This window comes from Chroicocephalus ridibundus, chromosome 4, assembly GCF_963924245.1.
Source record: "Chroicocephalus ridibundus chromosome 4, bChrRid1.1, whole genome shotgun sequence".
Classification (NCBI taxonomy): domain Eukaryota; kingdom Metazoa; phylum Chordata; class Aves; order Charadriiformes; family Laridae; genus Chroicocephalus; species Chroicocephalus ridibundus.
The window spans coordinates 10,990,597-11,134,775 of record NC_086287.1 but is presented as its reverse complement, the minus strand read 5'-3'; the positions used below and the strand labels follow the sequence as shown (position 1 = coordinate 11,134,775).

Below are 144,179 nucleotides of genomic sequence, written 5' to 3'. Positions count from 1 at the left end.
AGCAAAACTGCTCACATACCTTATATGTATTGACTTCCCATCTCTTCTGAGAGCCGACATATCACCTTCAGGTTGCAATAAAACAGAGATTGTGGTTTTGTTTGTTTGTGGTGTTTGGTTTATTTTTTTTTTAAATACTTCTGTGAATTTCTGTCTGGAGGTCTCAAGCAGTTATTATATCTTTACAGGTATCTAATCTTACACAAAGGGCTAGGTTTTCCTCTCTTTCAAAAATTATCCATTAAAAATCAACTTGAAGTGGACAGCAGGATGCCCAACTATCTTAACAGCATTAGGAGAGGCTTCTGCAAAGAATTAGCACTTCCATCACCATGCAACTGAGAAATCACTCCCTTAAAACTCCTGAAGTCTCAGAAATTATGTTTTATAGCCTTTTCTTCTATTTTAGTCTTGTGTATTTTTTTCCTATTTGGCCAAGAACATTTAAGAAGTTTCACTGTCAGTTCATTTTCCTTTTGGTTTGTTGGAGAAGAGTATTTCATCTGCCTACCTACATAGACATATTGTCTCAGCTCCTGCAGTATCCGGGCTCCTTGCCAATACGCATACATAAGTATGAAAATAATCACTGTTTGATATTATAGCATTTTCATTTAATTTTAAGAGCGCACAGTGATGCAAACATTTGCAAAGCAAATGAAGAACAGCTACAAACAAAATTTCAAAGATCTGAACTTGCCTGTTCCATTCTAATCAAAGAGAATTCAGTAGCTACAAACAACTTCTTCATGCAAAAGCAATAACTATTAATGAAAATCAGATATCCTTGCTATAATTTGAATTTCCTGGAGGCGTTGGGGGCATGCCTCTGTTCTCACAAGCAATCCATTTGTACCAGGTGCCAGCCACAAGCAAATCTGCAGTTTTTGAGCTAGAGCGAGGACATACAAATGCTCTTATGACCATTTTTCCCAGCTTTTCATTTCTTGGGATCATGCCTATTTTACAACATGAAATGATCAGCAACAGGGTAAGCAAGTACAGATTTATGGCCGATTTTTTACAGGAACACTTCCTGCAGACACTTTAATATGCTAGTAGATAGAAGGTTTGCCTGGACAAAGTATGTTAACAATAGGGGAAGTTTTTCGTATTTTTATTTTTAAAAATACCATCTATTAGAGAGTCATGTCCTAGTATGCTTCAGATTCTTACTAAATAATACCTTAGCAGCAACTAATAAAGGTGAGATTTTAATCCTCTTAAAGATTCATGTGGTTTCTCAGCAGAAACTCTCAGAGTAGCCAAAATAAGATTTTTAGAAATCCATGTTCAAAAAGGGTTAAATTACCTTCTTCTATACCAAGATGCAGCCTAGGTGTTTGCACATTTCTGGTTTGATGATAATACACCTAGTTCATTTGTCTATCACTCACATCTTCCATCATGAACTGAGAAGCAGACAAGTTAGCTAAACACTACACTTAAGATTATGCTACTCTGTGCTGCCTTAGACCTTTATCTATCAGGGTATCTCAGAAGCTTTATAAGTGTAAATAGTTTTGGGGGGTTTTTGGGTTTTTTTTGTTTCTTTTTAAAAGTAACAGCCATTAACAAAAGCCAAAACACACTTCCCTCAGCTTATAACCTGGGAAACTCAAATACTTGGCAGGGGTCCCATATAATACAGGGTTTCTACATGCACATAACAATTCTCCCACTATTTTCAAGTTGATGTTTTTTGTGTTGTTTGTTTTTTTTTTTAACTTTTACAATTACAATTGAAATTAATTTTTATCTATGTATAGGTTAGGATAAACACTTAGTGTACACAAGTACTATAACTTAAAATACAGCAGTCCTTTCTCTTAGTTTATCATATGCCTTCAGAAATAAAAATCCTAGAACCTATCATTGTCTTAAAGAAATATGGACAGAAGACAAATTGATTATTATAGAAGAGTGGGGAAAAAAATCATAAGTAACACAAAGTATACAGTAGGTATATAATCTTTAAATTAAAATCTTATTTCAATTCTCAGAGCACTTCTAACTTCCAATTATCAAAATAAAATGCAATTTTTCTTGTGCAAGATTTGCTAATAACCCTGCATGAAGAAATATTCTATAAAGGAACATTTTAACCCAAACCCACTTTGCTTCCATATAATTGCAAAGCAAAGCCAGCTGATTTTGTTTATAAAAAACATTCAAGACATCTTAGCATATAGAATAATCGCAAGGCACTTACAGGGCTTTTTTTTGTGATGTAAATATGAAAAAAATAAAGCACTCAAAAATAAATAAGATTATTAATTATAGAAATTAATAATCTCCAAATGATCAACATTTTAAACAAATCTCAACTCTGTTGGATTTTTAGAGCTTTTATTGCAAACTGTTACTCACTTCTAAACCAGATAGTTTCTTTGTAAGTAGTTTTTGCCTGGTTGGTACAGTGCCTACAGCTACTGCGTCATGGAACTGTTTCTTTAAACAAGAAAAATGCAAGATCTCACATAGCCTTTTTGATCTTGCAAATGTCAGACTTCAGGGCTGTTTGTTGTATCATCCTACAATTATAATTTATTTGAGGTTTTCATATTACTTATCAGTTATACAACAGAAAACCAATCATAATTATGTTCTCAGCAGTACTATCTAGACATTGTGTTGCTCTAACTACTGCTTTCATTGTCTGTAAAACCGCAATTCTTCCAAAAATTTGTAACATCATTTGCCAGCTTCCTTAACTGGAAAACAAGAAACGTACCGTCTCCAAGTACTTTCAATTCCCATTTCCATTAAAGCCAGGGAGCGTTCTAAGTACGTCTGCATGGCCTTCATTTAGCCAAGAAACAGGCACTGCCTCAACAATAATTACAACAATATAAAGCTTTAAAATGAAGTTTTCAGCAGACAACTTTATTCAAAGAGAGGCCAAAAAGAGGAAAGAATTTTTTTTTTTTAAAAAAGTCAGCACACTTTGTTATTTACCCTGCACATTGAATTTCATATATTCCCATTTCAGAATACTTTAACTTTCCATTCTGATTTAGCCCTATAGTGAATGCTAGTCCATAAATCAGAGGATACTGTCCAAAAATCACCACAATAGAGAACTGTGTATCCTGTGTTCATGGCAGTGTTGACCCCCTGAGGATACGCCTTCACTCCAGAGTTACCCTAGGCTCCTATTTAGCTATTGCCCTTTCTCACCCCAAAACAAAATAAATGCGTCCTTTCTTATTTAAAATAACTGTAACCCTAAGGCTAAACATTGTTGCTACTTGACCTCCCACATAATTTCCCCAATGAACTTACCGGGAGACAAACTTTCACCACAATTCATTGTGAAAAAGCCAAAAGGTACCTTTCATTATTTTTCCCCCCTGTGCAAGAAGGGAGCTACATTTTCAGAAGCACCAGTGATACACACAGGATTACCACTGAGCACACAATAATTCAAATAAATCTCTGCAGTGTGATGATTAAGACGCAGGACTGGGCTATTCTGGAAATTCATTCTGCAACGTACAGCCCCACACACATCCCTGCAGGTGGAAGAGCCAGCTTAGAGCTCCCTGGTATCTCCCATATCTTTTGCACCACAACCTCCAGCTGAAGTTCTCCACTCCCTCCCTCCCAAGGCACCTCAGCTTGCACTTCTCAGAGGATAATGACTACACTGGCTCAGCTTAGAAGCCAGCTTCGGAAAACAGGTGGAGAACTGACAGGGTAGCAAAATGCAATACGTTTGTGAAAATAAGGAACAAACTTTTAAACTGCACTCACCACCAAGAAAAACCTGATCCCAAACTTATGGCAGGCTGCAGTGCAAACATACTGTCAGACACTGACAGGAGCAGTAACACAAAATCTCTCTCCCTGTTTTTGCAAGTATTTAACTATTTTTCAGTTGAAAATTCAGGCAAAGCACCAACGAGAAGTAAGAAGCCACAGGTTTATAAAAATGAACAGCATGATAGATGACAGAAAAACCTTCATATGGGAAAGCCTCAAGCACTAATTGAGGCATATTGCTCCCCACTGGCAGCAGTAAAAGGAAAGGGCTGGGTTCAAGACCTGTGATCCAGAATCTGTGCTTTGTTTTATAGATGATGGGCTCAATTCCTTTACTTTTATTCAGTGAGCACTACTCTTATTCTTCCAGGGATTATTCGTAAACCAAGAAGCACAAAGGAATTAAAGAGTCACTAGAACACATAGACACAAAAGCTACATTTCAAAATGTGAATCGTCTACAAGTTGATAAATTCAAGCACAAGGATTCTTGCCTCAAAGACAGTGCAGACAATAGCTTTGGTAATTATTAATTGCATCTTTCATGTCAAAGTGAACTCTGAAAACTAAACTGCAATTTAGATGTAAAAATTAAGTATTCCACTCTAGATAAGATCTTACTAGAGCAGGGTTGGTTGACTTCTTACTAAGTTTTTCCCTGTTTAACTAAGCCAGCCAAAACCCTCTAGTGTTTCCACTGTTGCATTTTATAAAAATAAACCAGTCTGTTATCAGCATAGCTATGCTCCCAAAACAAATCACACCACTAATCATCTTAGTTATGCCAGGAAAACTTCCTGCTGTAGACATGCAATTAATCAGATCAGATGTTCTACCCAATCTGCAATGAAAGGTATTTCATGTGTGGTTACCCTGTGCAGTGCAGCACTGGCACATACCCACAGGGCAGCGTCAGACAAGGTAGTGCTAGAACTAGAAGCATCTGCCTTAACAAGGTGGTGCTCTGCCCCAAATAATTAGCCCTGCGGAAACCATCTCCCTCTACAGGCCGTTCACTCGGAAATACTTTTCAGAAAGGGGTACGAACAAGGAAATTAACAGGGTTTAAAACCCCTGCTATGAAATGGGTCCGACTCGTACAGCAGGGTCAGGGGGAGATAAAGGAAAAGAAAAAACCCTTATTCTCCTTTATATCTTGCTAAGGATTATTCCCTTCCACAGTAAAATAAGATTTAATTTACTACACAGAATATCATCTAACAATATAAGTGGCTGGGATCAGTTTTTCTGCCATAACAACTTTGATCTTGGAATAATATTCATCACTACATCTTTTGAAAATTCACAGATTTCTGAAGAATGTTCGAGGAGATTTCATTTTGTTCGCTGAGTGATCCCAAACTGTAAAAAAGATGCTGTTTCTCCAAACTAGATCTGCTCTCTAGCACTTAAGAAGAGGTTATTGTTCAGGTTCTTCAATTCCAGTCAAGGAACAAATCATAAAGAATACAGAAAGGCCAAAATAAACACACATTCTAAGAGCTAAGTACACACACTAACTTTTCAACATACCTTGCAAGCACCCTAACAATTCTGATTTTCTACTGTTGGCAGAACACATAGTGATCTTTCTGCGTGACTGTTGTAACTTGCTCTGTAATTTTGTGCCAAAACCAGAAACGTGGTAATGACATTGAATAGGTAATTAGTAACTATTAAAACAGTATACAAACCAGGGCGTAGTCAAGGTGCTAGCATCTGTCTAAGCCACCTGGAGGGATTTGGCTTCCTAACAAAGCATCAAAGATGGTGGTGCCTCTGTAAAAGTTTTTATAAATCACTCAGACGGGCTATCAAAGGGTAAAACAAACCAGAATTTCATGTTAAATCCTATCACATGAAAAATGTGAAGTAGGAAAAAGTTTTATAGCTTTACTGCCCCTTAAAAAAATGCCAGAGCCACACACACAACAAAACACAATACAGTTCACTATGGACAGAGTTTCAAGGAAAGTTAGCTTGGGTCTAGCTTGTTTTTTTAAACATCAGGGATTTGAGAGACTCTGTAGACTTCTCCAGTTTCAAGAGACATGGAAGGACTGGGTAGATGTAGTATTTGTGCATCTCCCATGGACTACACAAAGCTTTGCTTTCCTGGGAAACAGCAGCCAGCCCAGCCCCAGCACCACCACCTTTTTTTCACTCCCTGCTACCAGCAGCTGCTGCAAGATCAAGCACAGGAATTCCACTTTATTCCTCCTCCTCAATAGCTAATGGCAATTTTCTTTGCTCCTCCCCTACTCAAACAGGGAAGGGGAGGAGGGAGAGATGATAAACCCTTATGAACATACTCAACATTAATGTGATGTTAGAAGTGATAATTGTCATGTTCCAAGAGGATTAGTACAGTATTGGTAATTTGGTAAACTTCACCATCAGTGAAGTCTTGTACCAAACATTACTGGAAAAGCTCTCCCAGAGCTTGTTCGTACTGGAGAATCTTCCTGCGCTTAGAAGTTTGGGGACATGATATTGCTCAAGGAGTCATAATGAATCAAAATACATTCATTGTTTTAGTCAGATGAAGACAAACCCAGCCAGCCCTTAAAGTTTCAACCTTTCCCCTTTCTTTCCCCTTCCACAAAACTAGATGCCAGTTACAGATCAGATAACCTAGATTTGAATCACAAGCACATCACTGCAGTGTTTCCACCAGCATAACCCCTGCACTACATTAGAACAAGATCAAGTAAACCAGCAATTCAGGCCTTTCCAGCTGTAAGTAGGTCTTAAATCCAAAGGATGCAAAAAATGAAGTAGAGAGCTTTGCATGGATGTGGTACAAGTGGAGGTCATCCCTCCAGAACACAGCGCTGTTTTCAAAGCCCAGCAATAAGGCTACTGGTTATGTAGCAAAGCTCTAACACCAGCACAGAGAGGTCCCCAAATTCTAGCTACCACTGCAAAGAAAAACATCAAAAATGCTAATAGTAGGTTATCAGACATACAGAAAGCTGAAGAGATTGAAGGGGTATCACAATCTAAGCAGATAGTCTCCAGAGACTTACACTTCAATGACATATGAACAAAACCCTCAAGAAACCTCTAGAACAAAGTCAGGACTCATTACCCCATATAAACTTTTTAGCACTACTATTTTCCTGCACAGCACCTTTTAGAGTTTGATTTAAGCTCATTAGAGCCCAAAGGTTGTTTTAAAATTTACCAGAACAATCACAGCTGCTACAGATCAGCTACTGAACTCCCACAAACAGTTTCATTTTCTGGCCCATCACTTATTTTAAAATAGCGCAAGTAAGTATTCCAAAGAGTATCTAGTACAGATGGATCTGAAGAGACCAATCTATCCATTAGCAGTTAACACAGCAACATGTCTATGCTTGTAATTAAGTTACCACAATATATAGCAATAAGAAGGCCATTTTAATAGAGATACACCAACACAGATACTAAGGACTAGCTTTAAAATGCCTCAGCATTTCCCAGAGATACTGAATACCTTCAGGTCTTGTCAAGGGCAGATAGAACTAAATAACCCTGAAGAATTTAAAGTACCTGCTTATCAACTTATACTTAGAAAAAGTTAAATCCTACCATTTTTAGTTGTTTCCAGTTGCATTTTCTACCTACTAACTAAAGAAAAGTGCTAGAGCACAGTCAACCTGTCCTTACCTAAAGAGCTCTGCTCTGATGTTGTCGCTGTGAAGTCCAACAATGCCCACATTTCCAGTACAACTAACACTGGAGGTCAGCCACTACGTAGAAAGCCACCAGCCCAAATTTCCAACAAGGCTGAAGGAGGCGAACCTTCCCCTAGTTGTCCACCTGCTTTGCATTAAGTATCAGTTTTAATTAGCAGCCTCAGCTGTGAGAGCAAGAGAGGGGCTTTCTGGCAGGGAAGATTGGAATGAACAGTAGAAATGGTGCTACTGAGTTGTCTGGTTACTGGATTGTCTGCACCAAAGAAGTCTTTGGTAATAGCAGTGTTAAAGCCTGGGCAGTGAGAGGTGTCTGTTGTAAGCAAGAATTCCACTCATCGTTCAACCTCCTTGCTCCAGGTGTTCTTTCCCCTCTTTACCTCATAATGCTCCACACCAGAACTATCAAAGGCAGCTAACAAGGATTTACTGCGTGATAAAAACATGAAAATGTATTGATATCACTGCCAAAACTGCAGCTACTGTAAATCTGCTATGGTTGTTAAATGGTTAGTGAATATCCCTTACACCAGGTTTTCTGACAAAAATGGAGCCTAATTAGTGACAGTAAAATTATTGGCCATGGAAAAGCAAATAAGGCAGGTCTTAGGTACATGCAGCACCGTGTACTGAAGGGAAACAGCCTCTGCTATATCAGAACCTAAAACACAGGTGAAAAATAGATTTTCTCTTTTAAGTTAATATAAATCAACTTCTGATTTTCAAATAGCAGCACCCTATTGTACAGATCAAGTACTTATTAAACATGATACATGGAGAAGCAGCACAGCACTGTCAGTTTGACAAGAAAACTTCAGCAATGCTGAGACTGAAACTAGTGGCTACCTCCAGCCTGCATCCTACTCATCATAGGTATGTCTAATTCTATCAGAACAAACTGATTGCTTCTGAAGATCAGCCTGCATGAGCTACTACAATGCTGGATAAACACTTGATCTGCTTGTGGCACCAGTTACAAAAATCTTAGTTCCCTGTAATGGGCGGAGAGAGTTTTACAGAAATATCTTAAATCAGAATGTCAGAAAATTACTCTCAGAACAATACTAAAAATTTCCAGTTCACTCTTCTTTATGCAAGTTCCTTCTTCAGTCCAGCTGAGAGAAAAACAAGCAACACAAACCAGGTTTGGGTGTGCAGTAAGGTGAAGGGATAGTCTGACTTGAGAAGCTAGCATAACACTTTTATTCTGTGCCAAATCCTTAAGGGCTTCTTTAAAATTCATCAACAGACAATAAGCTACAAAAAGAAGGGTGACATGAGTTCACACTAAAAAAAAATATCTCTCCGCTATCTCACACAGAGATATTTTCTTCTCGCTGCCAAATACGTTATCACTCAAGATAACCACACAGCATTCAGCGCACCGTAACACCACAGCAAAAAGCAAGCGTGCATTTGCTTCACAGACAACTCCTTTGGCGTCTTTCATTAGGGTTACAGAGCTTAATGACCTACAAAGAGATATCATCAGTGCTAGATGAAAAATCTCAAAGCCTTGGACTGCAGTCTAAATACTAACTAGTATAAAGCAATTCTCTGCTCTCTGCAAATTTCTGTGGGAAAGCACTGCTTTTTGAGAGAAGGACTGTTAAAATGGTTATTAGAGAGTCCGCTCAGAAGGCAGTGACCAGTTTTGTTTCGCTCTCTGCTAGCTTACAGACCTCAGCAATACTGTGACTGTAAAAGCAGACTGAGGATCACAGTCAACTTTGTTGTTAATTATGATAGGAACTAAGCGATAAGCAGGAATATCATCAAGATCCCCTCCTTCCCTTATCATAAGCGAGGCTCACTTTATTTTAAAGTTTCAAAGATGCAGCTGAATTTTTCTACAAGGGCATGAATTATTTTAGTTCATAGGTAGCTTTTCATCACAGCATGTTTTAAAAGACATGTAGCTATTTTTTTTTTTCACCGGAAAATGACGAAACAGTACAAAATGGTTCTGATCACACAATGTAAGAAGCCAGTAGGCCAGACAGCTCAAGCCATTTTCCCAGGGTTACACAAAACACCATCAGAGTCAGGATCAGACCATGAGTCCTATTCCTGTTTCCTGCCCTGTCTGCAAGGTTTGCTGCCTACAATATTAATAAGAACGCCGGTTACAAAACACATTATCCTCTTTGGCAGATGGCAGATGTACAGGGATTCTTCTCTAACCAGCTGCGATGTAAACAGTACGTCTATTTGAAACATCTTTGATGTTGATTCAAATGGCCATTATACTTCTTCAGCAGTCCTTAAATGTTTGGAGAAATAATATACTTGATTTCTGAGCACACGGACAAGTAGAAAATGAGAAGTGTCAATAGTCTGTGGATGTGTAAGACTTATGGGTATTTTCCAAATTCACAGTAGCTGGGATCCCATACAGAACAGTCTATATGACACAAAAGCTTCTGCCAAAATCTGATCTAATGAAATGCCAGCAGCTAAGCTAGGTCACCTACACAAACCTATGAGAAAAATAAACTGTGATCCTATTTTTTTTCCCAAGTCTGATCCTATTTTTTCCTAACTGTTTTTTGACCATGGAGTGATGCTGTCTGCTAGAAAATGAAAACAATGCCAAGTCAGCTAATAGTCAGAAACTCTCCTCATACACTAAGACTGTAATACCAGTTTTTATATTATTTCCCATGCTTCAGAGCCATGACACATGGAAAGAAAATAATTTAGTATACACTAAGGATAATATGCTTAGACAGTAACAAGTAATGTCACGAGGAAGCAAGCTCTCCTTCTTTTAATGTGGCACTGAGTAAAGCCCAGCAGATTTTTCTCTTCTCTTCTTCAACAGGAAAATATCTTCTTACTTGCTGCTGCCCACACACGTAAGGAGTGGAATTACCAGGAGCAGAGGGATTCAGGAGACTTAAGGCCACTATTGGTACTGACTCATGCTGTGCGTACAAAAAAATCATCCACCAGGGAATACCTGTACCCCTGCTCTGCCTTTCTCTTACCCTCTCCCTTTGCAAGGTTCTCCCTACCCCTACTCATTTGGTCAGGTACATTTTAAAATGGAAAATTTGTCATTCTGAATTAAACTAATAAAATAAAACGTAGTCAGAGAAGTGTTTCTATAAAATTAGTTCATTCCTACCATAAACTTCTGCTCTCTATGCATTTAGACTTATCTATTTACATAGCTTCTTTGTCTCATATATCATTAACAGAACTGTTAATTAGTGTCCCAGGTCTGCAAGCAGTGTGAAGCAATTTCTGCGACTGGTATCTCCATTCTGTCTGAACCTTACTATTGCAGGTTGCACAACCTTGACTCCAGGTAACCAGAACAAGTTTGCAGAGCTGGTAGTTAAAGAATTTCTCCATGGAAATTACAATCTGAAGTCAACATGCCGCATTGACAGAGGGCCTCTAAAAAGTCACTTTTCTAAAATAGAATCCGGGTTACCACACATTTACAAAATGAAAAGGAATGGTTCACTGGGAACTTATTCTAGAACAAGGCTATGAGTCACAAAAGTACTGCAAATGCATACAATTAAGCCACAACATATCAGCTACCTGCTGTTTTTATTGCATGGCCTGCACAACAATAATTTTACTCAAGAGCACAAATTGAGCTTTTTTGTAGGTGTTCGTAGAGGTACTTTACTTGCTATCTCTTCTGAAGTATTTAAAACTTAATGTAAACTTATGACCAGAATTATAATTTTCGCCTTAACACTTAGAGGAACAGATAGCAGTTTTACTGGTTACGCATGTTTTTGAAGAATATCAAGAACACATAGCAACACCTATTCTCTAATCTGCTCATATCTTCTTTAAAAGGTAATTGATTCATGTCTTGGAAAATATTTACAGATTATAAAGTATATGACATTTAGAAGTTATTAAACATCAGAGCAGATGTGTACTTCTCAAGATGTAGGACTGCAGTCCAGGTCTCACTTGCTTTTCTGTGTCTAACACAAAGGAAGAGTCCCACAGCTGAACAGTGCATGATATGAATACATGCTTTAGAGTAATACAAAGCATAAAACTGCTCCTATCCACATCAGCAGATGATTTATTGTTGACTGAAAGGAAACACAATCCAGGCCATATCGATGGTGTATGAACAATGTACTACCCCAAAATAATATTTCATGTTGGTTTCAAATTTCTCACCTTTCAACTTGATAATTTAAGATGAGGACAAGTCAATGTGATCAACAAAAGAGGGGAAAAAAAAAAGGAAAGCTGGATATGGCATATTTGCCAGAAATTATTTAGAGGGGAAAGAAATAAGGGAGATTGGTTCGCAATGGACAAGGAGCTAGTAGTGAGAATACGTTCCTGATGATAGGACAACAGATGAACACAGAGACAGATGAAAAGTTAAAACAGAAAGAAGGGAGCAGGAGAAGGATCAGTGAGGCATGGAAGCAGAAAAACAAGTGAAAAAGTGTGAGAAAATCATGCAGCCTTGTGACTCAAGCCAAGAGTGGGAGTGAAATGTGGCAAACAGACGATAAAGGAACATACAGGTCAGCACAGAAGCAGTGCGTTAATGTGAAGCTGGAGCTGTACTGGGACTCGAAGCTGGGAAGAAACCTAGAGCCGAAGGCCTAGCAGGGCAATTAGGCAAAGAGTCAGTGTCAGTAGAAAAGGCTAGGCAACAGTAAAACCGTCTGATACTGATAGTGTGGAGGTGGTAAAGGACTGACTTAGAGAAGTGGTAGTGAGTGCTGATGAGAGTGAGGACAGCTACTGAGACTCCAGAGAAGCAATGCTTCACTAAACTAGGCATGAAGAGAAACTTCTATGCATAATGAAAAAGGAGATCCACTGTGTTCGTTGACCAAATACAAAAGTACAACTAGAGTCATTAACAAGACAAATCAAAACAAAGGCAAAAAATTGGAAAGAGGACAAATAATGCTTTGTTTAGAGACATGTAAAACTTGATACAGCCTTTTTCTGTTAAGCGTGGGCATTCTCTTTTCCTTTTCCTGAGACTGACAAACAGCCAATGTAATAGCAAAAGTAGACCCTGTCGATGTGTCTTGTGAAGTGAATGTATGCTACCACGTTACTCCATTTAAGGTTAAACAGAGCAAAAGGAAATATCCAGTAAAATAAAATTACCTTTACTTTTGGCCTGTCTAATTATTGCAGGTTCCAGTGTTTAATAATAAAACATGACCAGAAGAACTAAGTACTTAAGGGTAGAACCACAGTACCAATCACAGAAATATTTCACAAACAATTTGAAATTAATACTGGCATTTCCTCAAAGCAATATGTACCTTCGTAAACATGCATGTGTCTACATTGTTACTTTGCTTCTCTAACAGCTACAAACAGCAGCATAGTTCAAAAATTCACTTTTCTGGCACACAAACAAAAGTTCATGTTTCAACATGTAGAATTCCAACTTTCAGAAAATAAATTTATGATTAATCTGAAAATACATGCACAAGATATATATCTATATTAAATCAGCTATCCTTATATTAGAAAGATTTACCTTAACAATTTAATTAAAATGCTGATTTATATGGAATTTCCCCCAAAATGATTCAATAGGAATGAAAAACATCCAAAGTAGTAGTTCCTGTTCACTTAGGCTTCTGAGATCATTGCACTAAGGCAGCACAGAAGGGGGACGGCTACTCTCCATATCAAATTTTATTTTTTCTATCTAACTTATGGTAGAACATACACATGTCTTTATGCTTGTTATTTCTATGTTTACATGTATTTCAGATGGGCTTCTACTTAAATTACAAAAACATCCAGGCCAATCTAACTATTTGTATATTTCTCAGGTATTTTTACAAAAATGCAGAAAACCATCTTCCTCCTGATTAAGAAGTAGATTATTTTGAGTCTTATTACCCCACCTAAGCAGCGTTTAGAACAACAGGCAAACCGGCATGCTACCTGAATACACAAGGTGGTTTAAAGACATAAGCAGTCAGAGATGTTTCTAGTACTTTCTCAGCTCCAAAATAAATACAGCCTGATGATCTCACATTTCCAGTTGTCCTTGCTCTGTAAGGGAAGGCCAGCCAGGCATCGAGGGTGACAGCGCGGCAGGCAGGGCAGTGACCTCCCCCACACGGTACACAGCCCCCACCGCTCAAACAAGAACGGCAAATCAGGTCCAGTGATGGTAACGGAGTCAGGCAAGAGTCCAGATTGCCAGAGAAGTCTGTGGCAATGAGGCAGGTGCCAGCCCAAGCCAAGAAGCCAAGTTCAAATAGAGCTCCTGAGCCAGTGGGCAGAGATGTAAGGTTGGAGAACGCAGGTGAGGCTTCTCACAGCTCTTTCTCACCATTTAGTTCCTTCCATTTCTCACATCTCTTTCTCACAACCTCGACTGTTTCACAGCTGCCTGATGAAAGCTTACATAGCTATGCTGCACCAGCGCTGACTTCAGCCACAGGCCTCTAAACCCCTGGGATGGCGAAAAGAGGTCACAGAAGAAAATTACAGCGATAGATGGTTACTGGCTGGCTAGGGCAATCAGAGTCTGTCAGTACCCTGACAGCATGCCATTGAATAACTGCTCTCAGAGTATAACTTGAGGGACACAAGAACTTGGGAGGACTATGCCCAACATCTTAAGAGTTGTATAACCAGTTCAGATAAATCTCTATGAGACAAACAGCAGTCTGGGGGACAGAAACAGGAGACATAAAAATTTAAGAGCCACTATGCTTTGTTTTTCTTCTGTGATAGACACTCAAAAAATAAAACCAAAACACAATCACTACCCTGGATTTCCTTTACTCTGGACCCAAAATACCAAACTACTGCACTTGTAACTCTTAAGTCCTGCACTCTGTGACACAGGCAAGAATAATGCCCCATCTCTCTACATAAAGAACAGTTTGTACCATATGTGCACCTGACAAAAGCATTTTCTCCCTCAGGCATGTCTCACTCCTCTTTTTCGCTCATGGATTAGCTTTCAAAACCAATGAATAATAATACTTTGTACTTAATCTTCAAGGTTTCTCAAAAACTTCAGCTCTAAAAAACATTTCCAGCGTGGTATTATTCCCATTCCACTGATCAGGAACCTGAACAAGGAAGTTCACAGATTTAATGTTCAGAATTAATTTTCAGAAAAAAAGCCTGTTCCTGGTCTTCTGCTTAAATTCTAATTTAATTCAGAATTGATTTAGATCAAACATCTCAAAAATGTAAAAGGAAAGAGTATAGCATGAAATTCCTAATCATTGTCAGTTATGTCACTGAATGTCACCAGGGAACTTCCACTTCCAGTGCTAGTTTTAATAAAACTGTAATTAGGCATTTAGTTTCATTAAAAAATTGTTTAGCGGCATCTTTAATAATTTTTAGAGGAATTAGATAGTCATTATTATAGCCTCAAGCAGGACTCAAATTACTGCATCTCAAATTTTTCAGTTATTTTGCAAGAAGAATGCTGTCCAGGAAAACCTTCGACGTCTTTCAGATGCTTACTACAGCACTGCATATTTGCACAGTGCAGTAAGTTGTATTTTACCTTTTCTTCCATCATGGCAAGCTGTTAGTCTTTGCTAACAACAATTTCAGTGATAGCTAGGAAATAATGATGTTTGAAATTGAATTAAGATGCACATAACGTTCACATAAGGATTTTCCTGATAGTTCTTTGACATGATTGGAGCTTTTCCCCAAATCAGACTTGTAAATCCAATATAACTATAGAATCAATAGCTTCTAAAACGGGTGCATCTCTCATATGTATGACAGATAAAAATCTTATATTTTCTTCTCTTAAAATATCTCATCTTGGCAGAAGTATCTAGCACAAATAGGAAATGTTAAACAGTGGATTAATCTCTAATTCCAGAAAAAGAATACTAGAGCAAAATTATATATAGTATTTGACGAAAAGATCATCAAATATCACAACAAGAAATTGCAAAGGAGTTTAATATTATTCTTTGTGTTAAAGATTTCAGTGTTAAAAGATATTTTAGGGATTTAATGATTTAATGATGCAGCCAGCCATCTACATTAGGTTGGACTTTAAACCATTCTTTATGATTCCTTGCTTTGGAAAGGAAAAATAGTCTTCATAATGGGGCAAATGAAAAAGGAATTATTATGCAGAATTGTGAGGGTTAGGAAAAAAAAGACCGAAGTCAGTGAAAAGGAAAAAGGAGGGAAGAGGTAAGGAGCATCAAAAGTTTGATGCTTTTGAATATATCTCTCTTGATTCATGTTGAGAGAAATTACCATATTTTATTTATTTAAAATATATTTGAAAAGATCAACAGAAAGAGATACCAATATTTTTACTTATGCAGGAGTTAGTTACAAATGCAGAAATTTAGTTACAAAAAGTAACTAAAATTAAAAATTTGATGGTAGCTTTTCTTCTTAAATGTTTGCCCTATTTTACCAATAATCTTTTCTGAGTTTAAAGTACTAAGTTTCATTTTTAAAATTAGCTCTAGTCAGTCCTACTATAAATGGGCTATGGAATTTCCAGTTGAAATAAACAATTGTCAAGTAAAATGAGCTTTAAAACTCCACGAGTATGAAGAAAGAATACTTTCACTACCTGTAGATACCTTACATTGCAAAAAAGTTCTAAGGAAGGTATTTAGTGTACTTTATTCTAAATAAGGTACAATTCAGTGCACTTTTATGTACTGTAATAGGATCACACGCTTGGCAGATATCGCATAAGATTTCCTAAAGCAATACAACATTTCCAGCTCTTGATAGCCAGGATAACTGTATTATTCTGTTGGTTCAACCTGCTGTGTTTCAAGCAACATTGCTGGTTTTTTTTTCATAGAATGTGTTGGGTTGGAAGGGACCTTTAAAGGCCATCTAGTCCAACCCCCCTGCAGTCAGCAGGGACATCTCCAACCAGATCAGGTTGCTCAGAGCCTCATCAAGCCTGGCCTCGAGTGTCTCCAGGGATGGGGCCTCCACCACCTCTCTGGGCAACCCGGGCCAGTGTTTCACCAACACTGGTTATTCCTAGACTACTTTAACGCTAAGGCGCTCAAAAAGACAGCATAGCAAACAATATTATTAGTAAACATTTTAATATTACAAATATGTCACACTTGTTTGCAGGACACCTGAAACTAGTTTGGAGCCCAATGAAAGGACAAGCTAATGGGGTCTAAAAGCCACAAAACCACTGCAGCTTTATACTTTCTCTAAATGTCTTCTTAGGTGACAAATGGGAATAAAAATGAAGAAGCATATATTCTTATCTTCTATTCCTCTTTCCAAAATAATTTGTATTTTTTTTATATGCAGTTCTAAGCACTGTTTCTCCCAATGGACAGAACCTTCTACTAGCTTCTGTTTAACTCTTTTATTTCATCCAATACTTACTCTACAACTTAATATTCATTGCATAAAGTGCATTTGTATCATTAAATGTATTGAACATAATAGCTTTACAAATGTTCAAAGAAAAGATTAAAAACTTACTGAGCTTTATAACGTGTTTTTTTTAAACATCTGCAACAGATTATACACAGAAAGCCTCTCACCAGGGAACCCAAAAGAGGCCCTGTCACCCAGTCAATTAAAGGATTACTACTGTTAAAAAACAAGTCTTTCTGTGGGACTATAGATTTAAGCGCTTTATCTGAAATTGGTAGGGATCATCTTTGCTTGTAAAATGCCAGTAGGCTTACTGACATCAAATTTTGAGCTAGGCATCTTTGAGGCCAACACAAAAAAAGTCTGAGAGGCTTCTATAAAATCAGATCTTATATCATTAGTGCAGAAACGTAGTTCCTGTATTTTGAATTCTCTTTTGACAGGACCAGTTATCAGCAAATCCCTTCCATTTTCTTTTCAATTACTAAGAATTTGTGTCCCAACTGAAAAATATATCTCGTTGTTTCTAAGACAATTGTTCCTAAAGAAAAGGATTTGTTGGGCTATCAAAACTAGGTGAGCACAGCATAAAACACTTTTTCTTTGAGTTTCAGTTTTACATACATCCAGTACTCACGCTAACTAAATGCCAACAAATTATCCACTGGTTTTATATTATGGAATCCTTTAAGTGCTTTAGTAGATAGAGGCCAATAGGTTGATTTAAAATAAATCAGGCATGTTAAGAATAGAACAAATACTACATGTATTACATAGTGTGTATTAAGGCCTGCATAGTACTTATCATCACTGACGACTGGAAAAAAGCATAAAATAGGTGAATATATTAGGGCAGACTTTCATATAGAAAAATGTAAAAGACAAAGAACGGAGATTCATGCGTGTAAGTACTTCAGGTCCAGCCTCTGACCTTAGTGACATTAATCTAATCCACAACAACTCTTTTGGATTCAGTTTGACTACTGTGGCTCATAGATCGGCCAGCCACAAACCAAAACTGCTACGAAAGATGGCGCAATTTCCGTATCCAGCCACTTCTGGATTAAGTGCTGCTTTAGGGCTCTTGCAAACTTAATTTACTTAAGCAGTCTTGCAAAAGGGAACAAATATGGTTGGCATTTGGCCTTTAACTGTCTACCGTTCATTGTTTCCTCACAAAGGTCAGAACTGAGGCTCTATACCTAAAAACAGCTTCAAGCAAAACATCTGTGGGGGAAAAAGCTTCAGAGACTAGTTCTGCAAGCTTTATCCAAATGAATGAGTCTCCTGCACTGCCTCTTGATTTCACGAACTTGAGCAGAGACACTCTGCAATAGGGTGTCCTAAAGTTACTCCCGTGGAATCAAGAAAGTAAGAGAAACTCAAAACAAAACAAATGATACTGAAATAAAGAGACACGTGTTGGCCAATGAAATCAAACTTCGAGTGTTATTCATGCAACATACCTCTCTCTCTGTTAAACATGAACAATAGCTGACAGGATCAAAAGTAGCCGTGGTCTGGATGTGTATTTTGGAAAGAAAAGAAAAAAAAAGGAGCAGATGGGTGCAACAAAGTACTTAAGCAGCTTACTTTAGAGTAAGACTAAATTTTTTCACTTGACCAGCAAATACTGGATTAGTTATGAGTCCTGCCATGGCAGGTGGCACCTGTAGTTTTGATTATCATAGGAAACATATTTAACTATACCTAAAAAGCTTAGATAAAATAAAGAAGCCAATTACAACGACTGGGACATATTTAGAGCCACCCTTGAAATAATGTTACCACTACAGAAGTACAAAAATGTCAAATATGTAGGCTTAACATTATTAAAAAGTAGAATGATGTGATCAGAAGGGTGCTGATTTTATATACAGAGATTAAACATACATCTCAATGTTTATTATCATACTTAAGTTCCTTGTAGAATATATTTTATCTTCCTATATCCCATGACAGGCTCCTTCTACTTGTTCTTTTTAAGTCCTTTTACCCTAATTAGAGAATATATCACTACACAGCAAGCTCTTCGCTACAGAAATACACAATATTAATGAAAGCTAAGCAGTTAAAGATCTTTAGTAAAGCTTACTGAAGAGAAGGGGATATACAGCAAGTAAGAGGTGGGATTTAAAATTCCTCAATCACACACATAGTCCTAATACCTTTAATTTTCCTGATCACCTCCAGTCAGTCAAGATCTAAAGAACACTTCAGGGGAGTTACTGGTCCTGATCATGCGGAACACAGCTGCTCTTGCAAAACACACAGACTCAAAGATTGTGGGATTTAAATAGTATTTAAATAATGTTTTAAATTTGAAGCATACTTGCTAGGTATTAGATAGCTGGATACTGAATAAATAAGGTCTACATTGCAGAAGATCAACAATTCTTTCTTCTTTCACAGGTACTGTAATGAGAAAATCTCCTACCTTTACTAATAGGACAATTTTGGAACTTTTTCATCTACAAATCAAACTCTCATTTACCTAACTCATCAATCTGCACAGGCAAAGTTCAGCAGTCGAGAAAGCACCTACAATACCATACTATTACGTTCATCTAATCTAGGCTAACCTCTAAGCAAATGTCTCAGTTTTTCTCAGCAACCTCATTTGTGTAGCCAGAGCAACAAAGCAGGTCAGGGCAATATACTGTTATACTAACCTTGACCAGGCCATGAGAAGCACTCTAATCACCTCTCAACCTTGCGTCCTAATTACTTCTCTATGAAGTTATACATATACAATCTTTTTTTTTTATTGGTTAAGGAATTTGTTTACAAGAACCTGAAAACTTATCTATAAAAAATTAACAAAACAGACTTTATCTTCCTCTGTTAGTGCAAAATCAACCAAGAATCAGATTCTTAGTGGAAAACAGTCTTCAGTTAAGCAATACAAAAGCTACCTCTGTTCCATCACATGAAACTCATTACGCCATGCACACTAATATTATCTCTGGGACAAAATGAAGTTTAGTTCATATGATCACGACTGGTTTTTAGAAATCAGGTAAGATGTCTTAGGGTAAGAAATACATTTCCCACAACATTGCTTCAAGCATTTTCAGAATCAGGATGGAATGCAATGTCACCATCTAGAAAGAAAGAATGTGTTTATAACCTTGTTGCTTAACTGACCTACAAGCATTGTTTCCACTGCTTTTATCCAATTTGTTCATATTCCTGGCAAAAAGTCAATCTGAAATTATTTCTAACTTCTCTGCTTCATCCCCTGCAAAGTATGGTACCCACTTTATCTGAAAAATTAGCTTACCATTAGATTTGTGGCAAATTCCCTCACAGATGGTCTTTCTTTATCTTTTCAATGCCTTAATTGGATTTTTATTTTGCAGTGATCAAGCTTAATAAAGGTCCATTTCACAACATCCCTCTTGCATTTATCATATTGTCTACAAATGTTGTTTTCAATCACAAATATTCTTAAGGAATGTTTCTTTAAATAGGCTAAACTTATTCCTAAACACTTTGTAATGCAGTTTTGCATAGTCTTAGAATACAATAAAAGCTTTGTAGACTATTCACAGACTGCATTTGTTAATGATTACAGAATGTTTACAGACAGCCTTTATCCCAACATTTTTTATTGACACCTTTTCCTTACTTTCTACTTTCCATACAATCCTACACTAATTCTTGGTCCAATACTTCTCTGCGTATTTAAATTTCCAATGACCTTCCTATAGGCCTTTCACAATTAAAAGAAGTCATCAGAAATCACTGACATATAACACTGTTCTACATTTGCAAATTAAACACATTAAAATTTGTTGACTTAAAAATTCTACTCTCTCTTCTCATCTACCACTGTAGTGATTAACCATGATATTCTAAACTCAGTCTCCATGACTATCTTGTGCAGGCTAAACAGAAATCTCAACTAAATTGCTGAAGAGAAGTTCAATACAATGCACTATTCAAAATTAAATCAGAAGTGAAAGCTAAGATTTACTGCATATGGGAGATAGTTTCTTGGATAGTGCTATCATTGATTAGAAAGAGTACTTATGAGTTTGCATTGCCTATTTGGAAAATTTACTCACACTAGTTCAATACATTACTATTTTGAGTGTTATGTGCTTATAGCACATTTCTTTCTAACAAAAATACTGTTGTTTTCTGTAATAACGTAATCTCCTTCATGATCCCTAAGAGTCTTTGCCCATGGTTTCCTTCTCCCAGCTTGGAACGAAGATAATAAGAAATCTTTCATAGCAATATAAGGCTACAAACTACTTCCTTCCAGAAGCCTCTCATATTATCACTTCCAAAGCTGTGTAACATACTAAATACTAATAGGATTGACTTGGTATCAACTGTAACGTGAACTAATGAACATGTAATGAAGTAGTTCAAAGCCGCTGTGATACGTAAGTAGATAATTGTAGATAAGTTTCTCTTCCACTTGCTCATTGCCCAAATATTTTGCCTCTTACAAAACTGTGGGATTTCACAGGCAGATAGAAACCGGGGAGAGCGGCCTACAAAACTATGAAATTAGCAAATGATGTAAAAACAATAAATACTGCTTATACTTCTTTGGAAATACTATTAGTTGACTATCTTCATCATTAGACATCTCAAGATCCTTGTAAATATGACCCTAATTCTCATTCTCAGAAGGCATTTATGACAGAATCCACAAAAGGGGTTTGTTATTGTTCCATTCAACACTGCAATGCCTAATTTTAAGTGTCCTGCAATGTAAGGGAAACCAGCACTCTGAGACAGGAACCCGGGACCTGTACAAAATGCCTGGGCAACACGAAGCACCTTACATCAAGGACAGAAAGTAAAGTGAAGAAGGTAACTCTTCCAGTCATTAGAAAAAATATAGAATATTGGAGCACCTCTCCTGTGATGACAGGCTGAGAGAGTTGGGGTTGCTCAGCCTGGAGAAGAGAAGGGTCTGGGGAGACCTTATAGCCCCTTCCAGTACCTAACGGGGGCCTACAGGAAGGATGGGGAGGGACTCTTTATCAGGGAGTATAGTGATAGGATGAGGGTAACGATTTGAAATTGAAAGAGGGTAGATTTAGATTAGATACTAGGAAGGAATTCTTTGTTCTGAGGGTGGTGAGACACTGGCACAGGCTGCCCAGAGAAGCTGTGGATGCCCCATCCCTAGAAGTGTTCAAGGCCAGGCTGGATGGGGCTGTGAGCATCTTGATCTAGTGGAAGGTGTCCCTGCCCATGGCAGGGGGGTTGGAACAAGATGATCTTCAAGGTCCCTTCCAACTCTAACCATTCTATGATTCTATGAAGATAACTTGACAGTTCAGATCCAGCTCCATGCCTAGTTTACCTGTGTCTCAAATTAATCTCCTCTCTTGGCACCAGGAACCTGAGCCATGTCAACCTTTACCTCACAGTTACAAAGCTCCAAGCAAAACCCAACCCAAGCAAGGAGAACATGCAGCACGTCAGCCTCAGAAGTTCATTGTGCTGGCAGACAGAACTCTACCAGGAGGGAGAGAGACAGGAGAACGCTGTGCTAAAACCCGTAAGGGACTAAGCTGCCAAGCTGCATGTCAGCATGGTGCACAGGAGCTGATTGTGCACGGCAAACTTTTTAGCTAACTCGGCATCCAAAAGAATAGATAATATTCAGGGAATTTAGGTGTCTGTTGTTTTTAAGCTGTTGGTATGCAGCAGCTTTGAGGATCTCAGAGGAATCTAATGTTAGCCTGAGGGAAATAAATAGCAATTAGATGCTTATGCTATAAGCATATATCCATATATGCAAGCATAAGGAAAAGGACCATAACCATATCTGAAAAACTTACTTGTTATTCTTAATGCACACAAAAAAATATCAAATACATTCTTACTATCAACTTACTGACAAGAAAAGTACATTACATGGACTGATATGGATGAGACATTCAGTTTTCTGAATGTCCTTTTCCCTGTCCTTACCATTTTCCTGGTAAGCTTTAATACAAGTAATATTGTAATGGGTAAGTTGTACTTAAGGCATACAACTGCAGTGTATTTAATAAGAGTCATGCCGACTTTGGTATTGGTTGAATTTAGTCCCAGGGCTTCATTTGGTAGTAGCCAAGAATTCCCACATGCTTTGCAGAGTATTATGATAAGTTAGTACTATTATTATATAGTCAAACTGCAGTAGAATTTGGAAGTCCCAATTAGAAAGGAATGAAAGGACAATGAAATAGCACTGAGGATTTTTTGCTAATACCATGCATTAAATAGCATACGGGGAAATTTAAAGATACTTGTTGGAAACACTTAAAAGGGCAATAAAGGCTGGTACTGTAGATGCCATACAGTCAGCAGTTCAAGTGTGTAAGAGATGGTAAGGTGCGGTCTAAAAAGTTAAAGCAAATAATCCCACAGTACAAGAGAGGGAACAATGGAACATCAAAATAACAAGAAGAAAAATGCTTAAAAAGACACAAATGTTGCAAGCCAGTGTTTGTTGAGACTAGAACGAAGATGACTGGAGTTGTCAAGACATGAAATGATAAGGTCCTGGGTGAGAGTTCTGGTCATGTGAATGGAGAACAAAGGCTGAATCAGACCGAGACTGAGTAGGAAGAAGTAAATCTACCATGTTAGCAATACCAAAAAAAAGGCAATGCAGTGAAGTCTAGCATAGAATAACATGTGTGATCGTGTACCTACTGCCCTGATAGCATGGCACTTAAGGTAACAAAATGGTTCTCAGAGGTTCTCATTTTGCTGGTACTTTCAGCTTCCTAACTAGATACCTTTGGCCCAGCCAGGCTGAGTGAATATGAATGACGCGCTGGAAGGAGACTACGCAGCTGGTTCTGCAGACACAAGACATACACGCTCAGGTTATTTTCTAAGAAAGTACTTTGATGTCACAGTCCTGGTAGAAACACAGTTTTCATATTTTCCTTTTCTTTCTTGAAGTCCTTCCTGTGTTGCTGACAAAAATATATTCATCATTGTGCTGATGGAGACTTACAGTGCTGTAATGCAATATTCCCCTCCAAATTCTGACTTTAAAGTGTGTTGATACTCATCTGATAGATCTGGGCACTTTGTTCAGGAGAGGATACGTCAATATTCTCTCACTTTAGAACCACTTTGTAAAAACTTGCCATAATTTTGGAATGAAAGTCTTTCTGCCTAAATATTTAAGTGCAGTAGCTCTCAGAGAGGACCTTGTGTTCCCCACCTATTCACCAGTCTTTTCCAGAATTATTAGTTAAAAGAAAGGCAAGAAAAGTGGTCTGAAGATGACTGCACAGCAGTAAACAAAACACTTATTTACTATAAGTCTTCTTTATAATGCTAGTACATGAGACTCCTGGCATGATATGCATGAAATCTTCTCCACCAATTTTAAGAGTAAATAAAATAAAAAAAAAGTTTTTTCCTTCAGCAAGTAGTTTCATATTCTATGCAGCTAAAAAGCTTAATCCTTTTTTTAAAAAAATAAAACATTAGTAGAAAACAATTAACCTGCATTTAATTTTCAAAAGTCTATTCTATCTCCTTTTCTGACTGGAAAGCAGGGTGCAATTAAAAAAAGTACCTTAATTCTTGACCTACTCTTAAACTGACTAAGCGTTGTCCAGTCAATAAACTGTTTCACAAGAACATGTTAAAACTTGGAGGAATTAAAACCTTAACGTTAAAAAACAACTCACTCTAAAGGCTGTCTGGCCGTTCAAGACTACACTATTCTTTTGAAAGGAGCGATGTTTGGCATTTTTCACAAGTAAAACCATCACAGTTCAGGGGCATTTGTAAAATCTGTCTGAGGCTGAATGAATTAGGACCAACTTTTCACCAGACTCCTCTGCACTAACAAATACGAAGGTAAGTTCATATTCTCTTTGCATCTTTACAGAATGGAGCACCAAATTCAAGTTGTGAGATGACTTTCACATATAACATCATTACAGAAACTATGCAAAAAGTATATTGAGCAATGTGATAATGTACTTTGAAAGATTGGTGGGATAAGTTTGGCAACCACGAAGCATACTGTTAATGAGAAATTAGAGGTTGTGAAATTTTAAGAAAGATGATGAGCCCCAAACTCTTATTCATCAGCTACACCAGGTGGACAGCCAGTGGTGAGACAAATTTTTTAAGCAAAAAGCAGGCTGCAGCACATTCTGAGTCAAGAATTTCTGGAACAGTTGCACAATCCAGTTATACAGTAAACAATCGTGAGAAAATAAAAATAGAAGAAAAACATACATAAATCCACTTCAGCAGAAACTGTCGGGGTCTTTGATTATGTTTAAATGTTTTCTTCCTAAAATTAATAGCTTTATACTCTCCACATACGAAAATGTAACGCACAAAAGTGAAAGGAAAAAGACACAGCTTAATTAAACTAGTCAAGATTATTTTTTTACACCAATTTATCTGATTTTTAAAAAATCTGATTTTTACTCATTCCTCAAAATTTTGAACAAAAATAAAAACAAAATTTGAAACTGCCAAACACTGTGACAGTGGGAACTTGGAAGTCGCAGCATAAAACAGAGCTACTGACAGCAGCTACATCAATAAAAGACATTGGTGTTACACTAGCGGACTAAGCTAATTTTTTTCATGATGAAACACAATAGAATTAACATCTTGTTGAACACACAAAATCCCCAGTACTTTAACAGAATCACTGAGAGACAGGCTCCCAAGGATGGCAGCGTTTTTCAGTAGCTGCCTCTTACTGACAGGAACAAGCGCGTAAACCGAGAAGTGGGTCTGATACGATTCAGATACACTGTACGAGAACAGGCATTTAATTTAATCTGCGGACAATTACTGGTAAAGCTGCTTTGTGTGTTGGGTTTAATTCCTGGGCTGTGAAGTCATGAAATGGTGCTCAGCAGAGCAGAAAGGTGAACGGCATCCTGTTAAGTGAAAGCAAAGAGGCCATTTTACGTATGGCTCTATAAGCTGGCTAAAGCGGGGGCCTGTGTCTCAAACAAAGGACGCTGCTTCACAGCCACATTCCCATCCAGCTAACTGAAATCACCAGCCCTAAAGTTACTTGACACAAAGAATGGTTAAGCCTCTGACTTGTGGCTTGAAGCAAATTTTTTGTCAGGCTCTATCTGTGGACATAATTAGTTGTTTGCCAGAGAATTTCTTGGCACAGCTGATAGCCTGACAATTTTAAAAGCAGCACGTATTTCTACCCATTGGGAAAGGGGTTCCAAAAGAGTTTATTGTTAGAAGCCATTAAATTAAGGATATAATTGATTGAAGAGAAAGTGTTGCTTGAAGGTATCAGGAACCCACTGGATACCTGCCATTTCTGGGATGCTCACAAGGGAGTTACTTCTAAAAAACAAAAAGAGGAAATAGAACTGTTAACTATTTACACGTGCATAACATACCATTTATCAAGATTGCTCTAAGCCCTAAATTTGCATAATGATGTGGTGGCACTGAGCCATGCCTGGTACCTGGAAAGCCCTCCAGCCCTTGTGACTTTTCTTAGCTTACAGAAACGGGAAAAGAAAAAGGGGCCCCTTGATCGCAACAAGCGTGTTTGGAACTGAAGCACAAATCAAGCAGTGCTTTTTAATTTCAGGCTTGTGCACACCTGTGAAGGTGGCAAAACATATTGCAAAAATGTCAGGGACGTTAGGGTTCAAAGCTTTGGGCAGCGCAGGGGCAGGGCAGGGGGGAATTTTCCAGAGCTGATGCTGCAGCAGGCACTATGCAGATCTGTGCTGCTCTCACTTTTATGACCATTAGCCTGCAGAGATAAACTTCCCATCAAGTCACCCAAACACCAGAAACTCCAGACCAGCGTCAGAGCTTGCATTTGTCTTTAGAATTGTATACTTAATAATTACACGTGTAAACTACTGTAAAACTGAAGATATGGCACAGGTGCTCTGCTTGCTAAATAGGACATCTAATTGTGATACCAGCTGTAACCACATTAGTAGCGATAAATATCTTCAAACGAAAAGGAGGGGGAAAGAATAAATTAAAATACCGAAGATAATAAACCAGGGAGGAAAATAAGATATGAGCAGATTTCAAGCATAAGATATATAAATAATTATTATGGCAAACCCTAAATGATGTTATTATGATTCATATTTTTAACTCGCTGTAAAAAAAATAAAAATCTGGAATAATATCTTTCTGGTGAAATGTTTTAAAATAATTTCAGGTATTTTTCGGTAAATATTACTAGTCAGGAATATGTGTGCCAATATTCAAGATCTGACTAATTCTGCTTTTCTGACACTAAAGTACTGTATTTCATCAAAATGATACTACTACGTTTTCGACTTAACAAATTTGCTGCCTTTAAAAGGACTGCATCTGGCAGTAGGGTCAGATGTAAAGGCCAACTATGAAACTCCTGATTTCACAAACCCGGTGAAGAAGCTGCTGTTCACAATTCTTGAGATAAAATCAATTATTAAAAAATTGTTCATGCAAACATAGACCCTTCAGCATAACAAAGCTTCATGTAAAATGCTTACATTCAGAAACTATTAAAAGCAATCAAAGATTTCCCTCCAATCATCAGAATAGAAAGACTAGAACATTCTGGAGTTAAAGAAATTCATGTTACTCTGATTATCGCAGACTACAGTCTTTCAAGATCAAATATAAAAATTCCAATGTAAATAATACATAATTCATCAACTTTTAAAAATAAAAAAGTATCAAAACGCAAAAGCAAGGTTATTAATTTGAATGAGTAAAACTGGAGACAAGGAAACACCTTCAGCAATTTGGCATCCAGCATCCATATGACACACAAGCCATACTAAAAACAATGATTACATTCGGCTTTTTTAAAAGTAGATCTCAATTGGAATAAAAATGCTAGACTACCCAGACAAAAATTTAATCATAAAAAAAAGTGGAATTATTTATCTTTATAAAAACATTAAATTCAGAAAAGCTATTTCCTATTTATAGGATAAGTGGTTGATGTATAGCGTATATACTATATAATTGAGTTCCAGTTTTTCTCTTCTTCATAGCCTTCGATGGTATGCTTAAATATTACAGTAAATATAAACATATAAAATATATTAAAAAATACAGTAAATATAAATATAAATAATGATTCTCAGGGAACCATCTAAATAACTAAAAAATATTATATAACTATTCGTAAGGTTTGGCAATCCCCAAGCAGATGATAACACAATCTGATTCTATCATTTTACTCTTAGTTTGAATGCCTGTACTTTCAGACATAAAGAATTGCCTCACTGAATTTACCTTAAAATACAGAGGAGGACTACTTGAAGGCAGTTATATGTAACTATTAATTCTTCAAATACTGGTAGGTGGGATTTTCAGAACAAACTGAGTGACTCAGGAGCAAAAATCTCCACCATTAAATAGGTAAGTTAGATTTGAAGGACAGAAAAGTTCTATACATTTTCATAAAATTCTATAATACTATTTCATACAACTTAGATATGTAATTGAATTCTAACTTCCTGTCTCTGTGTAAAATATAAAGACCATGTTTTATTTCAGTTTATCAACATGAAAACAGATTCTACGATCAAGACAATGAAGCTGGACAAGTTTCTAAGTACTACCATTTTTTTCCAGTAAAGGCAGTGTGTAAATACACACATACAAGCCACGGGGTAGTCTGCATCAAAAAGAAAGGAAACAGATAAAGTTAACCACTGTAACGTAACAGTACAAAAATGAGAAGAACAACAGGAAATGAAACGGGAAAAAAATGATTCAGCCCTGGAGAAATTAATATACAATGCTATAGTGCCAATTACGGACAGAGTTCAGCATTGCTAGGCAGTGTTTGAAGACAAAAGTAACTGACCACTATTCAGATGGACAGAGGCCAAAATAAATAAGACATATTGCTAGTAAACAGCTAGCATAAATATTAATCACAGAAACAACTAGATTAAAACCAAAAGGATTTAGCATCTGTCTGTGGCTTACAAAAAGAACAACAATCCATGTTTTTTAAAAATTGAAATCAACATTTCATTTACAAGTATTTAGATACTGTTCTAAATTGAACACATTAACCAGATTGCCAAGTCATAAGTTACTTCTTCAGCAAATAAACAAGAGAGTTAGTCAAGCTGCCAATCCTTTTCCCTAAAGCAGGAACATCTCATATAAGGCAACATTCTCCCTATAAGGTTTCACTTATCTCACGCAAGGTTTGTTTTGTCATTATCCATTCTGTTATGTGGCTTCATGCAGCATCCCCAACACGCTGAAGCAACAGCAGCAGAAAGAATGTCAAAGTAGAATTGACCAACTCTTTACATTTGTTCTACAAAAGCTTTACATTTGTTCCTGGACATACTGGAAACCAGAGCTGCCCTAAACCAGCAAACCTCCAAGCAACTTACCACTCAAAAATGGTCCCTGTGAATCTGATCTCAAGCTGAAAACAATGCCAACTTGGGAAGCGGACCATATGATCTCAAATGGAGAGAAGGTGAGGCTGAGAAGAAATTGTGTGAGATGAGACTTCAGTAGGCAGAATTACAGAGAGTCATGAAAAAGGATGTACAGAACGTGATATTCTGAAGCACCTAAGGGTTTTCTAGTTCATTTAAACTCTTAGAAAATTTTTATCCTTGCAACCCTTACAAGTTGGAAGCTGAACAGGGCATCTTGCCTTTTGCACTTGCCTAGTGTCCACAAAATTAAGATGAAAATCATTTCCCTCTTCATGTCAAAAACATAACACTTGAAGAAGCAAATTACAAAGCTACATAGATTCTGCAGCTTCAGAAATTCAACTCAAGTAAAAGCTAGCCAGCCAAAAAGAAAGCTCTTAGAGAAAACTTTTCTAGATACAATAGATACACATTTTTTATTTAGATACAGAATAAAACAAATATGTTGTATAAACCCAAGGGAACAAACTATTGTTTTTAGAAATAGCAGAAATATGCAGGTAGAATTCTGATGTTTCTTAAATACGCTAGAAGTTCTAAAACAGGGAGATGCGGTCATATCAATCTCTAGCAGTAGGACATCTATTTGTTTTCAGGATACAAGAATAGAGTCCTACTATAGAAACACTTAACTTCCCAAAGAAGAAAATAATTGACATTTTCATATGTCAAAGGACTAATCCAGCTACTGGCTATTGTTCATGTCTTTAAATCAACTCTTGAGAAGTCACTGATGGAAATTCAAGAAGAAAAATCCACTCTAAGTATAACTTGTAGTAGGTTTGATGTGGTATACAATGAAATCACTATATTTGAGAGCAGACCCTGCAATTTCCACTCATTCAAGAAGCATTTCCAGGTTAAGTTGATTTGAAGAAAAGACTGAAAATTGGCCAGGGCATTGATAGTGGCTAGTAATGTAAATTTTTGTACTGGTGCAGAGACCAATGAATTCTGTAATTCATTGTAGTACAAATCTTGGGAATTGTGAAGGAAACAGGGTCTCAGCAAGCTAATTTCTCTAAAGTTCATTAGTTTATATGCCAATTTATCTGACAGAGAAGCAGAATATGAGAGGAAATGCTTGAGGCAGTTCATAAGGTTTTAAAATTCCAAACAGGTAATACAAAATACACCAGATTACAGGTGAAAGTACGTTGAATAAATCAACCATAATTATTCATGGCTTCAAACATTATTCATTCATTAACAATTTATATTAGAAGAACATTTTGAATTAGAAGTCATGAATCAAAAAAAAGATTTACGTAAGGGTATCTTTACTTACTTATTATGCTACTAAAATTATAGTCAGACTGGAGGAGGCAAACCAAAAAACAAAGAGAAACTCGTATCTTGTGATTTTCTCACTAAGGAAAGAAAACCTGCTTCTGCTGAAGCAGGATAGGAATCACGACCATCTAGTCTGAAATAATGAGAACTTGTCATTGGCACTCAATTTTTGAGACTCAGAAACAAGGTAAGAAAGATAATTATGGAAAAAGTACTCTCATCTTTCCGAGGCTACAGGTGGTCCTGTAAGAGCAGAAATGATCTCATTTCTCTGAAGAAGCCAAAGCTCATAGGAAGCCACCAGTTCCTCCACATTTACAAAAGTTTTGCTCAACTCTGCTCACCTTCTTACTATCATTCTGATAATATTGACCACATCTATCATGAGATAAGATCGAGTAATATTCACTTAAGAAGTTTGTGGCACCTCATATGCAAGGAGTTACAGATTCTGAAAGCAGATAAATCTGAGCAGAAATCATTACTCAAGAATTTTTCTATATATAATACCTGATATGAAACCACCATTTTTGTAAATCTATGTACTGTTTCACTATCTAGATGACTTGCAAAACAAGCCATGATTTTAACTGAGGGGGAAAATGCAAGCTTTTATAATTGCCAGTTACGGTATGTTTTACTTTCTTTCATGCAAACACACATCACAAAAACAGGAACCATATTACTCTAGTATTAAGATCATCCAGTGAATGCAACTGAAATATAAACAGTCACTTTTGGGGTTTGATAATATTAATTTTAGCAATTTTTTTACTTCAAAAAGTTTAATAATGCACTTCGTATCCAAACCTGTTAAGATCCTTGTAATGAATACACAAAAAATAGCAAATACTGTCCTAGGTCTGTAGAAGAAAAGGCTTTAAAAAAATTTATCAGATTAAATTCTCGATATTTTCAGAGAATTACAGCCTCGGCTTCGTCTGTTCATCTGAATCATTCAGCAAGTTTACACCAAAGAGTAAAGTTTGTGTTTATTGCATTTCAAACAACTAAAAATTAGCTCAAGATGCTATATTTATTCGGATCCCTACATACAGATTTTAGTACACTACTATTTTGTCCTTCCAAATACAACTCCCTGTTGAAAATGTTAAACAGGAAGCTGGAAGTTTTGACAGGTGAATTTGCCATAGAAGCGAGTTAATATTTGAAGCATTTTTAAACTTTAGGTGGATGCTTTTCTGAAGTGATTTGAAGTGAGAATGAATGTGGGCATAGGAATTGTCAGGTTTGGGTTGCCATGTTCACATGCTGAGAACCAAAGAAGCCTTTCACTCACTCATTTGGCCTGCAAATGCAGGAACACAAATTGCATCAGTTTACACTCAGTTCAGATTTTCAAGATTTGCCCTCACACATAATAACAGTGTTAAAATGACCGGTTGGATCCTGATGCGTGGTTCTACAGGAGAATATGCATTCTGTGCCTGCAATTTATTAAGGATTCTAATTGTTTCACATCAGATGGGTGCTGGTTTTTTATCTCAGATACAGATGTACTGCAATAGAGTCGGTATCAAAATACTACACAAGTGCACGAGTCTATCATATGAATTTCAAGAACAGAGGTCACACAACCCATAAAAAGTCATTTACTGTTAGAAGGATATAAGTCACAATGCTAGCAATGTTTTTATTGCTCATGAAAAAAAGTAACTTTTTGGAATTATGGCAGTCGTATCATTCCAAATTAGTACATACACTGGTATCTAGTAAACCAGCAATGCAGTCAGAATTGCTCATGCAGATGACATAATACTGGTCCAATAAGCCCAGACGCCAGGATCTGTACTGACGGCACGTTTCGAACACAGACTCTGGTAGACAAAACTATCTTCCAGCTTGATGAAGAGACAGCTGTTAGGTTTAGACAGCCCCCATATGATCTGCAAAGCGTGTTTCACATCAAAGATTGCATTCCTGATCCACAATTTTAAACAAAAACCAAATCTTTCTCTCCTAGTTTAGACAGAGGTCAATATTGACTATTTATAGTTTCTAAAATAGCATTTCTGCAACATAGCATAGTGTTGGTATTATTTGCCTCCAAAAGATTGTTTTGCTTTTACTGTGAGTGATTTAAATATCCCCAGAATCCTTCCGCCTACTCTACCCTCAGACTATGAAGATGACACCATTTTAGCCATTTCATTTTGATAATATGTTAAGCCAAAAATGTTACTCTGTAGATCTCAAGAACTTGCTTAAGCACACTCCCCTGCCGTTTTTTAAAAATAAACAGTTACCCAAAGGCTCAAACCCAATACTCACAGCTTTCTTGTAAAATCAGGTTTACTACAGCAGAAGCTACTTACCATTAGCATGAATAATTTTTATTGGCGCATAAATATTAATATTATTTAATTACATGTTTCAATCTAATTCCTGGGAAGAAAAGCAGTAGACCCTATTGCTAGAATGAGCTTACAATAATAAAGAAAAAACTGTGTCAAAGCAAACAGTGAATCTCACTGTGTCCCCAGCTGTCCTTCACCCACTCATTCCCTTCCGCCCCAAGACCTGCTCTGCGACTGTTGTCCCTTCTCTTTACTTAAGCTGCAAACTGTATGGGAAGAAGTTCAGCCTTTGTTCTGAAAAAACCACTATATCAACAGCCCGGTCTACCCGAAGTACATTGATTGATTTGAATCACTCTGAGTGAATGGCCTTTAAATCAGGTTCTCTACAGAAAAGAAAAACAACTGTTGCATTCCATTCCATTAAAGTTTTCAAGAGAAATGCTGATTTTAATCTGTTTTATAGCCAATGGGGCTAATATTTTACTATATGTGAAAAATAGGCACTTTGTCTTAAAACCTTTTATTCTAAACCTGAAAAGGCAAAAAATTAACTACCAAACTAATTGCTTTAGAAACCGTAAGAGAAACAAGACTACAGTTAGAAGCTAAAAAAAAAAGACCGAAAAAAACCCAAACCCAAAATAAACTAGATTCACATTAACCTTCAATAGTGAAAATGACAACTCTGTTTCAAGTGTACACTGAATAATCCAGCTAAATGCTCGAGATCCCCTATCAGCACTATTAAAACCCAGAAAGCATTTCCCTCAGAAATGTTCATTGGCAGCACAGCGGCGATGAAAGACCTACGTAGAAAATACATATAAGTAGTTTCTGAATATCTGAGTCATTGATTTTAGGTGAACATTAAACTGCAGTTATCACCAAATCTTTTCTCATAGATTAGTTTTCCACTTCTTTTCATCGAACCATATAACGTAGATGCCTGTAAGCCTCGTGAAAGTGACTACACTTAGGCAGTTCTGCCCTCTCCTGGTCTATTCAACATCTGCAAGAGACATTACAAATACCTAGAACAAGTAACTTGCAGCACAGCAACAACAAAATAGCCAGACTGACCATGGCTTATTTGCTGGAGGTTACAGGGCACTGAACTGGATTCTGATCTATCACTCATGAAGTGTTTATGGATAGAAAAGGATCTTTCTAAACACAAGAGAAATGCAATCATATATTTATGCAATAAAAGTAAATCTCAATTCTAGTTTTGCTATTGCTTTATTTGTAGAAAGATCATCAATAATGCTTTGTAGTTGCTGTTTTTTTTTTTTCTTTTAATCTGATCTAAGGTTTTCTGTGTAACCTCAATAAACACTTAGATAATGAGAGAGAGTTTTGAGAGGCAACCACATGCTCAGATATCTGAGTAGTATCTCCTGCTTAGGTGAGTTAAAAATCTCCAGTTTCACTTCATCTGACATTTTCTTTTATTTCAGCACTATGAAACCGCCTTCCCATGTCTTTTTCTTTAAAATGCTTCTTGTACGTATTTCACAAACACTAGACTTGCCACCCAAAACAAAAGTGCAAACATACAAACACAAAAATGTCCCTCATGAGTCATAAACCTTAATAAAATTTGTTAAAAACCTCCCTCCTGGCTTCCATGATAGCCTTTACCACCAGAACTAGACTGCATGAGCAAGGAAGTATTGCAGATTGCTTTGCACAAATGGGTCCTAGGAAGCTCAGAATCTGCTTTACCAAAGACGAAAGTCCCAGTGAAACTCCAGGATAAGCACTGCTAAGGTATACAAGCAACACAGAACGTCATCTGCTTTCAGTGTTTTTAAGACATCTGTGCAGAGTGAACAATTATAATGGAAACTTGCAAAAATATTGCAGAATAACAAAAAAGCTATTACTTTTTCAATTTTTTTATAACAAAAAAGATTTCCTTATTTTCTGTTCCTGCGAGATCATGAGATCTGATGAAGATAAAATAAACCGCTAAACCCAAAAAAGTTTGCTTTCCAAACACTGAGAGTAAGTGGACAAGTGAGGACAGGTTAGAACAAACAAATGTTCTCCTGGGCACCAATGAACAAAATTCTTCCAATGCGAAATGTAAATATTCTTGTAAATGGCTTATAAACAACTAAACAGATATTCATATAGTCATATTTACAGTACGGTCAGGAATTATGCTGAAGAGGGATTTACTCCAAACTGTGAGCAGAGTCAGAAACTCTTAAGTCTCACTATCATCCAAAGCTCTCAGAAAAGGATCGGCTCTAACCTCCCATCCTTAAGAACAATATTTATCTTTGCTTTTAAAGAAAACAGTCTTTGTCTTATCTTTGTCAGGAGTTTTGCTAGCATAGGCTATGATGGAAATAAAGAGAGGTATTGCCTCTTTCATCTCCTGAAGAAATAGGTTTTTAGAAAATGCTTTTTGCTATATATAGGGGCCAAGGATCTTTTCCAGGCAAATAGCAAAGCTACCGCTCTGTGAGGGAAAATACATATTTCTACATATAGATTCACAATCTGCTCACAAGTTCTACTGCAGTCAGATGTAGGACTGAACAATACTAATAATTTTAGAAGCACTTCATATTGATGTAATGAAATATTAGAAAACACTATTTTAATCAAACATTGGTGTATTCTGATTTCCTGCATATTAAGTTTAGAATTAATTCGTTTCCAAGACCCATTTAAATTCCAAAGAGATCTAATTTTCCCATTCTGAAGATAGAAGAATTGGTTTGACCATATGCTGTTATAATTTGAGTTTACTGTGCCGATCTACAGGATTCCAGAGTGATTCAACGCTAACTAATTACACATCTACAAAATACTTTCCTTTTCTGTTTTATCTGAGCAATTACTGACTGGAACATTCTGAGTATGCTGCATTTTTGTTCTTCCAGATATACTCTCAAGAAGTTTGAACCAGATTGCTCTGATTTTAATAAAAATACAGTCACAGAAAAGTGGGGGAACATTTTCACCTCTCTTTAAGTGCACTCTAGGAAAAAATTCTATGATGAAGGGAGTAGTAGCCACCAACTTTAAGAAATGTAACGTTTAGTTAAAAAACACCCAAACATTTCTCGGGAGCAAGCTAATACATCCATAGTTGTAAGAATTTTGAACCTGGCAGAGAGAAAATCCTGAGACCCAAAAGATGCCATTTCTTGGCACCCAATTCAGCAGAACGAGCTGTTAAAGTCACACGTGGGTCTGAAACAGGCTGTTAAAAAGTCATGTTGGCAAACTCTGTTCTTTGCTGCTATTATGCTCCCTTTCTAGATGCTTGGTGGCACTTGCGGCATCCTGCCACCACCTCGTCAGTCAGGTTCAGATCCACAAATCCCACTCCCTCGGCTCATACCTGAACTGACTGTCAGATTGGAAGCATGGTTTGACATTTGCTGTACATAATTATTATTGTTCCACACATGTAAGAAATTGTCATTGCCACCTAAAACATCAAAGACATGCACACGTTATCTGACAATCTAACATCTGTAAGTATAAAACAGTTACATTCTTGACCAATGGGGAGTAGCCAGCACAATTTTTGTGCTAGAGTTTTATTGTTCCATTTTTCAGTAATTGTTCATACATGTACTTAAGACTATGTCTCTGCTCAGGAGTGTTTAGATACATTGTATAATAATATTTTTATCATCTTTCATACATTATATCTGAATAGAACCAGTGTGCCCATGCAGTCCACTGGGATTCTGAACATTCATTAACATTCATAATACAGTTTGAGGATAAAGAATGTTGCATCATTACTATTGTCTATCTTTTAAATGAATAGATAGCATATGATACATGCTTTCTGGTCCATTCCCCCATTAATATACTTCTTTCTCCTATGACTGCACTATTTAACCAACTAGTTATATTACAGTATTACTAGCTATTTTACCATCAAAGCAGCTTATGCCTCCACCAATTTTGAGACTCAGCAATTTTAATATCTCCAGCTGTTTAATATTTCTAGCTAAAAAGAAAAACGCCAAAAAGAAAGGAAAAGGGGGAGTTTTCTCCTCTTCGATTAGCAAGATTCTACTGCTTTTTTTGCTGTATGCATTGACGCAATAATTCTATATAGGTGATGACAGAGAGTCTCATTCTCTTTCCCTGGCAGAGCTTTGTTCCACTATTTAGCAGGGTCACTGTCTGCAATTCCACTCAATGCTTCTATCACTGTACAAAACGTTTTTAGTACACAAGGTTTTCTTTTCCTATTGGAGACTTTTCCCCAGCTTTCCTTCATCACTGCCTCTCACCTCTCTGCCCTCAGCAACTCACTGCCTGTTCTGTCCAAGGAAGATCTAGAAACCTCTCCTTAATTCAGAGCTCTTTGTCGCAAGAGACTATAACATATCACAGCTACGTAAGCCTATTCTTTATAAAAATCCTCAAACCTGCAACTGCTTTAAGCTTATCTAAAGAGAGCCTCTCAGAAAAACACTGCTCCTTCCAGCTGCCTTCTCCTATTAAGGGTCTGTAAGATCTCTCATCCACTCATAGAAGATGCAACCCTCCGCACTTAATTTATTGGGAAGAATCTAGGCTTTGACCAGAGATGAGATGTCAGAAAGGGCTTCCTGTCAGTCCTTTGTTAGAAATACAGCATTCTGAAATCTGAAATTCTTGGTCTGATTTGGATGTGTCTACATCTGTGTTCTTCAGCAAGTTAGCACGCTTCTTACCTCTGTTTTTTTATACCTTTAAAAACAAACAATAGTACACATACTAACAATTAATCCTCATCTGTTTAATTATAGGATAGGTCTGAACGTGCATTGTTTGCTCTAGCTCCACTGCCTTCGAAATCTATTGCAATTTTAAATCAAAATTAAAAGGGAAAGAAAAAAAGATCCTCCAGGTTTTTGAATAGAAACGCATCTTTACAAAAAAGGTGACAGTCATAATGGCGACAAAAGACTCAAATACTTTTTTAGTGAATGAAAATTAACTTTAAAAGTTTTTATTGTAATGTTAAAAACAATCGTTTCATATATATATAGTCTAATTTGTTAATTTTATGCTTCTTATAGGAAAAAAAGACATAATCACTCTGCCTTTGGGGGTTAACAGAACCCTTGTGACTACTTGTAACCATGGAAATATAAAGAGCTAGTCAGAGCCCAACATCAAACTAACAGAGGTGCTGAGAGACAGAAAATAGATATATGATGAATTTGTTACACATGAAAGCTAGCTGAATCTGTACCAACTGCATTAACAACATAGAGAGCAAAGTCCACAAAGCCTTTTGAATTCTTAAAAGCATATAGCATTTACTATGGCTTCTCACTGAAAATAAAGGCAAATGCCTCTAAAGGTTTGTTTTTAAAGCACTGAGTGCATCTGAACTAGTTTAAAAGCAGAGACAAAATGAGGTAAAAATGGTTATGATGTGAATAGGAACAATAACAATATGCATGAAAAGACTGAAAAAGGCACCGTCGAAGAAGGGTTTTCTTAGACTAAGATTGCAGTTACGGAGATTATGCAACCAACGGCCAGTGACATCTGAGTTAGCCTATACCAAGCATCATCAAGAATGTTTGTTCATCATCTGGAGAAAGCCCCAGATTTAACAGACACAGAAATACTCCAGACAAGCAATCACTCAGCTGACTATTTATTGACCAAACTAACTATCTGCCTTATAATAATAATGCATCTACACATTTAACTGATTCTCTGTGACGGGCCAAACCTGCAAAACATTGTTTAACCCATCACAATTACAATCCTGAAACACAGTCATCCTCAAAAAGAGACACCTTTGGAAAAAACGAAAACATATATTCCTTGCTGTAATAAGCAAGCTATGACCTCCAGCAGACAAAAAATCTTTTCAGTAATACATCTCAACGAATTACATCTACTTGGAAAATAAAAAGATGAATATACACAGCAAAAAGATACAACATACGTGCACATTACTTACATTACACAGGTGTGCGATGACTCAAAAGAGCCAAAATATGTCAGCACGATCCAACAGATACTCTCCCACTCTTCAAGCATTAGCATCATTAGACAAACTGATCAGACTTCCCTCTTTGCCCTTCTTCTTTTGTTTAGCCCGGTGATAACTACAGAATCATAACTCTTCCAGTTCCCCTCCTGGCTTCAGGAAGGCCAAGCTCACCTCCAAGCCAGCAGCATTTCTGAGGCACAGGAATTTGCATGCCCAGATGATCCAAATGACAATACCACACTTCCTAAACTGAGCTCAGCACACACTTGTATATAAGCTTTAAAATCGTGCGATGGATCCACATGGATGGATTTGGATCCACAAGGCTTAACATTTTTAGGGAAAACCTGGTTTGCCTTTTCTGTAGGTCCACATGAACCTATATAGCATGTGAGATAGCTCAGCTTTACTTTCCCAGGGACAAGAAAAGAATGCTAGATTAATTTTGCAGACTTTTATGATAAACATAATTTTCTCGTCTTCTTTGTCCATTTGTCTATTTGTTTTCTATGGAAGCAAAGCACAGACCCTTAAGTCATAAATATATTGCAGATTTCTGTCAGCACAGCTGTGCTGATGAGGGTTGTAAATAGTTGAGATGTCATGTAAATACAATTCTACTTATAGTTGTACCTGTGAAAAGAAACAAAACAAAACAAAACAAAACAAAACACCACCACACACACACAAAAAAAAAAAACCAAACCACAAAAAAGCCCAAACAAAAACGCACCTTAGACAAGATGCTGGGAATCCCAGACACCAAGTTATAACTCAACACATGATTAGGACTAATTCTATGCCAAAAATATAGAGATCTTCTGGGCCTAAGTTGGCTGAATGAAATACATTCACTGTTTCTCACATGTATAACCTGCTGTTTCACCATATTACCATCTGTTTTCCCCATTTACCACAATTGTTTTTCAAGTCTTCATAGAATTTTAAATTTAGGATGAGGTTAATGCCATGAAAAATGAAGATACTGTCTGGATATTTTCTTGCAATTTCTTTGTCATCTTATTTGACTCTTCAGTTTCAGAGCTACCTTGCATACCTTTGCAGATATGCTCAGTTAAGGGTACATTAATGACATTAATTATTTTAAATTTCAATCTTATGTCTATGGAAATATCCAAATGCAATAATTAAACTGTAACATTTTAACCAGGATAAAATTTGAAGAAATCCCATTGTTTCATTCTTGAAATTAATTTTACAGATAAAATACTATGCATTATGGGCTTTCAATAAAATAGTGGACTCCAAGTTCCTAATTTTTTTTTTTTAATTGGAATGGGATCCTATGCTGCTTAAACACTTTCAAAAATATTACCTCTCTATCTATTTTGCTGGTACAGTAACTGGTGTGCTAGAACCCACTCCTAATGAGAGATACTACTGCACTATACTAATTACTGCAATACCAGTAATGTATTAGAAATACTACACAAAAATACGGTTTATTACAAAATCCAAATTGATTCCATAAGATTACATGAGATGTAACTTACAGCAGAATGCATTTCTCATGTTCCAAGAGAATCTTGGATACACTTCATATTTCCATTTTGTGTGTGATGAGGGTTTTTTTCAGTCGTATTTGGGAACTCACTAATTAAATATTCATGAGAAATACCAAATGCAATAGGTAGAAATATTTGAACAAAGGCCAAGTAATAGAAGTCTGGTTTTTTCATTAGTGGCAAAACCTTCACATTGGCTAATTAATATAATTACTGTTTATCTTAAATTATTATTTGTGGCATTTTAGCCTTTTATCCTCTGAACCTCAAGGTAGTACCTAATATCACAAACAAGAAGACAACATGAAAGAAGAATTAGGTATACCGCAACAGAACACTGGCAGAAAGACCGTTAGAATGATTTGCATTTTTATCTTGTATTTCAGTGGCGAATCTTGAGAGACTTTAAAAATATTAAAACGGATGCTTTGAAGCAATACCCAAAGTAAAGTATTATTATCCCCCTTTAACTACAAATAAACAAAAGGTCAGAAACCCACATTCAGAAATGTTTAAGTAAATAATTAATTGACTTAGAAAAGAAAGGATTTGGTCTGAAGTAACTTTGCAAGTCTTTGGATCTTCTGTGTCCTAGGCATGAGATCGTCCTATAACTTTTAGCATGGGTAGTGAATATTTGTTTACTAAATAGGTATGCACTACTAAATTACAAAAGGAGCCTAATTGTGCATTGATATGCTAGGAGCACGGACAATCTTTCAGCTCTTTTTGTGGACTACATTTCATTACTCACTAATAACTTGATCTGCATATTTACAGATACTGTCTTTGGCTTGAACAACAGCTTTGCAGCCAGTTCCCAATACAACACAAAAAACCAAGACAGAAACACATAAGAACATTTCCTTCTTTCACCAAAGACCTGATCCAAAGATCAGGTAGGGGAGTCTTTCAATTGACTTAATGAGATGTAGATCAGATTTCTAAAAAGCAGACATTCAATTCACAATTTCAGCAAAGTGTATGTTGTAATGAATATACTTATCCACCTTTACTACTCCTTTCATGCTTGGCATTTATAAATACAGTGTTTCTTCTATTATTTTTTTCATAGATTTTGTAGTCATCTAACCAATAGCTGATATTAAGCCATAAACAATAGAGAACAGTCATTAAAATCTGGAGTAAAAGGAGCCTGATGAAACTGTACTTTTACTGGTTATATTACATTTAAGTAAAATTATGCTAGGGATGATATAGGTCCTATTTATGACAGGCTTAGCATTTTCCAAGACAAAATCAAAAGAATTATGTAGGAAAAACTCTACGCTACTTTATGCCACCAACATAATTGAGTATGACACAACATAAGGATTATGGGAGCAAACCTGAGGAAATTTAAAATAATTGGCTACCCCTAGCTGCTACTTCCAACTTGAGTTTGAATTAATTAAGAGATCAAGTCTAAAATAACAGTAGAAAACCACATACCTAAACGGATGATTACTCCTAAAAAGTCAGAGAAGACTTTTAGCATAGAGTTTATTTTCATAGAAGGAAGAGAGTTCTAGGTATCATACCAACTTTGTCACGGAGGCAGGCTCAGCTTGGTTCAGCTCTCTGACTGAGACAGCCTGCAGGAGGAGCATGTGAAGAACCACTGAATAGGATTTTATTTTGCTGGGTGTCACAAGTTTGTCTGTCATTAAGTTGTTAAGACTTCCCTGTAATCTCATGCATTGCTTCTCAATCTCTGGTCCATACAGTGATGCAGAGGATGCCCAAAGATGATACAAACCTTTTAAATAAATATAGACAACTTCCCACACATCTAAGCAAGCAAAGAAATGGTGGGGGAAATAAGCATAGTAAATGAATACACAGAGTATCTTAAATTTCATTAGCTTTATGTGAAAATCATTGAAGTAATACCGGACAAGAAGTGCAACTGAACACTAGCACTTTTTGATTAAAAAAATGGCAGCTTTTTGTTTGTTTTTTAAAATGTGTTGATTAACATATCCTCAAGAAATCTGTAGCACTCGGAACAAGCCATAACCATCTGCTTAGACTTATTTATCTGGCAACAATGACCATCATAGTGATGCTCCCTCCACTCACTCTGACTGACTCCATGTTTGAGCTGCATTACCACACTTCCAATGAACTTCAACAGGACTGACTTAAGAACAGTATGAATATCATCCAGACTAGTCCTCCTGTTCCCTTCTTTGCTTGTCTCCAAACACATGTTCATGGATGAATGGATACGTCTATGCTATGTCCAAGATGAATAGTATAACAGGTCACGTTAATGCTCTTTCTGATCCCACAGTGTTGAAGAATATCATTTTGCTTTTCATGCTGTCTGAGAACTAGTGTTTTTTTCAGAAGTTTAAGAAAAAAAAAATTGTTAGCAAAGAATAGAAAAATAATTTATGTTAGAAGAAATCTTTCTATAAAGGCCCTAATTTTCAGATTTGTGGCCGCATATGGAAATACAAACATCAGATGGATATCAAAGAAGTGCAATATACAATAATAGTTAAAATTTATGCCACTCCCAGTGACATGCACATAATTAATAATCAGATTTCTGAAGTCACTGAAGTGGGTGTGGAGAGGGTGGGACCTGTATCAGATGTGGTAGCTGTGCTTCAAGTACAAATTTACTGCAACGCAATAAGGTCAAGACTCATAGCAAACTTCATTTCACGTGACTTGCAGACTCAGAAGCACATATTACACACAGTAAAAAGCAGGCTATAACTCTGGGCTCCCTCTTCAAGATCAGTCAGTCCAGATCATTCTGGGGCTGCGGTTGTTCAGGCAATTGCAGAAGAAATGAGTGGCCAATGAAAGTCCAGCATGGAAGTATTTTCTTCTCAGAATCACAGAATCTTCATGGTTGGAAAGGACCCTTAAGATCATTGAGTCCAACCAAACAACCTACAATCTCTGCCACTAGAGCATGCCCTGAAGTGCCACATATAGATGTTTCTTAAACACCTCTAGGGATGGTGACTCAACCCCCGCCCTGGGCAGGCTGTTCCACTGCCTGACCACTCTTTCAGTAAAGTAATTCTTCCTAATATCTAATCTAAACCTCCCCTGCCGCAGCTTCAGACCATTTCCTCTGGTCCTGTCATTATTCACCTGGGAGAAGAGGCCAACACCCACCTCTCCACAACCTCCTTTCAGGTAGTTGTAGAGGGCAATGAGGTCTCCCCTCAGCCTCCTCTTCTCCAAGCTAAACATGCCCAGCTCCCTCAGCCTCTCCTCATATGACCTGGTCTCCAGACCCCTCACCAGCCTGGTAGCTCTCCTCTGGACACGCTCCAGCACTTCAATGTCCCTCTTGTACAGAGGGGCCCAGAACTGAACACAGTTCTCGAGGTGAGGCCTCACCAGTGCCCAGTACAGAGGCACGATCACTTCCCTGCTCCTGCTGGCCACGCTGTTCCTGATACAAGCCAGAATGCTGTTGGCCTTCTTGGCCACCTGGGCACACTGTTGGCTCCTGTTAAGCTGGCCGTCCACCAGCACCCCCAGGTCCTTTTCTGCCGGGCAGCTTTCCAGCCACTCTTCCCCAAGCCTGTAGCGTTGCTTGGGGTTGTTGTGACTGAAATGCGGGACCTGTGACTTGGCCTTATTAAACGTCACACAGTTGGCCTTGGCCCACTGATCCAGCCTGTCCAGGTCCCTCTGTAGAGCCTTCCTACCCTCAAGCAGACCAACTCTCTCTCCCACCTAGTTTGGTGTCATCTGCAAACTTACTGAGGGTGCACTCAATCCCCTCAAGTGGAGCTGAATGACTGTGTGAATGCACTATGAGTCATATGATACAGAACCTCCTGGCTACCAGTAATGGTGAAGAAGTGGAGATTAAAGTCCCCTTGTTTTCCTTCATTAAATCCCTCCCATTAAAGCCCAAGACTGTATGAACAGTCCTGGTGAGAATCCACTTAATACGACATTGACGCTTAAGATTTCAATAACCGAGGTCAGCTAAACATACAAAACACAATGATGACAGTTCACTCACGCGTGAAATAAAACGTGCAAAGAAAAATAGCCTTCTACCTTTCCCAGACAAGTTTTGCTGCTGAGAAGAGAATCGAATTACCCTTACAGCACGTGCACTCATCAGCGTGACATTCTGGTGCCTCCCAGCTTCAGTTCCCACTCTTCCCATACTCTAGTGCATAGCTTTCGGGGCTCAAGGGATGATGGGGCCAGGGATGGTCTATGAAGATGGAGGAAGACCGGGAAAAGCACTGCAAGCTGGCTGGAGAGGTAGCTCTGCTTCATATTGTGTACAAGGGTCCAACGCCCGCCACATCTCAACAGTGACCATATTTTGTCCTTTCTTCTCATCACTCTTTTTCCCAAGCATCTTCAGGAACGGGTGTCTTTAGCTTCGGTCATGACTATTTTGTCATTTATTTTGAGCTGACTGGGACTTAAAATCCACAAAGATGGAAAAGACTTTCCTCTCTGCATGAACAGAAAAATGAAGTCCTAGGACTTTATGGCAAGAAGCAAACTACTTGATAATTGCTTGATTTTGGAATGTGGTTGCAACTTGGCATCCATTTCATACTTATGCAGTGTAAATATTTCCAAGTGAATCTAAATCATGTATGTAGCCTGTCTTTATATATAATTAATTAATACATACTGTCTTTTCTGTTATTTGTGCTAGTCACTGGAATTTATCCCCAACATACGTTACTATGGATTCCTTTTTGTTGCCTTTTTCAGTCACTGAAATGGCACATCCATTTTATGGCATATGCTGCATACACATATTTTGATCACATCACAGCAAAACATTATTGTGGACTAATTAATGCTGTTGATACACTGACCTTTTTTTTTAACATGAAATGCACAGAAAATGTACATGGGAAAAGACAACACACGAAGATGGAATATGAGTGACTGAGCACAACTATGAGAATAGATTTTACAGGATTATGTTAAGTATCCTTTAGATTTTAAAGATGTCAGCTAACGTAAAAGTCTAATGTAACAGCTGCTGTCCAAATAGATCACAAAATGAAAGTCCCCATGCTGAGCAGGGCTTAAAATAGAGCAGCTGATGAGTAAGATGGTATCTCTTATATAAACTTCACATTTCATGCACTAAGGCTTTTCATTGTCAAATATTCCTGGGGTTGCTATTTTCCATGAAAAATCTGCAGCAGAACAAAACCACCAAATTGTTTGGCTTTTTAGGCTTTAAAATGCAGTTGTTATTTTCATGCCACACAGAAACTCCCTTCTAGTCTGCTTTGTGATTCATGTGTTTGGCTGAATAACTTTCCTGGAACTCAGAACAAGAGGGAAACCTTCCCTAAGTACTTCCTGTCTTTCTACATGTACTAATAACAAGATGCAGTCCTCCCACCTTTCCCATTTACAACACGCCAGGCACACCTACTGCTTGATAGACCCATAAGCCTCAGAAATAGTCTGCTTTTGCTCTGTTTTTAAAATAGCATGCATTTCCTCTGGCAACAAAAATGTTGTTTCTCTAACATGTATCAAAGCAGTATTAGTAGACTACTTAACTAATTGTCTGTAGACAATGGAGAAATCAGCTCACTGTGAACATAAAAGATGCATTGCTCTTTTTCTTTAAAAGATGGTTCCTGTCTACAGCTAACGACAACGTTGAAAGCACTGTCACGAGTACAGAAACATGTAATGTTGAGGGGAAGTACAACCTGTGTCACGTGCTTATCCTTGCAGGCCTCACTCCAAATGCCTAATGGAATCAGTATGAAATCAATGCCGAATTTTGTCTGTGTAAGGATTAAGTAAAAAGTGCAGAATAAGGCCTAGTATATTTACAAGATGAAATGCCAAAAAATAAAGTCACTGTCCCTCTGTCATATTACTGCCTGTCAATCTGGAAATTCTAAAGGAATGGATTCAAATTACACCATCCTCTAATAAACCATGGATTTTAAAGCTTTTATTAGAGTTATCAGCACTAACTGAGATAGAATCAAGGCCCGAGTTTTTAAATATTTCATAGCTTCTTTTCAGAATATGTGTCCAAAGCATGATGTCTCCCTTGCATTTGGAAAGCAGCTGAAATGTTTTGTGCGACTGATATGAAAAAATAACCAGAGGTGCTGAGTGGCTTACCAAGCTCTTCAGAAGGCAGCCAGCGAGGTACTCCAGTTCTAATTGTGGCTTTGCGTCTGACTTAGTACACAGGTGTAACCCTGGCCAACTCATTTACTCTCCAGGCTTGTTTTTCCAATCTGTAAAGGGGGGGATATTATACTTATTTAATTAATAAAGTCTGTGGCTGTTAATTAGTTAAAAATTACTCTTCAAATATTTAAATGACATTTACAATTCCAGCTATCCCCTTTTGTTCAACTGATTCTGCTTCTATTTACCCCCTAAAACACCCAAATCAAGGCTGGTTGAAAAGCTTTCTCTGTTCATTTCATTACCAAAAGGAAAGTCGTCTTTTTGCTTTTTTTACTCACTGATTCTTACCCTCATTTCAAGTCAAAGCTGCATATGTACTGCCTTGTTCTGGCTATTCTGTGACATTTAGCTTACAGATTTGATGGATTTTGCTATTCTTAAATGAAGCTTTATTCCAATAATAAATTAAGCTTTAACCTACCATAGGATTGTTATCCTCCTGAAATGCAGCAACTAATGCCTTACAGATTTTTTTTCAGTGTTCTAAGACAAAGATTGTCTTTCTCATACCACTGTTCAAGTGAAGCTGCCACCACTCTTACAAGGTTGCAAAACAGATAAGGAAAAAAAAAAAGCTAGAAAAACTACAGCTTTCCGTGCTAGAAAGAGATTAGTCTTAGTCAAAGATGCAGTTGCCAACGGACCATACAGAATTGTAACACCCCCTCCCAAGAAAAGGCCTTAAAACTCCATCCTGGCCAGCAGATCCAGGGAGGTCATCCTCCCCCTCTACTCTGCCTTGGTGAGGCCACATCTGGAGTACTGTGTCCAGTTCTGGGCTCCCCAGTTCAAGAAGGACAGGGAACTGCTGGAAAGGGTGCAGCAAAGGGCTACCAAGATGATTAGGGGATTGGAACACATCTCTTATGAAGAAAGACTGAGGGATTTGGGTCTCTTCAGTCTGGAAAAAAGATGGCTGAGGGGGGACCTTATCAACACTTATAAATACTTAAAGGGTGGGTGTCGGGAGGATGGGGCCAGGCTCTTTTCAGTGGTGCCCAGGGACAGGACAAGAGGTAATGGGCACACACTTGAGCATAGGAAGTTCCACCTAAACATGAGGAGGAACTTCTTTCCTTTGAGGGTGGCAGAGCACTGGCACAGGCTGCCCAGAGAGGTGGTGGAGTCTCCGTCTCTGGAGATATTCAAAACCCGCCTGGACGCGTTCCTGTGCAACCTGCTCTGGGTGACCCTGCTCTGGCAGGGGGGTTGGACTAGATGATCTCCAGAGGTCCCTTCCAACCCTATAGTTCTATGATTCTATGATCTTAGTGTCCTCAACAAATCTTGAAGAAATGCAGCCAGCAATTTCAAGAGTGTCTTTGGTCTAATTCTCTCTTAACAGAATGGCTTCTAGAATTTTTTTTATTATTTTTTTGTGGGGGGAGGCAAGAATCTCACACCACCTAACTCTAGGTTTATACACAATGTGTAAAAAAAAAGAAAGTAATACGGTGTTGAATCAAAATTACTCCAAGAATAGATAGATTTTTTTATCAAAAAAAATGGTAAGTAAAACTTCAGTAAATATTTTGATAAAAGTTTAGAAAAATTATAAAAAAAGTAGGAAGACAAGGCCCTAATGGAAAAATGTTGTTATTTGAAAAGGCTGTAACCTTCAAGATTTTTAATTTACGGTATTTTACTCAGCAGAATTGTATTAACTTATTTAAAATTTACCATCTTTCCTTCAAGTTCAGACTTCCAGGCTCTGAAAATCTAATTAAATTCCATATATTTTTAATGAAGTAAAAACTCTGAAAGTGCTTTCACTTCCTTTAATTTTGAATCCAGATAAAGACAGAAATTCTTCCTCCTGAGCCTTCCATAAAGATTGGAAAAATATTGCAGACATACTTAGAATTTCTTAACTCCCTGGCTTTAGCCTCATTTTCCTCATTAGATTCTTCTTCCTGTTCTTGTTATGCTGCCAGATATTGGATTGCCAACTCTTGTGAATTCGTATTGAGTCTCAGAATATTAATTGGTGTTCTGAGAGACCACAGGGCTGAAATCAATGGATTGTATAAGAATCTTCTCTTTTTTTCTTAAACAAGCTTCTTGAAATTATGACAAAGGTTGTGTGGATGAAGAATGTATTTTTAGAAGCTCAGAAGGAAGCAGGCACATGAAAAAGTCAACTCTCCTTGCTTTGTATTTATGATTTTTAATGCTTGAACTGGGAAATATTGTGGTAAGAGTAAGTATACACTCTCTAAAGTAACAAGTGTTTATAAAAACAAAAGTGGAGAAACCTAATATTCCCCTGGCTTAGGTGTTGTAATAGCTCAATAATTTGAAGAACCCTGAAAAGAATGAGTACACAATAGTTCATTACAACAAAACTTGTGTTTTGAACAGGTTTGAGCCAGCCACACATGAGCTGTGACATACTATAGTAAATAGACCACCACTGTGGGGTTTTTTGATCGGTCTGCAAACAGTACCAAGACAAAATTTCCAGTTTCTTCTGCCCTCGTAACTAGGTTGAAGCATTGCACCAGCTTTGTCCAACAGGGTGAGAAATATGGCTGAGTACATTTATGGATTTTTTAAAGTAGAGACGGAATAAGAAAACCAGGTATTCAAGTTACTAAGACTCGCTAATTTTCTATGACCTATAACTTCTGCTGGAGTTAAGATCATAGCTTGTACGTCAAAAGTCAAGTGGAGGAAGAGACTGAATAAAAGGGTAAGACAGGCAAGTTAATATTGCATGTCTGAAAACCTATAGACAAAAAGCAGCTGTTTAAAGTGCTTTAAAATGTTTAAAAAGTAAAGCATCTGGATCCACAGTCAGGTGCTCAAATATATATCACATCTTTGACATATTTTGGAAGACATCAAAAAAACCACAGATGAAGTACTATCTCCAAACTATTTTACAGAAAGTCATGCTACACAGACGCACAGATTTGTGTCCCTCCGTATCTCTAATTGGGGTCATGATTCATGATTCAGACAAAACACAACTAAAGCATCAAAGGACTAACTTGGCAGGTTACTTCTGAACATCTGTTGTTGTTGTTCCAGAGATATATCAGGGACTGTTTGAAGGCAACCCCCCGCCCCGCCAAGAAAAAAAAAAAAAACAACCAAAAAAAATAATCAGTTTTTGGGTTATCGTTTGAGAAACTAGACTCCTTTTTGTGCATGTAATTAGATATCTAGATTAAAAAAATTAATTAAAAATTGCAGATCTTAAAGTGAAACCACTGCCACATAGCCTTACTATGTCTTAGGTAGGTTGCATTTAATGAAGATATGCACTACTCTTCTTGACACTAAGTCAAAATCCTAAAACCAGGAAAGTGGTTACTGTAGCATTCAAATGTGAATACAGTAAAGAAAAACAATCAGTTGGAACATAGGTTAGTCGATCCAATAGTCTATTAAATTCTATTCTATCTAAATTCTATTCTATTAAAATTAAACACAATTTTCAGTACAATCATCACATAGCATACTCTCTTCCTGTTTTTAAACCATAATTTTAAGCCAGAAATGAGTCTAAATTCTGGCATTTAAACATGGTGTAACCATTAACATATTAACATAGTTAGGGGCTGCTAAATTTCTGCTTAAGGCCTAACTTACTACCTTCTTTAAAAAAAAAAAGGCATAAAATCTGAAAATTAATCAGGTCGGAGTTCACTGGATGAGGAAATGCTTTTGCTATTGTATGGGACACACCTGTGCACAGAGCCCTGAGAAGAGCACACAGCTGAGCCGGTCCTTCTAGAAGGTTCCACAGTTTGTGGTGTGATCTCAGTTTCAAGTGCTCCTTCAAGTACTACCCTTCAAGAAGAAGTATTCTACCTTTGCTCATGCCCTACCTCTTCTATTTGCTTTTTGTGTTTAGAAATGCACGGTAGAAGGGTGATGCAAACTCTTTTCTGGCAACAATAGCTGAACTCAGGTCTCGCTAAACTTCAAACTGTCATTTCTTAGCTCTTCAGTGAAAAAATTCGCACCCTGAAAATTTTAAGGTATAATAGTCAGCTAAAAGATACCTTACTGACCTACAGAGAGAAGTTCCCTGTGCTGAACTTCAAGAGAAAACCTATTTTAAAGAAAGCCACAGAATAGGATTGATATGTATCATCATATGGTGAAAATCAGAATTTGATTAACCAGATGCTGTTATTTTCTTTAATATCTCATGAATAGAAACTACAGTATAAAAACAATTCAAAACAATCATTTACTGGGAAATATGACATATGGCCTGCTAAACTGCTTTCCTACAGAAATAGCTAAAGATCATTACTCTTGGCATCATTCCCTACAACAGTCACCGGGCTCATTAAAAGAGACAGTATGTGATTGAGTCCATAAGGAAGATTATTTCTACAGGTGGGTAGAAACAATGAAGACTACAAAGACTTGTGAGAAAGAAGTAGTCAAGGAGACTTCTCCACCTCCATAACTTCTGTGCGCTGAAACAAATCAAAGCAGCACCACTAAAACAGTTGCTGAAAAAAAAAATAAATGCATTTTCTCATTTTTCTTTATGGTTCATGGTATACATTTCCATTTCACTAATGCATGGTATTTCATTTAACTTGTTCTGCTGGAGGGATTTTCCTTGAGTGGGAATATCCTGATGTGAACAGGAAGTTTGCATCCAGCAGGGGCCACTTGTTGCCCATGTTTAGTCCCAATTCAATGAGGTGGAAACCAAACCTTAATGCTGTCATAGGACGAGTTCATGTTCTGTGATAGCAGATTGGAATAACCACAACCACGCTGTGATGTGATAACGCTGCAATCCAAGCTTCTCTGGTGATGTTATACGACTAAATGTAAACCAAACATTTGTCATGTGGCATCACAGGACAGGAAATGTTAAGACAATTATAATGTGGCAATGATAACCTGATGTAGCAATAATACAATCGTAATAAGCAAATGTTTGCATTTGAAAGCAGCTATGCTGTGATTATGTTCTTGCAACACATCCTCTTTACATGCCAGCACTGTTGCGTGGATTATCTAAATTTAGACTGCAACATGGTGCAGTAGATGCCTTTACTATGTTCCATCACTGGACTTTTTCACATGCTGAATAAAATTACTGCTGCTTACAGCATTGCCATTATACGATCACACTGGGAGATGATGGAGCATTTATGGTAGTGGAACCAATGGCAGCATCACACACGCACTTCTGAGACATTCTGAAGGGTGCTGTGAGGCCATTGTGCGAGACTCACAAAGTCCAGTGTACGATGCAAGACCCAGTTGTGTGCAGGCAGGCACGCATACAACACACGAGGCAGACACAAAGCCGGGATTTGCCAAGCCAGGTTGCCGCCCTGGGGAACAACACTGCAGCCCATGGATGCAGCTGAGGCGGTGTCAGGCTCAAAGACATGCACCAGTTCCAATTCTAACCATTCCATGATTCCATATCTAGTGATAGAATGAGGGATAACGGTTTTAAACTGAAAGAAGGTAGATTTAGATCAGTATTAGGAAGAAATTCTTTACCCTGAAGGTGGTGAGGCACTGGCACAGGTTGCCCAGAGGAGCTGTGGATGCCCCATCCCTGGAAGTGTTCAAAGCCAGGCTGGATGCGGCTTTGAGCAGCCTGGTCTAGCGGGGAGGTGTCCCTGCCTACGGCAGGGGGCTTGGAACTAGATGGTCTTTAAGGTCCCTTCCAACCCGAACCATTCTGTCATCCTGTGATGACAAGGTGACGATGGCAACCCCTCGGCAGGGAAAAGGGAGGGCAGGGAGCCCCTGCCAAAAGGGCGGAGGGCAGCCCCCGGCCCCCGAGGCGTGCAGGGAGGCCCGCTGGGCTGCGGTGCCGGGCACTTGCTACTGAGGGAGGGGAGGCGCGGCCTAGTCACCGGCGACCACCCTGACCTAAACGCCTCAGAAGGTGACGTCACGGCGCAGGTCGATGTCACAGAAATGACGCAGAAGTGCGGGCGAACCCCAGCGGCGACACTGAGGCCGGGAAGGAGCTGCCGGCGACGTTCCGCCCGCCGAGGGAAACCACGGTCAAACAGCCGCCGGCCCCGCCACATCCGGGTCCCGGGCGGCGACTGACAGCTCCCCCCCACCGCGCCACCGCGCACGCGCCCCGCCCTCCGCCGGGGGGCGGGCTCAAAACTCCCATCCGCTTTCCCGATTGGTTCCCACTTCAGGGGCGCCCGGGGATTAGCTGTCGTTCAGGAGGGCGGGCGTTGCCCGCTTGCTGGCCGGCCATTGGGCAAAGGCGGCGGCGAGCCGCTCGCCCGTTGGCGGGCGGGCGCGTCCGGTCCGGGGCCGGAGGAGGGTGCCATTGGCTGGAAAGTAGGTTAGTGGTGCGCCGTTGGGTGGCAAGCCAGGCGGAAAGTAGGTCAGGGACGGGGGCTGCCTGCGCTGGGCGCGCAGCGCGTTGCCGAGGAACGGCGACCCCCCCACCCCCCACCCCGGGCGCGGCGAGGGGGCGCGCGGAGCTCGCGGTGAGCCGTTAACGGGCGGTGGGCGACCGTTGGGGGGGAGAAGAGGTGGGGGCGCGCTAACGGGCGGTGGGGCTGTTGGGTGAGGGCGGTCCGCCTCCCCGGCTGAGGAGACGGCGCCCCCCGGGAGGGTGGGGAGAGGCCCGTGGGTGTCTGCCGGCTCGGCGGAGCTGCCTCCTCCGGCAGGCCGTGGGGAGCCGCCTTGCCCCAGGAGGGGTTGGGGGTTGCGTTGGGGAGGGGGGTTGCGGAACGAGGAGGGGGGGCGGCGGTGCCGGGAGGTGTCCCTCGCAGCTGTCACCGGGGCCGGGGGCCGCGAGCGGAGCGGCCCCGGTACGGGCTGTCTCGGCGGTGTGACAGGACCCGGAGGTGACGGGGCGGACGCGAGTGGCGGCCGTTTGCAGCCGGCCCCGGGCCCGCTGCCGGTGCGGCAGCTCGGCCCGACCCCGGGGGCAGAGCTGGTGCCGGGGGTCCCGCTGTCGGTGCGTGCTGGGCTCGGCGGAGGGGGAGAAAGGGGCAAACCCGGGGGTGCTCAGTGGTGGCAATGCCGGGCTTGTTCCTCCTGCCAGGTGTGAGTTAGCCTGCTCAGGGACATGGAGGCTGAGGTGAGGCACTGAGCAGAGACGTTGGTGCCCCTTCCCCTGAAACAGGAATGGGTCCCTTCGACATCTGTCCCGCAGCTGATCCTTTGGATCTTTTGCAGTAAATCAGGTGTCTTGTGATAAAGTCTGCTTTGAGTGAGGCCCGAGGGGTGTGTGTATTAAACCCCAAAATGATGGTAGTAGTTGGAAATTTCTATGAGTTGTGACTGTTGCACAGAGGCCAGTCCTACCTGTAGACAAGGAGAGCCAACTCGCCAGTCCCACAACTGGGGTGTTCTTCCCTTCCCGACGGTGCAGCTCCGTTACATCCTGAATCACCCCGGGGTCCCGGCCCGGTCCTCCCCCGTGCTGCTACTTTTCGGGCTGTTTCTGACAGTTGTGTGTCTACCTTTGCTGTCAAGAGGAGAATGAGCGTTTGACAGTCAATGTAGAATACTGGGAATATTAAGGTGGCTTCCCAAGATCAGGATTTTTGCGCTTGGGGAGGCAGGGGAATCGGTCTGCATTCTTAATTGCCGAGGTTTCTGTTACTCCGGTGCCTCAAATGTAACAGCTTTGGAAAGATTTTAGTACTTGAAAATAACGGTGAAGAAACAAGTGGGTGTGTTTTCGTGCTTTTAAGGCAAATATGCTTACAGCAAATTTCAAGTATTTTCTTGGTATCCAAGGTAGAAAGGGTCAACTGCAGAGAGAGATGATCTTTTTAAACAATTTTGAATTTAATCTCTTTACACAATTCATGCAGTCTTTAAGTATTTTTTTTAAGCTGGTCCTCGAACATTCAAAATGAAACTACATTTTCATTTTTTCTTTAATAGGTTAGTATTAAAGTACCTCTCCTGCCTGTTCAGTATATCTTTTCTTTTATCAAAAAGGCTTTTTAAATGGAAGTGACTGATAATACACAGTCTGCAGCTAAGTTTGTAGGGGAAAAAAGAACGGTTGTTTGTTTTAATTAACTGTTAATACTGGCTAACTGTCTCCGTACATGGTCTTGCAGAAGGCTGAGGTTAAACTCTGCCCTCAAAAGAATCTATGCTTTGTATGCTCTAGGAATATGCAAATGTAAATAGCTATTTGAAGTGTGAAACTATAGACCTCTCATCTGACTATTTAAACCACAGTTGCCTATTAAGGGGAAAGCCTTTACTACTTCCGAGTTTTGTGGGTTTGTATTTCTCATGACCATTCATGGCTTTTTATGCCTACTTGTAGAAATGGAGTGTGTAAAATAACCCAATAAAATATTGTGGTTATAGATTAATATACTGGTTTATCCTGTATTCTCTTCCACACTGCGCGTTGCCATTGTCTGTCTGTGTAACAGTTGTGCTGTATGGTGCTGTGGAGACTCAAGGTCTGTAAAATAAGTACATTGTGAGACTGCCTAGACAAGAAAGAAGTACCACAGAGGATCTGCTGATAGCTATTTTGTTTTGTTCTTCCCTACAAGGCCCTCTGGGGGGACATGGGGGTGTCAGTAAACTAACTTAGCTGCAGTTGGGATTCCACAAAGCCAGGGCTGAAGTTAGGACCTGCTACCAAGTCACTGTCACCACCTGCTGTATTTGGGGACCGTTGCTAAGCACGTATTAGGATGCTGATATTTGTAGGCAGAGTTTATTGGAGTTTTTTTTTTTCTTCAAATACCTGCTCTCACAGATTCTTTTGGGAAACCAGGAATAGGATCAAATGAACACTCATTGGATTTATTTGGCAGACCTTAAAGCTACACATAGTTCCTTAACATGTTGCAAGACTATGATGCCAAAGTGGAGACCTAATGTGATAGTGGCAGCCTGCGTGCTGCAGATGAGTAAGACCGTTTTCAAAGTGAATTGATATCAAGCATGCTGGAAATACCAAGAGACTTGTAGGTTAATTAATTTGGATGAATACAGAAGCACTGTTTTCATGCTCGAATTCAATGTTTTAAACTATTTCAGCATAGAACCAATTGTCTGTGTGGTTACACTTTGACAGGAGGTACAGGAAAACCTGAAGGAATACGTTGTTGTTTAGTAAAACAAAGTGAATTTGGTACATCCCTTAGTGGCTCTCTTTTTTAGTTCTGTAACTTGTATGCTTTTTATTTTTGACGTTTATCATCAGTTTTGTCCATAGCTCTGCTTTTGAAAGAGAGCAGAAAAGTGGTAAAAAGCAGCTACCTATATACCAAAGTATTAGAAAGTTAATGTTCTCTAAAGTTAGTTGTCTTCAAGAAAAGATCTGTAAAGGCATAAGTATGCAAATGATTGCAAATAGAAGCCCAAAATAAATACATATTTTTAAGCTTGTGTAGCTTCCCTGTTCTCAGTAAGTTTACAGAATGCAAAGAACACTTAAGGTTTCTCTGTTTACTTTAATATATTAAACATGGTTTGAGACTTTCACTTTTGGCTGTCATCATACTTGGAAAACTTAAGACTAAAAATAATTGGTTTTGATAAATGTAGTAGATGATATTGACTGGAACTCAGCACTGTCTTTTGCACTTGGTTGTTGAGAGCTCTCATTGATCAGCCCGTAGAAATTAGGGTCTGTATTTTAGAGGTGCTTGAAGATGCAAATATGGTGTTTTGTAGCATTTTCGAAAGCGGTTAAAGAGCTTTCAGTCTGGGTCTTTCAGTCTTTTTAAGAGTTGCTGTAGGTTTTAGATAATGGACTAAAAAAGTAAAGCAGAGGTATACTCTGCCTGGTGTGTGTGTGTATATATATATATATGTATGCATACATACACGTATGTGGTAGTCTTGCATTGCAGTAGTAAATATGTTCCAGGTTTAGTTAGATCAAATGCAGACCGGTGACTTTTGCATACTCTTGTGGTGTTTATCTAGGTCAAACTCAAGACACTGAAACAGAACACAGAATGTTGCACTTAGAAAAATAAGAATGCTTTTCTTTTTAAGAGTTACTGTGTTGAGTTATTTAGAAAGCCTATTTAAGTTTTGTTTGTGATATTATTTTTTTTTTGTGGGAGGAAGAGATACCAGTTGTAATTATCAAATTGTTTTTATCTGTATTTAATCACTCTGAATATTGTCAAATAACCTGTGGTGTATATTTAATTGTACTTCACATTGAATGAGGTGGATATGGAGGCAAATAGCTCGCTGTCATGAACCGCATATTGCACCTGCCTTTTTTTACCTCAGTTTGTTGGAAAAATGCAGTAAGGCTACTTATCCAAGGCCCAGACTTCATCTCCTTGGAAACCTGATCTTTCACCAGATGTTGAGAAATGTAATTTCTTTTTTAATCCATTCTGCAGAAGAACGCAGATCAAAACAGCATCTTCGGGCTTTGGTAGTCTGGAATATTCATTAACTAAAAAATCAGTCTGACATTTCAGTCTTTGTCCCAAAGAAGATTGATAGTTTCTGTTGCATTTGCTATTATTTCAGATTTATTTTAGCTGTTGCTAAAATTCCTGTAGTGGTTGTATAGTTTAATTAAATTTGAGAACTGGCTGATAATGTCATCTTCGTGTGTACAGTGCAGGACTGTGTGTGTTCCCTGCCTTGCCTGCAAGGATTCATCTTTTTTCTCTGTGTTCAGGTCATCTTTTCTCCCTTGCAGCTGCAAAAAGATATTTCTTAGCCAAGGCATACACAATTTGTAACCTTTTCAGTCTCCTGCCATTTGAGAAGCTGTTATTCAATGTCTCTGATGTCAGACACACTTCTAGGTCAGCTGCTGGTGTCAGAACTTGTGACCCTGAGCTGAAGCCATGCTGTAGTTTAGTAGATTGGTCTTCTGTAGGAATGGTGCCAGTAGGCTACTTATAGAGCAAGAAACATCGTTGGCAGGATTTTAGAATGGTGAAATAACAAGCCACATTTCTTGTGGTCCAAGATGTTGACGTTCTCTACTAACTATAAAGAAACCCATTCATCTGAACGTAAGCAATTGAGAAAGATGGTTGTAGTTTTCATGTTTGTTTTGACAGCATTTTCCTTGCAAATGTTAGTAGGCTCTATTTTCCACAGGTACAAGGCAATTTAGTGGCACCTTGCGTAAAGGAAATAGAAAACATACTGCTAAATCCTTAACGGTCCTTACTTGGTGTGGCTGTGATGGAAATACATCTTCCAATGTGCAGTTGCTGTAACGCTGGGAAGGATGTGTTTGGCAATTCCTAAGCAGTGAGGACTGGCATCATGTCTCTCAAATTACTTTCAATAGGAAGGCATTTTATAGTCAGTCATATATGCTTATTCAATGCAGTTATTTGCCTTAATACCAGCTAAAAATAAGTTAATGGAATCCATGTATCTTAAAGATTGGATGTAGTTTTGATACAAGACTACTTGGAAAACTCTCAAGTTCATTTTACCCATTTGGGATTGTTGTAGGTTTTGGAGGGAGAATGAAATAAGACAGAACTCAGAGATAAGTATTTTTCTTGATCTGAAGTTTGTTTTATCTTGGAAACTTCCTTAAAGTGGCTTTGCCTTTTCTAGTTTGTCTAAAAAAAAGGACAAGATCAGAAAGACTTTGGTAGAAATAGCTAAATAATGCTGTACTGCAGAATATTAATGGATTGAAGTGAGAAGGAAAAGTTATTTCCTAGAAAAATCAGGAGAAAATAAAACTAATATACTTGAAATTTTTTTTAAGAATATTTTTTCTGTCTTTAAAACTGTTAGTTTTATAGTGTCCTTGAACTGCTTTGGTTGGGTTTTTTCCTTGAATTGTTATGAATGGATTTCTTTTTGTTATCTATGGATTTTTCTTAGAGCATTACGAAATCTATGACTTCTGTTCCAATTTGAAGCAAAAGTATATAGTAAAAAGCAATAAAACTTTTATCCTTTGTGTTGCATGTATGCACTGTAGTTGTGTTGAGAGTGACTTTGGTTCGAGTTCACTTTTATTTCTACCCTTCACTCAGGGACCTCTGATAATTGTATTTTAAATCCCCCTGAGATTTGGGCTTTATGCTGCAGTTTGGCTACTGGCAGATTAGTTTTAGTATAACCTTTTAAAATAGTACCTATTTGGCCCATAGACTTGAATGGCCTGGTCATTTTTCAGGGATAAATTCTGGGGTCCAGAATACATTGCAAAAAAAGTCAGATGTTAGTCTTTGAGGTTTATGTTAGAATGTGTTTTCTGACCTTGTCGTGACCGTGTTGGGTTTTCCAGTTTGGAGTTCTAGAACTGAGAAAAAGGATACCTATTTATTCCTCTGTTCCCTTTCCCAGTATGTTTTGTTGCCAAGCCATTTCCTGTAATTTTTGAACTTGTGTTTCCAAATTGGTTTGTTATAGATTAAATGAATTCACTGAGTAAAGGAAAAAAAGGTAAATCTTAACGCTGTGCTGTTAACATACTTAAGAATCTTTTTTTGTTATAGTCGGGATATGGCCCAAATTTATAAATCCAGAAGCTTATTTAAGTTTGACCTTAGAAGGCTCTGGTATCCAGATTTTTTAATTATTTTTTTTTCTGTAATGATCTAACAAAGCTTCAGCACACAGGCAAACTTGCTGTCCAAGAGTAACATTATATTGTAGTTTTAATCTATACCCAGTTTGCTCTGGCGTTGTGAGTTTTGAAAAGTCTTCATCACCATAATTTTTAAAATCTGAGTGAAGTTTTATGATATTAGATGCTGTAAAAATTTACATTTACGAAACTTTTATTTCAATTAACAGTTTTTACATATTTAATTTCTAGTGATCTTATGTGAAATTAGGAAATTTTAAATTATGTGTGTTATAGCCCTTCACTCTAACAGTACTATTTTTAGTGAAAAATCATGTGTGAAGAGAAGTTATGCATTAGCTTGGAAGTATTTTGTTACAAATAATGTACTTTCTCCCTATATTTTTAGAATTTATCCTATTTCTCTTATTTGAAAATATTCTTTTGCTGCAATGACCAAACTAGCCACTGAATATTACAGTTTATTTTAGAAACCTGTCAAGTCAGTTCAATGATTTCTTAGAGGGAGTTGTCACATAAAAACATTAGAGTTGCTGGAAGAGCTCTCCAATTGTTAAAGAATAATCTGTTCAAAATGTGGTCAAATGCTTGCCATACAGTTTGGGTCCAAATTCTAGAAGTTATTTGTATTTTAGAAATATAAGGCCAGCAGTTGGATATTCCTATTTTTAATAGGAAGAGAGAAATTTTATGCTATATTGGGTTTATGCTGGAATTTTCTGTTTCACTTCTGTTAGAAATTCTAGGGCTTTTATATAATTATTTTTTTCCCCACACATCTGAGACATATGCAGCTTCATTAGCTTCTCTGTCCTGGGAGCAGTCTGAAGAAAGATGGGTATTTCCGTATTATAGCATTTAAAAATCTAGTTCAGTCTGTTTAAGATATCCCAGCTGGCAATGAAGAGTTCTCAATTACTGTATTTGGCATTATTTGTTGAATGAAGTAATTCCTGTCCTAATTTTTTGGACTTGACCATGAGACTCATCCATAGCAAATGCCTGGTTTATTTGCTTAGCTGGAGTAGCTCTTTATTCATCTCACTTTAGCGCTGTTGTCATCATCAAGAATAAGACGATGAGGGGGAAAAAAATAGAGGAGAACATTACAGCAGTCAGCTGTTGTAGAAACTGATGTTTCTACATTCCTGTTCCTGGTAGAGATTATCAGTTTGCCATCTTGGAGCAACTTTTAACAATTGCATACAGCTGATGCCACCATGCAAGTTTTCTGACTGTGTCCTTTATATATATGTTCCTCCTAAGAATTTTAGTCTGATGAATTTTTGGAGACTTTCAAGGACCTGTGTGGGGAAATGCCACTGTTCAGGGCAGTATCACCAGGTCTATGCTCAGGATTTGGACAGGACAAAAAGAAAAAACCTATGGCCAAAAAGAATTTTCTGGTTTTGGTGCCCAGCAGTTTGTCCTTTGCAACATCCACTGACAGTTGGATGTACTTGGACAGTAGTTTTGATGATCATTTGAACTGGATTGCTATGGACAAAGTAGCTCCCATCAAAACTCCCAACTTCTTCCTGGCTAACCGTCTCCATCCATGTATTCAGTCCCTCAGCTCTGTGCTGGCATATGTGTTTGGGCAGAGGTACCAGACTGGGGAATCTTCTGTCACTCAAGGGTAACTTTTTTTCCTCTGGAGACTGATTTGAGATTACTCAGTTCACTGATACCATACACCTTGTGGTTCCGTAAACATTTATGCTTTTGTAGGTTAGGAAACAGCACAGTTCACGAAATATGTGGTCCTGAAGAAGAGGTGTGAGAGGCAGTAAGTTGAAGAGCACTGCTTTAAATATGTTACATTGCAACCTTGATGTGGAAGAAGAGGATTTATGGCAGAATATTTTCGGATTAAGCTGTGTTAGGTCATTTCTTTCATAAATCTACATAAATTATTTTTTTTAAAAAATCTGGTTTTAATACTGATACCAGAAGCCAGAAAAATAAGCAGCTTTTTACTTTCATCTCTGGAGCTACACAATGGAGCGTTTCACTATTTTATGTGCTGTTTTAAAAATTCTTTTTCATAACAAGAAAGAGTAACTCAGCTAGACCTTTGATCCTTTTCCCTTTTCCCTTACTGGCTTCTGAGTTTCCAGATAAACAAATATAGAACTGTTTCAGATACGCAGATCTCTCGGGAGCTCATTCACCATGATCACTTGACTTTACCGGAGCTGAACAGTCACACGTCCAAGTTGTTGTCAAACTGATAATTTATCTAAAAATGACAGAGACCCAGCAATGCCTCCAGTTAGGGTTGCCAGGAAATCTGGAGGAAATAGAATATAGGAAGGAGACTAAAAGGAAGAAAATCTTTTTATCTTAAAAAAGAAAATCTTTTCCACCAAGATAATACGTGGTTTAAACTTCAGTCCACTAATTGCACACACCTCTGCTCCCTTTTGGGGAGGGGAGCTGTCTGTTTTAAAAAAAATAATAAAGTAAATCTTGAATTGTTGTTTAAGAATGCTTCTCTAACTTGTCATAGATCTCACCTTGCTGTCAGTTTGTCTACGTATTCTGTTTCCTGGGAGGAAAACTCTTTAAAACCTACTTGGGCTTCCCTTCAGAGAAATATTGTCACCCTAGTTTGTTCTTGATGTTCGTATCAAATAGTTGTTCAGGAGAATTGTCCTTGTGTTCAGTGACATGAAAATCTGTTTTCTGTATGGCTGTGATGTACACTTTTAAAAAAGATTTACTAAAACTTTTGAACTTAATTTGGAATTTAAATAGAAAGTAAGTAAAGGTTTAAGTCAGGGATAACAGCAGAAGAATCCGTGCTTTCTGCATAAAATGAATTAATTATTTTTTTTTTTTTCCCTAGAGCATGTAAACACTAGTAAGGACTGAATAGTTGTGTATCTCAGAGGCAGGACAAAAAAAATCCTCCATGCAACAAAAAAGTGAGGAAAAAATGTCTATTGGTATCTCATTAGAGATCTAGTTAGCATTGTAGCATATCTATGATCTTCTGTCTCTAGGTGAACTCATCACTATCCAGCCTTACAAAACTTTTGCAGTTCCTTTAAAAGCTTAAGTTAGTCTAGCAAAGTTCCAAGCACTTTTTAGGCAAAAATAATGTGCCTTTTACAACAGGATTTGTTCAGGCCAGTAGTTAAGCCTCCACAGATTCATTCATGGTGTGCTGTAAAACTTCTGTAATCTAATTCCTTTGGTATGGCTCTCAGATGCATATTTCTTATTTTTTAGAACAAATATTTTTTCAGCCCTCTGACTTGCCTTCTAGTTTTAGGATATTTCTGTGGCTTGCTAGTTCCCTGTAGCCCTAAACATACCAGAATGATGGTGTCCCCTGACAAACCCGGTAAAGTACTGGTTTCTGGGTTTTGTCAGTGAAAACTATTTTTCCATTTTCCTGCTGAATTTTGTTTGGTGACTTTGGAAAACCTGGTAACTGGTCTCTGCCTTTATTTATAAAAAAAAGAAAATAATAATTTTTCCTCCCTTAAAATTGCGTGTGTGTGGCTTTTTGTTATCCTGTTGTCTCAGTTCTGTGAGCGCTTTGTTTGTTTTTGTGTGTGTTTTGTGGCGATGGCAATGTTTTGGAATGATACTGTGTTGGCAACCAGGTCAACGAGTAATATTGGTACAAGTTCTCAGGTTTGTCTGTAGAAGGGGCTGGCAAGTGGATTTCGGAGAATTTCAGGAAGCAGAAAAAGGAACTTTCCTGGCCTTCTAACACCTGGAAGAACCTGGATGCACTAGCAGGTTTCTACTTAAAGAAGAAACATTAGGGATAAACACAGTTAATTTTAATTTCCCTTTCTAGCAAACCTAATTGCATGTTGTAGTGAAGTACCGTAGCTTTCCACCTTCAAATAAAACACAGCATATCTCTTTTAACTCCTCCCTGTGATGTAATTTGGCTGAGTCTTTATTTGGCAACAGCATGTAAGCTTCTCTTCAATCATTCTTTATGGTGTAGTTCTGTATTTTCCACGTATCCTTCCAAAAGTGTACTCATCAGAATCATTTCCACATGTGAGCTAATCATTGTCTTCCACTCTTAAAAGGGGTGGTCAGCTCCTGCTGGCTTCCTGCATTGTTGTGTTCTGCTTATCTTCGTAGTTTTCCTATTCCTACTTCTCAGTCTGTAACCATCAGTCATCTCAGTACAATTATATTTTGATGTTTTTATGTACCATTCTAATACAGAAAAATGTTTCTTAAACCTGACTTACCTGGATGTTGAATAGCATTCATACAAGTTCTTTTTTGATTGTGGTCCTATGTATTGGAGATTGATTTGTTTTAACTCGGGTGTTGATAAAAGAGCCTCCTATAAAAGAAGTACATTTATTCAAAGCAGCAGCTCACAAAAAAACCCCACAGCCCAACCAAAACAAACCACTTTTCAGGCTCTTTCTTGAATAATTCCGTTACACTGGAGGGTTTGTAGTCTTATTCTTCCTAGAATATCCCTATAGAAGTTAACCTGTGTGTTCTTATGTTCAGGTGTATATTTGCTAGCTAAGTTATTTGTACACTTACTGTTAAGCTCATCATCTCTCCACCCCCCCCCCCCCCCCACTTTGTACAATGCTTGGTAGAAACAATGGTACTTGTTTGACTACCTGAACCGCCTTACTGTGATCTACTCAGACTTGTAGTTTTTTAAAAGTTATTTTTTGGCAGGATTAGATTTAATCTATTTTGGATCTCTGAACAGATTACTGTGGGTTTAGATAAGTGCCAGTGCTATATGGGAGTACACAGCTGAAAGATGAAGGTAGGGGGTTAACAACTCTTGCAGTCACACTTCAGTTACAAAGGGTTAAATGTTTACATTTGCAATATCTCATCTAACAAAAAAATGTAAGAATTCTGTCACACGAATCTCCCAAGGAGAGGTCTGTGCTGCACTGTAAAAATCCATGTAGCCCCATATTAAATAAGCTAGCTAACTGATTCATACAGTTACTGTCTGTGATTTAAGCAAGGATTAGTCAGTAACATCGTTTCTGGCAGTTTCCACTTGGCTTTGTCCTTGGTGTTACACTAGTCGGGATCTGTATCAATTACATGATGGCAGAAGAGACTCTTACTGGTGAGAGAGCCAAATGGTGCAGGTTGGTCTGTTTAGTTATCGCTCCAACAGCCTATGTGGCTTGATAAGATCTTGCTTAAGAAATACATGTGCGATTTCTACCTAGCTGCCAAACAGTTGTTTATCTGTATATCACACGTATAAGATGAAGGTTTGAAGTAGCTGAGGGCGGGAGGACATTACTGGCTGGCAGTTCCCAGTGCAGTGTTACAGAGAAGTGGACAAATGATTTGTTTTGCATAGTAAACAAGGATATTAAGCTGAATTCAAAGGTAGTTTGATCTATGTATTATGTTAGTTATGTCATAACTTTAATCTTTTCCTGGACTTCAGATAGTGTCTCTAGAAAATTGAAGAGTTCAAGGAATGAACTGTGTTTTGCAAACATAACCTTACAGTGGGCGATTGAACAAATGCAACTAAACTTAGTTAAAGGAGGAAAAAACAATTCACTGCATTCATCCTTCAGTTAATGACCTGATAAGGTTACCAGGCAGGAGAAAATTAAGTGAGGTTTAGTAGCCGATAGGTGCCCTACTCAAATTCAGACTAGAAAAATTGAAAGTTTTGAAAAAGAGGTACTAAGCTGCGTGAAAAGACAGGAAGAGGGTAATAGATTCTTGCAACACTTCATCCAGGATATCTTTCTAAAATAAACTTTGGCCTGAATTACAGCATATCAGTTTGTTGTATAAAATAGTAGATGAGGTTGCTTCCTATTGCAGAGGAAAGCAGAATACATGATCGTACAGGGGAATAAATCTGAATGAATCTGACATTGGTATTAAGATAGAACGTATGTACTTATCTCTGTGGTACTATGTGTTTGAGTAGAAGGAAGCTGAGGGACACACAGCTTTAACCAGACTGTGAAGGAGAGAGAGGGCCAGAAAAACTTGTAGCAGAAGGGAGGGGACCATCTACAAAAACTCTTGCAAAAACTCTTCTTTAAAGCAAAGTAAAAGTTAAAAGGTTAAAAATACTACTGGGGATTCTCATATTGTTCTTCTGCAAGGCATAGTTAAAGTGTAATACCTAAGAGTCTTGTTGAGCAGTACCAAAAAGCAAAGCAAACCTTGCCTTTGGTCTGTAATCTTCCTAATCAAAGGGAGCAAAATACATTCTCTATTCTGAGATAAGAATATCAAGTTTTAATACCAATGGTTTGTATAAGAACAAAATTTTAAGCACTGGTGCTTTTTGGAGGCAAAAGGGGGAGAGAAACCTGAGAAGCTGATCCTCATATTCAGGAAAACAAAGATGTAGTGATTTAACATGAAGATAATGAAAGGACACTTATATTTGTTCAGTTAAGTTACTCAGGGTAGGTATTTTCTGTTTAGTCAGAATGTATTGAATATAAACTTAAGCTTGTACCTCTAGAGACAAAGAATAAATTCAATACATATGGAAGAGGAGACAGAACCCTTTCAGACAGCTGAAGAGTCTTTAGCAGATATCCTTAAAAAACATTTCAGCTGAGCAGCAGATGAGCGACGGAGGCAAAAACATACAGACAGGGTACGTATTTCTCTAGTAAAGTCAGGGGAAAATAGTGCACGAGACTAGATCATGTTCTGAAGTGAACATTGCAGAAAAGTAGGACTCTGAAAAAAGCCACAAATATTTATAGCTAGTATATGATCCCCTGAAATATGTGATTCTTTTCTATTCTATTCTAAGCATGTTTGTTTGGTTGGGATTTTCTCCATGTGTTATCAGTAACAGTTACCCTAGTTTGCTGGCTTCTTTGGCCCCTTTAAAAGAGAATTGTGAGCTCTACTTGATGATTTGAAATTTAATTCCATACTGTAAGCAAGACTTAGGTGAGTGGAGAACTGTGTGTATTAACTGAAGTGCGTAGCAAGGTGAAGTACGGGACGGCTGTCCTGAGTGTTTGTTTTAGGTTGTTTGTGCCTACTGACTTTTATGTGGTTCCCTGCTTGGTGCTATTGTTTCTAGGTGCTGCATAGGAGTTTAGTTGCCTAAACTAGGTTTAGAATTTCGCTTATGAAAGCAGATACCTAACAGATAAATCTTGTTTCCTACATTTTTTCTGATAAGCTAAGCTTTTATATTTGCTTTGCTAAACTCAGCGTAATGTGTTTAACTCTTCCACTTGGTGTGAGCTGATGTTATGGTGATAATTGCAGGTTAGTTAAACCAGAGGTAACCTTGAAAGGTTTTTTTGAGGATATTGTCAACTTTACACTTTCACTATGGGTATTCCATGTATGTCATTCTTGTAAGTAGAAGTTTTCTCTGAATACTTGTAAATTGAGATAATGTTTGTTTCCTAATACTGAAAGAATGTAAGAGTGACCATTGCATGCCGTAACAAAGAACCAGGTCCTGTAGAGTGGCGTCTCGAGCAGTAGCTGTGAGTAGCTGCCTGGCAAAGAGTGAGATTAGGGCAAGCATGGATCTTCTCATAGTGGCCCACAGTTCTTTTCAGCTCAGGAGCTTCATGAGCCAGATGTGGTGGTACCCCTCAGGAGAATCCTTTCCGTGCACTGTTCCAACCTCTCTTTGGAAACCACATGAACTTCTAGCCTTCCTGTCACTTGGCAGAGCGTTTCCACAGCCTACCACCTCGTGTGTGAAGAGCTATGTTGTTTTCAACCTTTCAGCCAGGCTTTGCTTGATGTCCCTGTGACACTTGATGATTTTGTAGACCTTGTTCCTATCAATTTTCTAAGTTGAGGAGTACTAGTTTACTTCACTGTTCCTTGTACAGAAGTCATTGCCTATCTTGTTCCACTGAGTGAAACTGGAATGTTTTCCATTTTCTAATAAATTTAATTGCTGTGGATTTGTTGGATGATATCCAAGTCTTCCTCCGTACTGTTCAGGAGCTGTAAATAATTATGAGCATTTGTAAGTGGTAACTAAGGGACCGCATTGTTAATATTTGGCACAAGCCTGCTACTTGCGGAAATAAGATCATTTAAACCTACTTAAACTTTTTGTGGTGGAATGTGAACTGTCTAGTGATCCTTCCTAGGCCCTTTGGGATCGGACTGCGTAGGTTGTGGAATGTTCTCTTTTGGAATAAAACAATGGGTTGGAAAAACTTCTGCTTTCAACTGTTAGATGTCTCTCTGCTCTGTATTGTATCCCCTCTTCATTTGGAGGGGGTTGTTGCATGAATGGATCTTTGATCCAAGCAAAAGCAATTGTTAAAAAAAAAATAAAATAAAAATGCAAGCTTTCAGTTTTACCAAGAGTCCTTTTGTGGTGTGTGTGGCTCTATTTTGTTTGGTTGTTTTTTTTTCTGATCAAGTTTTTCTCTTTTGCCCATGTTTGGTATTGGCAGGATTTTTTAATCTTTTCTTTTTTTCTCCCCTGTTGATGACACACTGTTCTTCCCTACTTGCTTGTATTTTCTTTCTTTTCCTTTTTTTTAAAACAATCAAGATGTCTGCATAGCATAAGGATCCTATTAAGAGAATTGCTGATGTTCCCTGATCTTTACTCTGCCTTTATTAAGGGCTGCTTTGATTTAGTAATGCAAATCTTTGTTCTAAATGCAACAGTAATTTTAAAACACTCTTCCAGTTTCAGTTGTAATGTAAAACTAGGCATTCAGACTTGACTGTTCATTTAAATTAGAAATCACAGATTTAAAACCTGCCTAGAAAAACACAAGTCTGAGGCTTGCATCCAGCTGTATTTCCGGCAGCTGAATGTTACAGGTTTGGAAATTTGTTGATTCAACGTCAGCATTTAATGTATAGACGCACGGAAAAAGAAATCTGTTTCATCAGCAATTTCTGTAAACGGCTTTCCTATTGCTGTAGGCCTTTCTCAAGAAAATAAAGCTTATACTCCCACTGAAGCAGTGAATACAGAGTGGATAGGAATGTTCCTCTGTATATTCATAACTTGTCATTCACAAAAGAACAAATTCCGGAGCAGAGAAAATGTCACAGTGCAGATGTGGATCAGTAGAAAGGTTTCAGCACACCTTGCCTTGCTCAAACCATGCAGGAGTGCTGTGAATAATCTGAAAGTGCAGTTAAGGGATACAACAGGGACATTTTAACCACTCGCTCCTGTTGAAAGGGACAGTTATGCCCCTTCCCTTCTTCTGGCATGTCTCACCCCCTTGTTTTGCACTGGTTCTGGGTATCGTCTGACCTTTCAGTAAGACAGTTGAGCTTGTTAACTCTCCAGAAGACTCTGCTTTCTGTCAAGTTATTATTCAGCTTGATGAGCAGATTGATTCGACACGCTGTACAGACAGGCTCTGGGGACTGTGTGAAGTCTGTGCTGCAGTACTGGAAGGGAAATCTGGGGGAAGGATGACAAAGAAGAGAAGAAAAAAGGGAGTGAAGCCACCCCTTTTATGGCACTAAGGTGTTATATCAGTTGTGTGGAACTTTGCTGTGCGGTTTTCGACAGTATCTCGTGCTTATCCTGAGCTAGACAAATATGACTTTTTCCAGGCCCTATAGCTGTTATTGAGGTACTTATCACTCTGGACATGAATGTAAAAGACAGTAAATACTCTGCATGGTTCCTCCCTAAATTATCACTTGATTTGCTCCACCAAGTCTTACTTTGAGTGCTGTAGTTTACAAAGCCTCAGAAGCAAAAATTTCCTAGATGTTGGCTTTAGTGAAGTGCACATTGTAGCGTATTTGGGGAGTCACCTTGGAGATGTGTCACATTGCATAGAAGTTCCAGTTTATCCAAGTAAGAGAGAAGGAAACATAAAAAGTAGCTAGTGCTGTGGCAGAAGTCAAGAGTATGTCACGTTTGCATTCAGCATGTGGTATGATGACACATCTAACTTTACTTTTAATGTCCTGTTAAAGGACTTCTTTTAATTATAACTTTGGTTTCACAGTGCCTTGAAACAGGTGAAAGGATGATGTAAGACTGGAAGAAGCTGTCCTGCAGTCGTGCTTGCCTTGTCCTGTGGCAGTACTAAGCAGGACTGTTGGTTGGACGCTGACTGGGTATTTTTCAGCTATAGCAATTCCACTCATGATGCGCTGTATCAATATTAGTGCTGGCCCTAGGGGGTGTTGGGAACTTGCCCTACTTCTCAGTGTTTGCTGTTGCTGTGATTCCTAACTGCTTTTTGTGAATCTCGCTGAAGAGCAGAGTATCGGATAATGCCACAGTATGAGCTGTCATAACTCCGAAATGCTGCCTTTCTCAGCGTTAGCAGCAGATCGCTCATTTAAAAAGCAGGGTTTCAGGTATGGGGGAGGTTATTATTTCTGAAGCATTGAACAAGACTGAAAATGGCATGTGTATCTTTTTTTTGATGTTTGTGTCTTTTTGCATGTTTTATGTAAAACATTCAAGTGCTAAATTGACGCAGTGTCTCAGTATTCACTAATTTGATTTGGATTTAACTGGCAAATAGTGTGACTTCAGGAAACCAAACTGCTGAGCTTATTTATGTTAGTGTTTATTGTTGCTCCACATACATCAAAGGGACCCCAGGCGCAGAGACACGTAGCTGAGGCTATTTGCACGAGTGTCTGTGTGTGGGGGGTTATTTTCTTAAGCTGGAAGTCTGCAAATAATTCTAAATTGTAAACGTCTCCATTTCCACACATGAGCTTTGTTAACTTAACACATCCAGTAGCTATGCCATCACTGTATGTTCCACGGCTTTTCTTTTTTTATCAGACTACCTACTCATATACTTAACAAAAAGCTGTGATGCTTTCCTATCCAAAAAGCAGTGGTATAGCGGGAGAACAAAAATGAAGTTGAGCCTCTAATATAGTACCGACATAGTCTGAAGGAAGAAATATTGATGTTCATATGGATGTGATGCGTATGTGTTTGACAGCTGATTTTGCGTAAAGTTAAGTCAAAAAGAGCTTTTAAGAAACCAGGGGGGGGAAAATGAACCTGTCAGGGATATGCGTGCTGGAGGAAACAGTAGAGAGGCAGCCGAGTGGGAATACCCCAGCTTAGTTCCAGGCAGGCTGAGAATATCTTCCTTTTCCCAAGGCTTACTTTAGGATCGAAGGGGAACTGACAGCCTGTCAACTTTTCTTTGTCAGGCTGGCAGAGTGCTGAGAGCAGGGTCGGCTTCTTCCAGCCACAGATGGAATTTAGCAGGACCAGAGGGGGTGTGCAAAAACTGGAAATGGAAGTATAAAGTAAAAATATAACCACCTGTGTCTACACTCCTTTTTGTGATATTTTTGCCCTTTTGTTTGTGTGCTTTGTTTCCTGAAGATATAAACTCTTCAGTTGTAGCCTGTTTGGCAAGAGATCTCTGAATGAAAGGTCCCACACATGCCAAATGCATTTGCGTTTGTTGTAGTAGCAATGTGAATGGAAAATGGAATCAACTGTACGCACTATGTCTAACAGTATTTGGACCAGGTGATTCAACCCAAAGGAAAATGCCGAAAACTAGGTTTGTCACCTTAATAAATGCACTTCAGAGACTAAAAGAAGTCTGTAGTGGTTTAACCGATTAAACTGAAAAATGGCTAACATCCCTGAATGCATAAGCTTTAAAAGTCAAATGAGAAAATATTACTTCGGTAGTATTAGTCATGCCAGAGCTTGAATGTATTGGCTAGTTTTGATGCCTACAATTCTCCAGTATGAGGAGGGGAGGAGAAAATGAAAATGTGACAAAAGCACAGAAAGATTTGGTGACTGGAAGCTGGAGTAACTGATGGAGTACTAAAATAGTGCTTTGTCCAGTGAGAAAAGTGGATTGAGTTAAAGCTTGCTCTCACTTGAAATCTTTAAATCAAGTCATCCTATTGCAAGTTATACTAGAGCAAAAGCAGTAGTTACAAGCTTGAGGAAGAAATCCTAGAATGGGTTCCATGGTGCACCACACCACCGATTGGACTGGATAAGTATTAGAGTGACATACAGCTTCTACCTTTGCAGTAAATGAGAAAGCGTTTTGCTGCACTCATATCTTATATGGAGATCTTTTAGAAGACACATTTCTTAGAACTTTGTGTGAGAGGATTTTTCCGTCCTACCATTAAAAGACAACTTTGAAGACTATGAACTATAGGAAGAATATCTGCCAAACTGTGAGGATACAGGGGCTTCATTTAATCACAGTAAGAATAACTTAAACCTGCCCAGAGCATATCACCGTCATAATAATACTTGCAATGAACACTTAGGCTTTGGGGCATTTATTCATAAGCAATAAATTAGAAGATGTGTATTTAACTGCATGAAACTTATCTTGTTCAATTTGGGTAATTGAAGGGTGAAGATATCCTTGAAACTTCTATCTAAAGCATCCATCTGCAATAAATCAGTGCTTATATTTAGGAGTCAGATGAAATCTTGAAACAGAAAGCTGTATCTTTTGGACTGCAAGTGCAAAAGGTAGGCATTCCCAGTTATGAGTTAAAGATGCGCTGATTTGTAAATTCCCACTGTTTGTGCAAACATGAGGAGTGAGTTAAGTAGTTTACCTACTTGTCATCTTGTATGCTGCTTCTGCTCTGGAAATGTCAGTCCAGGTTGTGTAGTGTTCTTAAGGAGAAATTTCTAATTTTCTAGAAGTTTTTGCTTTGAAGTTGACTCTGCAGTGCAGCACAAGATAAGACATCTTATTTTGTTGACAGGTCAGAAGCAATGTGTACAACTTGAGAGACTTCACAGCACCACTGCTTCCTCAATTGAGAGAGTTTTTGTTGTTTTTTGTTGTGTTGTTGGTAGGGTGGTTTTTTTTTTTTTAGCACACTGGAAGTACATAAGCTACTGAAGAAGTCAATAATAACTTTGATTAGGTTTTTACTTAAAGCATATTAATGCTGGATAATTGATTTACCCGCATGGTAGGATGGATTTCTCTCATGTCTTTCAGCCCCCCCCAAAATGCCTTGTATGGCTCAGGGTTGATGAACAAGGTTGTGAAACAGTACATCCTTCACACATTGGAGGCTGGACCTGGCTTGAAAGCTCAGTTTGAGAACTTCAACTAAGTTTATTTTTCAGTAATTGAGGGAGTAGATTATTTTATATTTTTTTTAACTTTAGTTGTGTATGGGTCTGTTATTGCTAACAGAATAAATTAATTTTGGTGTTAAATGAGTAGAATTAGATATCTGGCCCAAAGGACTTCAAGTTTCTGTTTTCTATTAATTTTAAGTTCTTCCCCCCAATGTTGAAAATATGACAATGTGTTCCTTCCCACACATACACAAAGTCTTCTGAAGGATTGGAATAAATGAATGTTAAAGACTATAACTTAACATAGATTTTGTGAACTTACTTTACCACTTTTAACATTGGTGGACCCTATTTTTAAATGTAATGTGTAATTATTCTGTTCTATAATTTAGACTACAGAAATTCTGGGGTGCTGTGCTGAACAAAATGTATGTAGCATTGCCTTTAAGTTGGTTTGGTTGTTTTGATTTTCCTTTTTTTTTTTTTGGTAAATAATGAAGACACTTAGGATATTGAGCTCAGTCCTTTTCCTACAAGCAGCTGTTCTCAGCATAACTGATTTACAGTCCATTTTGGTTGTATCCATTTCCAGTGAAATCAAACTGGATGTTTTTGATGCTTTTAATCAGCAGGACCTGTTGAAATAAGGCATACAAAGGCATGAACTAATGCTAATTGAACGGGGATCTTGCCTTGATAATTATACCTGGGTGTAATTCTTAGTGTAATCTTAGTCTTTGTGAGAGATCGGCTGTTATCTTACAGATTTTGTATGACAGCTATACTTTTTTGTAAAAGCCTCCTTAAAATATCCATCTTCTTGACATTTGAGATGAAATATGAAAATATGTTCCTAGAATACCTGTGGGGATCTTGGTGTGTCTGTAAAATGTCATAAGGCATCCAGTAAAGTGTTTGCATAGCTCTGAGGCAGAATTCACTGGTTCCTGCTCCTGTAGAGACATCTGAACTGGTTACTCTCATTCTAGCTGCAGTGGCTGAGCTTAGGAATTACTTCGCCACTGTTACACTCATTGTCTAGTGATGTGAGGACCGGTGCTTGTTGCTTCCAGAAGCCTGTAGAGAGGCTATAGTTTGCTTCATGTGTAGATAACAGCTGTGTTTGGTAGGTGTGCAGCAGAAATCCCTTAAAACCTGGTCTTCCAGGAAAGGCATGTCCATTTTGTTTTCTCTGTGGAAGCAGCTTCTGGAAACCTAAGGAGAACATGTATTGAAGGATTGATTATTGAAGAAGGCCAAGATCTTTTGGTAACAGCAGCATCTTAGTACTGATTTCCAAGAGTGTGCATCATCACCTTTTCACAAGGGCTTGATTAGTTCCTTTGCGATGTTTCCTTTTGATGGTTGCCCAAAATGAAATATCTAAACGGGCCAACATAAGCTTACTTCAAAGAATAAGAGCTCAAAGAGTCTAATCTTGGCTGATGAGAAGCTTATACTAGATCAAGCTTTCAATAATGACTGCAAACTAGCAAGCCCTGTTGAAACATTCTTTTAGCTGAGGTTCACTGAATAGGTAGAGAGGCAAATGGTCTTGAGACGTGAGAGGAAATGAACTCTCCTGTGTTGGAGGGTCACAGGGTCAGGTGATGATACAATCTCCAGACCCAGCGGCTGTTCTGTAGAATTGTGCACTAGACTTTTAGCTCTATCGTTAGAGGTACGTACCAGTCCCCTGCTGGGGAGGCAAGTACTTCATCCATAGCACAGACAAACCCCTTTCAGTCTAAACATGTTTGATTCCTGGAATTGGCTTTGGTTTTGTTCTGGTTTTCATTTTCTGCTGTGAAGGTGGTCCATATCTCCATCTGTAAGGCCTTCCCATGGGACTGCATCAGCCTTGAAACAAGCATTTATCTGCTTCACTGACAGAAGAACATGAGCTAGGATTTTGGGGGGTTTTTAAAGCTATTCAGTTCTCTTTCAAGAACCAGCCTCTTTCCCTTTCTTTCCACATTGTCTAAAGCTTCATATTTAGAGATAATACAAAACAGGGAGGAGTGACTGATATGCCACATGGGTGTGCTCCACAAGCCAGAGAAAAGGGCTGACAGGAACCCTATGAAGCGCAACAAAGGGAAACACCAAGTCTTGCATCTGGAGAGGAAACCCCCATGTCCCAGGACAGACTAGGGGCTGACCGTCTGGAGAACAGCTTGTGGGTCCATGAGCCAGCAATGGTGCCCTTGCAGCAAAGGCAGCCAACAGCCTCCTGGATAATGTTAGGAGTGGTGTTGCCAGCAGGCTGAGGGAAGCGATCCTTCCCATTTACTGAGCACTGGTGAGACGATTCTGTGTTCCTGAGTCTAGCTGTGAGCTCCCCAGTGCAAGAAAAAGTTGTCTTAGTTACCACTTATTCTTGGTTTTGAAACAACAGAGAAGTCCTTTGTTGAAATATCTGGAGGTAAAAGTTTTAAGTATTTCCCCTTTTATGCAAGGAGAGATGGGATCTGATACCCCTCTTGAACTGGAAATCTAAGTGCTGTATGGACAAGACAAAATTCAGAATCTTGTCCCGTGGCTCCATTACCACTCTGACAGTCTGGAAAACTCCTGTGGGGTGATGCCATGATATGACTCATTCTGTCTTTTCTTAGAGGCGCTAATGATGAACGGACTTGTTTTCAGTAGGGGAGCGCATGTGGAGACTACGTGGAGATGTATTGAGAAACTGCCTTTACATTTACTTCCTAGAGCCGAAAGGTGTTCTTTGTGCCTGTGGAGTTTTTCTTCTGTTTATTAGAGACCTTTTTTCCCCTAAGTAAAAATGATTCATCTTGTAGCTTTGTGGCTGGTTTAAATTCATGGGATGCTTCCCTCCAGCCTGCTACTTTTTCCTTAGGAAAGATCGAGAGCAACTGTTTGAACAGTAAGTCTCTTGAGCAGCTGAAGGCTGTGCCTCTGCCTTCTACAGAGCAGGAGATGCTTGTGCCCTGTTGTGAGGGCCTGGGTGTCAGCAGCTGCTAACGTGCGAGGTGGTTGGATCACTGCTGCTCTGCGTGTGTGGTTAAGGACGGGGTCAAAACATGAGCTACCAATGTTGCTAAGAGCTTGGGTCTGGAAGAGTTTCAAAACTCAGATGTGGATTGTAGGTTGCTGGGGTTGGCAAACATGCTGATGAGTGAGTGGTAAAAGGATGACCTCAACCAGCAAACCGGGGTAAAATCACTTCTTTGCTCCAGAGGGTGCGGTGATTCGCATCTGCATGTGAGAGGAAGCCATAGGGCTTTTTGTCTTCTGGGAGTACAGAGTGTTCTTGCAGATAATACTAGCACATTCAAGGAACACAAACGTGCCATTAAAACAAAACAGTATCAATATATTGGGCAAATGTGAAGTATACTGACAGCTGCTCCTTAAGTACTGGAGGAAAAGGAAAATACCACTGTTTTAGTTCAAAGATCTTCCCTTGATTCCTACAGAGTTATTTCATAACAAAATTCTGATGCAGGAACTGCTTGTTGCTTGCAGCAGCCATGCCCATGTGTGCCAGCATGCATCTTGAGATCATCATAGGGATGCTTGCAGTCCTTGTGCTGCTGAGCAGAAATCTCCCACCATTGTTGAGTGCGTGTGCATCTGGAGTATACAAACATCTACAGTGGCTGCTCTTCTGTTTCTTGCTAGTTTGGACTGTGACAGTAAACTTTGGAGATGGAATATTGCTGTGAAGGGAAGCAGATGATTTCCTTTCTGTAGCTGTTTTTGGTTCAGTCATTACCCATAGGGACAATGACTATCTTCTCAATTGCTTCTTAAGGAAACCACACCATAGTTTTCCTTTGTCATTGCAAAATAGTGCTTTTAAGATATGACACACTTCTGATTCATAAAGTTATGAATTGCATTTCTTTTAGAATAAATACGTATGTATGTTGGAGATAGTTGACTCGTGCCTAGGGGTAACTGAAACTGGTGGTGCTTGTGTAAAGAGGTCTTGACTCCCAGATGGGTGCTTGGCAGTCGTAGTTGACCTACTTTAGCTCCGACCTTGATTTGCTCAGAGGTGTTTATGTACTCGTGATCAGCTTTGCTGCATGATTAAGCTAGTCACGTGTCATCTAACTTTTTTTTTTTTTGAGGGATGAACAGTAAGATTTGTTTTTACTGTCTCATTAGCCTTGTTGCAGGGGGTTGGAGAAAGATTGAATGCAAGGGAGGGGAATCCTGAAGGAAGTAGTCCCAAACAGGCTGTGGAGAGACACTGTCATGAGATAGAATGACAAATTATCATTTGATTCTCATCTACAAAGAATTTAATCAGGAAGTGGACTACATGGCACTTTTTCAAGTAGGTCCTTGAAGTACTTTGGCAACAGTCTGGGCGTCATAAATGGAAGATTTGGACTTTGCTTACATACATGGGTAACTTTTGTGTTCCTTCTCATAGAGGGTTTTTTTTGAGCCACTGAACAACTGGCACCTGGAGGCTGAAAAGATAGTAAAATATTCCATTTTTCATAATTTTAAGAAAGCCTTGCAAGAAAACGTTTCTCTGAACTGTTCACTATTTATTATAGCTGGGCATGTTGATTTTTGCTCTGATCATTGGGTTGACATTTTCTTAACTTTAAACTTCATTTCAGGAGACGTGTGTGATTCTTAACTCCTGTAATGCTAAAATGTAGGACTGTGGTTGTTAGAACTGGGATGAGCATTTGGGACATGGTAGAGAAAGGGCTGACTTGAAAAGAAATTGAGAATTCCATTTTTTATGTAATTTGTTCTGCTTAAATGGTCAAGACACTTAAAATAGCTGCTTCAAAACTTTCAAATACAGACACTTGGTTGTAATTTAAAATAGCACAGCTGAATGGATACTTGATTTCAAGAATTTTTCTATAAAACTGCTTTAAAATTTTTGTTTTGAGATGAACAACAAAGCAATTTTTTTTTTTTTTTGCATTAAAGCACACCAGTGACTTGTGCAGTGTTCTGATTATTAAACTATAAAATGCTGACTGTTGCAGGCATTCTTAAAGGGAAAGGACTGCGTTAAACCCTTTTTTTCTTTTTAATTCCAGCTTATCCCAACCGTCTGTCTGAGGTTATCATAAGTGGTCCATGGAATTATATTGAGCAGTAAAATGTCAGTTCAACAAGTACGCTCACACATAGAGGTGTTCAGGAACTTTTGAAAGTTAATTGTAGGTGGTTGGGCCAGAAATTTTAGAAACTACTTGTTTCTAGTATGTGCGTTATACAGTGCTTGGGTTGTGTATTAGGTTCCAAGAGTGAATCGTGGATGCACAGCAATTGGACAGTGTTTAAACAACAACAACAAAAAAGCGGCATCACAGGTAGTTTGGTGTGACAGTACTTTTATCACTGGATTCATAGGGCTTAGCCACAGGCCACATTAAGTTTAGCTGTAACTAACTTCTGCACAACAACTGAGGTTGAATATAATGTTTTTGCATCTGAACCAAGCACAGAGAAATGGTCAGTGACTGTGGTTTAACCGGTGGCTTGTAAATTAAGCTGCAGTAATCTCATAAACCACAGTAACATAATCAAGTTTATAGTTGGACTACTTTGAGTAAGAGACAAAGCAGACAAGTAGGAAAAGGCCGGTTTCAGAAGGCTTGATCTACAAGTAACTGTATTAGCGTGAATGAAAGCCTTGTAAAATAAACTGTGGTTATGGATTCAATGAAAACTTATAATTGGACTTAAATTTTACTGATCTAGCTTCTGTCAATGTCAGCCGGCCTCTTAACTTTCCTGTAGCACTATGCCCACACATTTGCTGACTCCTTTTTTGTTTTTGAGAGAGGACCGCAGATAAGTTGTTGGGCGGGATGGACGACGAGTCCGCAGCAGCAGTTTTGAAGCTCTGCTTCTAGAACAACGGTCCTCTGTTCACAAGGTGGTGGTATTAAGGCAATGACTTGCCTGACCTTAGATTTAAGAGCTGTGAATCCTGACTGTTATTACCGTAACAAGACCAGCAATTTTGATAATTTAAACTTCTGAAATAAATTCTGAATTTGTTATTCTGGCAGAGCTGAAGAAATGCCATTGACTTTGGATTTTGTGAGGTTTCTGTTGTCTTACAACTCCTAACATGCCTTAGCATGCCCTGCTTACTGCAGGGGGTTTGGACTAGATGACCTTTAAAGGTCCCTTCCAACCCAACACATTCTATGATTCTCTATGATTCTATATATGCGACTCAGTAGAATAGGTTATAACGCGGTCATGTTGACAGAATAGTGGTTGTTTGACTTGGGAACTTGTGAGTGTGTCATGGGAGCTTGCCGATCTGTGTAATTGGGAAGTTCTGCTGTCATTGCAGGTTGGAAAGACAGTCACAACGTTCACAGATGCGTTAACCAGAAAACAGTGTATCCAAAAGACTTTAGAATTGTTTTGCAAGAGGTAGACTTAGAACAATTCTTAAGTCTTGCATAGTAAGTTTTTCTGGAAAACTTGTTTTGTGACAGAAATCTGGAAGGGAAGGACATACACCTGCAGACCAGCCACTAAGTTTACAGTGTAGTTGGGAGACACAGTTGAGGACCTGAGTTATAGTATGGGGTGTGGATTTTATTTAAAACTTAAGCCTGAAGAAAAGAACAATGTTTAACCCCTCTTTCCTTTGAAAATGCCAACTGCTGTTACAAGGAAAAATAAAATGGTAAGCCAAGCTCAAACTGTCTTACTGCTATGGCCACCTTAACAGTGGGGCAGCCAGGAGTGAAGGGCTAAGTCTGTCTTTTGCACTGTAACAGCAGTTTGACTCATTGGGGTAGCATCTGACAACAAATGTGTTCAGATGTGATCATTGTGAGCAGATGGGTTTTATGCAAAGACCAAAGAATAAATGATAAGCAGGGCCCAAAAGGAAGTGATGCTGAAGAGATTCCTTCTATTCCAAAGCTTGGTCCATCGGAGATGCACATCCCAACATCTAACCCTTTTGATGATGGATAGAGCTTCTCCACTTCATAAGGAAATTAAAATACAATCCTTGAGTAGAAAACATCAGTTTGCTGTTGTAAACTGTGTCAAAACCAATTCTTCTAGACAAACTTGTTTTGAAAATGTTTTTTAAGCTTGCTGGTTTTCTTCCCATTCAGGTTTTTAAAAGTACTTGACTAACAGAATATGAGGCATGGAAGAATTTTAAGGTGATCAGCTGCTTCAGGCTGAGCATCATCGACTTTCCCCAGGTGGATCTAGGCTTCCAAGGCTTTCAGGTAAAAACTCTTCTGTTTCACAGTTGATGCCATTTAGTAATGAATAAGCTTTCCACAGGGTTTCTTCCAACAATATAATTGTTTGTAGTCTAGAGGATTAAAATATATATGTTTTGGGTGAAAAAGCTAATTAAATTTGTTTGTACCTTTAACTATTCTTCTTTAGACCATCAGTGGGTTATTAATTTTTTATTTGTGGCGTGTGCTGTAGTGGACGTGTTTATTTAATCTGATTTTCTCTGGAGATCTTCTGAATTCTGTTCCATGAAATTCAGTGGAATTGGAACTCTCAAAGCTTATGAACTTTGATAATACGATTTTTCAAACAGAGAGACACACTAGAACTAGAGTTTCCAGTCAGCGAAAGGCAGACAGAACTTATCCTTTATTTATGTTAGGTAGAAGCAGCTGGCTGGCCAGTTAACATAGGAGTAAACTTGGTTTAGTTAAAGATCACGCTGAAAATTCTTTAAAAACAATTGTGTTAAGTAACGTGTTTTTGAGAATGGTCATGGTTTGTATGCAATATTCAATATACTTGTAGCTGGAAAAAGAGAAATTGCCTATTTTCTGTTTTACGGCAAGAGGAAATAATAGAATTGTGATTATTTTTTTGGGGGGACAGTTTTTAAGAATACTAGGTTTGAGATCTTTTTTTTCTGTTTGTTTAAAAATGTGTAAGTTTCTGCTTCTATTAATGCATTTTTTTGGTGTGGTGTTTTTTTTTTCTTTTCAATGTTAGACAATCCAATGGCAGACCAAAGGATGGACATATCTTCTACAATTAGTGACTTTATGTCACCAGACCCTGCTGACTTAATCTCCAGTTCCCTTAGCACTTCAGGAATGGATTGTAATAGGAAAAGAAAGGGAAGCTCTACTGATTATCAGTAAGTTGGATTTCTCTTGATTTAACGCTGCTAAAAAGAGGTTGTAACAAAACAATACAGTGTGGGGAGGGGATGACAGAAATATTTATAGCAATTTTTAAGTAACCTTTTCTTGACAACCGGTCATAAAGGTTTTGATAAAGGAAAAAGCTACTAAGAGGAAAGTTCATTATTTAACAATAAAAATAAAGCCTTCATCTCAGTGCAGCCAGAATTGAGGGCTATCAAATGGGGTAAGGCTGAGAAAAGGCGGCTTTGGCTGATGAGGGGAGAAAAAAATTAATACTGATGAAATACACAGTGTGAAGGTTGATTATATTGATTGTTTACCTAGAAAATAGAATGTCTGACTAGCAGTAGGGAAGATAATAAATTCATTAAAAAGCAGAAGCAAAACTGAGAATAGTTCCTTTTCTTCACCTATTTTTTGCGTTTTTAGTCACTTCCTATAAATCTGCTGCCAGCCTTTGCCTGATGAAGCTATTTTGTTTTCCCAGTTGAACTTGAATCTGAGTAGTCTCTGGTTTGCGGCAGTAGATCTGCCTTTCATTTAATCAACTGATTTAATCTTGTGTTGGTCCTCCACTGTAGGCTATTACTCCTGACAAAATAAAAACTTTGTTTCTTGTGAATCAGTGATAGAATGTGGTTTTGTTTCAAGAAAGCTGCTTCCCCTTAAGGGAAGCTGGCTAATAACAGTGCGCAGAAGCGGTGTCCAAATCATAGCTTCTGTCTTGGGGCAGGTGTTTGAAATGGAAAGAAATCTCACCGACTCTGCTTTAGAATAGTGAAGGTCATAGTAAACTTGTCAAATTTCCAAATGTGTAATTTCTTCTGCACTAGGGTACACCAAGACTGACCTACTTACTGTCTGTGCAAACCTCATATGGATTGTAACTTTACAAAGTCTAGCTGCAGGGTAACTTGTGAATGGGTCCCATCCATTATTAACAAAGCTACGTCGTTAATTTTTATGTACCTTAGCACAAATGTTATCATTGTGGGCCTTTGGATTGCTGACAGTTCTTTTTACAGGGAGGGGTAGAATTTTTAATGCATACAGAGTACGACAGAACAGGTTCCCTATGCATAGGACTTCTTTTTAGGAGAACTCACATGCAAAACGTTAAGTACTGTTTAAAGACCACAAACATAAGGCACATGCCTTCTCTAAGATGCATTTCGTCTTCCTGAAAAGCACGCGACTCCCTCTAATTGAATTGACTACTACAAAATTCAGTGAACAGCCTCAATCTTACCAACTTCCTCTTCTCTAGAAAGGATTTCTCCACCTTTATTCTTCTGGGTAGGAAGCATTGCTCAAGTCCTCTTTTCCAAAAGACAGCTTGCTCTTGTAAGTTATAATTCTGCCCTTTAGGTTGTGTGTGCATTTTATTAAATATGTGAAAACACCGTCTCCTTGAATCCTAAGTAAAATAAATTTATAACAGCTGTCATCATACCACAGTTCATGTTGTGTTGCAGAGGAAATGGTGGCTAGTAAATATTCCTATTTTAATATAGAACTTAAGGTAGACTTCCTTGATCCCTCCTTCTATATGTATGTATCAGTAAGTGTTCAGAAATGCTACTGTTCAGCTTTTGCTGCCTGTTAACAATTTTATTTCTTACATAAATTGTCTGAGTGCCCAGTTTTATGCTTCATTTACCACTGAAGTCAGGGAATAAGGAAGGAAGAAATGGACTGTTTTAGTGTGGTTCTTCATTCGTCTCTCAAGTCCAAGCAACCATATTGATCAGCTGCGCTTTCAGCTCTCCACACCAGCTTCTTTTCAATCCTTTCTCCTGCCACTCCTGTCCAACCTATTGCTTTCACTTCAAGAAAGGTTGTCTGTTCTCCACTATGGTCTGGTTTAGTCAAATGCTGGAATCCAAGACTTCATGCACAGGTCTATAAACAGTTGATTTCTTTTCATGGGAGTAGTGTTTTCAGTTGAAATAATATATGATAAGAAAACAAACTATCCTGAAGTATTTGTAACTTGCCTTGTACCTCTCTTTAGGTTTTGCCTTCTGGGTTTTCCTAAGGCTAAAATGAATTTTGTCACAACAAGCATCCACTAGCTAAAGGTGGCGTCACAAGTGGAAAACTGATGCCTTGTTTCTGTTTCTAAGTCCTGTTCTAGACCTGCGTGCCAGGTCTTTGTGAGCATCAGAAGTGCCTTGAGCCGCTGACTGAGACTGTAACCCACATGTGCACATTGAGAAAACCTTTAGCATTATTCAGACTTCTTGTAAAAACTAATCACAAAGATAATTGATTTAAAAGTGCAATGAATAATATATGATAAGCTACCATGCTTATTTTTAAGAAAGCTAATGCCCAAAGTTGAACGGTAATAACTGGTATGTTAATGGCCAATATGAGAAGATTTTTCATAAGGATCTTATAAAACATAGCTTCTTAACATGTTAAAGCTCAGTGGTATTTCAGATCACTTTACAGTCTTGAAGTGATGCCAGCAGTTAGCTTGCATGTAGAAATTCTGTTGAATTTCCTTATGGTATCATAAAGTCTGTATAAAGTTCAGCATTAGGACTTTAGTACTGACTGAAAGAAAATGTTCATCTCTTCTGCTGGGCAGAATCAAAAACTGAGAAACTTGGGATACGTTTTTTTTTTAATTTTTTTTATTTCTGGCCTTAGAGTCCTCCGAAATCCCATTTATCTAACCACAAGGGCAACACGCATAAAGCACAGATTTTTTATTTCTGAAGGTGAAACAGTATCTCAATGATTTGCATAGCATAATTTAGGTTAGTCATTTTACTAGTTTTTCATATTAAGTGTAATAAGCTACGCTATCTTTTCTTAAAAAGTAGAATTACTCTGTCAGAAAGTAGGTTCATTTCAACAAGCTTGTCTCCTTAGAATATGTTCACTGCTATTGTCTTGTTTTCGTTGTGCTTTTCATTTCAAATAGAATATAAATTAGCTTGAGAATTTCAACAGAAAATGTGAGACATTATTCTTATTTCCTATATATGGTGTACTTTATTTTTCTTTCTTTTCAGACTTGATGGCTTTCCTTTTGAGTAAGTATAAATATTTTAATAATTGGTTTCACTTGAAAAAAATGCTCAGTGTTTTTCCTTGCCTTTCCCTCCCCTTTTCCTAAAATTTGCAGGTAAAAATTAAACCAGAATAAGCCAGGCTTAAGAGTGCCCATTTAAGCACAATTGTACAGATTTATATATCAAAGCATTCTCTTCCTAATTCTTTTATCTAACAGTGCTGTAGTCTTAGGCATTCAAGCTTTTTTTTTTCTCCAGATACATGTATGAAGCACTTTCCTCTCCTTATTTCTGTACATATGATTACAATATTAAAATGTAATAAGGGGGATCCTTTTTATTCTTCCTGACTCCTTACATTATTTTTTTTCTTCATGTTGAGACAAAAGTAAGCCATGTGCCTACATTGGAAGTTGTACTAATTTAAAATGTGCCTGGTTAGTGTCATACAGTCTCTCATTCTGTCCATACATTTGGCCGTTTCCAGTGGCTCGTTGGTCTACATTATTAACATTTCCTACCCCAAAAATCAACTACCATAAGGCAAACTAAAGTGTAGAACACACTGGCATCTGCACAAAGTAATTCAGGGCAATTTGTGAATTTTATGCCGGGCAATTTGGTGACTGCCTCTGGTCAAACTTTTAACTACAGTAAATGCAAGTTAATAGCCCTATTTCTGATGGAGGCATGAAAAATATCTGCTTTGATATGGTCTTTTCTCTTCCCTCTAGTCAACTGAAAAGCATTTTTATAACAGATGATATCTTTGAACTGCAGCATGTTTTACTGTCAAACACATCAAACTGTGCCATTTTGTTAGCTCCAAAGGAGACACAACTAATTTAAGAAAATGTTTTAATATTACAAAGACCACACGACTTCTTTGGTCCTTCCAGGTTCTCACTTTTCTTATTTTTGTATTTAGGATTTAAAGATGACAGGAATACTTTATTCTAATTTTATGATACTTTGATAACAGTTTTGCTAATTCTGCTTTATTTGTGATATATTGCTTTATTCTCTTTCTGCAGGGAAGGTATGGATACAGATAAGGATGACCAACATGGAAGGTACTATTGATACAGTCACTGAGATGTTAGTTCCACAGTACTGACATAGTGTGTAGATACCTGCTTTCAGCGTCACTGTGGTGGTGTCCCACATTGTTTGTTTCTTTGCTGGGACAAAGGGTTAAGATTGTTAACACTTAGAGCCACAGTATTATAAATAATGATATTTTCTGAAAGAAAGGTTAAATAAACATTCAAATTTTTAAAAAGAATTATTTTAATGAGGATCAGTAGGTATGTAAGATGCATTAGAAGAGTTGTTTTCCGTGTTTTCAACACTGTAACTTTGTGATACCATTTCTCAACAGATTGGAGTATACAGACCAACAAGGCAGAATAAAAAATGCAAGGTAATACTCTAAACAAATATATTGAAAACAATTGCCGTTTGTGATATATGAAATATTTGCATGTGTTTCTTATCCTAGAAATCTTTTTTTCTAGCTTTGACCTTCTCTTATTTTTCTGTATTTTTGCACTGTTAACATTTTTCACGTATAAACTGCATATAGTTTTGTGAAAATGCTAACTTGGTAGGTAACTTGATTTTTGTCACTTCTGTTAATATTAACATTGAAATTGAAGTCTGTATATGTTTCTGATAATGTTACATTCTTAATCTTGTTTCTTTCAAATTCAATAGTGAGATAAAAGTGTTAACATTGACTCTTTAATATGGGAAAATAGAAAACAAAAATAAAATAACTTAGTGTTTATCATAATTTTTCCTGGTTAGGAAGAGTTTAGTTCAGAGGTATCTCAAATACTTCAAATGGAAAGTGTAGGATGAGTAGAAGACTTACATTGCCACAGCAAAAGGCAGTTTTCAATACTTGGTATATTCATACAGTATCCTGATTACAAATTCTTAATTGAATGCTTTATTCAATATTTATATACACTGGAATTTGCTTTATCTGCAACTTTTATGATTCCAGTTATGTTTCAGTGTACGTGCTAAGAACATACATACTTAAAGGGGTTACTTACCCAAATAATGAACATAAAATGTCTGAAGAATTCTGTATGTGGATGGTCCTTTTCAAGAGGGTAACTTAATTATCAGGAGGAGGAAATTTTTGTGGTTTTGTTATACTGGATTTGGGAATTTTTTAATATGATTTATTTTCTCATGCTTTTCTGTTTTTCCTCACCACCTTACTTGTTTAGGGAGGCTCACAGTCAAATTGAAAAAAGGCGTAGAGATAAAATGAACAGTTTTATAGATGAACTGGCATCTTTGGTACCAACGTGCAATGCTATGTCTCGAAAGCTAGACAAACTCACTGTGTTGAGAATGGCTGTCCAGCATATGAAAACATTACGTGGTAAGTTGATTGGGGTGGACAGGGGGGCCGGGCAGGACGGGACTGGAGGAGGATGGCAAAATGGGGTTACCCCAAGCCATGCTTTTTCTCCCCCTTTCTTGCCCTTTTGCTGAAAAGGAGTTAGTTAATGCATTTTGGGAGGACTTCTCCCCCTTTTCTTACTGTTTGATGCTGCGCCATCATTTATAGCTTACTGGTTTGTGGTCCAATATCCTGATCTGACTGGGAAATTTTGAGGTGGAAAAGAATAATTTTCCATAGTCTGATCTGATTGACCACCCGTCACTAGATTCAACAAAAAGAAGGCAGCTGAGGTAGGAGGGAGCACAGGGCCTAAATGGCAGTGCGCGGTTGACTCTTGTGTAGTGCTGAGCCATGCTCTTGGGCAGGCAATGTGCAAAACTTGTTGGATAGGGAGGTTAGATTTTAGGTGTAGCTAATATTTCTACAGGGCTTCGGAGTTTTTGTTTTCATACCTTTAGCTCTGTATGAAAGAATGAAAAGTGCTTTGAAAGTTCAATTTTAGTTTTTTTTTTTTAACCAGTTTCCGTTACAAGCACCTGAAGGGAACCACACAGGTTTGGAAGAGTTTGGGAATTTCTTTATGTCCTGCAGTTTCATATAAGAGTGAACCAGTGCTTGGGTGCAATTGGTGGTGATGGTGAAAGCTTAAGCCTTCAAGAAATATGCCCCTGAGAAAAGATAGCATGCAGCTAATTTAAAGAGTCAGTGTTCTAGTTTCTAGGAGACCTGATGTCTTCCAATCATATTTATCCTAGCGTTTTTGAAAGGTTTAAGTTTTTCTGCCACTGTTATTTAGTTAGGTTAGTACTTCTTAGCACTTCAGTGGTTACTAATTTGACTCTCTTTTGTCTTTATGAAGGGAATAGAATGAGAAGAATTACTCTTTAATAAATAGCTGCCTCATTTGTTGCTAATTTTGGAGTTTTGTCATCGTGAGATGATGTCATTGTAACGTTGGTTTTTTTGTCTTTGGTACAGAATGAGAGAACTGATTTCTAAGTTCCTAACTGACAATCTGTTTACATGACCTTGTCGTGTTTTACTGAGTTATAAAGAGAAGAAATAGTTTGAAGGTTTTTACTCTTTAATCTCTTTTTTCCATTTCTAATTCTGAAATAGACCATAAATCAAGCATTGCATTTGGGTTAAAAATATGTTGAGAAACACTTTTATATTTCAGAAAGCATTTAATTTGCATTACCTCATAATGCAGTACTTGTGTTTTAGAAAAAAAACTTCATCCTTTTTTGAGTTAGTACCACCAGAGCTCATCTTGATAGTAAAGCAAAACCAAAAAGCAATTTTCATTTTAAAGAACACCTGCAACGAATAACAGTATAAAAAGGAGCCAAAGGAAGGATCGCTCATTTAAGTGTGTATTGTTAAGTTTGATAAGGGGATTTTTTTGTTCGTTTGTTTTCTCTAGGTGCTACAAACCCATACACAGAAGCAAACTATAAGCCTGCTTTTCTATCAGATGATGAATTAAAACATCTTATTCTCAGGGTATGTTTCAGCTTTTAATTAAGAGACATTAATGGCTGTAGATACAACTGTCCCAAAGCAAAACCCCAGTATTTTTCTGCCTTGTGTCACAGCTTAAGAATGTTCTGATTATGGAGGATAATGTAGAAATCTGCAAGACTACTGCATAAATCAATGAGTTTTAATGATGACTAGCATATCTTAATTTAAGCAGGATAATTTAAGAGGAGCATCTGAGGGTTTTGATGGTAACCATCAGAATGTTCAGTTATTTCATTAAATGAGCCAAAATTAAATAAGTTGTTTTCTTGCAGAGTTTCTGCCGTGGGCTACCTTGACATGATTTTCAGTGTACAATGATATAATGAACACCTTTTTTTGAGGTCACTAATGTAACATGACTTAGTATGTTTGGCTGCTTGCTGTATATTTCTTTTATAGCATGGAGAGCAGGTATCAATTGTCAATAGTTAAGCTGTTTAGTGGCTTGTGTAATTTGTGAAGCACTGCAGTGTCCAGATGCAGCATATGCAGAACTTAAATTTCTGCAGCGTTGTGACTCTAAAGCTAGAAGACTATGGCCTAATCCTGCATGCTTGTATGTGACTGAAAAAGAGTACTATTGAAATGGAAATTACTTGCCTACAGGCACATAAATAAATATCCAGGTTATGTTTGGTTTCTAAAAAAGGAACTATGGAATAAATACAGTTAAAATAATATTTTAATTTGAAGGCGTTATTGAACAGAATCATAATATTATTGGATAAGACATGGATTCTTTCTTCTCATAGAAGTGACTTTAAATTCTGGGCACGGTGCCCAGAATGATGCCAAAATTGTTTGCAGATGCAAAGAAAACTTTATTGTAATTTCATATCTTGCCTGTTGACTCAGTTATCTCTAAACATTAAGACAGCTCTCCTAGTGTAGAAATTCTACTGTATACAAAGTGTTTTTAAAGGTTATAATGATGCAATGAGGATGTATAACTTAGTAATTTACTTCTTTTTTTTTTTCCCCTCATAATTAGGCAGCAGATGGATTTCTTTTTGTTGTGGGCTGTGACAGAGGGAAGATACTGTTTGTTTCAGAATCTGTCTTCAAGATCCTCAACTACAGTCAGGTATTCTTTTCCATTTTAAGTAATCATAGAATCATAGCATGGTTTGGGTTGGAAGACACCTTAAAGATCATCTAGTTTCAACCCCCCTGCCATGGGTAGGAAGGGGCCTTAAAAACTTGAAAGCTTTTTATGATTATGCATTTATATGGGGGGGTATTTATGTGAATAGTCTGTCTTGAAAGCTGAGAAAGAGCTCTTCTTTCCGATGTCATTAGAGAAGACTCTTTCTGGTTTACATCCAAACTAAGGAGGCGCAAAGGAACTAACTTTACTTCACTGACTGATGCATTCTGATCGGGGATTTACCCTCTGGCCTGTAAAAGTGTTATCTACTTGGGAGTGTAAACAAATACGGAAAAATCAGTCTAAAGTTCTTCCAGTTCACTCACGTGAATTTTTCAACTTAGACATGGGATGTTCTCACTCTTCTTTCCAGCTGCAATTGCTGTTGTGCAGGTTTCCCCTCCCCCCCACCTTGTTAAATGTATTGTCCCAGAGGCACTACCACTGTCCCTGATGGACTCAGCCTTGGCCAGTGGCGGGTCCTTCTTGGAGCCTGTTGGTATTGGCTCTATTGGACATGGGGGAGGCTCCTAGCAGCTTCTCACAGAAGCCACCTCTGTAGTCCTCCCAGTACCAAAACCTTGCCACACAAACCCAATACAGGATGCTAAAATTGGGAAAACATACTGAACAATTATTTTAATTTTTGACTGAATATTCAATCTCTACAGAATGATTTGATTGGTCAAAGTTTATTTGATTACCTTCATCCTAAAGACATTGCCAAAGTGAAGGAGCAGCTCTCTTCTTCTGACACTGCGCCACGAGAAAGACTTATAGATGCAAAAAGTAAGTATTGCCACCTTTTGAAAAAGTGTCATGTAGTCTGAATATTTGCCTAATATTGAAAGTTTTTGTGGGGTGTGCTGTTTGGATTGTGTGTCATGCCAAGGAAGTTTGAGCTTAAAGACGGGGGGGAGGAAAAAAAAAAAAAAAAAAAAAGAAAAAAGGGAAGAAACAGCTATCTGAATGTAGAAGCTAGTAGGTTTGGCATGCACTGCAGTATTTTTGCATTCATTTAACTCACTTCACCTGTGAGGTATCCTCTCTTTTCCAGGCATCAAAAGTTTAATTTTTTCCGTTGAAGCATTTGTTCTACATCTGTCATTCTCAATGGTCAGAATATACTCGGTATTATTTTGGTTATCCTTAGCTGTTAGTCAAGATAGAGGATTTTATTTATTCATTTATTTATTTATTACTACCACTTCCATCAATGACCTAACCTTTCTTTTATAAGGTTTTTAACCTGGTCCTTGGAATAATTTCCTGCTATGTATCTTAGCTCTGTTTCACTCTGGTCTTTTAAAGTAGTTCTGTATCTGCGTTGCTTTTGAAGTGAGTGGGTGTTTAAATTCACTCTCATAACAGGAGTCTGCATTGCTTAAGTAGAAGATGGTATCTTAAAAGTGCAGATTTTCAGGTCATTAAGTCTCATGCTTGTCAGGAGCAGAAATTTCCAGGATCTCATCTCAAAGAAGCCACCAGCTCAGCTTCAGAAACTGAAGCTGAGAGAGATCATTCCAGGGCAGCGAGCCTAGAGGCTCCAGCTGGATCAGCTGAAGTTTTTCTGGCTCCTGGTTTTGTCTGGTTGTCAAGCATGTATATCCAGTGCTAGCTCCTTTTTTTGTATGCCTCTGACAAAGTTAGGGCAAAAATAAATACTATGAATTACAGTCTTCCCATCTGCTATGATAGACTGATTGGTAGAATTTCAAGAACTCATATTCTTAAGACTACTAGTATGTATGTATTTATTTTTACGTTGGCATGAGTGACTCAGGCACAGCTTGTACTCTCACTGAACAGCAGTTTGGAGTGCATGTGGTGCAGGACAGCCTGACCTCCTTGAGGTGACCTCACTCCATTCTAAAGTTAAGGGAGGCAAACTTTACACTACAACATTGGTATCGTTGTTTTCCTCCTTATGTTAAAAGTCTACAGGGCCCTACAAGTTTTTGTACATGTTTATAGATATTCCCATGCAAAAATGGTTGAAGTGGAGAGCAGGCTGTGGAAAAGTTGCTATGTGATTTGAATCCTCCATCAGCTCTTCAATCCATGTCCCCTGGCGCTCCAGCTGCATCACTGACATTGCTGATACATGTGCTCCTGATGCATGCCAGGCATCCTCCTGGAGCTCTCTTTGTACCAGCACTCTGCTGTTGGCTCCCAGAGTTGATGTGTGTGTTAGTACTGTGTTTCTCCAGTTACTTTCCACAGAAAAGAATCCAAGAATCTCCTGCAAGAATACGGTAAAGGTCAGGGCATGTTCATATGGACTTACTTCTTTGAGGCTAGAGACTTCTTACGCATAACCAGAGATCTTGGGGATTTGCAGTCCCTGCTACGTTTCCCCCCCTCCCCGCTTCCATCAGAACAATGAAGAAACCTGATGTCTGGGAACACACCAGTTGAGGAGGTCCTGGAATGTCACTGGGCCTCTTTTGCTCTGTGCATGTGTATGTGCTCTCTGGGTGGGTGTTGTGATAGAAAAGCCTTCCGGTCTGAAGGGTCATGGGCCTATTGAGTGGCTATATGTATGAAGTACTGCTCTGGTTATGGGTAAATAATCTCTCTCTCTCTCTCTCTCTTTTTAATCAGTTGATTAGTGTTCAAAGAAACCACATTTATTGCAAAACTTGTGTGGATTTTTATAATTGCTAATCTTTGCATTTGGAACCCTGTGTTCTCAAGTGTGCGTCGATGTTTTCACGCTAAAAAGTGTAATCGGAAATTCTAATGTTGATATAGTCAGTTGAGTTCTGCACGTATTCCCTTACGAAAAACTCCAAAATAGGATTTCTGCTTCTGAAGAAGTATATAAAAGGACTTCTGTGAAAGTCCCAGCATAGTTGAAACATCGTACAGTTGGGTTGTGTACTGTAATCATTTGCGTGGTTAACTCTCTACCTGACAAAGGCGGCTTCCTCACTTCCTCTGTCCTTCCTGTTTGCTGCAGCTGGACTCCCAGTTAAAACTGATATAACACCTGGGCCATCACGACTGTGTTCTGGAGCCAGACGGTCCTTCTTTTGTAGGATGAAGTGCAACAGACCTTCAGTCAAAGTAGAAGACAAGGATTTTCCTTCAACCTGTTCAAAGAAGAAAGGTAACAATTATGCATTTTATTACCAAATGTAGTGGCTGTCGGGCTTTTTTTTAATACAGTTGCTCATTTGCAGTGGTTAAATTTTACATTTATTGAACACTGTCAATGTTTCTTATTAAGATATTGAACTATGTCTAGGTCTGTTACTACTTCGTACTTCTTCCTCCCCTTGCCCCCCACCCCGAAGTAGCCCTTACACACTGTATTAGCATATAAAGCCAAATTATTCTCTCTGCTTTCTTGATTTATGTTTTTCCTGGTGTGGTTACTGCATCTTCTTCAGACATTGATGATTATATCACATTCAGTCGTGGCCTTCTAGCCAGTGTCTCCAACAAAGAAGAGCCCATTTCTGTTTCTTTGCTCCATATTTGACAAGTGATAATTGGATGGATATCCACCTTAAAAAATGAGTTTATTCTGAGTTCATCTGTGGTTTTGGTACATTCTGGGTACTGGAAACATAGCATTTCTACACCAGAAGTATTTGGTCATAACGTTATCAAAGTTGGTAACACTTTTTGCCTCTGCAGGCTTCTGAACATGTTGGAATATCTATTTAGTCCAAATTTGGAAGTTTCTTCTTTGAATACTTTGAGTTATAGATTTGGTATTAGTGGAAAGTGTCAACTGGAGAACAGAAGGCAACTTCAGTGTTTTGTCTCTGGACGTGCCAGCTGCCCCAAGTCCTTCCTGCGAGGTTCAGACACAGCTTGAACCTTGGGTTGTGCTGTAGTGCTCATCCCTGAGGAAAACAGTTTGTGCGGTTTGGCATAAGCCTGTTAACTCTGCCTCTCTATGGAAGTTGTCTTCCTTGCAGTTTTAGGACCTGCTCTGTGCTGAGGAAAAGGAGTTCTCCTTTCAGATCCTGACTTACTCGACATTGTGAATCTTCATCCTCACCTCTATGTACAGCTGTCCCCTCTATACCCCAAACAGGGTATATTCTGCCAAACAAATTGTTCCTGTTTTTTGTAGGAGCCTCACATTAAGCTGAAAAAGCATCTTATTTATTAATATACTAATTTCTTCCAACAGTCCTTTAGATTATTTGCATCCTTTGCTGAAACAATAAAATGTGATGCAATTTCTACTTAAAGATTATCAAAAGCAACCTTGGTCTAAACTGTGTGGTGTTTCAGTATAAACAACGGTTTTGCAGAGATAAATTGTTTATTGAATTTCTCAGATTCGCTGCATTGATGCAGGAGTGATGAAAAATCCCTTAGTGAACAGTATCCCAAATTTCCTGGGTAAGAGAGGAGATGCGTTATTAGCAGAACTGAGATGAAGTTCTCAAGATCCATGACCTAACTGCCTCTTCTTTTTCTTTTTCTTTTTTTTTTTTTTTTCTTTTTACAGCAGACCGCAAAAGCTTTTGCACTATTCATAGTACAGGATATTTAAAAAGCTGGCCGCCAACAAAAATGGGACTAGATGAAGATAATGAACCAGATAATGAGGGTTGTAATTTAAGCTGTCTTGTTGCAATTGGACGGCTGCATCCTCACGTAGTACCACAGCCAGTCAACGGTGAGATCAGGGTGAAACCTACGGAGTATGTTTCTCGACATGCAATAGATGGGAAATTTGTTTTTGTAGATCAGAGGTAAGAATACTTGTAGTAACTTCCACAATAAGTCACTGTCCCACACTGCTCTACTGACAGCTTTACTGAAAGCAGTGTAAATACTACTGAAAAAAGAAATGACTGTTCTTTTCAGCTTTTTACTTAATCCTGACTGCAAGGTATTTTGGTTCTTGAGACCCAGCTCAAAGCTATTACTCTGTATTTATTCAGTATTACTGATTAAATTTTAAAAAAACCCAACACATCCAAACCTCCAAAAATATGATTTACTGTAATAATCCAGGGATCATTTCTGCCCATTTGTTAGGGGAATGTATATATGCAATCCTCAGAAGAATATGCTGTCCTATTTTTAAACTGGACTACCCTCTTCTTGGTTTGAAAACTTTTGCAACCACTACACAGCTAGGTTACGGTACAGGCTGCATCAGGCTTTGATACCATATACATTCATTTAACTATATACTTGGACATATTCTGCTGAGTTAATACTTCTGCATGTGATCTTTTGTGTTTATAAGAAAGCAAGCTTTGCATAAGCTTTGCTTCTTGGAAAAGGTTTGAGAACTTATACCAGTGTGGTATCTTCTTTCAAACATCAATTTTATTACTTATCTAAAAGGCTAATTCCTATCTTTTTCATAAGAAATTGCTTGAATTTTCTTAAGTAGCAGAGACACATGACCTGGGTCATCTTTCAAAATAACCGGCATCGTCAAAGGAAGAACGGTGGTTGAAGGGTGTTAATGGAGGGGTTATGTTGTGTTGGTTGAGAGGGCTTGGTTGGGTCCCTTCCTTGGCAAGATGATTGAGACTGCCCAGATGAGGCTGTTCCGGGCTGCTTCTGGCTTAGGCTCAGTTGCTGACAATGTGAAAAAGGGGCCAGGATCCAAACTCTGCCAGAATCTGCCTGCTGGAATTTGTTTCAGGGTGTGTCTGGTGTGTCAGCTGATTTTTAGTGGACTTTGAGAGGAAATAGAGCTGAGAGTCTTGAGAGGAAGTGCACTAGGGAGAAGGTTTTTTGTGTGTGTGTGTTATCCGTCTGGTTGGGGTGGTTGGGTTTTTGGTTTTGGAGGTTTTTTTCGGTCAGGTTGTTTGGGTTTTTTGTTTTTAATTTGATGGAAATCTTTTTGAACTACCAGCTCTTCAGCAGCAGTGCTTAGAGCTGGCGATCGCTCTGGGAGCTATAAGAACATTTGTAGCCTTCCTGTTGCTCAGAAAGCGTGCTCTTCTGTTGTGCCAAAGTATGGTAGTCTGTGAACGAATTTTGTTTTCAAAAGATCAGATGTATTCCCCTGATGGATAATTTTGAAGTATTTCTAAAATAGTAAGACTCAGAAAATGTTGATCCATTGTATTTAAACACATATGCTCTTATTTAATTGTTTTCTAGCTGTTGTTTACAGACCTTGGAATGTGTATGCTACTTCAAAGGGCTCTTTGGAAGGGATTTTTTTAAAAGTAAGCCTCATCTGTAGGCTTAAACTTGGCATCCCATGATCCTTGCTCCCACTGGGGAATATTTAGGCACCTGTAAAAGTTGAAAACTATTAATTTATTTCCATGTTAGGTTTTTTTGTTCATATAGACTTGCACTGTTCCTTTGTCATTTGCCCAAAGGAATGCAGGAAAGAAACACTTCCTAAACTCTCTGTGACGCTAACTTTTTGTCCTTATGGATCTCATGGTCCCTGGGGAAGAACTGCTATAAATTAGGTACTAACTAGCTGAGCCACCACAGTCAGAGAACTACGTAACAGTTCACTCTCAAAATGGCAGGCTACACAGAACAGAGGTTTAAAGAGAACTATCCCACCTCTTATTTCTTCAGTGCTTTTAGCGACTCTGGATGCTGAATGTGAGGGTAAAATTAAGTTTATTTTCTATGCAGATGACATCATATACAGCTTCAGAATTCAAAGCTGCCTTGTTCATTTGGGGAAGCAAGCTAACAAAAAAAGTAAATAAAGGATGAAATTCAAGAAGGACAAGAACAGTTTCCTTCCTTGCTTACTAGAATATGGTCAGAGATAATTCATCAAAGCAGTCTTGGAGCTGTTTAAGTGTACTGGGATAAGGTTCACCAGACAAAAGCCAGTTTGAAAATTTCTCTCATGTAAATACTGTAATGGTTCCTTCTCCAAGGCTGAGGTCTTGGAGCTCCTTGTCAATGAGGACTTCAGGTGTAAGCCACCTGGTTGGTACTGAATGCTTTTAAGTGTGTCCAGGGAAAATACAAAAATTCCCTGCATTTAAATATTATGGGGTTTGTGCTTCAATGCTTTTCCTGCTGTTCTTATTCATAGTTATTATTATGTACTAATTTGTGAATTTTATAATACCTCATTTGGGCTTTTTTTGAGATTGCAGAAGAGGTGATGATCTACCTAGCTTTGTTCCTTATTACCCTTCCTATTTAATTTGCATTGGAAGAGTTTGGAATCGTGACTCTCACACTGATTTCTTCAAGGAACTATCATTTTTCCTTCAGTAAATTTTCTTCTAAGAAATGGTACAAAATCAAAGTTCACTGTGGTTCACTAGTTTTGTTTGTTCTCCGTTGCTGTGGGTGAGGATCTCAAAGTCTTACCCTGGAGTCATTCAGCCATGTTACTTTCTATTCTGATGTTCTTGAGCAGTTTCCCTAGGGCTCCTGCAGATTTCATTCTGACCGTGTTCTCTCTCTTCTTAATTAAATGGTGCACATTTCAGGGTCTTCCTGGATGGCTTGTCCTACCTTGTTTCTTTCTCATCTGTTTCTTCCTTCACCAGGAAGTCCTAGAATGACTTCCCAGGTGGTGGCTGTGTGCTAGGGTGGCAGTAATGTACTCTCTCTCCCCCGATACCCTCAAAAGTCTGTCTTACGCTGTCTTCTGAGGGCACGCGTACACATCCGTAATGTACAAGGTAACAGCAATTCTCCTACCCCCCGCCATCTGTTAATTTTCGTGTTGGTATTCTGGGCTAGATGACTTACCCTATAAAGTCGTTCCAGCTGCTAAATCATTATTGACTCAAAAAAGAATTCTTGTTGTCTTGTTTTACCATACGGATCTCCAGGTGTTCAGCACGGCCCACTATAGCTTCTTCCTTGTCAAGAATGCCTTTCACCTCGTGTTAGGCTGTTGTATAGCTTATTGCCACCTCACCTGCAGTGTTGCTTTGCCTTTTCCTCTTGAACTTAGTTTAAGGCTTCAGCTACCAAGTTGATGCACAAAGTCATCTTTTCCTAGTTCCTTGAGTTGTGCTCCATCTTTGCCAACAGCTCCTTGAACACTATCCAGGAGGCAGGTCAAGAATCCGTGTCTTTCCCATGTTGCAGGTTGCAGGTGTATTTCCTTCTAAAGTTGTCTGATGAGGAAGAAGGCGAGGTGACTTTGCCGCCGGTTCTGATGGAACAAAAAGTTGTTTTATTTGCTTCATGCTCCTGTCCCATTTAAACCAGACACACGCAGTAGGTCTTTTAGTGCTTATTCAGGAAACTTCTCTTTGTTAAAGTTTCTTTTTTATGGGTGTGGGTGCAGTGTTTGGTGGGTGTTTTTCTTGTCTCACTCTTAGGCTTGTGACTCAAGGGGAGAAAATTCTCCTGAAACACTTGTTACACCACAACTTGGCCTCTGCGCAGCAGCAGCTCTGTGGGTACGCAAAGGAACACGGCAGTTCTTCCAACCTTTGATGTCTATTTTTCAATGGCATCTTACGCAGAAAGCTTTGTATTATCTTGTGCCTGCTACAAGTCAGCTTTATTCAGGTTTAAATTCTCAAAAACTATAATATACCTCCAAAGCTATAATATACCTCCAAAGCTATTTAGAAAGTCTTACATCCCCTCCAGTGGTGGTAGGTCAAATATAATACCTGAGGGCTGTTGGTGTTACGTACTTTTTTTAAGTACTTGAGAATAAAAGAGTATTTCTAATGAATTTTTTTTACCTTCTAAGCTGAAAATACTTTTCCGCATTACTTGAGCCTTACACAACTTCAGTGTGAGTTTTAGTAATCTGTCACTAATACTCCAATTTGAAACTAATTTTTTTTCTCTTATTTTTTTTCCTCTACCTCCTTTCCCCAAGGGCAACAGCCATTCTGGCGTACTTACCCCAGGAACTTCTAGGTACTTCGTGTTACGAATATTTTCATCAAGATGATATAGCGCATCTTGCAGAATGTCATAGACAAGGTATGATCATTAATAGTTCAGTAAAGAAATTTTGTAAAAAATATTGGGAACACTTGCCTATTAGGAAAACCAAACAAACTTGAAAAGATTTCTATCTCTTTTTGCAACTGCTTTAGTTAAGAACACTATGCTGCATGTGCCGAACAATATGATGATTATGTTAGATTTCCATGGACTTTTTGTGAACATTGGAGGTGCAGATTGGCTGAGGGGGGATAACTGCAGAAATAGTGTTTTTCTTCAGGGGTGAAGGGAGGAATTAACTTGGTTTTCTCCGATAAGGGCTGTACTTATGTAGTCATGGTGCCTGTTTGACACACGGCTACTTGTTTTCTGTCTGTCTTTAGTTTTGCAGACAAGAGAAAAAATTACAACTAACTGCTACAAGTTTAAAATAAAAGATGGCTCTTTTATTACATTGCGGAGTCGCTGGTTCAGTTTCATGAACCCTTGGACCAAAGAAGTAGAATACATTGTCTCAACAAACACAGTCGTTTCGTAAGTATTTTCCCGTAGCAGATGTATGTAAATGCTGATTGCTTTGCCCTGTTTCCACTTAAACCCTGAAGCGTTCCATTCTGCCCCACTGGCAGAGTGACTCTTTCGCGGGGTTTTCTATCACTGATTCTTCTAATTCTTGAAATCCACAGCACCAACGTACTTGATAGTGGAGACGCAGCCTTTCCACAGCTCGCGGCTTCTCCACACAGCATGGACAGTGTGCTTCAGGCTGGAGAAGGTAACTGTTGGACTCTGAGGAAATTATTGGCAGCTGTGCCTGTCAGCAGCTAATCCTGCATGCACAAATCTGCTGCGCTCTTGCACTGAGAATTTATTAATATCCTAAGGAAAAATAATTTTCAGGGCAAAAGAGTGCTGATGCAGTTCTTGCCCCGTTGAACTTAAATATCCATTTCGGATATTAACTGGCTCGTTCACTTCTCTTTGACCAGCTTAAAGAAACAAGTATAAACAGGGTTGGAGGAGTGACACAGAGGGGACATGTTTGCCTTCCTGCATGGCGCTATTCGTGTATCATCCCACAGTGAATTCACGTTCTGTGGTCGGTGCAGCTGAATGGATCATAAATATGGTTTGGCGATTTGACCGCTGGTGATCATCATGGGCTTGTCAGGAATGCTGCGGATCACTGGATCCTCTTTTGTAAGGAGTGGCGTGCAGCATAATGTGGAGCAGAGCTTGATCTAATAATGTGGGGTTATGCGATCAGGATTGAAGTGCGGTGGAACAGAAGGAGGTAGTGACAGCCCATGGATGAAGGGCAGGGGGAAGAGAGATGGTGATAGTACTGAGATTCTTTTCAGAGTTGGGAACGATTGCTTTTAGAGACCCTGTTTACTAGATAGTATTTTTATCAGCAGTGCCTTTATAGCCATAGAGCGAGGATATTGCACATCTGGAATTACTTCTTAAGTTGTACACAATACACTTAGCAGAACAGTGCAAGACTTCAGCAATGCTGGACTTTTCAGTTAACTCTGCTCTGAAAAATGAGGTTCAGTAAGTGAAACTATGGAGGAGGAAGGGTGGCAAAGCATGTGACAGCTGACAGTGGCAGGAAGAGAAGCCATCATGTAGGCATGATGGTTAGTAATTGGAGGTGGAGTAATGGCAGTAATGTGGTGTCTGGGCCTTCTGAGAATGGGAAAAAATACAGAACAAACCGTTCTATAATAGGATAAGCTTATTCTTGCCACAACACAGCCTTTGAAAAGAAACCAGATGTACAGTATCGTCATACGGGACAGTTCTTGTCCCCAGAAAAGGAAGTTAATTGAGTGAAGTTTAATTTCAAGTGGTTCTGGCTCTGCTAAGGATTTGATGGCCTTTAAGGTGAACCTCCTCACCTTCTGATGGGTCTGAGTCATAGATACTGAGGGTTGCTGTTGTTAAATATGTATTTCTAAAAAAAGGCTATTTCCCATTATGCATAAGCAATGATAAGGGCTTGCTTGCTCTTTCAGTACATGATCTTTTCTTCACAATGTCTTGGAATATATTGGGCTCCTTCCCAATGACTATCTCTCAAGTGTTGTACAAGTGTCAAATCACATTCAAGTAACCATGAGCCTCTAACTGTGTAGACCTGTCTCCTCCATTTTTAGATACTTGCAGTTACCTACAGGGGGTTTATTTATGTTCATCAGGTAACTTGGGCTTATCCCATATTAAATGGAATATGAGCTGGTAAGTTCCTCACACATAGCAAAGAGCAAACATGTTTGGAGATGAACCTATTCAGGCACAGAATAAAGCAGGTCTGACAAGCTATTCTTTATGAAGTCTGGACGACAGGTACTACCAGATGCTTCAAATGACCAGAATCTGGTAAGAGTCAGGGATATGTTGTGTATCCGCTGGCACAGAGGGATGTCTAAGAGACATAGCACAGCTCCGTGCAAGTCAGAGCTTTCCATACATTTGTAGGTACTCATTGGAAATCAATACAGTTCAGAAGGTCCTGCAGCTTGTCAAAACATGCCTAAATATAAACAGTTTTTGGAGAAGGTCTGCAAACTTTTATCTGACCTTAAGATACCTCCTCATTTCAGGTGGCCCAAAAAGGACCCATCCTACTGTGCCTGGAATTCCAGGTGGAACAAGAGCCGGGGCAGGTAAAATAGGGAGGATGATTGCCGAAGAAATCATGGAGATTCACAGGTGAGAGAAAATGGCAGGAACTTAGAGGAAAATCATTATTATTCTTTAGGAAGAAATTAAGGAAGTCCTTCTTCAAGCTGAATATGGAATGATACAATTGTATTTTATAAGTAGACAGCCTGTAGCTGTACTACCTAGTCAGAATTCCTGAGGCAGTCAAAGCCCATAGTGAAAGCATGAAGAAGTTACAGCCTTCCAGGTTTCTACTGGAAAAGACTAATATTGGAACTTTTTTTTGTAATGGTGGTAATTATCTGTTTAACAGAAACAGCAATTAAAAAGAACAGCTAACTAGAAACAAAATCCCTTCCAGACCATTCTTTTTCCAGTGACTTAAGGGTGTAAGTGGCGCAACCTCCAACTGCCAAACCTATTGACTACGTGCCAAAAAAGTAATGTTTGTTTTCACGTGATCTACTTTGCTCAGATGCTTTTCGCGTTGTTAGATATGTAAGTTCAGCTCGTGCAGTTCTCCCCCAGCTCTTTGAGCAAGGACACAATGGTTACGCGAGCGTTGCCTGCCCGGGGGCAGTCTGTCTAAAAGTCAAGCTGTAGCGCTCTGGTTTCATGGAGGACTCTTGGAGCACCCTTCAGTAATGGGCTGCAGGAATACTTGGCTGTTCCTCACAACAGCCACCTCATCTCTCTCACCCGTCCGAGCAGCTGCTTTCAGCGGGTATCGTTTAATTTCTACTGGCTAACAGTCCCTGTTCTTCATGAATTTCCTCTTGGGAATTGTTGCCTTTCCTATAAAAGTGGTCTCGTCCGGCAGATGTTTAGTGGCAGTATTTTAACCCTGATGAGCTGCAATTCAGGAAAACATTCAGTCTGTTTCTTATAGTTTTGTTTCTGCTGCAGGCCAGAGCCTACTTACGTCATTGTTTAAGGGAACAGCAGACCTGTCACATAAGGCTTCTTTCCTGTCTGTAAGAATAGGAAGAAGAAGAAGGAGAAAAAAACCAACACCACTACACCAAGACTCAACCAGTACTTTGAAACTTAACCATCCCTTTTAGTAGCTGTAAAACACTTAATTAGCTGGAGTGAGTGTAGTAGTATAACTTTACCACCCATGTTTTCATTTCATTTCGAGACCCTGGGTTAGTTCCAGTCCTTTTTCAGCAGCTGTTACTATTTTCCAAAGCTGCCTTCTGTTCAGCTTTCCCAGGGGAACACTGCCAAGGATAAGATTCCCATTTCCATTGCTTTTCTCTGTAAATACCCCTCCTCCCTTTAGTCTAGAGACTCGTTGGTTTTATAGTTAACACATTATTCATTAATTAAAAAAAAACTATATTTGATCAAGCTATAGAAAATTAAAGTGAAAAGTGCTGCTTCAGACAGTTCTAAAAAAACAGCACTAACTGTACCAAATGTCCGGTGTTGTTCTGTAGCAGTAGCTCACTTAAGGAGTCTAGGTTACTCTGACTGGGGCAGCCCGAATTCTTAGCTGCTCTAAATTGAAGTAGAATACGAAAACTGAGGCTTTCCTCAGTACCCAGGACCTTTTCTTTCTTACTCCCTGTGAAGGCTGTACAGGAACAAATAAAAGGAGGCGAGGAGGTAAAGCTTGCAGACGGAGCAAGCTGGACAATTTACACCCAACTAACGGTTTATCTAGCTGCAAATGAGAACATTGCTACTGCTGATTTGAGTAACACCGAAGAAGTGAGGAAATTCCAAAAAGGAAGTTTGGGCTTATGCCACCTTATACTAAAGCTGGCATTTGAAACTCCTGACTCTCAAAGTTGCTGGTAACTTCATTGCCTATTTTATCCATATTTTAGGATAAGAGGATCATCACCCTCTAGCTGCGGTTCAAGTCCACTGAACATCACCAGCACCCCCCCGCCGGACACATCCTCCCCAGGAGGCAAGAAGGTAAGAACAAGCTTTCCCAAGAGTCTGGTAGCAGCAGTGGCAAGCAACACAAGAGCACCTTCGTAAAATGACATGGGGTGTTGAACTCGTCCTGGCTGCAAAAGTATTCTGGTGGCCAAAATCCCTTTACAGTAGTCCCTGAAGAAGACCAGTAGTTCTTAAACAGTGGCAGCTTTTGAAATACACCTGCTCTTTAGAGCTTCACTTTTTTTTTTTTTTTTTTAACTGCAAGAAAGGGTCCTCCTCTTATCTCTTGATCCTCCAAAAACTCTTTAACACCACACACTGGTGAGCACTGGAAGTGCTATTGTTGGAGCACTGACCGGGCTCAAATGACTCACGATAGTTTTACTGTACTGCTGTAGCACAAAATATGACAACAAGATGCTTTACTGTGCACTGACAGTTTATTTTTAAATCAATACCATGTACCATGCCTTGTTCTAAGATGCTTGAGCAGCACTCATGTACCATTACCGACACTTACCCACCTGAACGCTCGTACTGCCTGCATTTAAGTCATCTAGTAAATTGCTGCTTATGGAAGGTGTATTCAAGGCAAGAGGAGCACTTATCCAAATCCTTATTCTGGGCGTTCAAATGCTGCCTCAGACTTACTTTTTTCCCCTCAGAAATGATGATGACTATACACAAGAATTGCTTGTACTGGAGCATACAGCTGTCAGTAACTATTTCTGTCTATTCCTGGCTTGCTTTGTTTTTGAAATAAAACTTGAAGTTGGAACAAACTTGAGTTACAATTCTAGGAACGGTTATTCTTGCTTCTTCTGCCCTACGATAACTCAACAGCTACATATAGTAAGGGCTACTGTAACAGAATAAAGGAAAATAGATATGGAGAGTTGGGTATTTCTAATAGGGTACCCCCTCAATCTTTCTCCTTAGTTAGAAGACTACGTTTGCTAGAAACAATACAAGTTCCGGCTGACGCTGCCCTCAGAAGGGAGCTCACAAGTACTTACCTTCCAGCGTACACACATCTCAGCAGTTCAGAGCTGTGGTTCACGTTCAGCTATTGCCTTGCGATTTACAAATCCCCGGAAGGTTGTTTGATTTCTGACGAGCCGTGGTGTACACAGTGCTGCTCCGCTCCAGAACGTGGCTAGGCTTGTGGTGGAAGAGCCGTGCTCAGCTCTACCGGGGAGGATTGTATCCTAAAATGAAGGATCTTAGTTGACAGTACGTTACATGTACTGTATTTGTAAACTCAAAAGCATTCTGTAGTTAGCTGTAATTACGATCACTTGCAGATGGAATAATTACAAAGATGACTCACAGAAATCCCCTAAGGACTTTTTCTGGTAGCTTTTCAGAAGTTACTTTCAGAAGCTTAGCATGTACTATGGACTTCATCTCTTCCATTCTGGGGGCCGTATACTGTCTATGTGACGCTTGCTTGATGGGCATAATCCAGAGGAAGCTGTTCCTGGTTTGTAACTAGTCTGATCAGCTAGCCCTTGGGTGGTCTTTTTTGCAGGAAGTCCATCTTCCCTGTATTAAAAATCCCAATATAGGGCAATTTAAGACTTAATGGAATGTTTCATGCATAAAACACAGCTTCTGTTTTTTCTTTCAAGATCTTGAATGGTGGCACTCCAGACATTTCTTCAGCTGGGTTACTGTCTGGGCAAATCCAAGATAACTCTGGTTACCCGTATTCTGACAACTCCTCTATTCTTGGTAAGTGAAGTCACACACTAAGGTGCCTCAATACCAACTAAACACATAGACAACTGTCACAAGATGATTGTTTTTTAGCAATAACATGCTTTCACCATCTGCAGTGTATAGCTGAGGCATAAAGCCCATGACCTACCCCTCTGTTTGCCTAAAGGGGTGGCTAGGAGAGCAGCCCGGCAGTCTATTTTGCTAGCTTGCTTTATGTTGTTATTTTTTTAGGTAGTACTTAGAAAGCCTCTCCTCCTGCTGAATCAGTGCGAATTAGCTGAACTTCTCACCTGCTTTTTGCAAATGCTTTTAAACAGCTGAGGACAAGAAGGAAGGCTGGGCTGACTCCTAGATGTAGACTTACTTTTGAAGTACAGCACACAAGGTTGTCCTTACGAGGCACACACTGTGACCTGACCTTTGTACTCTGACACCAGGCATCAGCGGTATCCTTGAAACTGTGGCAACCTGAATATCAAACAGACCAATACTCCCAGAATAGTTCAGATATTCTACTTCAGGTCCTAGGGCAAGCGCGGTGAACAAAATAACGCTGAACTTCTGACGACTTACTGTGTTTCTGCTTGCAGGGGAGAACTCTCATATAGGCATCGATATGATTGACAACGATCAAGGATCCAGCAGCCCCAGCAATGACGAAGCGGCAATGGCAGTAATAATGAGCCTTCTTGAAGCAGATGCAGGTCTTGGTGGCCCCGTAGACTTCAGTGACTTGCCATGGCCCTTGTAAATGATGCACCTGGCTTCAACATCCAAATATCAAAGTGCATTTATTGGTGGAGTTCTACAGTCTGTGAAACTTGTTGGACTGAGCAGCTTTTATGTACAGATTTCATAAAAGCAGTATCAGAACGCAACTCATCCTACCATGTGTAACTTCAGACAAAGTGGAATAACCTGCTCCAGTGTTCTGTGTCGATTTGGTTAGCTGTGTATAGCTTGCAATACTTGTATATTTTGGATTCTGTTGTTTGAAATTTTTTTTTAAATCACTGTGCAACTCACTGGCATCAGTGGTAGCTTTTATATGCAAATGACCATTTCAGATGTATGGTGTGTTTTTACACTGCAAAACAGTCCCCATGTGGATATTTCTTATACTAATTGTACCATAAAGCTGTTTATTCTTTCTTGTAAGAATCCTTTACTATAAATATTGTTAAAGTGTAATGTATTAGACAGTTAAATATTTTTAAAATAAATGTTTCCCTTGTTCTAAGATGGAGCATTTACTTTGATAAATAAATTTGATAAAACCCTGCTGAAGGTGCATGCTAGAAGCAGTTGCCTATTTATCATTTCTTTAGCCTTACTTACACGCACTTCCACGGTTTTGCCACTAGAATAAATTTCTAGAGAAGCTATTATTGCATGCTCCTAGATTCAAGTTTATACTAAGAAAAAACCAAAGAGATGATAAAGAGAAATCTGGTAATGTCAGACTCTCTAAGAAATATTTATTTTTCACTTATTAACCATCCTTCCCTGAGGAAAGAAAAGCAACTACTCTCAAAACTCATCCATACGCTTAGTCTCATTCACAGATAATCCAAACCCATTAAAATAATGGAAACTTTATTTGCATGAAAAACTTGTTTACAATCATTAATAAATGAAGAATGAACCATTTGCATTTTCCTAATTCATGACACTTATGAAAAATGTATTAAATAAATATTTGTGAACAGATTAAGGTAAGGCAAAATTTAAGATAAAGCCCCTATCCGTTGTTCACAAGTTTTGAACATGGCTCACGCTGCAAACAAGTGAAAAAATTCACTAAAGAACTTCAAATTTAACAAGATGTTACATGGGTAATTGAATCATGTCCTCAATCCAAAAACCCAATAGTAAGTAGTTTTGTGCTCAACCATATACAGTAAAAGGGTCAGTCTATTCAGAGCAAAACTATTTACAGTTAATACTTTTGATAGAAGCACTTTGTTAGTATTGTGCAATACATTTATAAAAAATGGCTTCAAATTCCATTTATCAACCATTTAAAGTGCTACTATCAATTCCAACTCTGCTTTCTAACCCCTGTGTAACAATACTGATGCACACTAAGCCACCAGCATCCCACTGGTCCTGATGGGCTGAAGAGTGAGGACAGTCCAGCGTACAAATCACCAATGTCACAAACCTACTGGTAAACACATACATGTATGTAACTGTAACCCCGGGATGGCTGATCCGTACTCTCAAAAACAACCAGGTACTCCCTTTGGTCTTTGCCAAGGTCCATACTGCAATATCCTAAACACTGTTACACAATGGAAAAAACTGGACTTGCAGTGTAGCATGAACTGAGTACAGAGTCACTTTGAAGTAGCATGCTTTTGTTTTAGTAAGAGTCCAGATCAGAGCGGTGGGTTTTGTCCCTCGGTATCCATCTCGCTGTTACTGGGCGGAGGATGAATGGGCAGAATATCCAGCTCATCTACTTGCGGGGTAGGGTGCATTACCACAAGTTGGTCCTGGGGTATATCAGCTGCCGCTGCCGCTAAATTTGTAATAGATTTGCTTTTCACGCACTGAAAGTCAACATGCCGACTCTTGCCTTCCTCTTTCTCCCATGACATGCGAATGAACGGTCTTTGGACATAGTTGTAAATCACCTCGGGTCTGCCGCCTGGTCGCTTTTTCACTTTCTCTTTGTACGTAGGGTAACCTAAGAAACAGAGAGCAGCAGCAGTTAACCTCTCCTGGACTGCTTAGTTCGGGGTTTTCTTTTACAAAAAGAACGTGGAAGCAGAGTGAAGAACAGAAGTTGTCACCATCAACAACCTGAATGGGAACAGATGCCATGGTGGTGCTCTTAATGTTATCTATGCAGGGGGAACACAGTCAGCAGTTTAACTGCCAGCCGCACAGTAAGGAAAGAGGCTGCAGTGCTATTGGTAACGAATATATCGCCACCAGACAACTCACAGGCAAAGCCCGTTGCTCCTTCCTTGAGCCAGAAGCAGCTGGCTCCTTCTGAAACACTATGACCTGGAAAGCTGGAAATGAGATCTCAAAAGTAGGGAAGAGCATCGCTCTGATCTGTGGTTTAATCTCCCCAGTGGAATCCTGGCGCATTCCTCCCAGCTCCTCCAAATAATGCAAATGCATCCTTTTAGACAAACTACCGATTCTGGTTATGCGGTGTTTGAGTCACCTCTCCCCTCTGCCCAGGCAATAATTTTCATTACTGGAAAGTTGCATATTAGTGTGGGGCACTAGCATTGAAGTTTAGTCAAGCAGTTGTTCTTTGTCTAAAACAAGAAGTGCCAGCAGAAACGATCTGGTATTTGCCAGCATCACAGACAAAACCAGTTCTTGTTTAGTTGAATGGCAGCTCAGTCTGAAGGCTCACACCTTGGTCAGCTGAACTTAGTTACTTATTTTAGAGATCACGAGCAGTTAAAATTTTGGGTTTGGCTGGCAAATTACAAATCTAACTATGACAACTTGGTGAGTGAATGATAGAAATCTTGCAAATTATAAAGGCTGGATTTTTTACTATTTGGGTCAGCAGTCAGAAGGAAAGTGAAAAGCAAAGAAATCCAGTTGTTACATTCACCATAAAAATCTAAGACGACTTAACGCAGTTGTCTTTTGCAAAGCCAGAGCTGAGATTTTACACACCAGCCTTCTAACTTACAAGATGCTTATTTCAGATTAATATTTCTTTGCACCTCAATGATCCATTTGATAGGTTTGTATTTCCTGACAGAAAATATCTACCTTCCACTTACCATGAAAATTTTCATCTCACGCCCTGAAAAGGGCGCCAGACCAAGAAGAGAATATACAAAGCCGTAAAAATGCATCATTGCTTCAGATAAAGCACAGAGCAGATTTTTCATGAAAACCAAAGGGCAAATGGCATGAGATGCAAGTCATGAGTCAGTAGAAAGCACCCAAGTTACTCTTTAGCAGCCAGGTACACCCTGTAGAGCAGCCATGAGCCTGTATCTGGGTTTTGTAGCTGGACCAGTTGTTTACTCGGTACCCTTCCCCCTCTGCCCGTTTTCTCATCTAACCTCAGTACGGAAGACAACACCAACCCGCATTTCTTCAGCTGCGGAGACCATGATGAAGCAGAGAAGTGCAGCAGACCTTTCCCCCCACCGAGAGTAAGCAATCCTTCGCTTACCTTCAATGCCCAGTCGGATCTTCTTGAGCCCCCTTTCCTTCAGAACTGATTTGGCCACATCTCGATTTTCGATGTATTTGAAGAATCGATACAACTTCGTGCTGTAAATAACTAAAAATACATTTTAATGAGGAAAAACTGTATTCAAAGATTAAACTTCTAGTCTTAAACCAAAAAATTTATCTTTTTCACTGTTTTCTTTTACTCTAGTATTTCTATTTCAGAACAGGGGGAGAGATTCAAGATCTCAAAATATCCAACACAGAAATCAGAAAAATGGCTGAAGGGACTGTAAAATGGGTTGGTTGCACATGCCTTTTTCCCCTATCAATTCAGTCTGTTTTATACACTTAGGGTTTTTTTTGTTGGATTTAGGAATGCAACAGGACAATTCACAGAGCAAACCACATTATATACTCCCAACTCCACAAAAAAAAAAAAAAAGACATCTCAATTTTTTTCCCTTTTTGATGGCATTCCTGCAGACATTAAGAAAATCTTTCCACGCTGTTTGTCATTACATAAAAGAGATCTGCAAATCAGTTTCAGAAAACCCAGACTTGAGAAGCAGAACAAGAGGGACACCTTTGAAATTTTAATTATTGCACTTTAAAAGAAGGGTCCAGGGCCATCAATCCCATACAGCTGCACAGATCCAAATCAACTGTTTGTGAAAAGTATAAATGGAAAAGGCAAGTGTGTGCCTAATCAATTACTTAGGTAGGAGGATTTTCACTTGACATCTTTGAGATATAAAAGATCCTAGAAGCCTGAGCCAATTGTGTTACTACATTAGAACAGCCACATTTGATCTATATTCACATCAACCCTCCCTTCTTTAGGAAGGGCTAGAGGTTTGCATCCTCCAAAAATGTAAAGATTTTTGAATTTTGTTGGTGATTTGGGTGTTTTTTATTTAAAAAAAAAAAACAAAAACAACAAAAAACCCCAAAACAAAGCAAAACTGTAATACCTTGATAAGCCTTCTAAGAAGCTTTTATACTACTGGAGTACAAAGAGTATCTCAAGCTCCTACATCCCCCCATAAAACCCTGAATTTCAAGTTTTCACACTGAAGCTACAAGGAGAGCACTGATGGAGGGAAGGGCACTCCATTCACAGGTGCCTTAACCCATCTATACACCAAACTGTTCACTTCTAAAATACTAATGCTCTCCCCCCCGCCCCCCCCAAAAAAACCCTCTAGTTGTTCTCCTACAGTAAACACGACTCCTATCCATTTTTCTCATCAAGCTCTTTCTGAAAAAGTATTTCCTGCCCCCTCATTGACTGACAATACCTTACTAATAAAAATTAGCTTCTGTCTTTAATTAGATTTGAATGTAACACGCAATGTATGCTTCTGTAGAGCAGACTACTAAGCAGAACTACCAAAACTAAGTTTTTGTGAGGCATTAGGGATGTTGTAAAGACTTTGTTAACTGCGCTTATGTACAAAAAAGTTAAATCAGCACATTTACTGCTACCTCTACCGTAGTATGGCTTGGTGGAAACAGTGAAAAACTTACTTTGTGAATACTCCTCTCCCATTTGTGGAGGATACTCTTCATCCCAGTCAACAACATCATCATCTGTCAGCACAACAATGTGGCACTCCCTCTCACCGCTTTGGGCACTGGCCACCATTAGTGGCAGAATCATTTCTTCTAGATAAAACTCAAATTGTTTGCGAGCACCATCATTTGACAATTCATGCATGAGAGCACCTGGAACAAAATTTTAAGCATAGGCACATTTGAAACCTTGGTAAAGAAATGAAGGCAGGAGTAAGAAACTCAGCAGTTCTGTTTATTTTGTAGTATTTACTGCAGACAGCTGTAAAGACATTTAGTCTATTAGTTTGTATACGGATCAGAACTTTTCCAAATGTCTACCAGAAGTTCGAACTAATAGGATTGCCCTGCAGATATTAACATTATACTGGGCAGACAGTGAAGTGACCTGGAGGAGATCTTCATGTTTTACTACTGTTAAACATTCAGTAATTGTGCGTAAGACTCTTCTCGGGCTTCCTGAAAGAAACATTATTTAAGCCAGTTGCTGAAAGAGTAGTGCATGCAACCCACTTTTCATAAGCAGTAGCTTAAAAACAAAGCCTATCAAAACCCTCACAGCATGAGCTGCTAAATCCTTCTGCTGAGGACAAAGTGCTCCGAGAGCGTGACTCAGCAGGCGACACGCCGTGAGGTCGCAGCGCTGCTGGTGAAGGCACTGGTGTCCCGTGCAGATCTCACAGCTGGAATACCACAGCCTGGCCCGGCGCCGGGCTCTGCGCTGCACAAACACCGTCGGATCAAAGGAACCAAAGGCAGAGGCCAGGTCGTTTAAACATGGCCAAAACTTTGTCTGCGCTCAAGGAAGGAACAAGCTGCAGAGACACTACACGCTGGGAACTGCGATGCAGCTTTACAGCACCAGCAAAGCTGGGCTACTTTGGCTAGCAACACGGCTTAATTCTCATAAGCAAGGAGCTGAATAAATTATCCTCCCTACCCTCTGCAAAACAGATACCACTTAACATTACTGTATCTGTACTGCAAATGCATACATAGACTTTAAGTATTCCGCAGAGCTGACCACAGCAGAAAAATATCTGCAGATCAGATACTGAAATATCAGAAACATTATTTTTCAAAAGGTGTGCATCCATTCTCGTTGGAGCTTTATTACTAAGAGATAAAAAAGGACAGATTTTGCTCATGTACTGTCAGCCACGTTCCTTACTTTAATAAAGGATACAATTCAGAATTAACCCCCCCATATATTTGCTTAAGTTAGTCTTATATAATTCAAATTATTTTAATAAATTCTGTACTTACTGAGATCTCTGCATTTAATAGTACTATACTCAAAAGAGATACAGAGATAGTCACACGCTTCTCTCAATTCAGGAATAGATATCCCATCAGGACAGCGTATCACTCCAGTCTTGTAGTAATCCTGTAGTAACACAGCAAACAAACAAAAAAATAATGCACTTCAACATTCACTGACAGAAATATTTCATCGTTTCATTTTTGATGAATTTCTTCACAAGCAAACCCCCTAAAACGTGAAAGAGCAACATATGTTAAGCTTTGTGAATTTTATTGTCCTCAAATTTATCCATTTTCTGAGCTGCTTCTAGAGCAGTGCACTTTATTTCAGTGACAACTATTAATACTAATCATTTTGGTGCATGTAAACTGTGTTTTATCTATACTTCACTCAGCTTTTGCTATTCTGATTCCACTGACAAAGCAGTATGGGAGCTCTACTTCTTTGTGTAAATAGGAAATATGTAAAGGGGCCATTTTCTTCTCAGACTGAAGTTTGCTTTTGTCCTTTTACCTGACGTTAACGAATTTCAGCATACAAAGGGCCGAATATATCTGAACTAGACACATAGGAGTGGCAGTATTTTTTTTTTTTGTGTATTTCATGCATGCTTTCTCTCCCCCTGGCTGTCACATGCACATGTCTAAAAAACCTAGGGGTGTTTTCCTAGCAAGCATTTTTCCCCTCTGGAGAACAGTGCAAGAACAACATTATTTAATTCATCTACAAAGTCCAGATATGCAAGTAAGGAGAAATGGAGAAATCAAGAAGTTATGCCTCTTAATACAGCGCTTGTCCTAACAGTACTTGTCCCTGAAAACTCACCAGAATAGCACGGAACACAGTGGAACCAATTCCTTCAGCAACTTCATACTCTCCTTTTTCATTAGGACGTGTAAAGTTATGTTCTCTGCCCGATCCAAACATCCTGCTCAAGAATAAAAGTAATTAGGTTAAAATTCCTTACTATGATATATTATTTTTTTTAATAGATCTGAAAAGTAAAATGTGAAAAACTGTACTGAAATGGAAGGGAAAAAACAGTCTATTCTCTCTCGTACGCATGTACACTGTTCAGTTTAGTTTATGTTTAGCAAGGCCACTGAAAAATAGAAAGCAGGTAGTGTAACTCAGGGAAGTCTAGTTTTATTCTTCAATCTTAACTTGACAATATCCTTTGATCAAAACAGAAGTTAGACCAGGCCATTTCCTGCCAGTGCCAAAGGTGGGGGGAACCCGAAACAAGTCGTCTTTGGCATTTGTGGGGTGATGTCGCTGAAGAACATGTTTTGCTGTAGAATTCTCATTATTTAGAGACATTTGAGGTAGTTTAAGACACAGAAGCTAGTGTTCAAGTACATGCAACTCACCTCAATTTCATTTAAAACATTCAGTTAATTCCAAAGTTAAAATAACATTCTGATAGAAAACACTCGTACTTAAGGGCAGCATATACAGCATATTTCTCCCCAATAGGATGCAAGGAAAGTCGGACTAAGGAGAAAGCTACAAGTCCCAAGCAGTATCTACAGTATCCCATTAGATCACTACGAAAAAAAGCTGACTTTTTAAAACACATCTATGATGCAGAATTACACCCTATGCTTCAGGAAGTATTGCCATCTACTCTTTGTTTTATTTACAAATATACCCTAATGGCAAAGCTTTGCTTTCACACACACAACCTACAAGAAACAGAGTTGGTGTACTGTGCATGCTTGTAATAGAGAACAAAGGAAATTTTTTTCACTGAACGGTTTGAAATGCATTTTATGAACACCCTTCAAGACAAGAAATAACATTTAGGAAGGCAGTCTGACAGGATATAGACTTAAGGCACATAATACATTCTTATTACTTAGTTTTACCTCCCAGAACGGATTAGCTAAGCTGTTCCTGTTTAGTGTCCTGTGAACTGACATTGGGGGAAAGTGGGTTTATAGCTAACTTGCCTTTTAGAGCACTATTTCCATATTTTTATTAACCTACTTTTGAATTAGCAGAAGATAAAAATAAGCTTGTTCCTTGAACCAATCCCAAAGGGAGCATAACTCAGCAACACACACACACAAAAATCTAGTGCAAGAGCCAGCACCACTTACTCTGAGGCTGGGCATGAGAAAGGAAACTATTTCACTGTCTAACTTCACACTGATACACCCCCAGTTCGTTAGTCTGGATCTTTACATGTATACACATATACAAGTGCCTCACATCAATGATTTAATTCTTTTAATGATTACTTCTATTTATTTCCCTTTACTGTTTACACAGAGAAGCTTTTTTTGCTTTCTCTGTAACTGTTTCCCTTGAATTCTTACAGAACAGGAACCAAGGTACTAGTTATCCCATGCAGTGGTGATTTAAACAAAGCAGAAATTGTTAATCATATTTATTACCTGTACCTTGGAAAATAGTTTTATATATATGTTTTTTAAATATGATTATATCCTAATGGGCTGAGAAACAGCCACATTTTAATTAAAAAGACAAATCCAAAGGGACACAGACATAAACCTTCATTTCTTTCTTGCCACAAGTTTGTATGGGTGCTCTCTATATTTGGACAATGCAAAACCAGCCAGTATTTGAGCAAGTGAAGTATAGAATCTTCTCCCACCAAGTAAACATGTTAAATATGTTGCTCACTATAATTTCTACAGAAAATATTACACACGTATTGTGAAGTTTCATTCAAGTATTGACCATTTTGAGTCTTAGGTCTCTTTGCTGAGAGGCTCTGACCTGTTATACTGACTGTTTGACATTCCTCTGTCCAAAAAGTACTTCAGAAGATAAACATGCTGAGCTTGAATGTTGTCAGTGTAGGCCCCTCAAGCAAAATAAATCCCTTCAAGGTTTTCCTCCTTGCGATTTTGAAACAGGCTATCTATACTCACTACTTTGTTTTATGAAGCAACTAGCTCTAAAAACAAGAGATGGAATGAGGCAGACGGAACGCAGAAGCAATGCCCAGTGAGATGGAAGGAAATGAGTACAACATGACATGTTAATTTACTTATGAACTCTTTTGTCTCTATATAATAGAGATAATTGTCATGTCTGCCAAATACAGAGGAAAACTTACATCTACTTTTTACTTAAAGATCTTTGCAAACTGTTAATACTAAACATTAGCTGATCAGCTGTAGCAATATGAGTTCAACAGCTATTTAAACAGTTTTAATATCTACGAAGCATTTATGGCTCTTCTATAGTTAGAGATTAAGGGGGCGAAAAAGAAAAAAGATACAAACCTGCCTAACATTGTGTTAGGTTGTGCGGTAAAGATAGAAGGATCTACAACAAATCTAGTGTTGTCCACTATGAGCGTTACTCGTTCAGAAGTTCTTACATTCCGAGCTCCCTCTTTTCCATTTTCATACACAAATACCATTTCCCCACCAGCCTTGCAGCTCCCATCTGAACTTGACTGGCTGCTGTTTCTGCTGCTGTTCCCCATGCTAACAACGGAACCGTTAGGGGAAGTCTTCTGAGGGCGAGGGCTGCTTGGTCGAGATGAACTGTGATCCTTTTCTCGATCTTAAGTAGGGACAAAGTAGAAGGAGAAAAAACAGGAAATGAAATTACAGATTTACATGAGCTCTATGCAGTGTATATCTTTCCAGGCACAACACATGGAAACTTGGTATGTTAAGTACAAATTCTTTCAATCAAATCTGTTCTAGTTAGAGAGAACTTCAAAAAAACTGATCCTGAAGTTTCTACCACTTAGACATCAAAGCCACCTTGTCTCCCCAAAGCCTTTACAAGAAAAATTTAGCATTCTAGTACTGAAAAAGCAACTCAACATAATATAGAAGCTATGCATCACAGTTTGTGTTTAGTGCTGTAGTTCAAAGAAACAAATCAAGTTTTGTCACTTAAAAAAAAAAAGATAAGTGTTTCCTATATTTCTAAATACCTAAACACCACCAAGCAAAGGGGAAGCGTTAACTATCTTAGAAAAATTAGACTATTCTTTTGATTTGAACTAAGTAAGAGCGTTATGTAAGAATATATACTGCAGAGAAAGCTATGACCTATCGAAAAACCATACTACCAGCCCACGGCACATGTAAGAAATCTGTATGTTGTGGCATCCATAAATAACGCTTGTTATTGTATGCTTTTAACAAAATAGTCATTAAGTTTAAGAATTTTAATCCTGAAAAACTATCGATCTGAACACACCAGAATGATACTGTCTTGTTGGTGAAGTAACATTCCTGATGCATGGAGTGAGCTGAGATTCTGCTCTTTCATGGGATGAGTCACGAGATCTGTCACTTGATCTGCGTCTGTCCCTTGATCTCTCATGTCCACCACTTGCACCATGAAAGCTCATTTTTGTGTAGTCTATTCCTTTAGCAATACGAGATGAGGTGCTGAAAACAGAAATAAATGAAACATTCATCATTTCAAAATTTCAGAAACATTTTATACATTTAAATTTTAAAGGCATTCATACTCCATGTACATGTTTGGAAGATTAATATTATCCATCTCCATTTCCTTTGTTTTATTCATGTTTATGTTTACAATCATGCACAATGATTTGGAACATTAAGTAGACAGCAAGAATTACCTGTTCATTGCTGTGTGATATACAGAGACACTGCCTCATCAGTTGAGCCTGCCTGTGAACCTGTATTCACAGAAATCCCTACCAGAACAGGAAAGTCAAATACAACTAAGCATTTTGTTTTGATTCTTCTGTTAAATTAAATGTTCTAATCAAACCATGAAATTAAAAGATAGGGGTCATTTTTTCCAATGAAACTTGTTTTGGAAAACCCTTCTCAGAGCACAGGCTTTTAGTACTGACTTCACTTTTTTTTGCAACTTGCCCTTTACAAAGGTGGTCAGCCTTAAACTAGTTGATACATCAAGCCACACCAGCCAAAGGTATATTACTGTGCATTCTTTTTTAAATTTTCAGTTACTCTTAGAAGGAACAATTAATAAGCCACCACAACTCAGAGAGCAAACATATGAACTACATTATTAAAGCCAAGACCTACAGCAGTGTCAGTAACAAGTAGGACATTTGTTCTAAACTAGCAAGTTTTAACGTAACTTTAAGATTATTTTTTTAGACTGTGATTAAATTGTTACATTCCTTAATTTAAGATACTGATTTTGCAATTATTAAACCTACCAACAAAAACAGTCAATTTCAAAATCCAGTACTCTCAGAAACTATCTAAAAATTAAATATCAACTTGCAACAGCTATTGCTGCGTTTTACCAAAAATACTTACACCTTTTATTTGTACTCTGTAAACAAGACATTTTTTTTATATCAGGACACCACAGACATATCTGTGTCCTTGCACCCCACTGGAACTCCTACATCAATTCCTTTGCTGTTTGCCTTTCAAGCATGGGCATGACAACTCCATATTTACTGGTTTATCCAAGAGCCCCAGGTACTGGATAACCAAGACAGACGTCTGCACAGCTACGAGGTCTGACAGACTAAGAAGGGTGTAACTTTCCACAGGAGCCTCAATGCCCCACTTGCTCGCAGCCTGCAAATCCCACAACTTTTACCAAGAGACCTTAAATATGACTGCTAGGAATGCTGTAGGATTCAAGAACACAAAAAGGTAGGAATAATGACATAGCAAAAAAAAGCACAAATTTTAAAAGAGTGAACTGTACAAGCAAGTTGAGCAGAATGTCCTCTTTTTAAGTTGCTTAGAGTCAGTGATAAAAAAAATAATTCAAGATGGTTCAAAAAAGTGAACATCTAGCATGATATTTTCTGTGACAGATGAGAAGCTTAAATCAGAACAAAAAGGCTACAATAGATTTATGCAGTTTACAGTGGCACAAAATTAGTATTAGCACAACACAAAGGATAAGAAATATACCTCTCAGCTAAGGAACACAAGCTTCTCCCCAGTCCATTTGACTGAGGGAAGGATCTCGTATCCGATAAAGCAGAAGCTTGCTGCAGAGAGAATCTACTGCAATACTGTTTCCTGCCAAGCTTAAAATATGCTGCAATAAGACATGCATCTTTAGGATGTGAAGTCAGCCAAAGGTCTATTGAATGAGGTAAAAGAACTGCAAGCCTCGCTTATGGCTGGAAATGCTGAGATTCACAGCCCAAGAATAAAGATGATCCAACCATTTCCACTAAAAGGACACAGAATTTTCCTCAGGACTTTCAATGCAATTCTGAATGTATTAAGATACGCAGCACTTCAGCACAGCTAATATGTCTCCTTCCTTGTTTTACTTTATCAGAGAAAGGTAAATTCTGTATGATGAAAGTGAAACGTACGTAAGTTTGCAAGAATGAGATCTGCAAGCCTCCCTTTCAAGAGCATCAACAATTTAAGAAAAGCTTTACACCTTTTCTTCCATACATATATGCATACAAACCAGAACCATTTTAAAGCATACAAAATACGCCCACAAATTATCAGAAATGTGGATTGCAGCCTATCATTAAAATTTAACTTGAAACCAAAGCCTGACCCCTGTTTAGACAGGATGATATTCACTATTGCTGCAGCTAAACTTCCCAAGAAATGGTCACAATTTTTTTTTTTTTTTTTTTTTTTTTTTAAAGGAAAGAACCTGTGTATCTCATCTGCCCCTAAAAGGTTTGTATTTGTACATCACGGTATAACCAACTATCCCACACAGGGAGGGAATGAGGGGGGAGTGTGCATGTGTGAGGAGTACTCCCACACATAGAAGACCTGTGACAAAATATCTCAGCAAATCCTGATAAAGCCACATGTGATCAGGCCTTTGTTAAAGCAACGCTTTGATCTTAGCCCTGATAATATTTCTAACAATGCTGTAAGAAAGTTTTACAGGTGCCACATTTTATAGTATCAAAATGTACGACTCGGTATTTCTCAATAGCTAAAGTGTTCTACTTGCTTTAAATAAGGGAAGCAACTAGAAAATGAAAATGAACCACTGTAAGGACACGCAGGCTTATCACGCATTTTGGCGGAGCAGACGTGAATTACCCTTTAACAGAGAAGGCAATTAAAATGCGATTCTTAATCCAGAATACTATCTAAAGCCACATTCATTACCCCCTAAGCAGTGATTCAGAGTTCACACTGAAGTAGGGTGAGCCCTAGTTAATAATCTCTTTACAGGAGCTGAGAAAAACAGGTGCTACAGGAAGTAACACTGACTCAGCTGGCATCACACTTCCTCCTTAGTCATGTCTGAATTAAGGACTAAACACGCCAGGCACGACTGTTTCAGAGCTACCTTCCCAGTGTCAGAACTGGGGCTACTTCTGCCTTGGTACATAGAGCCAGAAAGCCTGGGAGGAGCGGGGCAGCAAGGAGATTAGCGTGCCTCCTGCTGCCAGCCACGTCCATCCCTTCAGAGCACGGACACATGAACCATCAATTCAGCACATCACGCTACGGAAGAGGCAGAGGCTGCCAGCTGGAGGAGGACAGGATCCTTAAATATTAAATCAACTGTTTCTGAAATGGACAGATTAGTAAATAATTTCAATGAGCCGTTCAAATTGCAGCTGGCCACGCCATTCATTTGCTCTGCTTCTATGTTGTACTTTCCTCCCTTTAGTGTACAGATTAATGCTAACCGTGAGACTGGCACATTATCTATTAGCCAGAAGATGCAAGACGCAAGCCAAAACTGAAAGATTTCTAAGAATTCAAGCAGTTTGGCTTGAGACAGCAGCAAATGAATCATTAATTTTCACTCATCTTAATAACAGCCATCTAAAATGTCAATCTTAAAATCTCATCGCTGTTGAGTCACAGTACACAAAAATAAATTTATTTCTTTGATCTGTTGCATATATCTCTGACAAAATCTGAAGTTCCATTTGTTTGACAGCACATGTACTCAGATAAATACTACCACTGAAATACAACTTTGTTCCACAATAAACAAGACAACTAAAATGAGTTTAAATCTAAACAAAGATAAAATAAAGACGTAGAAACTAGCACGTCAGAAGAGACAGTCACTAGCTTTACCCTGCAATATTTGGCTAGGAAAACTGTGTCACTGAGATGCTGTACCAATTAGTCTGAAAAAGGAGCTACATCTGTGGCCAGTACATATGAAAGAAGACCTGGGGTTCATATTTTCGTGTAAAGAGGCTACAGAAGAAATTGCAAGTGTTCAAAAAAACGACTACATCAGAACTACCAAATAATTTTTCTTTTTTTTTTTTTTTGACAGAATGACTTGTTAATAATATAATTTTTCTCCACCCTAACAAAGTCACTGGGAACAGGAGGTTACTTCTGCAGGGAAATGGAAAAACCCTTCACTTCATACCAGCGGTGAAAAGCCTGTTAGGAGTTACTTTATTTCGTGCATTACTAAGGCCAAAACATTCACTCCGTCTCTCCATAGTTTTAAAATACGTATTTCTTAAAGTTGCTAACTAAGACTTGGCAGTGCATTTTGTTCAGGAAGTCCTAACATTTGTAGAAAATGGAACTTTAACTACAAACCCGTCCCCAGTGATGCAGGCAAGCTGAACCGGTAGTCCCTAGGTAGTTCCACAGTTGTGTCAATGCAGCTACCAACCTACACCCACGGACGAGTGACCCACAAAAGCAAAGCTGCCCCATTTGCAAGAACAGGCAAACTGTTAGAAAGTATTGTGTTTCACAGAAGCATTATGCAGACCAGATAAAATACCACTACTTCTCAAACAGCAGTGAAACGCTGATAATTAAAAGTGCCAGGAAGCTGTTGGTCTCATGTGGCACTTGGCTGCCATGCTATATAAATCTGTAACTTCAGCCTACAACAGTCAATGGTGCTCTGTACAGTGCATTACTTCAAGCCTCCAAGAAAGTCATTATAGTTTCAGATCTCTATCTCACTCTGAAAAGAAGTATTTGCAATGTCAGTTTTCAATTAATTTCCCACCCTATGACCACCATCTGCACTCTGTGCCATGGAAGCCACGGGCAAAGACTGAGGCATACCACCAGCCTATAAGCAAAATTTTTTCCTGCATGCTTAGTAACATATTGCATTTAATTTAAAACTGTAAGAGGGGAAAAACCCAACCCCAACGTTTTAAACCCACAGCCTGATTTCCTCATTCACTGAATCTGTAAAAAAAACTGATACATGTAGACCACGTAGTACCCAAAAGTTTACAAAGGAAAGGTAAGAGAGTCTTGCTTTATCGATTACTTTCCTGCAGGGGAGGGGAGGACGGACACGACAGCACAACACAACATAGCAATCCTGTGAATATTGGTATATTTAGACTATCTTCACAAATTCAATATACAGTTTTTCCTGGCTCCAAAGGAACATTGGGGCACTAGCGCTGCACCCATTCAAGAACTTTAAGTCAGCAATAGAATTTATTTTCCCCCTCAGTCAGGGATCAAGGAACCTCTGCCTTTGTAAAGGGAAGAGTCATTTTCTTTAAAAACAGCTGCCTCACAAAGAAAACCAAATAAGCTCAAGGCTTTATTTAAGCAAACCTCTTTAATATGATGTAAAGGAGGAAAAAGAGTACCATCAAAATGGCACACTTGTCATACTGGTATACTTCATATTTTTGCAGTAAGGGAAGAGCAGTTTTTTAAAAATGTAAATGCCCTTCAATTTAATGATGCTTTGGAGTTATCTGTGGAAGAAGAGCTTCAGTTCATCTTTCTACATAACAACATATTGCTCTGAATATATTACTAATGATTAAAATAACTCATTAAACTGAATTAATTTTACTGCCAAAACAATTAGCATTTATTCCAATATAAAAACTTCCTATGCATCCTACTGAATACTGCCAATAAACATGCTTTTTTTTTTAATAAACCCAGCTCTTGTCTACACAGAGTTATGGTGCTAAACCAATATACTTATTACCCCCAAAACCACCCTAAAACCTTATCTAAATGAAAAGGATGCAGCAGTGAAAGATTAGCCAAGATTTTTACCCATTTTTTCCCCTCCCTTTATGTTCTAAAACTTGCATTAACTAACTCTTCTTAAAATATAAACTTAGACCCTTTCCTAGGACGATTCACATAATCAACACTTGTAGAAACGGGATATAGAGCTTTATCTATACACTAAATTACACATATATTGCTATAAGGCTTTAGAAGAAAAGAAGTCTGTTCTGCTCATATTGCTAGGATTTACACAATGACAATGCTTATGCCCCTCTTCCTCCCCCTGAAGTCTGTTCTTTGTCAGCAGACATTTCAATTGACCAGTGCACACAAAGGACAGTACTTTTCCTCATTCTTCTCCTAAATAATGCCCACAGATTATTCCTGTTAACGGATACGCACCTTCCTCTTGTATCTATCAGGGAGGAAACACAAAAGCATGGAAATAATTTTGAAATCAGAGCACAAAGGAATTCTGTTCCTTCCAAAAAGGCAGCTTTGAAAGCCAGATCAGCATCCTTTGGCATTACTTGTTAAGTTCAGCATATTTGGTATTTCCATCATTTCTTCAGTAGTTCACTGCACCATCAGCGAGCCTTACTTTTTCCTCCATCATCTTCCCCTCAAGGATAAGAAATTGTAGCTATACAGTCCATTAAGTGTTCAAAGACGCAAACCCCTCTAGATATTAATTCAATTCAATTTCTCACAGTCACTGACTCAGCCATGCGTAGTGCAATACTGACGTCTGACCTCGCAGCCTCCTGTGAGCTGAATTCGTACTTGCCGTTTCCCCATCTCTAAGCAGCCATTGGGTACCGCGATTGACGGGCAGCGTGGGGAGCGTGCGAGAGGAGAGCTGCTCGGTACCGTGCCAAGTACCATCTGCGAAGCTATTTCTAGTCCTGCCAGCTTGTCGGGTTTCAGCACACAAACACCACATCTGAAAAGGTTATTGCTAACTTTCTCTTGTCACATCTCTCATTTGTGATCACGATCATTCAAGATAGACAATCGCATACAAGTTTCAAGGTATGGTTAATTTGTTCCTGTAAAGTCTGCCAGGATTAATATTTTAAATTAATTCACCTTTCGCCGAGTTCACAAGCAGGTACAGCAATAGCCTTTTGAGAACAAGGCAGCACAGCCTCCATTTTTTAACTATGAACATCCCTTTTCCAGCAAGTCTAAGCTGGGAAAAATGTACTATGCTTTGTGACAACCTAAATATTAGTATATAATTATACTAATCACTATGTTTACTGATCAGAAATCAGTTCACCAAGTCCTGATGTAGCACATCTTCACATCAATAGGTCACCAAATGTTTGACAAGTCAAGTCCACCGAGCACAAAAAGCAAAGCAAATTAATACATGTATCAGGATTAAATTTTCTAAAGGATTTTTCTTTGGAGGAGGATAAGTAAGCATTATGCTACAGCTTTTTTGAAATTATTCTTTTTAGAATGTCTGTAGGCTGTTTTAAGGAGCCACAATACACTGGAGGAATAGTTTAAAAGCAAGTCTTAGAAAAAATAAAAATCAAGATGTCATAAGCAGTAAAGTGGAAATTAAAATATGATGAAAACTGAAGGAATAAGGGGGGGTGTTCAGCAAAAGACTGCTACTATAGAGGAAGTCAGTAAGAAAAACAAGAGACATTATTAGAAAGGCAGGAGAGCATCGGCATTCTAGACTGAAGAGTCAGCTCTTCAGACATGGAAGGAAAATTTCTGCTCACACAATTTCAACTACCTGAACCAGCGAATTCTCTCCTGTTTTTAGGGTCTTCTGAGGGTTCACACAACCACCCTCCCCATGCCCCAGGGGTAGAATAACCATCACAGTCTTGTAGGCCTTTTCTTCCCTTCAAAATAAGCCGTGGAAGACATAGCTATAATTAGCTGTATAGAAAGCATGCGGGAAAAGCTGCCTTTCTCAGGCATTTTTTTGCTTCCAATAGAACAGTCTCCCAGCAGCAAGAAAAAGTGCAAGCGCACCGGGGGTCTCTCAGCACTGGTTCCCTATACGGGGTATATTCTCCGTAGCAGAATTAGCATGTTTGGTTCTCCTTTACTCCTATTGCAGGTAGAGAGAACATGCCACAAATGGATTAGCTCTTGATTCCCACAAAACTACCCCTCAGGCCAGGACATGCATCCATCAAAATCTCGCAGAAGCAGGGTCCAGCAGTCACGCTTCACGTGGGGCTCAACCTCCAGTAAGGAAGCCCTCAGAAAGAATTCTCTCTGCTTAAACTGAGAGTGCTACAGGATCTTCCCCTCAACCCAACACAGCAACTCTACAAACGCTTTCCTGATCTAAAATTCTTAAATATTCACGTAATTTTAGTCTTCTGTGGGCCCTCTCAACTATGAGTAACACATTTTTAGTAATTCAGGAAGGAAGGGACACAAAAATCCCACAAACATTCAGTTGCCAAAGGGATTATTCAAGCAGCAAGGAATTAACCATTAGATAGATACACATTCATTCACACCTTATGACTTCTGTCAAATTGCCTGCATACACAACCTCCATAGAAGAACACCGGTTGCCTTTATTTAAATTCCAATTCCTACTCCATTTTCAAAATGGGATACTAGGTAAAAATGAATGTTTAAGACAGACAGAGGCATATTCTCTTCCTTGGAACTGGAAAGTACCTCCGTCTATTAAAAACCAGCTTCAGAAGTTCAAATTCAAAAGAACTGGGTCCAAACACTGAACCTGTATCTAGCCATTATAGTTTCTACTCTAGGAGCAAAAAGGAGCAGAGAGCAATGCAGAAGAGTTGTGCATAAAAATTCTAGGGCATAATAGTTCTGAGCGTAATAGCTTCACCTCTGAAGTGTTTTGTGTCTTAATTAAAAGTCAGGTCTGATCAAGTTTTGCACAATGCCAAAGTTTAATGGTTGGAATTGATGATCTAAAAGGTCTTTTCCAACTTAAATGATTCTATGATTCTATAAAGTCCACCACAAATAGTATCTGATGATATTTGGAAAATATGTCTGTACGTGCTGGACAAGTTCAAGAAGATTTAGTGCGTTCTTTTGCACAGAAAGTTTTCCTTCTCAGCAGTGTTCATGAGCTGCCATTTCAGAAATTAAGGATTTCAAAGAGGAAGAGAAAAAAACCATCCACACAAAACTGTTTAAGACCACTCACTATACCTCAGATACCTTACCAAAGATTAGTAGACTGATGTTTTTGAAAGACATCACCGAGTGCAGCCCATTTTTCTAGATTTCAAGAACATCTCTTCCAAGCCCATATCAGTTTCTTTGAGGGCTTTACATCCTGGTGCCAATGAAATCTAGATGAAGAGATCTTCTTGATCTGCCAATACCATCTTGCAATTAAGAGCCAGCACGTTTGCAGTTAACTTGAAGCAGATGGTGCACAGTAATTCATAGACTATGACCTGAGCCCATAGTGAAAGTAGGCCTAATTCTTTTAATGTCGTATATTGTGCAGGCCTGTCCCATGCTATATAGTGTTCAACTGCAGAAACCCAATTTACGAAAGAGAAATAAAACCCATCTTGCAGTGAAAAACATATTATACATTCTGATATCATTCCAGAGACAAGAAAAGGACCCCTCTGGGGATGCTTCATGTACTTACAAAATGCTGAGGCAAGTAGCACTTCCATTCACAACCCATGAATGCTTCCTTCCAGCATGCAAAAATAATATTAAGGAAAAAAATCCTAGCATTCAGCATCTGCACAATAACTTGTCATCTACGGAAGATTTTTCAAAGAAGCTCAAGATTTTCAAAGATTCAAGAGTCATGACAACAGAATCACAGCACAGCCACATTTTGTTCATTAACGCAGTAGGGCAGGAAGGACTTTGAACCTAATACTATCTAAATAGAATGAACAAACAAGGAGTTATCAATGGGACTAAAACAGAAGCAGATTTAGAAAATTAAATCCAGAATAAATCTTAAGGAAGAGGTAAATTTAAGTCACAGACTTTTCATCACAACCCCAGAGAAAGAACTTAGTACAACAGAATTAGAATTAAAGTCTTCCAACAAAAACAAAAACTGCAGCCCTATGGAGAAATTGCATGTGGGAAGCTAACAACCAATGAAAAATTAAATAGAAAATACAGAACAGCAATACCTAATAATGAAAATATGAATGCAGAGACCATTTACGTGAACCTTAGCCACTGTTTAGTCAACATATGGTTCCCGAAAGTTTTCTTCTATTATACTTGGGTACTTAAATAAAAAGCATCTCAAAGATTTTTGTAATAGCTTGGACAAACAAGACTGTGCATCATTAGTCACAGTTAGCTTTAACACCATATAATTTCACTCTGTCAGTATCCCTTTATACAAGGAATCACATGCATTATATTTTTGGTCCTTATGTTTTGAATCTCTCTCTTCTGAGTTTTCTGTTACACTGTCCATCTCAGACCAAGTAAAAAAAAAAAAAAGAAAGAAAACAACAGCACAGCTTGCCAGAGCTTTCAAAAATTGGACACTTGCCAAACTGGAAATAAAAACATAAAATGCTAACCTGTGGAACTGTTTCATACATACACCCCCTCAAACAGTTTTGCCACACATCCTTTGCCTCAGACAGACCGGGCAGTGAAGGGAGCCAAGTCCTGTGGCCATCCTTGCTGCCTCATACACAGAAGGACGGCTCACAGTCAGTCCTAGATTATGTTTTCTATGAGTCTAGGAAATTATCTAAGCTATTTTAAGAATGTTAAGGCTGGAGGATTAAACACTCCAAAGCACCAAGAAGTGACAAGCTAAGCATCTCTCAAATATTACTCCCTTGTTGAGATATATTATTAAGTTCTTATTTCACCATTACACTTTTCAAACCCAAAGTATTTTTTTTCCCCTATGATAACAGGGCATATTTTGAAAGTGCAAGACAAGTGAGACTGCAGCACTCAAACCTTTTAACAAAGCAGTTCTGTTCACATTACACCACTACAACTTATGTCTCCAAAAGCATTTTTCTCCTCACACTGCATTTTTCACACAGACTTCCACTTGTGTGGAGAAAAAGCGTCGAGTCAGAAGTGATAGTGATATGTCTATATTCAGCTACCCAAAATCCAATTATTTTGTTTAGGCTTTTGAATAAAGTACACTATTTTCCAATAATTGGATTCTCTGAAGTAATCAAGTATCTCAAAGGAACAAGGTAACAAAATATTTCTCCTTAATTTATTCCTTATTCTATTACGACCTCAAACTATTAGTTGGATTCTCATTCACAAAGCTTTCCAAAATGTGTCTGCATTATTTGGGGGGGGAAAAAAAAAATAAAAATCCAGATGTTAACTTGAATACTATATTCCTACCATACACATTAAAAGGTTCCATAAAACACTGGCTGTTCAGCATTTTATTGGAAACACAAATTGTGTTTTGACATAAATATGTCCAACTTAGTTGCAATTATTTTAGAGGCATAGATTTCATACCTTCTGATGTGTGAACCTTGAATTCAGATCTTACAAAGGGATCAACCGCAGCCTTTCTGAAAGGCATAGGCCATAGACTTCCTTAGCTCCTATTTGCATCAGATAATCTTTTCAGAAAGCTGCAGAGCTTTTTGTTTAAACATTTCCCCAAAACAGATAACCTGCAACAGACTACACATGGTAAAACATGTGCACTGTTTCTCTGGACTGGATTTACCTAGCTTCAGCTTCCAGCTACCACACTTTATTAGAAATTTGCCTACTGACTAAAGCTCATCATCATAATGCTGGTTTTGTGAGGATCTTTAGAGACCGATCACGACATCATTATTTAACCTTTGAATTTTCTGTCTCAAAAGTTACTTTGTAACTTCTATGTATTCAGAATCCCCTCTGAAAAAAAGTCTTCCTTGTGAACTGCTGATACCAGATTTCCAGTACCTTCTCTCACTATACATCCAACAGCTGCATTAGCTGTTTTGACCACATGATGTTAATGGAGATTTATGTTCAATTGACTACCCATTGAGACAGTGTTCTTCGTAGTCCCAATACTACCGATGATCATGGGTTGATGCGGTATACAAAAGTGGCCTACATTCTTTTTTCCTAAATGTTTAACTTTGTATTTAGTCATATGAAGAAGGCATGGTTATTTGCAACCAGCTTACCAAACCCCTCAGATCACATACTATTAACGATTTCTTTTCATTATTTAACACTCTCCATCACAGAGCATCTGCATCTATATCAGTTTTTGGTTTTATTCCAGATCACCAGTCATGGGAGGTAGCATGGGATCAGAGATGAACTACATGAACTGGACTTAGTGATGAATCACCCATTTACAACCACATTCCGAGACATGACAGTGAACAGTCCTCAACTTGCAGACAATGCCCTATTATATCTATATTGTTCATCTGCTGATACTGCGCCACATTTTGATCCTAAGTAAGAAGCACAGATTAAACACTTACCGGACACCATCATCTTAATAAAAACATCAATTGTACAAAGCTATATTCCATTAGCCTATACGGACCAGCAGCAGCAGCCACCCTCTTCGGTTCTGTGTTAACCATTCCATTATTCACATCACAGACAGGCATATAATTACATGGGTCTCCCTGTGAGCCTTTTAATTATTGGTGCATTCTTTTTTCCTGCCCTCTTGGATGTCTCACAATTATCCAAGACTTAACAACAGGAAAATAACCCACAATATTAATTGCCCATAGAATACTTAGGGCAACACTTGAGTGCAGTTTATCTGAATCTATGCAATAAAAATGTGAATTAAATTGCTGGTATTGAGTGTGCTCTGTAGCTTTTTTCCTATGATCTTGCAAGTGGGAAAGCTTACCTCACTAACAATTTTAGCTAGCTAACATAGATTTTTTTAGTTGTATTTAGCACTTCTAAAAGGGCAAAGTACTTGGAAGATACACACTTATTTGGAAGCTTATATATATTTCCAGCAACATGCTTCTTCACATACATTAGCTAGGTGACTAACAGCTCCGCTTAGCTCATTTTTGATCACTATATGCTGGAAAAACACTAATCAACTTCATAACGCCTTCAAATCAAGAAGCATTTAAAAAATATTCTTACGGTGAGGGATGCAGGTGAAAGCAAGATCTGACACACAGCTTTACGAAGAAAGTGCTATAGAGTGTGCTACTTGCATGCAAGCAACTATTAGTTATCACCATGAACAAGCTCCACATACTTTAAGTATGCTACTTAACAGAGAGTAGTACCAACCAACTAAAGTGATGAACAGGAAGTAACTATTATAAGCACCCCAAAAAAATGCATATATTTAGTCACTCAAGTGGTATCATGACATGCACACAAAGCATTTAGGTTTTTTAAAAAAAGATTAAAATTCCATCAATAGCAAAACAAATCTATGCACAGATTAGGGAAGCTGACAAATCAGTTAGGTTAGAAAATGTCTTTTAAAAGGATTAAGAAGTGTTCCTTTTAAGAAGGACTACAAGAATTATGACAGGACTTGCCACAACCAGATACAGTAGCCTTTAGAATGGACCTTTATTGTATTTTTTGAGATGCAATAGATGGTATGTAGCACCTACCTTGAATGTTTACAAAGTTTACGAGGTCTATTATGCAATTTCCGATCCCAATTCTCTGGATCACTGGAGTTACTGTCATAAGGATGAGGCCGTCCTGCCATTCCACTGCCAGCTTCCTCACACTACTGCTCTGAAAAGCACACATGCAGCACTCACAACCTACATTAAGAGAGCAGTGTTTACCTTTATATAATGCCACACAAAAAATAGTAGACATGCAGAATTTAGTGTTGTTAGGTTTTGGTTTTTAAAATAAAGACCACAGAAAATAGGATATTCCGAAGCACAACTTCTAAATTGCATGACAGTAATATTCTAAACATTTTGCTGATACCTGCACTAAAAAGATTATTTTGTTATTTAGAAATATAGTTCTATAAACGTTGGCAGACGACTTCAATTTTGCCACAATTAATATCACTGTGTCCAAACAGAAAAGTCACCAGTTATAAAACACAAGGCAAACATATCATAATGTTCTTTCCAATGTACAAAGTTAATTCAAAGAAAGATCCCAACTGTAGAAGTGAGACCAACAGTTTTTACAATTTGAATGGCTGCCCGAGAGGAAAACAAAATTAAGATTAACAGTTATATCTGAGTCCTTACTCCAAAATGGAATCAACAGTAATCCTCAGAAACACTCAGTGTAGTCCACTTTCACTGACTTTTACAGAAAAGTCACAAAAATTTACTAGAATAATAGACATTATAAGCCTACCCTTCCTTGACTTAGATCCAATATTATATTCAACCCCCACCAAAATTCACTTATAGATAAAACAACCTTGTGACTGTCAATAAAGATAGCCAATCTTAAATGACTGGTGTTCAGATCATACCTATAAGTGACACTTGTGTCAAGAGAGTTGTATAGTTCAGAATGACCTGGTTACAAGAATGAAAAAGTAGCCACAAGTGAACAGCTGATGATTGTACAGCATCTGGAAAAAATTGAATTACAGACAGATAAGCCTATTAAGTAATGGAAAGATAACCCTACCATGTTTCTCTAAAAATGAATTACAGACAGATAAGCCTATTAAGTAATGGAAAGATAACTCTACCACGTTCCTCTAAAGGTTTAAGGTAAATATTTTAGAAACATTGTATTTTCACCCCACCCCCATTTATTATAATTCTATTACATTCAATGAAATTTATCCTTTTGGGAAGTGAGTCCCAAAGGAATCAAGACTTCTTTGAAACAAAGTAGCTTCTCAAATAAAATGTCTCTCTAGTCATGGAAAACAGGAAAATGCTCATGATAAATTTAGATTCTCTTAGCTAAATTTAGACCCAAATATTTTTATTGGAGGGGAATGGTAGAGAACAAGCTTCTTAAAAATGTTAGTTGCATATGAGTTTTTCCTTCATGTTCAGTTCTACCAAGGAAAACAGACTGTATACCAAGTATACGATCTCCACCATAGGATTGGGGTTTTTTCCTGTTACGGTTTCTATAATGAAATACACTTTGATTGGAAGCCTCGTACGGTCAGGTATCCATATAGAGTCAGGAAAGGAAAAAACATTTTATTTAAAATTACAGGAAATACTCAACTTTCTCATAAAAAAAAAAAAAAGGCAAAAAGCCCAGATAACCATTTCATTGTGTTATTACCTGGAAATTCAGGCTATAAAAGCATGGTCAATGTAGGATGATACTACATAAACATAGAAGGTTATAGGATTTATACACATTCATCGGGTGTGTTTACACGCTTAACAAGGAGAAACCTACAACCTATTTCAGAATAGAAAAAGTATTATTAACAAGACAAGGGGAAAGAAGGCTGGTTTATAAATCAAGTCACGAGTTACTTCAACAGCCATCATACAGAACTTAGGTGCAATATGACATACCATTTTCATATACAAGTAATACAAAACTAAAGACACCTTTAATCCTGAATTGAAACAAATTCTGTTCATTAGATTGAGTCACTTGAGCAATATACACAGCGAGTCCTACTACCCATGGGAACAACACAGTTTAGAACAAAAAGCAAAGACCGGCAACGTCGCAGTGGAACAACACAGCTCCCATTCTGCAATCACTCCTAGCAACTATTGCAGGGTCCTGCTTCAACTCCCATATCTGCTGAAGCACGACGGCGACAGGCTCATATAGCACCACGTGTTTCTTTTTAAATTTTTGTTTCCACAACTTGTCTCTTCCTTTTAAAACAATCTGAAAGACTTATAAAAACCTCACCCTCTCAGGTATGGGCCAAAGCAGGCACCTTATCAGAAACAGGCTGTCATCCAGCAGTGAGTTCTCATTCATTTCATTGAAGAAAGACATCATCATTTGAGGTTTAACACGGCCAAGTGCATGGTCCTGCACGTGTGTCTGAGCAACCCCTGGTATCAATACAGGCTGGGGGATGAAGGGATTGAGAGCAGCCCTGCCAAGAAAGACTTAGGGGTATGGATTGATGAAAAGCTGGATGTGAGCCAACAATGTGTGCTCACAGCCCAGAAAGCCAACCATATACTGGGCAGCATCAAAAGAAGCATGGCCAGCAGGTCGAGGGAGGTGATTCTTGCCCTCTACTCTGCTCTCCTGAGACCCCACCTGGAGTACTGTGTCCAGCTTTGGAGTCCTCAGCAAAAGAAGGACATGGACCTGTTGGAATGGGTCCAGAGGAGGGCTACGAAGATGATCAGAGGGCTGGACCACCTCTCCTGCGAAGAAAGGCTGAGAGAGTTGGGGTTGTTCAGCCTGGAGAAGAGAAGGCTCTGGGGAGACCTTATAGCAGCCTTCCAGCACCTAAAGAGGGTTTATAAGAAAGACTTTTTAGCAGGACCTGTTGTGATAGGACAAGGGGTAATGGTTTTAATCTAAAAAAAGGCAGATTCAGACTAGAGATAAGGAAGAAATTTTTTTACAATGAGGGTGGTGAAACACTGGATGGAACAGGTTGCTCAGAGAGGCTGCAGATGCCCCATCCCTGGAAACATTCAAGGTCAGGTTGGACGGGGCTCTGAGCAACCTGATCTAGTTGAAGTCCCTGCTCATTGCAGGTGGGTTGAACTAGATGACCTTTAAAGGTCCCTTCCAACCCAATCCATTCTATGATTTTATGAATTTTGCTTTCGCACTGGAAAGATGTGTAAAAGCATCTGGTTTTATGAAAACTGCAGCCAAAAGGACAATTTAAAGTCACTTTCTTAAGCTGTCTCATGCTTTCTGCCTTCTCCCTGTCATTCATTTAATGAAAGTGACCAATTCAACAAGTGCGTATAGGTTCACATACACTTCAAAGAACAAGATTGGTTTAAGTGGGATCAGTTCCTCAATCTGCTTTGCTATGCAGCTACATGCTTAAGCCATTACAAACAGTAGATGACACAGAAGGACAGAAACAAACAAATGGGACTGCTCCTCATGAACAACATTATTCCCTTTTCCCTGCTTAAAGCATATGAGGAACCCCAGCAGCGTCACTGATGAAGTACCAGACTGGCACACAACCCAGAACTACAGCACAGTTATGAAAAGAAGATAAACAATCTGAAAGTGTCCAAAGCCACATCTTATGAAACTTCTAATACAGCTCCAAGCATGTCACACTATGAACAAGAAACAGTCGTCCTTCCATCCTCACACTCAACAGGATCTTAACAAATAACACTTCTCTAAGAAAAAATTTACTGTAACACAGCGAATTTTTTTCTTCTTGACCATCGTTTATAGTGCTTTTGTGCTGATTATAAACAAATGTATTCATCAATTTTATTTCAGGTTTTAACAAACAAGTAAGACTACAAATAAGGAATATTTTTTGATGCTTTCCTCTATGAAACTAGGAATTTTTCAATTAGCAAATGCTGTGTAAGTTCTGTAAAGTAACTAACTAGTCCTCCTAATTAATTTTTTAAACACTTCTGCAAATTCACTTTCTTCTGCAGTAGAAAAGAATGTTTCGACTGTGGTTTAATTTTTTTTTTTTTATTTTTTTTTTTCACAGATTCACACTGTGGGCAATAAAAAAAAGCATTTTTTGTGGAACATTCTGGCCTTGCATGTAAAACAAAAAACTGCAACAGTACATGGCCCTAAACACTATTCAATACCTCCCATGAAATCAAGGAACTGCATCTGTAGCGCTGATAAAGGCAAAAAGGCACTGGGAGCACACGAAATAAAGAAAAAAAAATAACCCAAATATCCTTTGTAGATCACAAAACAGTGTTATACTGGCTGAACTGATTGCCATTCTAATTAGCTAGCAAGCAATTTTCCAGGTGTAAAGAATGATTTCTTATCCTTCTGCAGAAAGTGAGTACTCCAGAGAATTATTACAGGGCATATTGTGTAAAATAAGAAATCAGGAAGCAGACTTTGATTTTGAAAGCTTTCAACACAGACAGCTAGAACACTTCAGACTTGCTAAGACCAACTTGAAGCCATAATCATCACTAATTTATGGAAGTTGTAGACTACTGAAATACAAGGGAATTCTAAAGACAGACACCCAGTGGGTTTGGGAAGCTGATAGTCGATGTGGTAGAGCCACCCCAGATAATGCAAAATACAGTTATTCATGTGCTTACATCACTACTTGAAGAGTTCATGAAAGGATGTATCATACACTAACTTGTGACAGCTGTAGAATAGATTATGTTAAATAATACTTAAAACATATTCAGTTCTGTGCCATGACAAAATACAATGCACAAAAGAAGCAAAGCAGATTAAGCAAGATGTAGACAACATCTGATGCTGGACAGAAGTGGACATATACTTCTGTGAGATGCAGGACTAGCACTCTTCAAGGTACTGCAGGTGGGGAAAAAAAAAACATTCTTTGGAAATCTTTCAGGAAAGTAGTAAAGGAAACCTCAACCAATATCAATATGTTTCAGCCCCCCAGCCACAGTACATTTATTGAGAATACTTATGAGGCTGCAAAGTTCAAATCAAAGATTATTGAAATAGTCTGAACTTTTGAGGCAGAGGCTGAAGATGTTATTTTCTGGACACCAGCTCATCAGGTGGAAAAAAGAATTGATCACTCCAGCTGTCAGCACAGAAGACAACATTTAGGTAATTAACACGTAATACTTCAGGCAGCTACTCAGCTTTAAGCCTTGGTCAGAAGCATTTCCTAAAGTAGGACAGGTTTCAGAAGGTCATCTGCTTTAACCTGCTCCATCAGTGAAATACACTGTAAAGGTGAATGAGGATAATTGGAAAGATCCAACAGACAAGTAACCAGCTAGGACAAAAACAAAACCTGAGACAGAGAAATTCTGAGATTGAGATTATTTAGATTTTCTGTAAGGGGTGACAGTCTGCTGTTCACTGCCTCTAGTCATCAAAGCACAAAAGCAGCAACAACAAAAACTAACTTACAAGTAAGATTTACTGGGAATGCAAGCACAGTGACAGTACATCCTAATTAAGAAATACAGTTCAAAGTACATATGCTCATAATGCAAACACCATATATCATGGAAATCCATACCTGTCAAGTGAGTTTCTTGCAAACTAGCACAGACATCAGCCACATAAAGTAGCTTTATAAATTATCATCATTGAAGTGTTATCAAACTGAGGCTGATTAAAGCATAGCTAAGAAACATCCTTTGCGATACAGCCTCAACATTAACATAATAGGTCAGGATTGAAGCTTCTCTAAATGAGTAAGAAATAAAAAAAAAATAAAAATAATCAAGCAGTCATGGGAAGCTGAGGATATTCCTATTTCTACAGCATCATGAGCAACAGATATCCAGTCACTATCTTGCAAGCTTTAACTTTGTAATTCCTAAAAGGAGCACGACAATGAAATACCTATCTGATATCAGAAGCCTAAAAACCAAGAGGCAGATGATTCCCAACTCCCCCTCTGTATTAGGATTCATTCTGTAAAAATCAGCTTAAGTCTACCTGTAAAAAGCTCAGTGGATGGAGCAACTTCTCTGACACAAAAGCAGAATCATGGTTGTCACTGCAGAAAAAGGAGTAGAATCTAACTTCTTGACACTACTATAGCCCTATCCCCCGTGGCCCACCGATATAAAACAGAAAGCAGACAGACACAAGGCTTCAGAACACTCAGCATCAGAAACAAAATAAATAGTATGAAAAGACTATCAGGTAGATTTCTTGAAGAAACAAGCAGGTCCATAACCACGGTCGTACCCAGCAGTAACACTACCTCTCAGTAAGCAAGAAAATCCCAAATAATTTTCCACATGTTAAATTAATTCTAAATTAGCTTTTGATTTTATACAAAGAGATACATAATTTTATTGATAAGCAACAGGACCACGCCAAGATTTAAGCAACACTGCTAAAAGATAGCTGTGCTGAAAGAAATTAGCTCATAATGAGATTTTGATTTTTGTGTATGCATAAAGGACAAAACGGACCCAGCCTCAAGCGTACAATCTACAAAAGCATACAGTTTATAACAAAGTGACAGAAAAAAACAACAGTGATGACATTTGTGACTAGTTTAATAAGCAGTGTCATCCACACATTAGCTGTTTACCATTTTCAAATGCAATGGCACCTAAAACGAAAACTGGGCTTCAAGAAGGAATTTAATACAAGAGCTGCTTTAACTTCTCTTTCTTAACCCCAGCTTCCAACTGGCATTGACACACTAGGCAAATGCACAAACATGCTGAAAAAACTCATAAGAACAGTCACAAGCAGCATCATCAGTAGACAGCAATGATGACCACAGGCAGGATGTAATAGACTAGAATGAGGTTTTTGAGACAGAAATGGTACAAATTGAGAGGTAACATGCAAAGGCTTTTGGCAGGAGAGCCTTAATAGAAAAAAAAATATTCTACGTGATGTTTTGCAAGAAAGAGACCTATTCAAAGACAAATCCACACTGACAGACCTGCAGAACAAGTACAGTGGAACAGCACTCCATCACTACTGAGAATTGGTTAAAAAAGAAAAAAAAAGGAAAAATACCCAGCCAGTTCCTTTTGACTGCACTTGTGTTCGAGCTATAGGAATTCAAGGTAACCTACACAAGATGATGCAGAGACAGGTTTTTAGTTCACATAACATAAAACAAGTGTGAACTATCAGGTTATGAACTGTGAATAGTGTAAAGTTGATAACTGGAAATGTATTTCTGGATCAATAGCAATCTGAATTCAAGAGCAAATTGAAGACAGAAAGAGAAGGTCTTCTGGGGAAAGGATCACCAAAACTGAACAAACCACCGAGATAAGTACTCTTTAAATGAATCCTTGAAGATGATTAATGAAGAAAAAAGGCAAACAAAAATAAGGAGAACAGAGATGACAACCAAAAGGCTACAGAGAAGCCAGGTTTTAAGTATGTGCTCGAATTTGTAAGAGGCAGACAACAATAAAGAACAAAAAGATACAAAGCTCAACCACTACTTTAGACAAAGAAGTCAGACAAGTGACAGAAACAAATCTGGAAAAGGTCTATGATAGAGCTGGATCCAAAATCTGCAAGAAGAGAGCTCTTAAGTGACACATTTGATGGGATCCGATACAAAAAAGAAAAACACACAGAAACAATAGTCAGAAACGGAAGTGAATTTAAAAAAAAGGTAGTAATAGGCAACCACAACACATAATTTTACATATCTATCATACAAGCAATTGACATTTTCTGCGAATAAAATATGGTTATATGGAAAAAAGTTTTATGAAGATACTGAACTCATTATGAAGTCATTTGAGTAGATAAATCAATGCTCGGGTATTATGTAAAACAAGTATGCTCAGGAATTATGTGATCGCTGTCAGGCAGTCCTAAACAATAATACCGCTTCTGTACAGCCCTCAGAGCAACTGCAGGTTTTACCAATAAACATTATACGATTAAAACTAGCAATTTAAGTAGTGTTCAGCCTGTTCATGACACCACGCGTAACAGATTTGTCAAGGCGAGGCGACCAGACGAAGGCACCCTTTCTACGATGCTTTTAAAGTGTAAAAGCTTCAGCCCACGATCTGTCTCAGGCGACACGGACACCCGAAGCAAGGCCTGCGGAGATGCCGTGCCTCAGCAGGCCGGCTGAAACACTCCGAGACGCCTCCGGGCGACTACAGCACCGGCTCCGGTCCCTCACAGAGGCAGGGGCCGCCGCCGCTCGCCCGGGCCGGCCTCCCGCAAGCCCTGAGGAAATACAGCCCAGGAGCCGCGGCCGAGAGCCGGGCCAGAGGGGCACGCCGCCGCCCGCACCCTCCGCCGCCTCGGCGGCAACGGCCCTGGCCGCGGGGGAGCAGCCCCACCGGGCCCTCGGTCGCCCCGCCGCGTCCTGCCGCGCCGCCTCCACCCGCCACTCACTCACTCACCCCCCCGGCGCCGGGGCCGAGCCACCGTCTCCCGCCGACACCGGCCGCCGCTCCCAGGCCCGGCAAGCGCCGCCACTACCTCTCGCGAGAGCCGCCCCGCGCGCAGAGGAGGAGGAGGCGGCGGCGCCGAGATCTCACGAGACTTGCGGGGCAGGGGGCGGGTCGCGAGGCGACGCCGTTGCTAGGGGCGGGCCGGAGCGCTGAGGCGGCGGTTGCTATGGTGCGGTGCGATGCGGCGAGGCCGGGCCCGGGGCCGCCTGAGGGCCGCTGCCGTTCCGGGGGGCCGCGCCGCGGGCAGCGGCCAGATCGCCGGGGGTCTGATCGCCAACCCGCCGGGTGCCGCCGCAGGGTGTGCGGCCAAACAGGGCGGAGCCCTCGCCCAGGGTGGAGGTTGCCGGTCTGAGCGCCTGAGAGGCGGTGCTGGAGAGCGAGCGCCTCCCGCCGGCGGGAAGAGCGGCTCCTCGGCTCCCGTCTGCCGCGGCGGAAAGGTAATTGGGAAAGATGAGGCAGAGGAGCCAAGTTACGTCGAGGGGATGATAACTGGGCCGCTGCCTTCCCGCTGGGGCTCTGTCAGTGTTCACACACAAATGTTCTGAGGAACAACCGTTACCGGTTTTACATGGCAGCACGTACCCAGCACCCAGGCCTCTGGCCGCTTCCTACACTGACACCATCATCTGTCTATCACTGTCTGGCACAGAAGAAAAAGACAAAGAGAGATAAAATACAGCTTAGCTAGACAAGCTGACATGTCTGGTATCTCAAAATTCATCCTAAAACTGATGTAAATTGCAACTATAATTTGTACAACCGTATAGGTTATATGGAGCCTGTGTAATCTGCAGTCTATTTTAGGAATATAATTAGCAAATGTGGCTTTCATTCTATAATACCTTGCAGAACTATCATGTTCCACACTGTAGGCAACTTCAGTGTACTTGTACAGTTGTTGAGATCACACTAAGCCCTTTGCACTCCTTATAGGGGGAGAATAAACCGATACCAAGCCTCAACTGTATTCAGATCTAAAGACAACGTTTGTCTTTTTCCTAAGATATTCTCTATAGCATCGTTATTAAATGCAGGCAGAGCTTTACTTCCGTGTCAGGTGAAAGGATAGTAGAACTCTAGACAGTAAGTACACTGAAGCAAATTAGTGGAGAGTTTGGGAGGAGGAAGAGAAGGAGCAAATCTCTGCACAAACTTTTGAATGTTTATCTGTTCTCCTTTGTGCATTGTGGGAAGCCAGTCTGGTTGTACAGTGGCTATTTTGGGGCAGCCCTGCCGTGAAGATCAACCACCATGTATGAGGTCTTCTCAGAGTCTGATAAAATGCTGTTCTAAGCCACTGTTGGACCAGACCTCCCAAGGAAAACATGTTGGTAAGAGTGAACATTAATCTATAACCTAATGATGAGCATATTCACCTTGAACAGGGGTTCTGATTTAACCACTGGTGGAGGAACTTGACAAATTTGCTGTCCAATTCCAGAGACTGGAACTGTGCAGCTAATGCCTCTTGTGTGCTTCTCATATATGTGACATATATACTCCTTTTTTAGGGACACCTAAGTATTAATCTAAAGATTCACTGAGTGTACATTTCTGGACTTGCCTGATACATTAGCAGATCTGACTGCTTCAGGCAGGAAATATTAGATAGACAAGTTGTATACCTTGTGTACATTGGGGAGAGGAGGGAAAGAGGGGGAAAGAGAGCAAGGGTTTGTGTCTTTGCTTTACCAAAATGTCCCATTAAAGTCTGAAGCTTTGCTACAACATACAGCAAAACCCGATTTTGTTAAATGAATTCTCTTTTCCATCCTAGAACAATAGCCACAGAGATAAACCACACAGTTCTAGAAACAGTAGAACAATGACAGCCAAGCAACTCACACAAAAGCTGTTAGAATGCGCTAACTAGGCAAGGAGTCAGATGTTATGTGCCGTTTAACAGAGAGCTGAGCAATATAATACAGCAGTATTTACAGGAGACAAAGTTAGAAGCAGCTAAGAAAGCCAAATCACTAGCAGTTAAACCACCAGCAGTAGGTTTTACCTAAATATCTTACAATTCATCTAGTTTTTATTAGAGTTCTTGTGATTTTGGCTGTGTTAATTTATCATGGGTTTGGGTTTTTTTCACATGCTACTGTTTTACTTCCCCTGAGAATGGATATTGATATTAGTGCTTCTTATTTCAATGAGTCATGAGTGAGATACACAATTATATTTCTTTTCACTGAGAATTCTATAAAAAACAGATGCACACAATAGATATCCATCTACACAGAATAGGTCTTCAAGGACACAGGTCTTTGCAAAAAGCCCTTGTCAGATCATAAAACACGGGATTTTCTGCCTTGAAAGGAAGTATGTGCATAGAAACCACATTCTTCAGGGGAGGAAACAGGCCTTCTATAGACACCTCATCTTTAGAAGGCTGATCCTGTGGATGTGAAGGGATACAGATCTAATACTTTTCTAACTTTATCTCACTGTAACAGGGGACATAGGAAGTCTCCTCTGGCAGTCACATGCTTGTCTGAGTCTGTTGTGAAGTGCAGGCTTGCTTAGTATTTGAATTGTTTACATGCAAGTACAGAACCTGCCATAGACTTAAGGCACATTCCAGTGCGTGTGTGGGAAAAGAACTTGAGCATACCCAAGAGTGACATTGGCTGGAAATGAGATTTTGGCTCATACTAGCTAAAAGCTCCATATTCAGCCATATGCAAGCTCAGTTCTTCCCCTCTCTTTCCTGGTTCGCTTAGGTAAGCAATACCATTTATCTCTTCGTACCGTTCATTCATCATATCTTTATCATGCCTCTGTTTATTTGTTGCTTTTCTGACTGCTGTTGTTACCATTTATTATCGTATGTGTTTCAGTGGCCCTATTCTTTCTTATCCTCTTTCTAGTCTCCTTAATCTGTGAAAGAAATATGACCAAAATGGCCTGTGTTAGTCCAGGTGAAGATGAATTTTTGCAATATATCATGGTATTAAAATATTTCTGATAACATCCTCTACCCCACTCTGAACATTTTGCTGTTTTGACTGCTGCTACACTGATCAGAAGTTTAAGCTAAAAAGCTGTAACAAATTTGTTTTCTAGATAATTACCATTAGTAAGTAATTTCATGCAAATTACATCTTTTTTCTAATGGGCATTACCTAGTACTAATTATCTGCCGCTGTACTCTCTTTAGTCTGTCTGAAGAGTCATACTGTATGTGGGCAAAGCAAACATGATTTTAGCCATAATTGAGACAGTGCTGAGCATAGTTTGTCTGCAGCCCTATTTCTAGTTCAACGATGTTCAGCGGTGCATCATCTGTTTCTGACCTTGAAGTCCTTTGTAAGCAACAAGTATTTTTTTAAGTGTACAGAAAGTTTAAGTATTTATGTAAGCATCTTTCATCTACTGGGTAGCTGAAGATTAGGAAGAACAAGTTGCGTAGATAATAGAATTCTTTGTTTAGATCAAAATGAAACAGTTTATGAATTTGGCACTTGAAGATTATATAGTTTTTGCACGTGTCATTATTGTAAGGGGACATAAATAGGTTTGTGCTAGGTAAACATCCTTTGTTTAACCATCAATATGATTTTGTGTGCAGGAAAGACAAAAGGAAAAATAGAATCATAGAATCATAGAATCATAAAATCATAGAATGATTCGAGTTGGAAGGGACCTTAAAGATCATCTAGTTCCAAGCCCCCTGCCATGGGCAGAGACACCTCCCACTAGACCAGGCTGCTCAAAGCCCCATCCAGCCTGGCCTTGAACACTTCCAGGGATGGGGCATCCACAACTTCCCTGGGCAACCTGTTCAGTGCCTCACCACCCTTACAGTAAAGAATTTCTTCCTGATATCGCATATAAATCTACCCTCTTTCAGTTTGAAGCCGTTACCCTGCGTCCTGTCGTTACACTCCCTGATAAAGAGTCCCTCCCCATCCTTCCTCTAGGCCCCCCTTTAAGTACTGGAAGGCTGCTATAAGGTCTCCCCGGAGCCTTCTCTTCTCCAGGCTGAAAAACCCCAACTCTCTCAGCCTGTCCTCATAGCATAGGTGTTCCAGCCCTCTGATCATCTTGGTGGCCCTACGCTGGACCCATTCCAACAGGTCCATGTCCTTTGCTTTCATCATTATTTTTGTATTTATATTGCTGTAGTAAAATAAAATGGCTTAATAAACTTGCCCCAAATGCTAAATTATGTCAGAATAGTTACAGGTCAGTCAGTTGTTATGCTTTAAAATAATGTCCAAGAGCTTTTGGTCCACTTTATTTGGTAATATATAAGTGAGACATAGGTACAAAAATGCAATTTCGTTTCTTTAAGTTAGCACAGGTGTCTGATAAAAGAATAAATAGAAAGTGCAGTTTAAGGCCTTGATTCTACAAACAGAGAAGTGGCATGAAACCCTTGCCTGTTTGTGGGACACACTGGTGTGCACAGGCATACCATCTGCTTGCAGCATCAGGGCCTTTACCTTACTAAAAGTATAGCCAAGATTATGAACTACAGTTTACTAGTTACAAGTACCTTTCTAGCCTCCAGCAGACTGCATTTATATTTGTAATGATTTATGAGTTTTTTACCAGGTTCCCCAAGGTGTGCTAGACATCAAACAAACAAATAAGAAGTGATATGGGAACATACATACAGACCCTTTGGCTTAGAGCAGCAGGTTTGAGCTCTGTCAATGGCAAAGTTGGAGGCAACCACCATTTATAGTGAGAAAACGTTATTTGTCAGAAATGATTGAGGGTTCTAAGCACACATGTGCATATACCATTCAAGATAATTTTATATTTGCTGCTTTTTAAAATTATTGTTACCATAATTGATTTTTTCCCATCCATTTTTATGTTCCTTTTGAGTCCTGCTTAGAGTTTGAATGTATTACAGCTAATGGTTCCTCTCTCAGGTTGATTTCTGCATGTTAATGGTTTTCATCTTGGGGGTTTGACAAACTGAGATCCCCATTCTACATGAAAATGAGTAATTTTATTTATGAGAGCCAGTGGTCTCACAAACAAAAGTTACTTACACAAGGCCTAACACAACACAGAAATTCTGAGATAGATATTTTACAGTTCTCTAGTTAGAGCCATGCTTAGATACGTGGTATCATCTCTGCTCCCACTGTTTCTCCAGTTAATTACAGGTTATCATCTTTTGGAGGAGGAGAAGGTAATCAAACCCTTCCCTTTGCTTCAGTATTTTGCAAAATTTCATTATTCTATTTCATACAGAATTTGTTTTAATTTTATCCCATTGTATTTTAATCTTAGGCTTTGCCTTCTTACTTTAATTTTTTATGTTTGCACTCTTCAATCCTGAATTATTATCATGCATCTTTTGCTATGTAATTAACGTTCATCTGATTTTAGGCCTTCTGAAAATAAATGTGGATTTAAGTTTACATATTTTCATTAACACAAAGTTAAACAAAATTTAACCCTAGGCAAAATGGTGCCCTATTATGGAGACAGGTTCTACTGCATTTATTTATTGTTGGTTAACAGTACAAGTAGGTCTAGTGATTACATACAAATGCTGTCCATGTAAGAGTAGTAGAACTGGTCTTAAATGATTATTCAACTTTTATACTGTTTTGGGTTTCTTTTTCTTTTTATGCTTGAAATGTATAAGATACATTAGCCATTTAAAAGATACCCAGAAATTAGCAGCAATGGTCAAGGGTGGACTGTAAATACATTTTATTATTTGGTTGTGAAATGTCTAACTCAATGGGTCTACAATCTTGAATGGAACCTTTAATCCTTATTGTAGTTGGAATAAATAATAATAAAATGCCCTACTTGATCAATGATATACAGACATGTGCTTACTTGGACAGACATAATGCTCTGGCTTTTTTTCATTATGGCTTTGTTTTAAAAAGTACATCCATGTAAGCTTTGTCCAGATCCATGGATTTCTTCTGCATTGCTGCCCGCAAATGCTCAGGGAGCAGCCTCCGACTTCTCATCTCACCCAGGACAATATCATCCTTGCTTTGAGGCCTCTGGGTCCTAGCATCCTCGAGGGCACTGTGCACATCCTGCAGTTTCATCTGAAGCCAGTCCTGTCTCTCCACGGTGTGTCGATGCTCTCCAAGGTTATGCATTAATTGCATCTCACTCACTGATCTTTTCCTGCATGAAAGAAGAGCACAGAAAGAGACTCATAGTGGCCTTTCTTGAATTCTAGATCTTCACTCAAAACCCCAGGTGTGGGAACTTTTGTGAGGTATCACAATACAGAGCTGTAGAACCTACCTTTCTAATCTGTAAGGGATAGGGTGACATCTGGAGAAGAGGAGGAGGGTGGATGGTGATTTTTTATTAGTAATGGATATATTAGTGAGAAGGCATCAAAAATGAGAAGTAGTCCAGTTTTGTGACAATGTTGTTTGACTATATATTTATCACTTATTTTAGCTGTTGTAAATGAGCTTAGGTAGGGCTTATACGATAATAGGTAATTGATCAGTAAAACTATGGCATTTATTCAGTGCTAGCTTTCTGTGAACACTAGAGCTAAGGAAGCATGGTTTCGTGTGTATTTTTTTCTCAATGCTGGTTGATGTTAATGTCTAATTGTGAGTTCCAGCTAGATTCTCGCACAGTAAAAAAGTGATGTCCTGTGTAGAATCCCTAAGCGTCTAATGAGCTTACCCAATGATATTCCAAAGAGAACGCTTATATGATTTTTCTCCCTCTACTCAGCTGCATGTTTTCAAAGAATATGTAAGTCAGAGTATCTGAGAAATCTATAGCTGTATCTAGAGGACAGAATTTAGCCAGCTTGGCCAAAGGGGTCAAAAGCGGGGACAGAAAGACTTGCATACATGTAAACATACATACAGATAAACCAACCATGTTCTCTAGAACAGCTAAAGTCATCCTCCAGACTTTGCAAGTGTATAATAATGTACTTACATCATTGGTCTTCCATCAGAGTTTGTAAAAAAGCATATGGCATATAAAATGATTGCAGTCTTGGCAAGATTTTTTATAGAAGTCATTTTGTCTACAAAGATAAAAATGAATACATGTATAAATCTGTATTTCAAAATAATTTCTGCTCATTCCATTAATTCTGCATTCCATTAATTTCTGCTCATTCTGCTCATTTCTTGGATAATTGGGTGAAAAGCACCACATTCTTCCAAAAATACAATTATTATTATAATTATTATTGAAAATCATTTATACTTTATATGCTCTGAATATGTTGAAATACTTGTATATAGCTATGCACGTGAAAAGTTTTGTTATTTTATCTATCTCTTTTCCATGTTCTTTAGAATGAAGAGGCTGGCACTTTTCTTGACAGTTTTGGAGAGGCATAACTCTACTGAGAGGCATAACTCTACTGAGTTATGTCATTCCCTGTTTAATTACATCAGAGAAATCAGAATTGAGCCCCCCATTTTTTTCAGCGATAATCCTGCATTGCCAGTATGAATTCCACTCTGCTTTATACATCATCAGCAAAACTGCCACTTGGGACATATTTGAAAACTATTTATTACTGATGATGCTACGACAGGCAGAAATGACACAGTCGAAATACCAGTTTCCAGTTTGGATTTTCAGTATTGGCAGCCAGAAAAGGCATCTTTTTGTTATAGCTTAAGAAATTTGCTATAGAGTAACTGAAATGCAAGAAATATAAAATTCCACATTACCATTTTTGCAATATTTTCTGCAGCTTTACTCTAGGTCAGAAAGTATTTATTACATGGTATCTCACATGATAGTATGAATGTGGTCCTAGCAGTCCATCTAACCCAATTTTATAAATTGAGAAGTTGAATTCACATCAAGATATTTCTAACTCACTGTCTCAGATTTTTTTCATTTCACAAATTTGGTTCAGATAATAAAACTGTTTGATCTTGCTAATATTCACTTTATTTTTAAGATAGTCTGAAAA

The 144,179-nt window shown here is 38.7% G+C and overlaps 3 protein-coding genes across 14 annotated transcripts; 1 reads left to right on the top strand and 2 right to left on the bottom strand.

Annotated features, from left to right (window-relative positions):
- Positions 1-52,755: 52,755 nt before the first annotated feature.
- Positions 52,756-104,679, top strand: BMAL1 (basic helix-loop-helix ARNT like 1). Of its 5 annotated transcripts, none has more exons than XM_063334714.1 (19): positions 52,756-52,843; positions 79,154-79,273; positions 80,016-80,163; positions 83,200-83,220; positions 84,234-84,272; positions 84,581-84,622; positions 85,443-85,600; positions 87,051-87,130; positions 88,143-88,235; positions 88,970-89,087; positions 91,261-91,410; positions 92,773-93,019; positions 97,075-97,181; positions 97,529-97,679; positions 97,832-97,920; positions 99,755-99,863; positions 101,651-101,744; positions 103,343-103,445; positions 104,024-104,679. In XM_063334714.1, the coding sequence occupies exons 3-19, from the start codon at positions 80,024-80,026 to the stop codon at positions 104,182-104,184; spliced, it is 1,902 nt and encodes a 633-aa protein (XP_063190784.1). In that variant the 5' UTR covers positions 52,756-52,843; positions 79,154-79,273; positions 80,016-80,023; the 3' UTR covers positions 104,185-104,679. The 5 variants fall into 5 exon arrangements, with proteins under 5 accessions (XP_063190784.1, XP_063190785.1, XP_063190783.1 ...); XM_063334715.1 differs by lacking the exon at positions 52,756-52,843 and adding an exon at positions 52,850-52,991 and having other exon boundaries at positions 92,776-93,019; XM_063334713.1 differs by lacking the exon at positions 52,756-52,843 and adding an exon at positions 52,850-52,991.
- Positions 104,680-104,984: 305 nt separating this feature from the next.
- Positions 104,985-136,360, bottom strand: BTBD10 (BTB domain containing 10). Of its 8 annotated transcripts, none has more exons than XM_063334719.1 (10): positions 136,223-136,360; positions 128,749-128,850; positions 127,907-128,065; positions 114,628-114,821; positions 113,691-113,976; positions 111,259-111,361; positions 110,436-110,556; positions 109,125-109,322; positions 107,596-107,706; positions 104,986-106,125 (listed from the first exon to the last, which is right to left on the bottom strand). In XM_063334719.1, the coding sequence occupies exons 3-10, from the start codon at positions 128,005-128,007 to the stop codon at positions 105,815-105,817; spliced, it is 1,425 nt and encodes a 474-aa protein (XP_063190789.1). In that variant the 5' UTR covers positions 128,008-128,065; positions 128,749-128,850; positions 136,223-136,360; the 3' UTR covers positions 104,986-105,814. The 8 variants fall into 8 exon arrangements, with proteins under 8 accessions (XP_063190788.1, XP_063190789.1, XP_063190791.1 ...); XM_063334721.1 differs by having other exon boundaries at positions 127,907-128,036; XM_063334723.1 differs by having other exon boundaries at positions 127,907-128,031.
- Positions 136,361-142,119: 5,759 nt separating this feature from the next.
- On the bottom strand, positions 142,120-143,265 carry PTH (parathyroid hormone). Its single transcript, XM_063331338.1, has 2 exons — positions 143,180-143,265; positions 142,120-142,393 (listed from the first exon to the last, which is right to left on the bottom strand). Exons 1-2 carry the CDS (start codon positions 143,263-143,265, stop codon positions 142,120-142,122), a joined length of 360 nt encoding a protein of 119 aa, XP_063187408.1.
- Between the last annotated feature and the right edge of the window lie 914 nt (positions 143,266-144,179).

Bases quoted from the DNA above. Each gene is read 5' to 3' on its own strand.
- BTBD10 (XM_063334718.1), bottom strand. From the start codon at position 120,856: ATGCCAAAGGATGCTGATCTGGCTTTCAAAGCTGCCTTTTTGGAAGGA. The intron at 114,822-120,731 runs GTGCGTATCCGT...TTCTGTTTTCAG, and splicing joins CTGATAGATACAAGAGGAAG to CACCTCATCTCGTATTGCTA. The intron at 107,707-109,124 runs GTAAGTTTTTCA...ATGTATTTTTAG, and splicing joins GGGAGAGGAGTATTCACAAA to TTATTTACAGCACGAAGTTG.
- PTH (XM_063331338.1), bottom strand. From the start codon at position 143,265: ATGACTTCTATAAAAAATCTTGCCAAGACTGCAATCATTTTATATGCC. The intron at 142,394-143,179 runs GTAAGTACATTA...TCTTTCATGCAG, and splicing joins TCTGATGGAAGACCAATGAT to GAAAAGATCAGTGAGTGAGA.
- BMAL1 (XM_063334714.1), top strand. From the start codon at position 80,024: ATGGCAGACCAAAGGATGGACATATCTTCTACAATTAGTGACTTTATG. The intron at 88,236-88,969 runs GTATTCTTTTCC...CAATCTCTACAG, and splicing joins AGATCCTCAACTACAGTCAG to AATGATTTGATTGGTCAAAG. The intron at 99,864-101,650 runs GTGAGAGAAAAT...TCCATATTTTAG, and splicing joins GAAATCATGGAGATTCACAG to GATAAGAGGATCATCACCCT.